Source organism: Musca vetustissima, unplaced genomic scaffold, assembly GCF_032173495.1.
Source record: "Musca vetustissima isolate MV318-11 ecotype Yass unplaced genomic scaffold, APGP_CSIRO_Mvet_v1 utg1439, whole genome shotgun sequence".
In the NCBI taxonomy this organism is placed as follows: domain Eukaryota; kingdom Metazoa; phylum Arthropoda; class Insecta; order Diptera; family Muscidae; genus Musca; species Musca vetustissima.
The window spans coordinates 86,452-207,455 of NW_026882330.1; the positions used below are offsets into that span (position 1 = coordinate 86,452).

A 121,004-nucleotide genomic window follows, 5' to 3' on the forward strand; every position below is an offset into this window, starting at 1 on the left:
CGCTACTAAACTGACAGTCAGTCTGTAGTCATTTCGCCCAACTTAGAATGGAAAGCAGCAAATCCTTTTCTCACTTTGCTGGTGGCAACGAAAAGCAAGAAGGAAACAAATCATCACAATTTCCATTTTCATGTAAATGAAAATTCACTTAAAACAACAACAACGACACGAAGAAAACGACCAGAAGCTAAAACAAAACAAAAATTCGCACACAGAATGGTCATACTAAGAAGTGTGTGTAGTTGTGTCGTACATATGTGAGATTCATATACATTCACATGTATGATTTTTTTTAATTAGTGTTGAAATGCAAACCAAGTTAATATACAAAATTTTAAATATTAGACATGACTGTAAATTTGATCCAAATAATATCAAAAAAAAATCTTATGAAAATATATCCATGTTTTAAAATAACTCCCCATATAAACATTCTTTCCCATTGTTATTTCAAAATTTTTAAAAATATGATTATTCCTCTGTAAATATTTTTAAAGAGTATATAAAAAATAAATTAAGTTAATAACTTATTTTCCATAGTATAAAATACTAAACCATTTTCAATGTATTTTTTAAATAAAATTCTAAGAAAAATAGTTCAGATAATAAATTTTTATATGGCATACATGCAAAAATATATGTTTTTATTTGAGCTAAATTGTTAAACATTGAATATTTAAAAATAAAAATATAACAAAAACACACTTGTGAGTTGTTTGCACATCTTCCGCATAAATGTGTCAGCTTCCTTGTCAAGAGTGTGTGTGTTTCTTTTTAGAAATATAAATGAATCTTGAAATTTATTGCAAAGAAGGAATAACAACACATCGCAAACATTTCAACATAACTTCTAGTTTGTTAGGATAGTCCGTGGATTCCCTCTTTTCTACGCCGTTCCACTGATGACAGCTTTAAACACTTAATGTTTTTGTAACCCAGATATAATTTTGCGTAGACACAGACATACACACACACACATTCACACAGTTGTAAAGTGCACTTGTATGCTTTTTACTCTTGCATGCATACACACGCTCACTCACATATGTAATGCCGGCGAACACAGCACGCCCAAGTGAACACATTTATCCTGCCACAGGCGTGCTAAAAAAGAAATACAACAAAAATGAAATGATTCACTAGAAAAAATGTAAAGCCTTTAAAAAGTTCACATCACATCTATGGCCTTGTGTAGATATCCTTGCATGTAGATAGACAACACATTAGCAGTGGCATGTGCTTGTATATCAACACCATTGGCTATGTAGGCTAGTAAATCTTACATACGTACATACTAGTAGTGAATATTTATTTATATGAGGCAATTTACTTGTTTAATTCACATTCTTTCCTGATTCGAGATTCGAATAAAATATGATTTTAGTTATGTAAAGTTTGTGCGTTCAAAATTCATTTATAAGTTGTTCACCATTCACTCGACTGCTTTTCTCAAATGATGTATGGAATATCCCATATACTGGTCTACAAACAGTTACGCTATATTTCGTGTTCTTATAGAATTTTCTTTATTTTTAAAGTGCCGTAATTGAGTATTTCACTTTAAGGCATCGCATTTTTTCTCTTTTTTCTTTTGCTTGAAGGTCATTCCGCCAAAGGTTAATGTTAAAAGTTCCTTTAATTTGTGTCAAAGGCAAGCAAGTGTCTTGTCTTATCTGTGTCATGACAAAATCTATAAAGAAAAGTCCAGTTAAATAAATGTGTATCAAAGAATAAATAAAACAATTTCTCACAAAAACAAAATTAGCTGTGGATTATTTAATAATTCTTAGTTTTAATTTCCAAACAATTTTTTAATAAAATCACGCCATGTCTATAGTGCAGTATTTTTTTTATTAATTCGGCTATTGTGTTGGGCCATGAAAAATATTTTTAAAAATTTTCGCCCTGTATTTGTCAGGCAGCAGTTGGTATTTCGCATATATATATATTTTTTCTCTGAGGACAAAATTCGATATTTCAAATATTTTGCATATATGGAAAGATCCACATAACCCCCATATAATTATGTCTTCCTATTTCTGGAAAGCTACTACTTGTTATTTAATTTATGAAGCATATATTCTTACCCCAAATTATTCATTTGGATCCACTATTTGGGTTAGCCCCCATATAAAGGTACCCCCTAATATTGTTTTTTTTTTTTTGATTTTGTTATCGTTTTCAACCAACCAACCATTTAGTATTTTGAATTCTCATTGGGTGTGAAATCTTCGTACCAAAAACTATCAATATTGACTTAAGTTTCGGACCCCCCATATTTGGTAGTTTGGGGATTTTGAACACATTTTCACCCAAATATAACTAAAATGTAATTAAATTATTCCATAGTTTTAAGCCCATAACACATAAAAATACGATTTAATGCAATTCTTATTTAAAATACTGCCAAACACTGAAATATTTAGTTTTTTCTTACATTAGATCCGCCATTTTGGATTCATTTTATTTGATTTTCAAAATCTCATTTCACATTTGTAATTAGTGGTCATAGCTCTGCAAAACATGTTCAAAAATAATTTGATTAGTTCAACTTTAAAAAAATTATCGTTTTTGATCCACCATAATAAATGTTTGCGTTTTTGCAGAATTGTAAACAGCGTCCTCTAAACCCTTATATGTGATATTTATTTCATAAGCTCGATGCTCTAATTATAGCCAAAAAATGGGATATCTGGCCCATAGAGCACGAATTGAATAAAAAAAAATTAAAAAGTCCCATCTGGCCTAGAATATCGGCCAAGAAGTGCTGTAGATCTTAAATCTAAATATTTTTAGGTAATCCTAGATCACCTTAAATATTTTGCCTCAAACTTTACAATATGATAATAAAATTGTATTTGTTTAAAAGACATTCAATTATTCTATATGTATTTTTTATTCTTAAATATTTTTCTTATACTATATAATACTCTAATTAAAAAACAGACTACAATTATCTTAACATTTTTAAATACGACGTTACTGGCAATTCGATTCCTATAGCCATAATAAGTGACACAAAATACGCAGAGACCATATCGAATACAAGAAACATAAACTGAAAGGAAAAATTAATTTGAAATGTTATTTTACAAAAAATCAATAACTTTTAATTACAGAGTAATTAAAACTTACCATAAAACCACTTCCAAAATAAATTGGATAACGTATAGTACCAATTACTACCCGGGCTATTAGTACATGACTCAAATAGGCACCATATGTTAAACGTCCTAAAATGCGAAACACTGGTAGGCAGCAAAAACGTCTAAAGATCCCTGTAGAGAAATTAAAAAAAAATTGAGGTAATAAAAAATTCAATTCTGCATTTTTTAATCTAGAGTTGTTAAAATTAGGTAATGACTATTGCACGTAATTTTAAACAAGTATTTAAACATAAAATATAATCAAAATTCCTGAAAATATTCCAGAACAATTTTTCTACTGGGAACAATTATTAAGTAACTTTTTATTAAACATTGCATCTTTTTCTGGAAACTTAAAAAAATCGAGTGATTTTCTAATCAAAATCTGTGTTGCTGATAAACTATTATTATTCTGTTTCAAGCAAATTATTGAAACATGTCTCTACTAGTCTGTTCCCGTGCTGTAAGACTCTACAATTTTTTACTACGATCATACTTTTTTCCGTTATGGTATCGAAAAAATAATAAAAATTAGTAAATCCTTGCATACATAAACACGATAATTAATTTCACATCAATACTTACAACCACATTTTGCCGACATGCCAATAATAAAAATAGCCGTACCAAGACCCCAAAAATTCCTATGGAATGCCGCATAAATACTGGACAGCACACGAGTCCGTTCATCATTGTAATATTGGAAGAATAAGTGACCTGATAACATCCAAAAAATTCCTGCCGGTATTAAAGCAAAGAAAAATATATTGAAATATTTATTTTGCCTTAGTTTTATATCCCGCGAAGAGATATGGTCATAGATTAAGGCCGCCAGAACACCAAAGAAATAGGATCCAAAATTCATATGAAATGGTGTATAGGATTCATTAAATTGCTTATTGTGCATAAACGAATCACGTTGGGATCTGAAAAACGATATTTCAGAATTAATTGGAATTTAACTAAAATAATAGTGTCAATAAAATTCTTTTCTTACTGTGGTGCTGGTACAGTTAAAGCCAGAAATTTATTTGTGTAAGTCAGAACACCTGAAATGGCCACGAAAACTGCTATTGTTACAGCAAATATCCAGTTTCGTAATTTAGGAAATCTAGAACAAGGAAAACATTAATTTGAAGTTTATGTAGGATTTTATCAAGGTCAACTTACTTGTGAGCCAATATTAATAAAAGTAAACTGAATACAAAGGATTGGGTGTCAGAAGCCAAGTACCAACCTTGCAGCATACACTAAAAACAAGTGATTAAAATATGTAAAAATAAAAAAACAAGGAAAGGAGAACGTCCATTTAGAAACGTGGAGGTTTATCACATTGGTATAAGAAGCCTACATGTTTTAAATGGTCTTCTTTGGTTCCACGTCCACTTATAATGTTATAGCCAAAAATTGCTGCTTAAAAACAATCCAATTTTCATTGTGTTACCTACCCTTTCATCTCTCTTTATGTAATTATTTACATATAATAAATTTGTCCACCAATTTTTGCGACAAGCCAATGTTTCACGTTCCACAAGATGGCGATATATAGGACCACCGGCATTGGGAAAATAAACACCACTTAATAGTATAAAGAATCCGTATAAAATAGTAAGCCTAAAATAAAATGAAAACATTTTAAAAATCAAAATTAATTTAACTCAAAAAAATGTCCCTCAAATACATACCTTAAATATCGAAAAATATTGAATTTTAAAAATGTTAACAAATATTCGACGCCGCTCATTTCCTTTCGATCTCTGGTCACAGCTAACCAATTCAGGGCAAATAGAAATCCGCTTATAACAAAAAAGGCTAAAACTATTAAGAGACCACCGACCAGTACACTGCCGGCCACTGTATGCAACAGCTCCTCTATATCTTGTGGATCACTAAGCGCACTCTCAAATGCAATCCAATTGGTGTGGGCATATACCACTAAAAACATGGCAAAAAATTTCATACAATCCAAGAAACGTAAATCTCGTCCAATTTTTCCATTAGGTTCCTGACTCAGCCGATACCAGTTACGAGCAATGGAAAAGCCAACACCAAGTTTTTGAACTGAAAAAATATAGAATTTTAGATTTTTTTATTTTAAAATTGTCGGGACACATTTACATTGATATTTGTTTGGAATATAAAACGTTTTATTAAAATTTAATAATGATGTGCTTTAAATCTTCTAATATATGTAAACAAAAACAATTAACACAATTTCTTTGAGTGCTAATAATGTTAATTTCAGATATTGAATATAAAAATAATTATATTTGATCTACTATTTTTTTATATTTGACAAATCTCTTAAAATATTGTCATATATTAAAATAATATTGTTGTACATACCTACATGACCTGGCGATTTCTTGTAGTGATCCACATCGGTAAGGAATTTATCTCTATTTTTATGTTTCAAATATAAATCATAAAAACTACTGCATGTCACCAGAAGTACAAGGGTGCAAATAACAATGTAGAATGCAATATTCCAGCGATCATGACTAAATGCTGAAATAAAAGAAAGTTTATTTTCAATTTCAATACACTAATTTCCTCAGCTAATACTACGCTTACCCTTTTCATTATTATTTTGATTGCGACTATCACAATATTCAATAGCACTTAACGCTGTCAAATCGTATCTTTTTAAACGTAAATTGACACATTGATTCATTAGTTTGTTGTAAAGTTGTCGATTACCCTCCTCGGATTCGAAGAGATTCAAATATGTGTTGACCTGCAGAAGAGGTATAATATATGATTATTTATTAAAACAATTTTAGGCAGTACTCGAAGCATTATATTCGGAGGGACTCGACTTACACAACTACCCATGGACTTTAATTTTATACAGAGCTAATCCCTCAGCCAAAAATTACGGATTAATTATTAAATGTATGAGCCTTATAATTAGATAACAATTCTATTATTTAGAATTGTCAATGCTAAATAATAAATTATTTATATGTGAAGATCAGAAGTGCCTTTTTTATAAACTGATATAATATCCGGACCATATTTTCCAGGAATATACATTGAAGTCATAAAATGAAAATGTTAATTTGCATTTTCGACACCAGACCCTCTTAATTTAATGCCTTTTACATGCCATACCTAAAAAATTACTTCCAACAAATATTCTACTTACAACTTTATTATTGTTAAGAATTCCTTCAAACAAGTCATCAGTCTCATTTTTGGGCATGGCATCAATTTGTGATTGACACCATTTTACACAGATGCCAAAATATAAATGGCCATGATCAAAATGATGCTTGCTGTACTGTGTAACATTTTTTATTGCTTGCCACGCTTCAGCATTAGGTTGGGCCTCAACATCGGCACGTACAAAGCAATACAACGACTCATCTGTAAATTCTTGTAGGCAGCGATCATAATCATCAAAATCATTCAGAGGAGGCATTTTGTAATACTGAGTCACTGGAAATAAAACAATGTAATTGATGCCACATTTAGTTATAGATTTTTCAATTATGTTTTGTTTTCAAAAGTTTTTTTTCTTTGGCAATTAATAATATTGAAATATAATCCGCTATTACCCACTTCACATAACACTTACTATTCATTTTAAATCCTTTAACGTTCAACACCATTATACCGATTATAATAAAAACACTATACTGCAATTTGAGGATCATTCTAATCGATCTATTTTTCGCTTTTTTATTAAATATATTTTAGAATTTGAAACACACAACAAATCTTATAGAACATAGAACTTCCGATATTGCGCACAAAACGCAGTGCAACGAATTAAATTAAGAAACTCGATAAACAGTCGTATTTATTTTTATATTTTTTGTAATGATATGTAAACTGTCCAAATTGGGGATGGTCATCATTCCAGTTTTGTGTGTTTGTGTTTTTTATTTCAATTTTTAGCTAATTTATACATCATCATGAAATCAATGAACTTTATATCTATTGTTTGGATTTGCAGATCATGATTTTTTTCATTGTTGCCTTTTCAATGTTAGATTAATTTATAATACAAATTAAAAGCAAAAAAATGAATTTAATATTTTATTAATAAACTCGTTGTTTTTTTCTAAATTCCAGAATATTTTTTATTGCGTCAGAACAAATCAAATTTGGAGGATAACATGTACATTAATGCGGCTGATATGGTTTTTATGGTAAAAAATAATAATGCCTTATGAACTTGAAATAAAATAATGGTTATGGTATGAGGGAATAAAAGTAATCGACATGACATTGAGTGTGCTTCAAGAGCTTAACCCGGATAACGCCAGAGATATATTTTTCAAAGTCTTAAGTTTAATTTTAAAACTTAAATATTTTATTAAAAATTGCCTAGTTTTAGCAAGAAGAGAGTATAGAACAAGATACAGCAATAAATTAATTTAAAGAAATTGTATGAGACAGCGTTTGTTTTTAGGCGTGGTATTGTTATTTTTGGCCAACGATATTTATATTGATTGAACTTCTGGGGAAATTATATTCTTCAGACATCTCTCGTAATAGTATTCCAATCGTATAATTGCCAACAATGAGTTTTTCTAAATGTCCGTAAAAATAAATTTGAATATATCTCACAATATTTATTTTTACGTTTTCCAACACACTGTATTTTTCAATGAGTTAAATTTAAATTAGAATGCATGTGGGAAAACGCCCACTGTGGGAAAACGGCGGCGTCTGTGGGTATGCATTTTCGAAAAGGGCATCGATAATGCTTCTAGGCCAAATTCCCGAAGCTCTGTGGCTTTTCTTAGACCCACAGTGGCCTGACTTAAATTCCATAGATTGTTGTTGTTGTTTGTTGTTAGGTAGGTCGCCAATTAAAATTAATTTTTAAAAAAAGACCAACTAAACTAAAGAAAAACATAATTTTAGGCTACATTATTTATTATATAACGCCATCTATTGACATAAAGCAGTCAATTACAATTGGTTGTCTCGGTCGTTTGCTTTGATTCATTTTTTTAGTCCGCATTCTGTCTTTTTGCTTCCCTCCTCATTCGTAAACAACGTTGTCAGGCCAAGATTCTTTCTTTATCAGTTTTGTTTTGATTATGTGTTATCAGAGTTTGTTTTGTTTCCCATTTCGCCACCCCGGCGATTTGTAAAATGTCGGCTTCGTAGTCCTGAGCCGCGTTAATCAAAATCAAGTTCAATTAAATAAATTAAATAAAAAAGGATAATTAAACAGTAAGTATTGCATACGTATCCTGCAGCAGGACCTTGGAAGAAACAGTTCAAATATCAAGCCGTACATTGTGGACTGGAAATTCAGTGTTATGGTTGGACTAAGCCTTATTATATAATTAATAAATTAATGCCGATATCTCAGAGAGTGGAAGGAATCCATCCCCAAACATCTATGGTCAGTCGAATTTAGAAATCAGGGGCATATTGGAAGGACTGTTGGACTACAGTCGTTTTGTAATAATAACATCGTCCGAGCTTCAATAAATTCATAATGAATCCTCCAGCCGGGCCTGGAGGTGCCCCTCGTTTTGGTCGTGGCAGAGGTCGAGGAGCAGGCGGCGGTGCTTTCAGACCATATTTTTTCTTCAAACGAAATGGACGTACAATTCCTGCCTGTGGACGAGGAACTGGTGGCGTTAGTCGCGGACGTAGTAGAGGTCGTGGCGCCTCTGTTCCGGCTCTACCATATAATATTCAGAATCCAATTAGCAGTAGCTTCTTACGTCCTCACTTCTATGCTGCTCCAGATGATTCCGAACAAAATATCACATCCATGGCGATCGATACGCCAATGGCATGTGCCGGTTGGCGCTTATATTTCTATGGAGAAACATTTAGCGAAACTAGTGAATTGGCGAAACGTCTGCAAATCTTGGAAACTCATTTCAACGGTAATGCGGCCAATTACGACCTCTTGAGCATACATCAGAAGGGTTATTTCACGGTTAATGCCAATGTTTTGAACCAAGACAATGAGTTGTTCCAACAATGGCCAACTATAATGGAAGATATGTTGTATAGGCCACGAAAAACGTTAGCAACATTGGCATTAGCAATGCATTCTGCGGCTACTCTAGTTGCATTGGATGCATCCCTTAGCCAACAGGAATGTACCAAGAAACATTATGTACCCAAAGTGATAAAACCACGAAAAATATATGCCCGTCCCATGGGGTTTATGGAAGAGCGGCCAATGAATGTGGTTGGAAAATTAGAAATTGATCAACTGTATTGTGTACGAGGCATTGTGGCATCAATAGGACCTGTCGATGCGTCTGTTACATGGCTAGCATATAGGTGTGGTCGATGTAAACAGGAACAGGCCATAAAACAAATTGGTAAGCAAATGATTGACATTGGCAAATGGATGACAGCTTCTACATTGCTAGTTTCTTTTATAAGGACCTTATATAAATCGGCCGTATTCCTGTAAACGTGAAGGTTGCCTTGCCAAAGCTGGATTTATTGAAGTAAGATCGTCACCATTCACCCGTATTACCCCACGACAAATGATACGCCTTAGCGAGTCTCGCCTAGATATAAGTCCATCGACTGAAGCGCAAAGCAATCCCAGTCTATGTGTTGAATTACGACATGAGTTGGTCGACACAATTTATTTGGGCCAAGAAATTGTTGTGACTGGCATACTGCGAATACGTCCCTTACAAGAACAAAATGAATCTGATAAGTACTCGGCCTTTTGTAATCAAATGGAAGTTTATATGAAAGCAACAACCATTGTCGATGGGAAGGCAGTTAAATACAAATTCTTGGAGGAAGATATCGAGGCAATTACGACTATTAACAGCGAGAGTAATACCTTCAAGTTATTGGTACATTCATTAGCTCCGGAAGTGCATGGCCATGAAATTACAAAAGCCGGAGTACTTTTGTCTCTTTTTGGAGGTGCAGGCTCTCAGGAACATGATGAAGAGGAAATCAATATCTTGTTGGTTGGGGATCCTGGTGTTGGAAAATCCAATATTATCAATATGTGTTCCAAAATATCACAAAAAGGTAATATTAAGAAAAGTGACAAAAGAACATTGTGTAGCAGGAAAGATATTGAAAATATTCGTATGTTTTTTAGGGTCCATGATTCAGGCCAAACGTGGTCCATTTGCCAATAGCAAAAAGCTTACAGCTAACGTAAGGGGTCGTACTAACTACATTATGGATTGTGGCGAACTATTAGCTGCCCGAAGTGGTCACTGTTCTATTGATGACATCGATCGACTAACCGCCCAAATGGAAGCTTTTATGAATGTTCTTCAGGCGCAAATGACCAGCTTGACATTTCCAGCACTATATTCAACGTTTTATACACCAACATCAGTTATTGCCACTGCAAATTCCGTGCGTGGCCATTATGATCAGTCTAAAACGCTAACCGAAAATATACGTATAGCACCACATTTATTGTGTGAATTCCACTTAGTTTTTGTTCTACTGGATAAACCTAATAAGGATATGGATACATCACTGTCGGAGCACATAAGAGCTGTGCATGCTGGTGCAAAAAAGAATACAGCAATTGCAAAAAAATTTGAAATAAAACCTAACAATACAATGGAGATGTCTATTGACGATAGTACCAATGACGGTGAATATGATTTGTCGAATAAATTAAAATTAAACCCGGAAGAGGAAGTGGATATGAACTTATTACCAATAACACTGATGAAGAAATTTATAGGTAGGAATCTTTTATTTTCACCGTGGTGAAAGACAAAGATATTAATAATCTTAACTATATTACAGTTTATTCCCGCCAACAAGTAAAACCTTTGTTCGTGGACGGTGCCTGTGAAGAGTTAAAGAAATTCTATTTGGAACTAAGAGAACAGGCTGAGGGTTCCCAGTTTTCTATATCTTCAGGGTGAGTTTATTGATTTTTCTTTTTTAAAAAATAAAAATGCATCGTCTTAATCCTAATTATATAAATATTGTTCAGTTCGTTTGTTCATCGTAATAGTTTTAATATTGAGGATACTGGTAGCTCAAGTATAATGGCCAAAATAAATGACACCACATATGATGCTGACATAGTGAATACAATAAATGCAAACTGTAAAGAAAATATTATTGAGTTTAAAAAACAGTTTGATTACTATTGAACATACCATCATTCCAGTTCCAAAGTAAATAGGTTCTCTTAGAGTTGCAATTACAACTCTACATATTATAAGATGTACCATAAAAGCGCCATATGTCAAACGTCCTAAAATACGAAATACCGGTAGGCAGCAAAATTTCCTTAGAACCCCTGAAAATTACGATGTGTGTTTTATTACATCTTATTGGCAAAATGTTTAATGTAAATGAAAACCGTTAGGTAAATATAATTATGATGGAAAAGTAAAACGACCCACATTATTTTCTTACACTTTATATATTGTTTATAAACTTTGAATTAAGCTCATAGAACTGATGGAAATTGTACAAGCAAATAACTTACTCTATGCGAAAAGTTTTATTAATTTTTTCGAAATATTATTATTAATCTCCGTATTACTTTCAATATTTGTGCTCAAATTAAATTTGGTTACCCCTGAAATTAGAATAAAACATTTAATCAATACTTACATCCACATTTCGCTGACATTCCCACAATGAATGCACCTAAACCGAATCCCCATACATTTCGTTGGACAGCAGCATAAACGCTGGCCCAGAAACGTCTTTCCTCTCCATCGGAGTATTCCTGTACAAATGAATGCCCAGAGAATAGCCACAGAATGCCAGTAGGAATCAAGGCATAGAACGTAATGTGTAGCCAACGGTTTTCTTTAATTTTAATACGATTCGAAGACACATAATCGTAAACTAATGCCGATAAAACCCCAAAAAAATAACAAGCAAAATTCATGTGAAATGGTACATAGGACTCATTAAATTGTCGACCTTCTATAAAGGAATCGCGTTGAATTCTATAAAATAAAAGTAACAAGTATAACAAAAACATTTTAACATTTCAATATAATGGCTTACTGTGGTGCAGCTATAAACATGGCTTCGTAGTTGTTTATATATGTTAATACTCCCGGTAAAAGTACAAAAAATGTTACTGTTGTTGACAAAATCCATTTGCGTTGTTTTGAAAACCTAAGAAAAATTAATTGGGTTAGGTACAATTTACAAAAGAACTAGAAAAATATTACCTATGAGCCAATATCAGTATACATAGACTAATCACAAAACACTGAGTATCCGAGGCCAAGTACCAAGCTTGCAGCATACACTTTAAGAAGTATTAATTAGAGTAATGGATAACGTATGGAATAAATTAGTTTTAAACATACCCTTTCATTAACATTGATGTGATTATTTAGATATAGTAAATTGATCCACCAGTTTTTGCGACATGACAACTGTTCCCGTCCAAATATGTGATGAAACATCGGTCCACCAGCATTTTCAAAGTATACACCACTCCATAGAATAACAAAGGCATAGGGTATTGTTAATCTACACAATTAAAATTGTTACATTTTGTTTCAAAAATTCAATTTAAGTATTTTTACCTTAAGTATCGAAATATGTTAAATTTCAAAAATGTTAAAATATATTCCTTTGTGGTCACTTCGTTGTTTGCCTTGACAAAGACTAACCAATTTAACATGAATAAAAATCCTCCTATTACAAAAAATGTAACTGTTATCAATGATCCGGCCATCAGTAGAGTACCCGTAGCGGTGTGCAGAAGTCGTTCTGGATCTTGGGGATTATTAATGGCACCTTCGTACAGCACCCAATTTGTGTGTGCAAATATAACCAAAAACATGGCAAAAAATTTAAAACAATCCAAAAATCTTAACTCTCTGCCTACTTTGCCTGTTGGTTCTTGATTCAAGCGGTACCAATTGCGGGCAATCGAAAAGGCTACACCAATTTTGGAAGCTAAATTATGAAAAAAATAATTTACATGAAATTCATAAAAAAATTGTGTTCTTACCAATATCTGTAGGTGCTGCAGTGTAGTGATCACGATCCGTTAACAATTTATCATTATTTTGATTTTTAAGATATAAATCAAATAGACTACAGCCAACTACTAATATTATCAACAGCCACAATACAATATAAAATGTAAAATTCCAGAGATCTGTGGAAGTATATTTTAAATCAAATTTATTTTTAAAATTTGGCGTTTTTTATATTTACCATTTTCAACAGTTTCATTACTTTTATTGCAATATTCGATGACACTTTCAGCTCTTAATTTATATTTCTTAAGACGCAAATTGACACATTGATTCATTAGTGGATTCCATACTTGACGATTTAATTCCTCTGATTGAAATAAATTTAAATAAGTGTTGACCTGTTAATGAAAAATTAATGTAGTTTAGATTCGGTTAAAATTATTTCTCATATTTTGAAAAATATCGGCCGACAAATATTTTTCTTTTTCAATGATTTGGTCGCAGACACTCTGTGATAGTTTGATCTCTTCACTTGGTGAGAAGATACCGATATTCCATTTACGAAATACTATTTAATTTTTCAAAATATTAACGATTTGTGAGAGAGTTCCACTTTCAAACATGAGAGGTATAACCCTCTTTTTGAGTTATAAAGAAACGAAATTTTTTTTGATGTTAAATTTCTCAAATAATGTATAGGGAACACTACGTTACAAATGTAGACTTCAGATCAGCACCTTAGGGTCCATGATTCTCAGCATGTTTCTTAAGTCTTTTGTTTATTTAACGTTATTATTTATTTTATTTGCATACCTTCGTATTATTCTTCAGTATTCCAATGTGTAAAGAATCAGCTTCATCTTTTGGCAATATATCGATTTGCCTTCGACACCATTCCACACATATACCAAAATACAAATGGCCATGATTAAAATGATGTTTATAATATTTCGATATATTTTCAATGGCTTGCCAAGCTTCAGCATTAGGTTCTGGCAAAACATCTGCACGCACAAAGCAATACATCGATTGATCAGCATTAAACTCTTGCAGGCAACGATCATAACTATCGAAGTCATACAAGGGTGGCATTTTGTAATACTGCGTCACTGCAAGGAAACAAAACAACGAATGAAAAAAATCTTTCCAAAATGTAACTGATTCATCTGATGTCTTAATATCCTTGAGAAGTTTTATGGTATTTTGCTTATACCTGCCGTTAAACCTAATTAGGCATGTTTTTTCTTGCTTGCGGAAAGTGAAAGGGAAACTTGTTTCTTTTTATTGCCATTTCGTTTTTTGCTTTGTGGTTAGTAGCTTCTTAACATTGATGTGTTCTTGTGTGTCCATCTAGAACATCCTTTTGTTTTGTTTCGGTTTTTTTTTTGTGGTAGTAATGGAATAATACCAACATTTGTTCTCACTTATTGTGTTACAAAACAAGTTTAGTCGTAACGTAAAGCTATTGTTGTTGATTTGTATTGCCCTGAAGTGAATTTGTTATCTACCAATTAGCTTTACTGACTTGCTTATGTTCTGTTTTAGATAAATATGCAAATTTTTAATGATTTAAAAAAATAATGCCTACGCTAAATGTATGTATACGTATAACGAACGCTGTATTACAACCATCAGTCAATTTTTAGGATTTATATTAGTATAATTATTGTGTAGGCTCATCAAAGCGTTTGTATCAAAATAACATTAAAGGACTTAAATTCTATTAACATTTGCAAAAATGTCGCACAACACTTTGTTGAATTTAAAATATACATTTGCATTTTTGTATGAATAATAAAAGAGGGACTGCGACACATTTCTTTACTTCTAGGCATTGTTAGAATAAGTAGTTTGGGGTTAGATTAATAATTTGTATTATTTAGATTTTTTGCGTGAAGTGCATATTTTATTTTCTAAATTCCGACGATTTTTCTAAAATACTCCCTTTATCAATTTTTTATAACAGCTTACCACCACTAGAAATGTCAAAAGTTGTAGATTTGTAACTCAATATTTGTATTTTCACTCAAAATAGAAATTATGATTTGCTTATCCAATATGATTTGCTTATCTCATGAGAAGATACAACCAATTTTCAAAGCTTTTTTCCGTTGGCCATAAATGCTACCACTGCTATTTCAAACTCTACATTGAAATATCGTATTATTCTAATAATATTATATTTACTGGGTCTGATTTTGAATGCTACCGACAATTATATTTACATTACAAACATTTACAATTACACATGAACGGTTTTTCAAAACGTTTATAAATAAGACACAATGTAAATTATGTACACATACATATTTACACAACACAATAGGTTGGACATTTTTATTATCACAGTATTTACACTATTTTATAAAACCTAATGTCCGCTCTTCTCCTTAATACTTACTGTTCATTTGAAATCCTTGAACATTTAGTCCACAAATTATCATCAAAATGCCTATTATTTGGATAAACATTTTTCCGACAATAAGTTTTACTCGTTTTTGTTTATTTCAAAATATTATAGAATTTCTTGAATTAACGCAAATATTTACACATTAAAACACACTTTAATATTTTTTACGAAACGATCCAAGAACTTTTATCCAATGCATACTGTACGCTATAAAAGCTATGAAACGAATAAACTTTAACAACGATCAAAAGGTCTGCTAACTCTTGTATTCAGCACTTTTGCTGCAGTGCAAGTCTAGATGAGTTCAATGGCAGTAACAAAACTGCTACACGAACATTATCATCACGGTGCATCAAGTTGTAATGCAACTCAAACCGTTTTCTTAATTCAGTATGATGTAAAACATTTTAATGTTCTAAACCAACTGCAAAAGTTATAAAAGAAAATCGACAAATGTGGCAAATGCTAATAGGTTGTAATGTGATTAATAAAATAGCAGATTATGACGTCATTTAATTACTGAAAATTTGGATGTTGTTACTAGAAACAACACTACATTAAACTAAATTTGTTCAATATTTATTATTAAATGTATCTATTTTTGTCAACGTTGTTGTAATTAAATTTGGTAAAACAGTGTTCCATATTTTTATTTCTCTAAAATAAAATAGTACTTAAGGGAACCCCCCCCCCCCCCCCCCCCCCCCCCCCATTCTCGATTTTTTATTTTTAAGATTTTAAATGGGCTTATATACAAGTTTTCCTCCTAATGACGGTTAAATTGTTTTTAATAACATTTTATATTTATCCCAAACCTTTTCCCTTTCAGTCATTTAGCTGGTCTAATACGTCTATGTCAGGCTCGCGCCCGAATAGATTTTTCCAGTGAAGTAACACCGGTACATGTTCGCGATGTTGTTTGCATTGTTAAGCAGAGCAATAATGATTTGGTATTAGGTGATTATATTGATACAAATCCAGCCACGGCGGTAATGTCATCAACCACTCCACGGGGCAGCGGGACTCAAGCGAATGTAAGAAAATTTCATCAAATTCTACAAATGCGTTCGGGTGCTGTGTCAAGAAGAATTTTCGAATTTGATGAATTAAAAGATATGGCTCGGCGTGTCGGCATTTCATGTGGTGTAACCAATATTGTGGATATTTTAAATCTGCAAGGTATTTTATTGAAGAAAGGACCAAACATGTATGAATTTATGTGTGATTAAAAATCATGTAGCATATCATTTCATTATACTTTAAAATAAGTATAAATGTTGTTTTTAAAATTTTTACTTTTTGTTATTTTAGTAGTTTGTTAAATATGTTATAAAATAAAATTTGTTGAATTTTCTCATATGACAAGTCTGATCTTGCTGTTAACCAGTCGGTGTTGCCGACTACGGAGGTCTAAGGAATTATAGACGGGTTTTATTCCGCTTTATATGGGGCATATGTTTTGACCATTTTTGTGGTAGGTAACAGAAGGAGAAGACCGACATTCCCCATCTTCGAACTTGATTTAAGTTTGGAAATAATATTACGATGTAAAAAGTTTAAGTGAAATCGGTTACTCCCTTTGAGAGTTATCATGCACACCAGCCAGTCGGACATTTGCAAATCGATTCCAAATTAGCCATAAGGATGAGATATAATAAAGTAAAACACATCTTATTTTGTTTTGAAGAATACATTTTATTTTAAATTTCGTTTTGTGGTTTCTTTTGACGTGTTATTTATTCTCTTGTTTTATTTGTAAGTATCATTTTGTAAAGTATGTTTAAAATGTACCTAAAACTTAGTTTAAAAATATCAATTATAGTATATAGATTTGTATTATATATATTAAGGTTTTAAGAGCTATGGTGTCTTTTTTTTCATTGCAACACTTTTTTGTTAGGGCATTTTCTCTGTTTTTTTTTCATTTTTTACTGATAAACTTTGTTTAATATATATTTTTCATATTTTACTCGAGGCTTTATTTAAGTAGTAACTATGGTATTTAAATACTTTCAAGGGTTTTTTCATTACGATTTGTGGCGCTATATATAAAAACGTTGTTACTGTTTGTTATTTTTTAAATATATTTTTGAAAGAACTTTAGTTGGTATTTACAATTTGGTTGCTTGTGGTGTTTCTTTTGTTTTTTATTCTAAAATGACGTGCAAATTCAATGTATTTAATTTCATATTCATTTTTTTTAATTATGTAGGCCTCCTTCAATAACAAAAATTAAATTACTTGCAACATAAAAAATGTTCAACTAATTATTTTTCAAAATAGAAATTCGGTTTTGTGTTTTTGTTTTTTTTAATATTTGTTGCTAAAAAGGCAAGTGTTACATTTGTTACTTAATAAAATTAGGCATAACTAATTAATAAATATATTAAAATATACAAATATACTACATAAATACATTAATGTAATAATCAGTCATTAAATAAATATTTTATATAAATTTTGGTTTAAAAAAATTGTTCTAGAAAACTAATGATACGCAAAATCAAACTTTTAGAATGAATAATAACTGTGACAATATAAAATTGGTTAATATAAATCCAAATATAAATAATTGGATGTAGTTGTATCAACATTCCCAGTTCTAATATGAATATATGACGAATTAATGTACTGTCCCCTAATGTATTGCCAACTATAAGACCATTCAATAATTATGACTTCTGTAATAGGGAAAAATGTTCAATGCCTTAAGGGACAAGCACATTGTTTACTTTCTCGTGTTTTTTTTCAGAATATTTTGTAGTGGGAAACATTTTCCATGTATAGCATCTTCTTTTCCCAATATTCGTTTTCGTATATTTTTGTTTTGGAGTCTCTAATTGTATCCCCACTTACACGAAATGTTGTATCCTTTTATCAGTCCATATTATTTACTTTCTACCATAAAATTTTCTCTAAAAGCTATAAAAATAAATCTACAATTATTACAGTGATGTTTGAACAAATATATAAATATAGAACTACCACGTATTTTGAATTACTATATATAGTGGTGATGTTGTATAAAATGTTTCTCGGATTTTAAATAGGGATTCTTATGTGACAAACGTAGTACTTGTATTTTTTCCTTTTATATTTAATATTTGCTTGCTTGTTTGTTAAATAATGCCTGAGAAAAATAAACCTTTATTTAAAGAGATTCGTTAATAATGATAATCAGTATAATAATATGAAAAGTATTTCGATTAAAATGATTTGTTTTCATTTCTTTTGTTTTTAACGATTTATCATAAAATCTGGTCTGGTTCAAGAGAAAAGGTACATACATATATATATAACATGTACTCTATGTGTGTGTCTGTTAGTTACGTTATGTTTTACTTTGTAAATATATTTTGTTTTTTCTTAAATAAATATCATTTGCATCTAGTTAATATATACTGACGAAGGACAAAAAGAGGACGTGTTGGCATATATTGCACTTCTTTGATTATATCTAGAACAAAAATACAGTAGTGGTCAAATTGAATATTTGACTACGATTCCATTGAAATTAACACACAATTTAAATTTTAAGTGATATCTCACTGGCGTTTCTGTATTTAAACTATTACTGACCTACAGTTTAAACTAAATAAAATAAATCGGTTTAAAAAAAATGTGTACTATTTGCTTTGTATAGTATAAACAATAATAAAAATTAGAGAGGTATGACGTTTATAAAAGGAAAATCTATATGTATATTAAAAAAACTCTACCCCAGCAAACAGTTTGTTCCATTGGAATACTGTTGTAGTTGTGAAAGCTATTGTGGGTTGTTTGAACGAAAAGTCTGTTTGGAATGATAGGTGCAATAATAGAAGACAATCTATCCTGTGAATATTAATAGAAAATATTTTTTTTTAATATTGCGTTGTTTAAGAAATTCAGTCATTTTATGAAAGTTTTAGAAAGGTAAGGAAATTCAAAAATAAAGCAAAAGGAATAAAAAAATCAGTCAATTGTATACGTGTCGTGTGTAAAGTGTGATTGGTTGTTTTGAGATTCATGGAAATAAAACTAAATAAATAAACAACTTATTCTAATTGCTTACGTACTCGGTATGTTGCTCTTTTTGGATAGTCGGCTTAATTCTAAGTCTTAAATGTGACATTGAATGTTAATAACTCCATTGGCTCTATGGTAATGTCATTGAAGTTCTTCAATTTCTTACGTCTATGTACTGGCAATATGCCAGTTAAACTGGTGGTTTCCAAAGAATCTAAATGCAATTTATTGAAATTAACATGGCCAAGACCTTGATGTTTAAAGGGACACACGCTGGAAAGCAGATCAATATCCTGTTTATTGTTCACCGAACAATCGAAACCCTGCCTTTGTAAAATCATTAAAGCTGATGACGAAGGGAATAGCTGTAATTGTTCCTCTGACAAGGTACGGAAATTAATCAGATGCACGTCACATGGCAGGGCGCCATTATCCAAGAGCAAAGCTTTATTCTTCAAGTGAGGTGGGTTTTCGAAATTTTCCACAAAATAAATGGTGGGAGGGTAGCGTAAACCATTCGCCAAATAATTGGTTAACAAACTGGGCACTTGATACTTTTTGGGTTTGGCTACAACAGGCATATCTTCTATGACAACCCAGAACTTATGACGCGTCAACCGGCTATCAACAATACCTTCACCCATGCCACGGTAATCATCGTACAGAGTTCTTCGATCGAGCATTACTTCCAATTGACCTGGTTCATAACTGGCAGCACCCTGGGCATGAGTAGTCAATAATGAAAATCTTACTTTGTCATCTTGCATAAAGGCAGCCGTTGTAATGGGGAAGTAATTGCCCTCAATACCAATCGAAGGTACCTTGATACGTCTGAAAATATATAATATAAAATATTTAAATACACGCATTGCAAGCACACTTGAAAACTTACCTATGAAATTGGAAACCATTTTGATCGGTGTAAAACTCTGGCAACTCCGGAATTGTATCTCCATCCTTTAAGGTATCCTTGTTCACTGGAGCTATATTATCAATGTCAGTTATAAAACGCATAAACAGTTCAGTTTCCCGATTCTTGGGTGGTGGTTCAAAATCGATGTCATTCTCAATGTATATTGCTGCATCCAAGTGGGTTTTCGTGTTGAAAATTCGAACCGTGTGTGCCAAGAATGGTCCATAAATAACTGTAACATCACTGGCTATCAAACCCGATGTAATTATAATACGTTTATCTTCGTATTGGTCCAATACATCCTTCTCTGCCTCACTTTGTTCGGGATCCGTTTTGAACAGATATGCCCCTGAATGAAATTGCGCACTACGATAAGCAGCAAATTTGATGGCGCATTGCATTGGATTTAGCAGTTGCTGATTAACCCCTTTACGGGTGTTTGTCTTCAGAAAGCCAGTCTTCTCGTCAAACAATAAACGCATGAAATTGTTCTCCAATTGGATATCGCCTGGAATCAAAAGAATTGTGGTTACGTTACAGAGGAAAATTACATTTTCAAAGCTGTTACTCACCCGGTGGTTTAGATTTTACAACAAATTCCTCTTTCGACAATGGACTCTCGGTAGTACTTCCATCCATTTGATCTGTGCACTCATCACAATAGATTGTTGACATCAGTCGTTTGGCATTAACCTCATCCACTGCGACCGTGAACGAAGTTAACGACAATGGATCCAATTCAGCTATAAACATTACCTCATACTGCCGCCTAGAAATACGTATACGAGCCGTGGTGGACGAACCCATCATATTCATTCCCAGTTCATAGGGATCGCTAATATTCCAAACGGGATTTATTTGTACACTTCTTAATTCCTGGCCGGCATCGTTGAGAATCTTCACATACGGTGTGGTAGTTCTAATTGTAAGTGCCTCTATACGCTTATGGGTCAAGGGATTGAATATCACAAAGTTGGCGGACTTGCCATCCGCCGAAGAAGATGTAAACTCAATGGAGAAATCACTGTTGGGAGACGATGTAGCCAATGGTATGGGAGTCTTTCGTGGCAATTTACTGAAGTTATCTCTCTCCAATTCGCTTAGAAGGAAATTGTGTCTCTCTGTACCGTTTTGTATAAGCAGCTCAATGGCAGATTGTTGCATGCGTACAACATCCTGAATACTTTCAAACAAACGCATACCATAGTCGCGCATAACAGCTGCCTTTGATGTCCCTGTTATGGCGTCATGATGTTGGAACAGACCCAGATTGCGTCTGGCATGTATCATTTTCTCATAATTCTTTTCAAATATTTTTATTGCATTCTCATGATGCCTCTGACGAGCTGTATTATATGCCAAGGTAAATAATATTTCTCCGGCACGAAGATTTTGTTCCAAATCAGCACTCAAAATTTTGTATGATGGACGTGTTGTGAAATATCCCGACCAATATGCTGGTCTTCCTTCAGAAAAGATGTCAGAGTATACGAAGAAATCTCCCTTAAATGTGGGAAACTCTGCTGTTCTCTTTTTGATTTCATTGAAATAGTCCTTGGGCGTGCCAAACGAAATATCCACATTATATAGCCTCTTATTGGCCATGATGTGATCGATGAGTTTTTTGTAATTTGTGTATTGCTGATCAACTTCACGTTCTTTGTTATAACGAAAATCGTCGCCTACTGGGATTAGAGCTACATTATGCGGAAACAAAGAAGCGGTGCGTGAGTACTGTTCCAATAACAACTGAGCTTTTTCCTCAATATTTTCGTCAGTAATGAACTGAGCCTTAATTGAATATTCCGTGTATTCACCAGGTATTTTACGGAAATCAAAATTTAAGCAGATGAAAGGATGTGGTCCGCATGAACCTTTTATGGAATATATATCGAATGGCATATTGTGCGTTAACAAACTTCCCTTGCGGTGTTGTTGTTGCTCCTTATCTGTTGCACCACCACCATGGGTGTTCCAGTATGGTGTCCATATAAAATCTCCTTTTTGATGTCTAGCAAACCATTGTTTCCAGGCATAATGGATACGCTGTATAATAGCTCCCTCAAAATTGCTACCAGAAAGTAGGTATGGTACAGTACTGCCATGACCAAAGGGGTCAATTGACCAGCCTACAGTGGGTGTAACATTTAAATTATTTTTTAGCCACTGGTGTCCCTCAATCAGTTGATCTAACATGGCATAGAGATGGACATTAGCCTCATCAGTCATAACCCAACCACCAGTTGTAATTTCAAATCTTCCAGAATTAATTAGCCGTTTCAGTGCCCTCTGTTTGGTAGGATGGGCTTGATCCCACCACAATTGTAAGAAACTTATTTCAGACCATATGAAAGTCATATCGGTATATTCTTGCATTTTTGTGACCATTAGATTTAGAATCTGTCTCGAATCACTTTGGAAGTAATTGAGAAAGGTCTTTAACCAGCCCGGGTCATTGTGTGAATGGGGGACAACAATTACCTGGCGAGGAAAAAAGGGAAAATATTTGGTATGTATTATGTCAAATTACTATAAACTAGGATGCTTACCTTTAGTGGTGGTCTTTGTTTGTCTTTTTTCTGGGCCTCGAAGCGTTCTTCAAAGCCACGATCCCAATATTCTTTGGTACGAACCCATTCAGGCTGAAAACAGATTTAAGAAATAAATATAAATAAATATGTATATTAAAATCAACAACGTATATATCTATATAATTTAACTAAAACTAAATTTAACTAACGAACAAATACCATTACGTAAATATGTTGCATATTTTTAGGATCAATTTAAATATATTATTGTAGTAACCTATTACGATGTAGGTTACTACAATAAAATTGATTATTACTATTCAACTTCTGTATTTGTTGCCATTCCTTACCTGAAAATCAAATTTTGCATATTCATCTTGTGATGTTATGTTGGTTTCGCTTTCCTCTAAAATATAACATTTATCGCCCCATTGAGGATTATTGACATACATATTGCCACTGCCAAAGGAACCATCAACGCCACTACTACCAGCTGCTGCAGCAGCACCATAATCCACTGCATCATCACCGGCTGCATTTTGTTGTCTTGGTCCATTGACTGCAGATTTTGCCATCAATTGATGTTGCCTCAATGCCGTTGGTGGGGCATTCTCATCTTCATTGTTGCCGTGTCTTATTTTACTGCCATAAATTCGTAGTTGTTGGGGCTCAGTATTGTCGGCACCATTTTCAGCAACTAGATTATTGACTTGCCCTGCCGCTGACGCACCGCTACCCCCACTGCCAACAAACAAGCTAGCGATGGGCTCCTTAGGTTGTATGTTCGAGGGCTGTCCCATAGAAATATAGTAAAGGCATAGTAGAATTGTTATAAAGGCCGATAACAAGCCAATACAACGTGCGGAGCCACGTCTAAAAATCTTTACAGTCATCGTGAATTTGTTGCAGTGGTCGTGGTACAGCCTCTCTCGCTGCTAACAACAGATCGATGGATAACAACGTCGCCAAGATTTAATTTAAAAAAGGATTAAATTTCAGCTCCTTTACTATGCGGGATTTGTTTTCGTTTGGGTTTTTTTCTTTTCTTTCTCTGAGATTCGTAGTCTTCGTTAAATTGCGATTTCGTTGTCTGTTTTAGGTTCTATTTTATATTTCTCCAGCTATATATATGATTGAATATATATGTATGTGTGTGTGCTTGGAATCTGTTCTGTTGTGGCCCCGTATTTTGTGGTTCGATTGCTGCAGCTGCTGCTGCAGCACAAAAGGGCTGTGTCTGTGTCAATCTTAAAACTAATTTAACTGCTTGTCAGCCATATCAATGTCCGCCATGATCTCTGCCGTCCTTAGCAGTAAAAAAAACACAACTGTCGTCCAGTTGTTGAGGTTATGTTTTTTTGTATTCTTCTGTTTACGACCGATTATGCCGTGGTTTTTTTGTCTTTTTTCTCTTGTTATGATGGTGTTCGTTGTTGGTCAGCTACCGCCGTCGCATCTTCAGAAGTTGTCGATTTGCAGTACACAATCTAAACGAGAAAATAAAAAAATATATTGTGAAAAAAGGATAAGAAATCATAAATATAATTTGGATTTTGTTTTGTGCAATTTATTCTCAGCGAATAAAAAAGTGGAATTAAATAAAAACCCAGGACATTATTTGTAAGGGCCTTAAAGAAAAATTAATTGTATTATATGTCGTTTTTATAAAAAGAGATTTTTTGTTATAAGAAGACAGAAAAATGCATTAAGTCATTAGCTTGAATACCAATAACATTTAAAAAGCTTTAAACAAAGAGGTACGGTTGGTATTTCGCTGTTCCACTAATATAATAATGCTGTCGTTCAATGTAAGCCTGGAAGGCAATCATGACCAAATGACAGCATATAATATCTATTCTCTAGTGATTTGGTATTACCTCTTAGATAAATGTACCTTTTTATAGTTTATTATTAAATCAGCAAGTGGCACTAAACTTCCGACGATAACAGTGACTACCACCAACAAATTGATAATAAATAACAATTGCAACTGAACTGCAAAAATTGTCACCCATTACCCTTGAGACTCATTCATCATCAACTTTTAAATGGAGTTTCGTGCCTAATGACCGGAAAGATAATAACCGAAATAATTGGATAAAATGGAAACACGTCCTGCTACACCGAGAGACAACAACATTTAACGGGAATATCTTCCAAACAATTAAGCTTTATAATATTAGTCAGCACAATGGTAATCGAAATGGATATATTCACATTGCGTTAAATGAAGTGTGTGTGTTTGTGTGCTAGCTGCATGAGAGACAGAGAGTTAATTATTATTTTTTTAATTTTGTGGAAAATACAGTATCAGGAAATTATGTTTTAGAGGCTATTAAACATATAGTTAAGAGAGGGAGAAGCTAATAGATCTTCTAATACGTTCAGTAGTGGTCAATGTATTGTATCAGAGAGTAAATTCAGAACAAAGTTAGTCAAAAAGAAAATGTAATCAAATTACCCACTCTACAAAAATACGGGCTATATAGTCGATCCAAAGAGTCCTTCTTTTATATTCGGAACTATTTCAACTATTACTGAAATATTATAGTTTATAGGTTAACGAATATATTTGTTATTCTCATCTGGATCAATTTAAATAAACCAATAAACCAATCAGATATATGTGCTCCCTTTGAGCACAACAAAAGCGGTGCATGCATCAAAAATATCAACGCTTAAGGCTTCGTATCTCTCTCCAAAGAAAATAATAGTATATTTAATATTTTTTGGAAACTATACAACTAAACCATACTGTTTGTTTAACGAAGAACGAATGGTCCGGTTGATTGTCGAAATGAATTTCATGTCATGTTGTGGAATTTATTTTCAATGTTGAGCATTTCAACAACTGAATTATACAAATCAAATGGATCCAGTCAGCAACAACAACAAGAACAACTACGACGTGCAACAATCAGACAATATGAATAAATTTAGTGCTAAATGTAGTAACCTGTGGCCGGCAGATCTGTTCGACCGTTTAAATTGTTTTCGTGACAAAAATAACAACAAAACCAAGAAGAAAAAAAAAGTCCAACGAAACGACAACAACATCAATGCTGTAATTTTCAATTTTACACGCAATCGATTGTTCTTGTTTGGGGGGAGGAGCAAAAGCAAAAGGGGTGACAACAGCAACCAAGTGAAGCCTGACTAAGCATAAAGGATGGCCAAGAGACATGCACATTTTTTCGATTCTATTATATTTTTGTGGTAGTTGTTGTCGTCGTTTTAAATGTTGGTCTGTTTGTTAATGTAGCAATTTATGAGAGCCATTAGATAATAGTTGATGTCGTTTGTAATGGATTCCAAAATCAAGATGCTCGACTTGTTGTGTTTGAGTACAATAACTTAAATAAGGATGCTATCCTTGTTATAGCAAATAAATGCTATAATTTTGTAATTATTTCATTTTATCTAGGCTATTGGTTCCTCGTCATTAGGTTTTGCTAGCTAATCTGTGGACTGGGCGATTTATAGCAACATAGCTATTATAATTACAAGCGATTCCCTGCACTTCCACTTACATATTTTTCTAAACTTTGTTCATAATAATAATGCATGTGATGGAATGGAAGCGGTTTGAGCCGATTGAGGGCTTTGTAATGTTCGACATGCTGGTTATGCGCAGATGTGGGGCGCCTTTAACGAAATAACAGCATAATTAATGTTGTCACTACACCAGCGACACCACACACCAACATACCACAAAAGTTAATGCAAAAACAAAAGTTGATGGTGCTGCTACTAGCTGGTGCTGGTGCTGTTGTCGTCGTTGTTGCTGTTCTTGTTTAGATTGTTTTGCACTTTCTCGTTAAAAATGTTTAGATGAAAACAAAAACGATTATTTAAACAGCGCAGCAACAACACCTGTGCATGTGTTTTGTCAATGTTGAAACGAATCTGTGTGACTCGCTCGTTCGTTAACATGCACATTTGTAATTTTATGTATAGAAAAACCATCATGCCAGTACCACCCACCCTTCGCCTATATATTTCACCATCACTTTCCTTGTTGAAAACATTAACTGCTCTGAAGAGAAAAGTAACGTAAACGACAGCAGACAAACAATAAAACAAGATTAAAGTAAATTGTTGCAAAAATATAAATTGGAGAACGCCCCCATCGACTCAGCACCTGCCTGATGTCAGACAAATTCCGTCACAACTAATGTTGTTATGGCATGGCATCTCTTCCACATGAATACATCATTCAATGGGGCTATGAATGACGAAACATTAGAGATGAATGCTAATAGGAAAATAAAAGGATCCGGCGGGGATTCAACCATCATGAATTTGCCTTCACATAATTTCATTCACTTTTGCGGGTTCTCATGTCTCATTGGCTTCAAGAATGGGCACATTCTTTTACTTTAGACACATACATTTAATGTATGGCAGTTTTTTTTTTTTTTTTGCAAAATTTTAAAATATTTTACAAACTCTAATGGTGTGAATTCTTATCGGAAGACTCTATTGTCAATCTGTTTACACTTATGTGTAATAAATGCAAATCAACAATGCTGCTATAGATTTAAAGCTTCCATAATTCAAGAAGACTATAATGTTTTGGCGGAACATTTGTTAGCATCACACAACTACATTGGCCGTGTGTTTACGAACACGTGCTTGCAACAAAGGCACGAAAATGGGTAAATGATACATATTTTGTTTTGTGAGCGTGAATTAGCGAAAATTATACGAATTTGCTAGTGAAGTATACAAAGAAATTGATATGATTAATGGAATGGAATAAATAAATAAAGAAAAAAAAGGAATATTCAACTCAAAATCGTAGTACCCAAACCGGGGCTATTAACTAATTTTACACTTTATTTCTTTATTTTTCTATACTCTGCATGTAGCATTACTGGCAACTTTAAAACATTGTTTTATATTCTGGCATATTCCTCTGTTCAGAGCATGGTATAATAATAGAAGGTAGCAGCAAGTGTTGTTGTACAAAAAAACGATACAACAACCACATGGAAATTTGTTGTTGCAAGTTCTACTAGTGTCAACTCATTTGACAGAAAAATGTAAACAAACAAACAAATTATCATCAAATTATTTTTATTTTGAAAATGAAATATTTTCGAATCCTCAAAATAAAAATTGAAAAACATGAATGAAAATCTATCAAATTTATATTTCTATCGCTTCCACATCTTTCTTCCAATTGAGCCATTGCCATATATATGTGTAACACATATACAAATGCAGGGAATAGCGAGTTGTTCCTTGAAGAAAGATTTGCTTCCTCAAACTTTCCCAGCAGGCAGATTGAGTAAATTGAATACGGGAGCACATTTAATAAAGAACAATTACAAATTGTATGCGTTCCCAATTTTCCTGTTGGGTAATTTTTAAAAACATAATTTGTCAAATTCATATTGACACTAGTATTACGTTGGAATCAAATCAGCTGGGACTTGCTGTTACCTTTTATAATTGTACCATGTGTTCAGAGAAGAACTTAACCCAGTGAACTGCATGCAGTACAGCTGCTATGTTAAAAATTCTAGGTTTACTGTTTGTTAATTATTCTAAAGAGCTTGTTGAGCTTGAGGTTATGTTAAGGATTCTGATTAAAAGTGTAACTTCCAAATAACGAGTGTACAGTATGTTGTATTCTTTGCATATCTGGGTTAAGCAGTGATTGTATTTATTGATTTGTAAATATCCATTGTGAATGCTATTTTAATATATTACTATATAATAATATAATACTATATTGTCGATTTTTATTTTAATAAACAATGAGTCGGCAAAAAAGCAATGCTTTGTTGGCTCAATATAACCAAACATCAGAGCAAGTTTGCAGTCCATTATATGAATAATGACAAGAACAACAAAAACTTTTCCCTCATTAGCATTACATGTTTATACACTTACGAAAATACACTACGGTATAAAAATTCACAGTAGCATGCAAAAAAATCGATGTTCATCAAATAGATAATTGAGCTTTGGTCTCCATGATTCTTATCGACTTATGACCCCCGGGACCATATGTGAATATGTCAAACAGATGCAGGATAGATGTGAAAATTTAACAAAATTTAATTATCGATTCCAAAAAAGTTGTTGTTGTATCTGATATTAAGTGATACAATTTTTAGAACTATTTAGGAATTTGTATGTAAACATATATCCTTATGTAAACATTATTTTTTATTTCGGAAACATTTATAGCAATAAAAAACACTCCCGCCTTTGGTACCCAACGACGACATATGTAACTAAACATAAACATTGTATGTTATTAATAGTATTTAACTTTTGCCCACGACTGTTAGCTCTACCTGTGTATCGTAAAATACTTTCACATTGCAAAAACACAAAACTGTTGAATGAATGGGCGAGGCACTGAATGAATGAGTGAGTGAACGAACGAAATGTTGAACGATATCGATTAGCAATCGCAGTTCGTCGTTGTGGTCGTCATCATATGTGTATCGTAAGTAAGTCAAGTGCTAAAGACAAACCGATAGACATAGATTCGCATATGTACGTGGATGGGGTATGACGAATTAGCATACTGAACGACAGCAGTTTTAGGTCAAGTACAGAAAGTTCTATTGTTTTTGTTATTCTTTGGGAATTCACAGACAACCAAACAAACTACCGGACAGAAATAACAAACATAAGCAAGCGAACCGACAACAATTATGACCTTTCCATGTTGTTCTTGGACCTCTAAACAGATATGCAAAAAAATATATTACACTTTCCATGTTTAAAATTATGATAGGCGTTTTAATTTTTTTGCCATGTCATATTTTTAAATGATAAAGGTAAGTGTGTGTATTTAAATTTCCACATTCAAACATACACACGCTTGCAATGTCACTCACTCATCCATAACTAGTAGCACAACAACAATTATATTTACTGTGCCACAATGAAGGGAGATATAAAGTGTGGGTAGGTAGGAGGTGACATTAAAAGCGTATCAAAATCATTTGTGACAATAAATGATTGTCATATTTTAAAGTTATCTCTTCGCACATATCACCGAACGCCATGGAGTGGACCACTAATTAGTGTCACTGCATTAGATGCCTCTATAATGATGGTCAATTATTTTGTGTGTGTGTGTTTGTTGTTGCACTGACTGGCCTAGTGATCAATAAACTCAAGTACTGGAAAGTTAATTACAGGAAAATGCCGTAATTGGATATAAGTATGTGGGGATAAAAATAAATAGAATATAAAAACAACAACAACAGTATTTGCAAAATAACCATGGAAAATAGTTTACAATTTATTCTTCTTAAATACCGTAAAATTGAGGTATTATTATTCAAAATGAAATATGGTTTTCTAATACTAATACGGATTACTTGTGTGGAATTGCTCAATGAAGTGAAAAACTTACAACTTAAAGCCAATATGGAGGGGGATGTTAGAGTGAGAATTAAATAAATATTATTTTTCACAATTTGCTGGAAAATACACCTTTGTCAATATTTCATCAAATTAATATATAGATCTGACCATAAACATAAAACTATTCGTATTCTTGGTATATCGAATATAAAGATATTTTCATTACTGCTTTCTAAGGTTATACAATGTAATTTAAGTTATTTGTCTTTTTGTTTGATTTTTACACGTCAAACATTATTGTCATGTTGAACATGTTGGCATGCACAATGTTATAAGTTTTTATTAAGAAAAGTTTTGACATGATCTCAAAATTGACAAAGAATAAAATGAAGTTTGGTGTTTGCAAAACTAATGATGAAGAAGGAGAGGGAATGATCCAAAATAAATTTGGTTTCTTTAAAGAAATTAAATTTTGTAGCAAGGTTTATTCATATGGTTAACAGGCAGGTGAATTCATGCTTTAGTCTTCTCTTGCTGTCAATATTTTAATTACGAAACGTGCACATACATATGTATGTATTCGAATAAAAATATTTTTGTTTATTTATTCTTCAAACAACTAATTTGACAGCCAATGAAGACTTCGAATTCGACTGCCTGTTAACCTTATGAATCAAGGCTTATTAATAAACCTTGCTTATGAATAAACCTTGTTTTGTAGAACTTATGAGAAACTGAATATAAACAAAGATATATCTGTTCCTAAGGTGCTTCTATTCCAATCTTCAATTATTTTATGACCCTACTCCATATGTTTCATAATCAATATACTGATTGTATTTTTTTTTTTTTAATCTGTAAATTTGTAGTAATAATTCATTGTAGATACATGTAGTTGTTGGTGCAAAACAATTTCTCATGTAAACAATTCCACTCGCCGATAAATAAACAAACAAAACAATTGAAATTGCGTGCGATTAGTAAAACAATTGCCGACATGCGATGCGATTTATTTTATGAACTAGTAGCAGCAACAGCGCTAGTTCAAGACATATCCAAATAAAATTGAAAGCTGCTGCCATTTTTCAAACGCTCAGAAATGCAAGTAAACATTTCCAGTTCCATTGGTGTAGCGGTGTTATATCTTAATTGTGATAATATATTTTCAATAATTTCTTATTATTAGACCCATGACCTATAAAAAAGAACAGTGTAAAATTCTAAAAAGAGTATTTTTACTACGATAACAATTATCCCTTTATGATATTGAACAATATATTAAAAATTAGTAGATTTTTTCAGTACGAGAACAGACCAAGTATTGTGCGAGTATATTGTTTCGAAAAAATATTTTTGTTTATTTTTTCTTCAAGTAAAAAATGTTGACATTCAGTACAGACTTCACCTTGCCTTAACGGTTAACCTTATTAATAAACCTTGTTTAGAGCTATCAAAACCTATAATTTATATCAAAATATTTTGCTCTAAGTTTTAAATTGCAATTAAATACAAGTTCATTCTGAATTTTAAACATAAATAAGAATTACAGCGTTTTGTATTAAAATTTCATTTTTTTTAAAAATATTTTAATGTTAAAAATCATGGTAAAGTACACAAAAAAAATCTTCCATAATAAAATTAAGAATTCCCCCTTGTTCACATTCAGTTCAAAGCGAAAGAAGCCTTAAATGCGATTTATGTGTTCATTATGAAAAATGTATTCGTAAAAATGGAAACTTACAAACATTGCATTTCATTTGCCAAAATGTCATTAACAGCCGCCACTGTAATTTCGCAAAAAAAAAAAAAAAATAAGAGAAAAAAACATTACGTTAAAGGGATGAACGTTCCACACAAAAGCCAAACAACAAACAGGACAAAGCAGACAGAGCGTGGAAGAGGGTGGGTGAGAGACACACCAAGGAACCCACAAAAATAAAAATGATTGCAAAACTCAAATGGAACTTTAGCCCGAAATGAAAATGGATAGCATAGCTCATTTGCAATTCCAAGTGCGTGATGATGCAATTCGTAAGGGACTCACTCAGATTCCAGCATCCTTGTGTCTGTCGTCTATCTGCAGAAGCATCATTCGCCCCCTCATTCAACCTCATTTGACACACCGGAACAATAACAAATTTACACGAGGCAACCAACCACAGTGGTACATCCCACTAATGCCTTCATCCCGCGAGTTCCCCGAAACCGTTCCACAAACTGACAACGGTAAGTTAATATTTCATATAGTAGTTTTTGCTGCCGTTGTTGTTATACTCCCAGAGCAGCAGTGTTTTTGACATGCAACAAAATTTACTTCATTCCCTCCGTTCAACAATTTTCCAGTTGATAGAGGATTTTAGTGCTTCACTTAGGAATGGAAAACAAACAAAAACAATATTTTCTAGTTTTGTTGAGAATCAGAAACAATAAAATGGGATCAGCTGCAGAATTTCCAAATTAAAAAATAATACAATTCTCAACGAGAAGAGAAGAGTGTCGTTCATCATTTTCGTTTTCACTGTTTTCTTCATAATAGAAGGAAATTGAACAAAATTTAACACTCACACACAAACAGGAATACCACTTCCTATTTCCTTGTATACGGTAAGCAGGAAGATATGTTTTCATGCCAACAAACTGCCACATTAACGTAAATTTAACACCATTGGGTTATTTGTTCAGCTGTAACTTGGTATTACAAAAAAAAAAAAAAAAAAAAAAAAAAAAACTAAGCCAAACATACATCCATACAAACACAATGTTATGTATGCTAAAGAGAGCGTGATTTCTTTTTTTGATGTTGCCTTAAAAAAATTAAAATAGTTTTCATATTAAACGCTTCAATAGAGCATAAAAGTGGAGCTTTCATTGTTCCTCCCAAATTATTTGTTATGTTTGTTGCTGGAAATAATGATCAGGTTTAGATTGTTAACAAATAGTTAGCAATTACATTCATACATACATATGTACAAAAGTGTAGTTAGAGAATTATAATTGTAATCATTGAGCAGCAAGCACTGTCGTTTCTCTAAAAACCCATTATCATTTGCAGTCTTCCCTGTGGGACAGTGATGTGTTTCAAACCTGTCGTGTGACATGCACAAGCGACAACTAACAATTCGCAACAAATCCTTCAATTACACACGTGACGAGTAAGCGTTAACTTTTGCATAACTTTGTCAGGGGTGCTTTTGAAAAGAGCTTTCAGTACATCTTCTTGGGAATTGCTAATTTATATATCTGATCACTTTTTTCCTGGGTTCATTGCCGCCCGCATATAACGTCTCGATGGATCTTCTCTAAATTAAATACATTCCATAGAGAATAGACCATACATAGGGGTTTCCAATAAGGACGTGACAAATATTATTAAAAAATTGTCAAATTTCAAGAACGAGGCGGTTGCATCGACTGAACCATTTATTCAGATAACACGCTCAACAATAAATAGATTGAAACGTACAAATCTTCCATTTCAGATTGTATTGTATTTGTAAATTTGTATCTCTATCCAGGTATATTCTTGACACCACAATCAACTCGTTGTATCACTGGCACTGCAATATCACATATCGAATATGCGAACTCAATTTTGAGCACTTATATTTGATCCTCTGTGTACTCGTATAAGTGTGCGTTCAAAAATTTAATTCAATTTTGTCAAGACCATTTTTGGAAAATCCTTTATAGTCAATATTCTCAGATCTCACACGGAAAATTTTCCGTGAATTGAATATATTAGGTTGTGCTGTTTTATTTTCAAATATGTTAGTAATTCACCTAAAAAAATAAAATCTTATTAACTGAGGCTTGTGTTGCTCTGTGTATTTCTTATGAAGCAAAGTCGAATTTTAGTTCAATTTAATTTTATATTTTCTTATTAAATGAGGCTTTTGTTGCTTTGTGTATTTCTTATGAACCAAATTAGAATTTTACATTGAGGCGTTACCTTGTTCGATTTGTTGCATTCTGATAACATTTAGCAATATATTGTTTTACTGCACAGTTTAATAAAGCCCTCTGCAATTTATTAAAAGGCCTTTTCGTTGATATGATCAGAAAGAACCAGAAAAAAGAATAACACTTTACAGGTTTACACATTTTGCTAACAACGAAAACCAGCATTCACACAGTTGAAAACACCTCTGAGTTCGAAAAATAACGCTTCTTGCTTTAACAAAATCCCCTGAGAGAACAATTTTAGATATAAATATTAGATGATGTGGAGAGAACGAAAAAAAACGGATGGATATTGAACAGCAAGCTTTCATTATTTATAAGAAATGGAAAAAAGAAATATAAGACGACTACTGCCAAGTAGGGCCCCCTACATCATGGTTGCTATGAATGACCATGGCAGCTGCATTGTGGCAATTTTTCATTCGTTTTTTTGTTAATAATAATTCATGATAACCGATGATAAGAACAAATCCCTTTAGGCACCTTAGCCAATATGGCTGCAGCGAAACACACACACACACAAAGGAAAATATGTATTCCATAGGCTGGGAATAGCTCAAAACATGTTTAAAAGGTAAGAAAAAATGTACATAAAAATAGAACATTTAAAATTAAACTTGTAAGGAATATGAATAATTTGAAATCTTTTTAAAACAAAAATTTAAACCATGGAAGGTTATATGTATGATCGCATTAACAAGTAAAATTCATAACAGCATTAAAAGTTCCGTTTGAAAACAAGTTCGACCAAAAATTGGTTGTTATACCCTTCACCACACTGTGGTACAGGGTATTATGTCTTTGTGCATATGTTTGTAACAGGCAAAAGGAAACGAGATAGACACATGGTTCCTTTTGAGAATATGCATAGAATCACTTTCTAAGTCGATTTATGCATGTCCGTCCATCTGTCTGTCTGTCCATGTTAAATTGTAAACAAAGTACAGGTCGCATTTATGATCCGAATTGGATGAAATTTGGCATAGGTCACTTATTCGGCCCAAGGACGAACCCTATTGAAATTGGGAAAAATCGGTTCAGATTTAGATATAGCTCCCATATATATATATTTAACCAATTTAATGTAAACGCTCCCTATATATCTTTCGATTTGCACGAAATTTGGTACAGCCTAATCATTCAGGTCTAGAATGATGTCTGCCAAGTTTCGTGAAAATCGGTCCAGATTTAGATATAGCTCCCATATATAGTTTCGTCCGATTTCATGTAAATGGTGCCCCAAAGTCCCTATATATCTTTTGATTTGCACGAAATTTGGTATAACGTGCTGAATTAAGCCTAGAGTGATGTATGCCAAGTTTGGAGATAATCGGTCCAGATTTAGATATAGCTCCCATATATAGTTTCGTCCGATTTCATGTAAATGTTGCCCCAAAGTCCCTATATATCTTTCGATTTGCACGAAATTTGGTACAGCCTAATCATTTAGGTCTTGAATGATGTCTGCCAAGTTTCGTGAAAATCGGTCCAGATTTAGATATAGCTCCCATATATAGTTTCGTCCGATTTCATGTAAATGTTGCCCCAAAGTCCCTATATATCTTTCGATTTGCACGAAATTTGGTACAGCCTAATCATTTAGGTCTTGAATGATGTCTGCCAAGTTTCGTGAAAATCGGTCCAGATTTAGATATAGCTCCCATATATAGTTTCGTCCGATTTCATGTAAATAGTGCCCAAAGTCCCTATATATCTTCTGATTTGCTCGAAATTTGGCATAACGTACTGAATTAAGCCTAGAGGGATGTCTGCCAAGTTTGGAGAAAATCTGTCCATATTTAGATATAGCTCCCATATATAGTTTCGTCCGATTTGATGTAAATGGTCCACCAAAGTCGCTAAATATCTTCCGATTTACACGAATTTTGGCATAACGTACTGAATTGAGTCTAGAATGAATAGGTCAAGATTTAGATATAGCTCCCATATATAGTTTCGTCCGATTTTTATGTAAATGGTGCACCAAAGTCCCTATATATCCTTCGATTTGCACGAAATTTGGCATAACGTACTTAATTGAGCCTAGAATGATGTCTGCCAAGTTTCGTGAAAATCGGTCCAGATTTAGATATAGCTCCCTTTTATTATAGATTGATTTTAAGTAATTGACGTACTAAGGAACCAATTGGAACAAAACGTTCTGAAAGTTGTATAACCTAACCTGTGACAAGTTTGTTTGAAATCGCTCAATATTTGGATAGAGCTTCCATATATATTTTCGCCCGATTTCAAGTAAATTGGGCATCAAACTCCTCATGTTAGTCAGATTGACATCAAATTTTGCACAACTTAAAAAATTGAGCATAGAATTACGTAGTTGGTTTTCTAGAAGTGCAGTCATAGCCCAACGGATGACCTATTTATATTTGTTTGAAGTCGATTGACATACTTTATGGATAGATCTAGGTAGATTCACATTTAGATAAATATCACTTTTTTTTCATTCAATTTTATGTTATAGTCCTGCTTAATATACCCATAGTGGTGAAGGGTATCATATAGTCGGCCCCGTCCGACTTTACTACTTTCCTTACTGGTTTTTTGTTTACCGCTTTATTTTAAAGTAATAACATCTGAATTATTAAAGTATAAAATGCAACCATGCACATCGCACCAGCAAGACATTACACTTGTTAGGGTTTATTATTCCGCTCGTTGTTCAAACTGTGTACAAAACGATAATTCGGATTGTTTACAAGCGTAGCCAACCAAACAAACGCAGCATATTCGTTTTTTTAGATTATTTCTTCTCCATATAATCCTTATAAAGAAAATACAAAATCAAGCAACATTTTTTTAAATACTTTTTGGTAGTCGACCAACCGGCAAATAACAAAAATAAGAAAAAAGGAATTGCAAAAATGAGAACAAAAACAGAAACAAAAACCGACATCAATGACTTGGCACAAGTTAACGAGCCCAACAACGGGATGGGCTTGAAATTATTCTCATGCTTACGATTGAAGAACTGAAATACGAATCTTCATTTAGCAAAAACAAAAAAGGGATTGATTACCTTTTTTCTTTCAACTGTTGCGGCATAAAGTCAAAACGGCAAACCTTTATTTGCTGGATTGGCACATACACATGCATATATATTTGTGTTATATGCTCAGTTTTTGGTTAAGAAATATTTGCAGATGCTCCTGAAATTCCATCTGGACTTAAAAAATATGTCTGTCCCTTACAATTGTAGCATAAACATCCATAGGAATTTTCCTTCGCGAATTAGCAGTCACAAAGATAAGTTGTTTATTCAATTTGAAACAAAGTAATTCGGTTCGGATTTAATTTTTGTATATGTGGACTTTTACCAAACATTTTGCATATGTTCAATACTTAAAGTTAAATATCCAATAAATAGTTAGAGTATTTAAAATTTATATGGTTATGTTCCTTTATTTCCCTCCTCCTGTTGTTCTAAAGTTTGTCATTCCAAAAACTAGTCATTAACTAAGCATTCATTCAATTTATCATCCTCTGCAGTAATTACTTGTCAAGAAAATTTAAAACTTTTGACATGGATATTAACAAAACATAAATAAATGAAATTCATGTTCGTCCTTGTGAAAAATGTAGATGAGGACACAATTAAGACACTGGAACCAAATTAATATTTTAATGCTTGCCCCAAGGTTAGTTACGAGCTATGCCGATTAAAGACTTGTTTCTGTTTATATGAAACTACTAAATTGGTATATACACATATGTATGTGTTTGTACGTATGTATAGGGACATAATCTTACATTTCTACATTTATAAGCATTGCCTACGATTCATGGAATCATTTTAAAAATGAAAATTGCTTGAAAACTTAAAAACAAAAGTATGGAACAGCAACACAAGAACCAAAATAAAATTGGCCTAAATTAGGGCCATTAGGGCCACATTTTACAATTTGGCATTTATTATTGTTATTTCAGCATATAAATCTGCTATTATGATTAAGGTTTAATAACTTAGGCATTAACTATTTATTTGTGTTAAAAATCTCAATACTCCAAATTTACACAAAGCTTGATCCATACAGTCCGGACTTTGCACCAAACAACTATCATCTTTTTCTTGCATTGCAAAATTTCTTTAATGATAAAAAATTGGTATCTAGGGAGGATTGTGAAAAAAATCTATGAAAAGACATTATTAAGTTAAAATGGCAACAAATCATACAACAAAACGGTGCAAATCGGACATTCCGAAGCATTTTAAATAAAGTCCTATAGTTCATATAAAAATAATGGATTTCTTTTTCCCCAACCTAATAATTTTAAACCATTTTCTCCAGGATTTAGGTAGTAGAGTCATATGCTGATCACCATATGTAACATTATAGTATTTTAAAACACCTAAAATATTACCAAAATTGAGGCCCTCATTTCAGCATCTGTTCTACCTTTGCTTGCATCCTTCGAGGATATACAACACACCCTCTACATTTTATGCCAAACAAAAGAAACCAAAAATCTTTACATACTTATGTATGTCCGTAAAGACCATATGCGTAGAGCGAATGGTCAGCATGTTTGGTCTTCATATGGCTTTGATCAAAACTGGATTTTTTGCTGCTGTAAACAGATGTGTAATTTATCATTTGCAGTCGGTGGCGGCGGCAACGACGACGTCGAACCCAAAGCCATACAAGCCAGACAAAAACAGCAACAACACAGTTATGACAATTTGCCAAACCAAAAATACAATGGTGTGTTATGGTATGACAACAATACACACTCACACACACATATGTATGTACAGAAAAACATGGAAATTGAGATTGTCATAATTTCCCCCCAAAAAAGGAAAAACGACCTAAAAAAATAAATCTTTTGTTTTATATGAAGGTAATGTGAAGGAATGAATATGAATGGTATGCCACAACAAGATAACCCAGGCCCAATTCGCAGAGTACCAGTAGCATAACTGACCTTAACGGTCTTTGCATTTCAAAAGTGTACAACAGAAACATAAATAAAAAATTTCAAAAAAATATTCAGGTATATCTCATGAAAATAAGACAAATGTGGTGTTAACCTGAAAGTTAACATTTATTATTATTTTAATATATAATTTTTAGCTCAGGTATGCCTGGGAAATTTCCGAAAATTCCCAGCATTCAAAAATACTGGATTCACATCACATTGTGAGGTAAGTAACCCATATTTTATATAAAAATCTTTTCGGTTGGAACTAATTGTAATAAAATAATAATTCACAAGACCCTTTATTTTTATTTAATTGTGCACATAGTAAAACTATGGCAGGTCCTCCAAAATTATTGAAAAAATAATATTAAAGCTTAATACATAGATTATGACCAATACCACTCCAAAAAATATAAACTTTTTAGAGTGTAATATTTTCAAACTCTGTTCTAAGCCGATTTACAATTAGTTCGCCTACTTCAAAATCCCGCAATAAAGCTTATATAACAATACTAAACATCAAAAGAAAGAAACAACTACATCATCCAATTCATTAACCATTTTCATACATCAAAACAAAATGTTAGCGCCCAATTACAACAAAACAAATATACTTAACAACATTACAAAGCATTTTATCATTACTTCCAGCACTTTGATCATTTACCCTTTGCCAGCATCCGAACTCGGGCGGGCGCCCTATGATACACCAACCATTAACTAAAGAGATATCCCAACAACTTTAACAATGCCGCTGCATTCATTGGGCAAATACAATAATGTGGACCTAACAAAGAACCAGTTAATAAATGTTCTCCTAAACGAAAAAAACAACACTGCCACCACCATCCATCCAACCGCAAAGGCAACAACACCGCTAACATCCAATGAAGCGAGAACAATACCGAAGAGGGCAGAGCAAACAGCAGAAACTAAGAAACAACACCAGCATCAACTCTACAATACATTTGTTGGCATTGGTGAGTGTGATGAGTGATTTATATATGTAATTGACCGCAATAAGCATAGAAAGAATAAAATGTTTTGTTGCCCAGTGTAGTGTTGCTTTGCTCAGGCAGATGTAAGTAGAATGTGGCAACACAACTCTTCACCGCACCACAATTGAGAACGCCTTTCCACATCTACTACTCTGGAAAAAGTGAATGAGGCATCACATCATACGAAGAGTGATTGTTGGCCGCCTTTTTTCCTCGAGGGTTTTTGAGTTTAAGCTCTCATGTAACAGAGGAAGTGGAAGGAGGAAAATAAAATAAATGTAGAGGGGAAACATCAAGCTAGCAAGCCAGAAAGCAGTAAGCCACACATGTGCCTATTATTCTTGTCCAGCTTCATCATCACCATCGTTGCTGGTGGCTATGTACGGCTATATATGCGATGCAGTAGTAGATCGTTTAAGCTTTTATGGGCAAATATAATATATGACTTGTTTCCTTAACCATCATCTAGCCAATCTCAAAAGTTGACCTAATAATAATGTTCCCAGAATGAGCTAATGGATTTATAAATTTAATGTTTTTGTTTAATCATTGCTCGTTCTACTGAGACAAATAAGGGATTTTAATTCATATCATATCACAAGATTTCAGTTCTTACCATATATCAAAATTGAATGCTATATGTATTCATTATCATTATCATTATTCCTTCTTAATTCATGATAATGGTAATTACATCAATTTTTGATGTGATTAAATAATGAGTGATTACTTCGTGACTGTTTAAAAATCCTCTATTCCCAGTCGCATGATTTTCTTAATTATTCCAAAATAATACGAATTTTTGTTGACAAATCAAAACCATTCATACAATTGTCTTCAATTGATAATGGGTGAAGAATTGCCGTTTGATATGCGAAATCGTAAAATCTCAAAAGTCAAAATCTTAAAACTTTTGAAAGGAACTGATTTCGGTATTCACTGAAACTGAATATATATGAAGGCATGCATTAAAATTCAAACCGCTATGTTTTTTAGTTGATAATAGATGTTGAATAATTTTTTAACATGTTAATATCGATTTTCCTATTCAATTTATTTTATTCTGTAATTCAAAACCATCATTCGAAATTTTACAATTCATTCTCTAAAATAGGAATCGATTCGTTTTATGTTTAAAAAAAATTGTTAAATTTTGTTGACAATTTCAAAACCATTCATGCAACTATCTTAAATTGATAATGGGTGAAGAATTGTCGTTTAATCTACGAAATCATAAAATCTCAAAAGTTTAATACTAACAACTTTCAAAAGGAACTGATTTCGATATGTAAATGTAATCGCTTACGAAAACATTCTTTAAGTACTTTATATACCTTTTTAAGAGTATATATGGACGTATATAACTCCATAATTTTCAGTATCCTATGCATCTATGGAAAATAACTGTAATAAAAATATATATTCTGAATTATAAAATACCAAAGATTGACAATTTCGGATTTAATTGATTTTGAATGAAAATGTAGTGGTCACATATGCCAATTATTCTAATCAAACCTAAAGCAATAACTTAAGATTTTGTTATTCAAAAATAAATATATTAAATAGTCGAAAAAAGGATTCTAAATAGCAAAATCGCGAAATAAATTTTAAAATGCTGCCGCTTAATACCGAATACTGCATACGCACCGGAAATGCAAAATAAGAAAAGTACAACAACATAATTGAGCACATTGATTACAGAAAATATCTATAAATATATCGCCTGAGATTTATCTGTTAATTTTAGCTGTCTGCATCTGTCTGGCTGGTGGTTTATTTTGGCGTGTTGTAAGCACATTCAATGTAAATAAACTTTATACAAATGTGTCTCTCATCTGTCAAGGTGGCCAATGACATATCAGCAGCCAAACAAAACACCTCTTGTTGTTTTAAATCGTCTTTTTCATTCCTCGGTATATGAATGAATTTCTTGTTAGTATTTTAGCAAACTTAATAAAAATTTTCAGACAATGGCTTTGTTATTTTTGGTAGCATTTAGGCTAACAGAAGTATGTTACGACTGATTAACAATTGTTGCCAATTTGTCTGCTGTCTGCAATTATGTCAGAAAAAATTAGAAATTTAGAATTGTTGTTTATGAAATATATTTCATTTTGTTAAATGATTAGAACAAATATCTAAATGTGTGTATACGTATGTACATGTTGGCAGAAATATTCGTCGTTGTTGTGATAAATTTTTACAAATGTTTAAATATGCACAAATTTATTTTGTTTACAAAATAATTCTTCTCAGACAAGAACTTTCTCCCCAAGCCATTCTAAAACTATCGGTTGTAGTAAAACAATGCAATTGGTCCACTAACAACAAATAATTGGTTATATATATACATATATATATATATATATATATACAAGGGATTTACTATATATCTCTACGTTAGCTATATGATGTACCTACTTGAGGCATCATACGGTGAATAAAACTCTCTCGACGGATGGTGTCAGTAAGGATGCTTAATTGACAGTTGACAAAATACAAAAGGGTATTTCTTCTTGATCTCTTAACATAGTTAAGTGTATGGTACACTAAAAGATTTATCAAATTCAGAAAGTTTCGTGATCAATCAAGAACCAGACTTATGAAGACTTCTAGGCCCATTTAATAGGCATACTTTACAATTAGATATGAAAATGCTACGTGTTAACCAGTATGCTGGCCAAATATTTGGAATGTGGCGAGCATGTGATGCACTACACATCTATAGCCGAAATTTAACGTTTGGAAGAAATATTTCGCGGGCATATCGCATGGTAATCGTATAATTACTGAGAAACTCGAAAAAACATACTAAAATAAATTACCGAAAATTTATTGTCCCTAACCGGAACATGCAAATTATCGTAAGGATCTGAGCATAATTATACTTGTATTTTAAGTTACAATAGATAAACGGACATAAATAGTTCGATCATTTCAGTGAGTCGAGATCAGATGATCGGCAAAGTTGGAGTAGAAGAATATTTCCATGAGTAGGAAGATCTTGGGGGTAATACAAAAGTTCTGAATGTTACAGCGATAATATCATGGGACGATTTTTCTTACTGTACATATCTTATCAAATTTTTAAAACAAACACATTTTAAAAATTTAGTAATTAGTAATTTTATATTATGGACCTATTGGAGTATTTTTCTTATTTCGATAAATACGCCAAATTCTCTCTGTTTGACTTATATGCACCACCATCTCTTTAACTAACAACACAGACAGACTTTATGCATCAAGAAAACCAACAAAAACAAAAAGTATGTAATAAGAACAACAACCACTAACTACGTTACGACGATGATGATGATGATGTTGATGTATCTTATAGGACGCCCTTATTTTTTTGCCCTTCGTTTTGTTAGTTCGTTCATTCGTTCCTTTCTCCTTTCACTCGAACTGAACAGTTGCTCAATTGAAAAGTTGTTTTTGTTTTATTTGCTTGATTTGGTGTGTATTCACCCCCCCGCAATGGAAAAATTTACCCACAAACAACAAAAACATACGATACAAAGGCTGGCAGACACCACCATACATTGCTCCGATTCCTTTTGTGTGGTCGGGGCCGTGGTGTTGGTGGTGGCAGCGGCATCATTTCGTAGGTCCTTTTTTGTTTTGTAATATTGGTTGTCGTCGTTGTCAAACGAAGCAAAGCCAACAATTTATTATAACTTTATAGGTTTTTGCAACAACAAAAACAGCAGCAGCAAAAACTTTATCCTGTCTTTTCATTATCGGTTGGTTATCCTTCAGATTCACTTGAGACATCTTTCAATATACAGCACTTGCTCACGTCGTCGTCGACTTTTCCATGAAAAATAGAATAGAATGTAATGCACATTCCAAGCTTAACAAAAACAGCAACAAAAACACGAAAATATAATATACCACCACTATTTGCATTTGTTTTCTTCTTTAATAGTTCGTTATTATTGTATTGTTTTCTTGTGTGTACTTTCTTTTTTTGGTTGGTGGCTACTGTTTTTATGTACCGACTTGAGTACTTGAAATGCTCTTCTTCATTTATTTACCTTTCTTTCGTGGGATTTAATTCATGATTTCAAGGTTGTTTGCACATTTTCCATCCCAAGCTTTATTTGTGGGGTTGCAATTTTTCTTTTTTTTCACATCAATGTGAAATTTATTTGCTTTCGATACACTTTTTGCTACAGGCCTAAGTAAGCATACTTTGCGCTCTAATCACTTTGATTTATTTTAATTCACCAAAAAACAACAAAACTTTTCACTAAAAACACAAGTACACAAACAACAACTCAAGTAATAGTTTTTTTCTTCTTCTGTTATAATTAAGCAAAGTTAACATGTACTGCGTCCAACGACCGCTCACTTTGAATACAAGAATCCGACTAATCGAGTAATCGACCGAAAACAAATCTCTCTGTGTTTTGGTATTCTCTTTTTATTCGTTGTTCCTTCATATTCCTTCGTTTTCGATTAATCGATTTTATGGAATTACTCGAAACGTACGATGTGTACGTGCGCACGTAATTCACGTAGATTTTGCATTAAAAGGCGGATTCGATCTGTAGATCCCTAGTCGACTGGTTCATTTTTTTATTTTTCTGTGAATTTTAACTAAATTTCAAGAATTTCAACCACCAAACGAAAGGAACGATCGTTGTGGTGTGCTCTCACTCGTTTGTTATGTTGGTGCGAACATTCTTTGGCGAACGCTCGTTTGGTAAAGAATTTATCGCCATATAATAATTCATTCGTAAAATGAGCACAAAAAGCAAAGAACGTATTTTGAATCACTCGCGAGCAAATTTTTGCGCACCCTGTATGGAAGAACTGTTAAAAAAAACTAATATTTTCAAAGATTGTGGTGGACCAAAGAATATATATAAGGTAGTCGCATAGGCGAATTTCTACAACAAACATCGGTTGTTGCCAAAACAAACAGATTCACAAGATCTTTTTACACAAATTCTTGTAGAAAATGTTAATAAAAGTATTGTTAAAGAAGCTCTTCGAAATTCGGAGATTTTCTTTTATAATTTTGTTTTTTAATTTTTTGGTTCTACTTTACAACAACATTTTTGACATTTATTTGCACCAACAGCTGGGCCGATGCTGCTACCTTATTAACCCGACGGTCAATAAACAAAAAAGTATACGTAGATCAATACCCGTGGTACATTTGTACCCATCCAAAGATAGCACTGTAACTCATTAAAAAATTGGACTATCGTGAGGTTTATTGTTTTAAATTAGTCTATACGGATCTGATCTAGATGTAGGAACTCAAAATTATATATACATTAAAATAATATATACTTAAATCCATGCTTAAATGATAATCTATCTAAAACAATCATAGTAAATTCGTTATAGCTTTCGAATGGGTTAAGCTTTTTTAGTTTTTTTTTATTGGGATCTTATTTAGGTGTTCCTCATCCCCTCTGCAAATTTTTGTGGCCCTAGACAACATGGGACCATCATGGCGACTCGTGGAAATCAGAAACTACCTTGGTTTTCCTTTGGTATAAGGGAGAGGTGTTGGGCAACACCTAAATAAGATACCAATAAAAAAATAACTATAAAAGCTTAACCCATTCGAAAGCTATAACGAATTTACTATGATTGTTTTAGATAGATTATCATTTAAGAATGGATTTAAATATATATTATTTTAATGTATATATAATTTTGAGTTCCTACATGTAGATCAGATCCGTATAGACTAATTTAAAATAAAAAACCTCACGTTGACTATCGTTATCGTTTTTTAATGTGTTACAGATCTATCTTTGGATGGGTACAAATGTACCACGGTTATTGATCTACGTAGGTAATAACTTTAAAAAATTGTAGAAAATAGATATATGGAAAATATATATAATTTTTTTCTTCGATTATGTGTGAAAATACCTCAAGAATGATTCCTCAAAATTTGATCCAAATATCTCCATTATTAAAAAATTTACAGCATTTTTATTCAAAAAAAGGTACAAATGTACCCGGTTATTGACCGTAGGGTTAAATATATATATATATATATATACCTTGTTGTGGACGTGTTTTTTTTAACAAATTAATAATAAAATGAAAGAACAATAAAATATGTATGAACAATTTCTTAATTCTTTCCATTCTTCTTACCTCCCTCTCATAAGAACTCCTCGGCCTAGTTGCAGCACAATTGCTTACAAAAGCTACATGTGTAAACTAAATGTGAAGTATTTATTCGCCAACTACGCCAAAGCAATACAAAATATTTGCATAGACGGTGACGATTGTCCTTCTAAAAAATCTATTTTACATTTTCCACAAATATAATAGTAGGTTAACATTGCACTGGAGTTCGTTAATTCAATGGGTTTAAATTGTCAATTGCATGGCATATAAGTCAAATAAATCGTCATAAAATAGGTTAACCCTGTAAAAAGTTATAGTGTAAATGCCGTTTAAACATGTACAAAGTATCCTCAATTTGATTCACAGCCTGTTTTTGTAAAATTCTAAACGAACGAATTCGAGTGACTTAAACTCCTTGGTTTTGAAAAATATGTCATTTATTTTTGTTTTGAAGCAAGAAACATATTTTTACATAAATAAAGGTTTGGTAGCAATTCATTCGAATTGTTTCGTTTCGAATTTTACAAAAACAGGCTATTAAAAAAAAAAACAATCGCATACGAAGTTGGGCCACCAGGACAATATTACCACAGTGTGATCCCCATTATACGCGGGGTTTTACACTTATTGGGATTGGTGTTGAGAGTTTTCCTATCTTGAGAGAGTAATTAGAGTTGCGCTATTTTTAATTTTGTAACAAGCGTACTTTTTGTTCACAAAAGATACGAATTCACATAAACATGCCAAACCAAAAAGAAGATTTTTTTATTATTCGTGAATACATTTACGCTTAAATTATAACATATATTATTTAACTGGTATAAATATTGGCCAATATTTCTCGATAATTATGATTTATTATTAATTGAAGTAGAATTTTATGTACCTTTTCGTACTTTTTTGTTCCTACCTGTGTTGGTTTTCCAACTCAATTCAGAGGGAGAGAGAAACTCTCAACACCAATTCCAATAAGTGTAAAACCCCGCTAAAAAGCTTTTTCTTTGCAAAGCTTCATTCACCACCACCTCAAATGTATTCACCACTATCTGTGCAAACGTCAACAATGATGTCAACTGACAGAATAACAAAAAATAAACTCAATTTTCGCTACGAAGAAAAGCACCACCGTTCTCTGTTCATTTCTGGTATTCATTTTTCCATTCCATGCCATGCCTTGGGTGTGTGCGTGAGTGTGTGAGTGCTTGTACAAGACCAGACCAGAATAAGCCCAACAAATTTACCAAGCTGAGTGCAAAATTTTTAGTCGTGTTCGTGTAATCGTCGTGATAAGTTGTTAAAATTTCAAATCAAAAGTCATTGTCGAACCACCAACGAGCGCGTCCAACAAATAGAAAATTTATTGGAATTTTCTTCCCTTTGTAAAGAAAATTTTCCATAGCAAGAAAAATTGTTTGTTGTTATTGCTTCGAGCAAAAGAAATTAAAAAAAGAAAAACACATATACCCGAAGAAAGAAAAAGAGAGAAAGAAAGAAAAAAATAATTACTTGACCTTAAGCACAAGAAATTAATTTTTTTTAACGCAAATTAAACGAAAATCTATAAAAGAAGACGAAGTGACAAACATAACGGTACATACATGAATTAACGGTGTGTTGTTGGTGTATGTGTATTGTATGTATGAGTGTGTGTGCGTATTAACTGTTAATTGAACGATTTTTCTTACTGCTTATCCCCACCAATGAATGACAAGAAGAAAATCCATACATACATCTCTATTGAAGCATACTTTTAGGATGAACATTGAGAATTTGTGAATGTCTGCTTTTTTGCTTTGATTTTTCTTTTGTGGAAAACGAGAAAAAAACTAAAAATTCTTTGCCTTATCCATATGTATGTAGTATACCACGAAGTAGTGAAAATTTTCCACATTATATTTTTCAATGTGTGAGATCACCACTTTTCCTGGTGTATGCTTTTCCCACTCACACACACAGACACAGATACCATGCGTTCGTGTGAGTGTGTGTTTGTAGTGTAAGGCAAAGTTTAAGCCATCATATATTCGTTGTGCTCTGAGTTTCACTGTTCTCTGCACGTACGGAGTGTTTTAATACGGCCCGGCCCGGAGTAAAAAAGCCAGAGCACTTCGGTTGCGAATGAATTTTTGACTTCCTCAAAATACCGTTCCGTATGTTATTTTTTGGATTTTGCTCTACCGAACGGAGTAAACAGTTAAAGCAAACAGAATAAGAAGCAAAGAGACAACGACGACGGCAAAGAGTAAGAAAGAACACTTGATTTGACATTTACGCCACGCTCCTTAAAGTATGCTAAAGTATTGCTAATTTTCAAAGTCCTTAAAATATGTTTTGTAATTTATTTTTAATATTTCTGGTTTGTTTTGTTTGTTTTTTTTCTACCTCCAAGCTTCCTGTAGATGAAAGTTATTGTTTTTAATACCTCAACCCAGCCATGTGTGTTAAAATACATGAACGTTAACTTATTACAAAAATAACCAACAAATATACCTACATATATATAACTACGTGTAATCTCCCCCTTCGCCTCCCAACTACATGTATATATCTTACCAAACACAAGTATACGCGACATCCACAAAGAAAAGAGTTAATTAATGTTGTTAATTGTTCGTTGTTTAACCCTCTAAGAAAGCAAAGCGTACCTGCAGCGTACCATTTGCAGACCTTACCGAATTCGATCATATTTGAATTGTTATTGTATTGTGTTTTTGTCTTTCAATTGATTCAGTTCATCGTTAAGCAATAAAACACTTCCTTATGATCGGCTCATTTTGGAATTTGTGTAGAGCGTGCCCATCAATGCCGGTTGACAAGGTAAGTACCCCTTTTGCAAAATAACAAAAACAACAACTTAGATATAACATATGACGACGACGAGGACACAACAACCGACATCCCCAACATACTACTTACTAGGCGTGATGATATTCAGTGTACGATATGTAGTGGCTTTTTGTTAAGCAGGCCATTGGGTCATATTACGACGACAAAGCAAAACCCATTCAAGTGATTTCATACTGCAGTATTTTGCAGTGCAACACTAAAACAGAACTCAACTAGAATGACGACGACAACGACGAACCGCATGTACAATCACACACACACACACACTGACACACATACATAGAGAGCCCCATACTCACCCTGGCAATAAACCTGTACGAAATACAACAAATGCAGTCAGTCCTTTTGAGTTAGACATGTCTTTGGCTGGGTGTTTTGTTGCTATTGCCGTTCGCTGTTGTTTTTTGTCTTCGTCCTTTTTGCATTCGGCACTCACCACCCTTTTGCCGTTGCTGTTGTAGCAGCAAAGTGTATTGGCTAACACACAACAAACGGATTTATTGCTAAGGATAATAAGGTCATTATATAAAGTTGCCAATAACAAAGCCAACAAAAATGTTGATATTTTCTGACTCACACACACGCGCGAATACTCATTCACCCGTCGAGGTAATGTTGATGACGAATTAGTCGTCTACTTGAAAAAAAAACAAGCAAACAAAAACAAATGTTCTATATTTTGTACAATTTTATAACCAATGTATATGCAAGGATAGCGACGGTATTCGTTATAAGGAGTTATTTGCTGAAATATAAAGTGAACAACTACATTTTATTTTCCACATAGATTCTAGCGGTATTTAGAGAATGCGAGTTCAATGTTTATTTATTAATATTATTTTAAAATATTGATTAATTTAAGTCCGGATTTTAAAACAGACGTGTATTTCTTAGTTGTAGCCTCGGTAGATGTCTATAAATGGAAGGAAATATTTAGTTCCCCAAAATCGGGTCAATTAGCTGTTCCTCAAGAATAATTATTTAACACATATAAGAAAGATTTCAAAACATTTTACAACAAATGATTGTAAATTGTTTTGTTTTTGGTAATTTTTTGTAAATTGTTTGGTCGTGGTTTCTAGCGAACAATTTAGAATTGACTTAAGGGAACCCCCCCCATTCTCGATTTTATTTTTTCAAGATTTTCAATGGGCTGGTAAATCAATACCAATGCTTGTTAAGGTTTGTAACTTTGCACATATATAATTGAAGATTTAAAAGAGAAGAAAAATAATTTACAAAAAAATTTTGTTATTGTTTTGTTGTTGTTTTTTGTAATTAAAGAAAAGTCCTTATTTTTGATGGCGGGCATGATAACTCCTCACTGGAACATCGGAATCCGAAAATTCCAACGGTGTTAGAAAGAGTACATGTCTGACTCTCGTATGAACTAGGATTATTGACTTCGCTCTAAAATTAAGAAAATGGTGGCCCTTTGAAAAAATATTTTTGAAAAATCGCGGATTTTTTACCAAAAACCAAGTTAAAAAATAAGGAAGATCTTCACCGACTGGCTTTATCCTAGTTCATACGAGAGCTATACACTCCCAGAGAAACGTTGCAAAATTTGGAACCGATTGGATTATTAGTTTTTGAGTTATCGTGCCCGCCATTCGCAAAAAAATGTTTAGAGAAAAACGCGTTTAAAGTTTGAGAAGCCCTTCAGCCGTAACTTGATGCTGACACAATAAATCGGATATATCTTCAACAGTTCTTGAGATTTTCACTTGAAATTTTGTAGAGACATTCTTTAATCAGTGTAGATTCGAATTATATCAACAAAAATTTTGACCCCGAGAATGGGGGGGGGTCCCCTTAAGGTCAGATTTTGATAGTAACGGATTTTTATACCCTCAGCCTTATGGCTAATGAGGGTATATACACTTTGATACGACAAAAATGTGCCTAATCGAAATATTAGTTTTAGATCCCATGTTTCCTTGGACCAAATCCGTTTCAGACAACATGGAGTCGATTTACAAATGCTCGTCTGTCCGGCTGGTGCGCACGATAACTCTCGAAGGACGTAGACGATTTCATCCAAACTTTATACATCATAATATATCTTCCCAATTTTGTTAAAGTTCAAAGATGAGGAATATCGATCTACTCCTTCTGGTACCTCCCCCATAAAATGGTCAAAATTGTGCAAAAAAATAATTTTATAATATCATGCGAACGGACTATTCTATTTGAATAAAACTTTGAACAATGAGACCCACTGATCACTCTTTCTCGTACCTCCACTACAAATGTCAATATTTGAGTCGTTTATTTTGAAAGTGGTTTAAGTCAATTTTTCTTATATTGAGATATTTAAAGTTTTGGGTTTGATTTGTTTCAAAAATATTGGTAAGTGGCATTAATTTGGATATGTTTTGTAAACTTTTCTAGAAAACTACTTTCAAAATAAAAGCATCATTTATAAATCTAATATCGGACGAATGAAATATCCGATTTGAACCAGACTTGGCACAACCTATTATCTTTACCAAATCTCGATTAAGTTCGAAGGTGTAAGCCGTCGATCCTCTTCTGCTTTTCAATATTTTATAAACTTGTAAATTCAGTTTGAAGTGAATTGAATAACCGATTTGATCAACATCACATCCCAAAACTCTTTGATATATAAAGTGAATAATAAAACCTGTGTGTAATACCGAATACAAATATCACCAGTGATTAAATTATTCCATATTCAGTATTATAATTAGAAAAAATGAAAATTGAGTATGAATTTTTCATTTATATATTCGGAAAAAAGTGGTTGGGAGTCTAGAAAAAATGGTCATTACCATGGAATTGAAAATACTTCGGAGGAATAAAAGACCATTCTAGTGTTTTTTATTCTTGAAACGAAGCTCGAAAATAAGCTACCAAAAATAAGGTCACTTTTGAGGACATGTTTTTTTTCGAATAGGCTATAATTTAGTATTTTGAATTCTCGTTTTGAAGAAAATCTTTCTACCGAAATTCATAAATATTGGTTCACTTTTTAAGATAGTCCTCATATAATAGTATCCCCCATTATTCGGCATTTTGGTTTGTATGCAATAAGGGACTTTGAGCTCACATTGGGTGGAAAATCTTCTTACCAAAAATTATCGATATCGGTCTACTTTTTAGGATAGCCTCCACCGTCATTATTTGGTATTTTGGTTACGTTTTTTTACCGAATAGTCTCTAAGTTGGTTCTTATTGGGTGCCAGGCTTCCTACTAAAAATTTACTTTTGCATAGCCTGCCCTTTATGAAGGTACCGAACAATTAGTGGCATTTTCCGTTTTCACCTCATGATGGAAAGTATACACATAAAACATGCTTCTTTAATTAAATGTTCCGTAAGTAATTGAAATAAAAGGGTGAGAATACTATATCTTTCGGATTCATATTACGAATTTTAAACAATCTTGATACATACGACTTATCTTGGTTGCCTTTAAAAGAATTCGTATTGTTCGGATAGACAACAGAAAGGTGAAATTATTTTCAATAAACTGACCGATTATTGGAAAAAACATCGATGAATTCAGAAATTGATTCGAAATATGTCCTCATACATTATCCTCCATACATGTTACAAACATTCTCACAAAGACATACAAGATAATAGTGCAAGGTATAATAAGAAAATTGACTTAAATTACGATAGCACAGTAATAAGTGGTAAAATCGAGGCCAAGTGAATAATAAATGAAAGTTAACAGAATAAGAGTTTCCAACATTGGTCTGATGAATGTCATTGGGCGTTAAAAATGATTTTATATATTTGTTACTTAACAAAAAAGTATTTCAAAGATTGTATTTACAAAAATAATAAACAAATAAATAAGGAATCCTGGAATCGTAGTGTTACTTTAACCACTTTGTATACACTCCACACCAAAACTTCATGAACGTTTACATACATTTTTTGAGGTTATGTAAATACGCAATCATTATCTATGGGGTTTTGTATGCTGCAATGCAGCATATTATTTTTTTGTTCGCCACGGATGGCAAAAATACACAATATTAGAATGGGTTAAAGGGTGACATACGCACCGGAAGAAGACATTCGCATGGAATTACATGAAAATTGGCACTAACTGTCAAATACATTCAAAACACACATTCACATACACACACAGCCAATGCTAATAATAAATCTTTGGCAACACATTTCTTTACGCAATTGTTTTCACCGTGAAGGAGTCATAAAATACAATGACATTTCACTCGATACGAAAGAAAGAAATTGGCGAATGGTGGGTATGAAGGAGAAGGCGAGAAGTAGAAGTCGCACACCAATGGTCCACTAGGAGCTTTCTCAAGAAAACGAAAAATATCCGTTCTAAGAAATACAAAAACAAAGTAAAATATATAATATCGGCAACGCCGAACCAAAATAGCTATGTATAGAAAGAAAAGTGTGAAGAACAAAAAGAGGAAGAAAATCAATACCATATGATACGATGATACGAGGAGTGAGTGTCATTCAATTGCGAAAAACAAGTAAGAACAACAACATTGTAATACAGATGACGAACGAATTAAAAAGAAAAAGAACTCACCCATACAGAGACATAGACAGAAAGAAATACAGAGAAATTGACTTATAAAACACAACAGTAAAACAGCAACAACAACAACAAAAATGTTGAATGTGAAACGGAAGAAAGCAAGAACCTGCGACAAGTGGTGGTAAATGTGAACAGTCCTCACACCAGCTGGTGGGAATGGTGTCTAAATGAGAGCAGAGAGCAAGAACCCTTGAAATATGCAATGAATTCAAACAGCTGGAAATTGCTCGTCGAGAGAGAAAGTGAATTAATCCAGTTATATGAAAATGAGTGAGCAACAACAACAACTGTGTAGGAATAGTGCTGAAATGAGAGTAAAGAACAAGAGAATAATATTTTTCAAACCCCTTCAATGAATTTAAAAAACTGGAATGCTTTTGGTGAGAGAAAAGAGTGTATGAAAGAGAACGTGATAACCGTTTTTCCAGTCATATAAAATGAACACTAATTTTACGTTAGCCGCATGTGCTTCCAACCAAGAACAACAACAGAAAGAGCGAGCAACAACAACAGCTGTGTAGTATTAGGGCACAACTGACATTAATATTTTCTCACCGTATGACTGGAGCCGGCTTTTGACGATTTGCTTTTTTTGCGCTCCCCACCATTAAAGGATGATACAGAAGACACGAGCCAGAAAGTATGGTCGAATGGCCGACAGACAGCCATACCGACCGACCGACCAGAATTTTAATATAACATGGTAGAGAACAATAAAGAAAAAGGATAAAAGAAGGACGACAACAACGACGATGATGATGGTGTGCTTTGGTGCGGTTTCCCTTAAATAGTAAACTTATTACTATTACATCAGCAAGAAGAAGCAGCAGCAATGTTGGCAACTTCCATTACTTAACTTACAAAGAATGAGTGTGTCCTCGCTCCCTCCCTCACCCCGACTGAATTTATTAAGTGGGTTGTTGGCTGTTCGTTCCGACCAAAGTGGGGGGGTGGAGGGTTTGGTGCATGGCTTACATTTTTAAAAGGCGAAATAATCAAGCTATGCATTTTAATTCCATTACAAAATGCCGGCTATAAATCGGCAAATATACAAACATATGTCAGTGTGTTTGTCGGCTGCACTGCTGATTCGGTCAAATATTGTTTGTCTTCTTGAGGCTTTTCTTTCTTTCTGTCTTTGGAAGAGGAAAAAGGAAGGATGAGGTTTTTGTTGAGTTGTTCCTTCAGCTACATCATGAAAACGGAAAAGAAGTTTTGTTTCCATGTGGTCGGATGAGTCATCCGTAAAGAAAAAAACATGAAAATTGCTGAAAATAAAAATAGTTGAAAACTTAAAACGTTTACAAATTAAATAGGGAATGTTGTAGTTTTTTTGGGGGTAACATTTTAATAACTAAAATGAATTTCAGAGACCATCAGTAGAAAGGGGAATAATATTATTTGTACCTACCCGAACGTGATAGTCTCCGAAAAGAAAGATTGATATGAGAAAATTTGATAAAGTCATAAGCAGAGCATTCTTCAAAATTTGCATGTTATTAATACCTTCACCAGGATATTTTAAGATTTCCTTTCATGGAAGTATAGAAGAGTATCTTTAGTATGTGTCTCTTTTTCGAAGATTGATATTTTGCTTTAATTTAGACAACTTTTGAATCAAGTCTTTATAGAAAATATATATAAAATTAGTCTCATAGAATGAGAGGTATTCTCCTACAATAGAATACTACGAGTACCTGATAACAACTTTAACGATTCTGGAAATACATGTTACGTCTAAACTTTGAATCCTAGTAAAATTTGTTTCACATAATCTGACTGTGAAAAAGAAACTATGCAAATCATACAACACTGTTAATATTTGAGGTAATTACAATTGTGGCAGCCGAGTGAAACCTCACTTTAATGTTTTACCTTACTTTGCAGCTTGGTCTATTTAAATTTAATGCCATCTTAATTGGCCATTTTCCACAACAAAAACAGAAACAACAAAAAGAAACAAATACTAATTGCAATAAAAAACGGAGTAAAATTGAAATAAAAAAATGCAAATTTTCTTGCAATGTGCATGTCTTGAGTTACATGTTAAAGAAAACAACAACAACAAAACAAGAAAACACCAGAAAGTTGCTGTTTTTCTTTTGCTTTGTAGTTGGTGTTGTTGTTGTTGCTGCTACTACTTGTCTTATATTTTCATGAGACATACACCTGGCCCTGGGTAGTACGCCTGGCTGGATAGTTATTTTCTCAAAAGCTTTAGTGTTGATTGTTGGTGGTGCATGAACTGTAACCAAACAAAACAAAAAACCAACAACCGCAGAAAATCTACCGACAAAAACAAGTGCAAAACACCAGCAACAACAATTGAGATTAAACAACATTGAATATGTTGAACAGTGCAAGGAAACCAAACACGACTTTTTTGTTATTATTAAGGTTTATTTGCTTGTAATGGAAATAGATTTAAGCACTTATATGCTTCTGCAGGTTTCATGAATTTCCTAATTGTCAAAGTTCCACATCATAATATTATGTGACAATATCCTCCTTTGCCATCTTTTATTTATGAATAATTACTCATCACTTTGTTCCTGGATACACGTGCCTACATCCACCCTATCAACGTTCATTTAAATGTCATTACTTATGGGGGTGTTTTTCTTCTTCTTCTGCTTATGACAGCATCATTCCATTCCCTGTATCTATTTCAAATAATGATTTAATGTTCATAATAAATTCCATGCATATAACATAAAAGTAACCTAATTAGGAAAACTTTAGTTTGTCTCCTGTGCAAATAACTTTACCGGAGAGCACCTTCCCACACACACACGATGTCATTGTTAATGCGTTGGGGAACTTATTCAATTAGTTGTATTCGTATCTTTTGTCTTTGTACTGGATCGGTATTCGAGCAACAATGGGGTTAATGAGCTGTATTGTCGTAAAAGAAAGTGATATGATGAGTTTTTTTTCGTTGGGTGATTGATTTGGAAAAAGTAGAAGGGTGTTCCCAATGGCATTGTACTTATGCGTAATAAAATCAATCAGAAAAGATCCAAAATCGAAAGGGGCCAACTCAATTTTGATAGTGCAACGGATCGTTTTAAATTTTATATGTGCTCCGAACAATTTACCCGGATTGGTGGACGTGACATCGGAAATTTTAAATGAAAGCCATATCTTTATCTACTACAATAACATTTGACACATTTTTTGCACTAAATTGGAGGGTATGGAAAAATTACGTTGCAATTTTTTTTGGAAAATAATTTGGACGAAAATGACAGTTCTAAATAATAAGGAATTTATACTGAATTTATTGAAACTCATACATATAGGGTTTTAGTGATAAGAAACGGATAAAAGTGAGAATAGACCATTGAAATATCGATTTCTCGTCATTGAGGACCACACCCAATATCATATGAGCACACGTTTTTAGAATATTCTGTAGATGAAAAATAGCATCTTGTGATATTTGGAGTCCGGTTCAATAAATGAATGGATACAAAGGAAAGGACAAAAACTTGTTCATTCGTCTGAAAAAAAACTTCTTCTTACTGAAGAAATGTAATCTCAATAACTACAAATGAAGATATGGAACTAAATCTTCAAGTACAATGGGGTGCCAGCAAAAAAAGTTGCGACATATCTCCGAACTGTGACCCAAGTCGAATTATCCTTTCTGGGTTTTTATATACTTATACATAATCTGAATAAATGTGCTCAGAAGAAATATTAATATTAGTTTGGGGAAGAAGAAATCCTTTATTTTTATATGAACTTTATTTAACATGCTTCGGAATGTCCGATGTGGGCCAAATATGCTCCGTTTTGTTGTTGCCATTTTAAAGGTAACTTCATGCCATTTTAAAGGTAACTTCATAATGGCTCTATAAGTCCTGCTTTCTATTTGCAAAAATCTTTAGTAGTCTATTTTCACAACCCCCTAGATACCAATTTGTTATCATTAAATTAGTTTTGCAATGCAAAAAAAATATGATAATCGCTTGGTGTCAAGCGGATGCATTGTATGGCGGATGCATTAAAACTTCCCAACCAAGCTCCCGATGTTTCTGGCGAGTCACTGTAGATGTGTGTGGCCTAGCGTTGCCCGGGTGGAACGCGACACCTCTCCTGTTGGCCAATTCTGGCCGTTTCTGGTCAATTGCTTTCTTCAAACGGTCCAGTTGTTGACAGTAGAGATCAGAATTTAGCGTTTGGCCATATGGAAGCAACTCATAATAAATAATCCCCTTCCAGTCCCACCAAATGCATGGTGGCCGTTAGTCCTGGTTTGGTCACCGTTTGAGGTGCTTCACCGCTTTTTAACCACAATCGTTTTCGGACAGGGTTATCGTATGTGATCATCTTCAGTCACCACCCGTTTAAGAAATGGGTCTATCTCATTCCATTTGGCCAATCTCATTCCATTTGGCAGATGGAAATTCGATCCATCCTATTTTTTTCTGTTATTTGGTGTGGCACCCAAACATCGAGCTTGTTTTTGAATCTAACATTCCTAACATGTCGGTCAACTTCAATCATTTCTCCGATTTTATCGACGTTTTTGACGACGGGCCTAATGGATTTCTTTTCCCCCCAAACAATATTTTATTTATCTCTGTCGGCTAGTTTTTTTTTTACCGACACGCACAAGTTTACTATGGAGTTTATGGTCCTGTGAGAAATTTTTCTTTTGGTGAGAATGTCCTTGCCGGACATGGACAAATAAGTCCTAGGTGAAGTTATTGGGTTATGATGTGATATTTTTTGTAAAACATATCGTCTTTCTATCTCGAGTCCGTATGCATCTTTTTCCTTCTAATTTTCTTGAATCGTTAACAAGTTTTTTTGACATCCAAAAATTCTACAAATATGTCGTTCATTAGATTTTACATGAAGTTTTTTTCTGTATGTTTTCATCGTCCTTTCCCCCCTTTTACCCAATCCTTTTTCAGAAACAAATTTTCAAATCTCTAAAAATGAGAATTATGACGCCATACAAAATTCAGAAGTACATTTTTCCTTACGATGTCCTCGACATATGGATGCATTTTTCATTCAGGAAAATCCACCAACTTTATAAAATTATTTGGTGAGACAGACGGCTGTGTCTAGGTTAAATATCATATAAAGATTTCTTTTACTTCTTCCGAAAATCCCTATAGATTTTAATGAAGAAAGGCGTTTTGACCAACATTAGCCATATCACATGTTTGCATGCGGTATGCATTAACAATGCATATTTTTTGTTTGGTCGAAAAACGAAACACATGTGAAACTTTAACATGCAAGCTTACATTGAATTATTATTATGGCTTAGACTTATACAACTTTAACCCTCATATTGTGTGTGTGTTTGTGTGGATATATGGAGACACATTAACAAAAGAACCCTATACACGTTTTTAAGCAAAAACACATTCTCTGGAAACTCATAGAATATCCTTACTTTAAACAACATTTTAACACGCAATATTTTTCGTTTCGTTTCTTTTTTTGTGGGTTTGCATGTTCATTTTGGAAACAGCTGTTCCCGAAGAGCATTAACATGCCGGTGTTTGTTGGTAGGTGGTGGTTGGGCGGCTTTTATGGCCAAGTAAAACAAAAACAAACAAAGCAAAGAAAAAAGACTGTTACACATGTATTGCAACACGTCATATGACTGGCACACATTGTTGGAAATGGATAATGCAGTGTAACGAAATGAAATGTCCCGTTCCGTCCCGTCTTGTGCTGTGATGTGTACTGTTCTCATGTCTAAGTCAGCCGGCGGAACACAATTTAAAACGATATTCTCTTGGTTTCCGTCCCCCGAACGTGCTACGTTGCTACATCATAAGCGTATTGATTTTATGCCGAAAGTGTCAAACATATGATTGGCAGACACATCGATAGGTCTGTCTATGTGTGTGTATGTAGGTGCAAAATTTTAGTGTTGTAGGTGTAAGTAGAAATTGTCTTTCTTATCCGACCACTGTGAAAACTAATTACGACACAAAAACCGTGACGTCTTAGGGATTAAATTTACATTATTTTTAACACACAAAAGTAAATGGTTTTATTGCGGTCGAGAAAAAAGGTGTTAAGTCAATTTTCGTTACAAATTCGTTGAATAGCGAAAATAATACAATAATTTGGAGAATTGCTCATTTTTATACCGGCCACCACAAGATGATCAATATGTCATTTGGTTTGCAATACTTCGAAATATGTGTCGTAGATTCCCTAATTTTGGAATAAAATTCTATGCCATATACGTCTTTCTGTAGAAATCGTGATAGAGATTGCAATATAGAGCATTGGATTTTGTATAAATGTTGTCATTACTTCTAGGTTTAAAAACGGTTTTGACATAAAGGTTCATGCAATCTATACGTATTTTCGTGGTCCTAGGCAAATTGTACAACTAATGTTACTGCAATTTGGTATTCTTAATTTTTGTTGGGAGAAAAATTTCTTTTCAACAAACCGTTTAAATGTAGGTCTATGTATTGGCCCCGTTTCCTTTCCATTTTTTTGTATGGAGTAGACACAGTGAACTCTCGATAATGTTAACACTCAAACTGACATTAATGTATTAAAAAAAATCAGGGAATTTGCGGTAAATAAGCTGGTCGAATCGAAAATATGAACAACCCCGACATTAATTCGGTCACATTATCGAGAGTTCACTGTTTCATCAAACGCCATAGACCCCGATCAATTTTAGCTATTTGGAATGTATACATCATAGTGGAGGGTATTAAATTTTCAACAATAAAATAAGATCGGTGATGAGAATCGAAGTATCTAGGGTCCCTTATTTTAGGTCTTATTCGTATTTGCTCACCGATGTTTCTGTAATTTTAAATTTTGGGTTTTCATTGGATAATTTGATACCGGTATTACCTGACTTAAGATTTTTTCAATTTTCTATCTATCAAAATCTCGAGATATTCACCGGATATATATTCTTCATAGAATTAAAATTCTATGTCGATTTTCGCATTTTCATCTGTTGAAATTACGATAGAGATCGCAATATATGAGATAGAGCTTTGAAATTTTGAACAGATATTCCTAGTGCTCCCAGGATGTTTGGTATTGTAAATATTTTGAGAAATTCAATCATAACATGAGTTTTCTCCTAGGAGCCCCCATTTATTTTAGAGGTTTTGATTGTCGGAGGTTCGGACGGGCCGAACTTAACATCGTTTTTCTGATTTGCATATAATCTAGGTGGTGTAGGGTATAATATTGGGGAGACTGGGACACATTTGGCACTTTTTGTATAGAGCTCTATATCTCAGTACTTCACATCGAAAACGCGATTGCCGAATGTGCCCCGATGCCGAAGGCGGCCCAGTCTCCTCTATTCGGTTCGTTCGTCTTTGTAATTTTTTCTGGTTTCATCTTCGATTAATCCCTTACACTTTTACAAAATCACATTCTGTTCTAAAAATTTATGACAATAAGTTTAGAAATAATTAATTTTCATTTCCCTTAATGATAGGGCAATGTATTGCCACAGCAATAAAATAATGTTTATTACACCTAAACTCTGACATGTCGTGCCGTGATGTGAAGGTTATATGGTTATATTTGTTGTAATTAGATATTTTTAGAGAAAAAACACTGATTCTCTCTCTCTCTCTCACCCTCTTTTATTCAATAAACATTAGTAGCAATAAACAAGTAGAAAAAAAACAAAAAGAATACAAGAGAAGTAGAAACTACTAAAAGGATATTGATTTTTAACTAACAATCAAAGAACCACAAACAAACCATTCACAACAAAACAACATCGAACCATCTTCCGACAAAAAACACAAGAAACAAACACCACTGGGATGTTATAATCCTTTAAATTATAAAAACATTGCTATATTGCGTACAAATTTATAAGGAAACTTGTGTTATGTCCCCGTGAGCATAGATGAGTGGAAATCCAATTGTCGCATCGTATATATTAGGGTGGGGATTAACGAGTATTTTTTTAGTTCAGCTATATTTTGTGCGGACAATTTTGAAGTACAATTTTAGATCTTAAAAGATTGTGTGGCTAGTATTTTTTTATTTATAAACCAGTTATTTTATTAGGGGCCACCTTAGTGTATTTGCTTCCATATAATTGTAAATATGTGGGGGATATTTTAAAATCACATCAGGTTATGGCAAATGTACCACAAGTAGATGAGTGCGAATGAATTGTGCTCATGGTTAATGTGCAAACAGCATTTTATGGTGACGATGTGCGTGCACAGTCGGTTCGAAAGGATTCTAAAACTCAAATAAAAACTGTAATAAAAAATATCTTATAATTTGTATTAAATTTGTAGTATATTTTTATACATATACCCCACAATTTCTTAATGCAAATTAACGCCCTCGTCTATGTTTTTAACCTGCGTTCGTGGATTCTCAATTGGTGGAAAATCTTCGTACTAAAATTTATCAATATAGCTGTTCGTATAGTACCAAATATAGCGATACTCCCAATTTTCGATTTCAGATTTAGTTTGGTATATCGTTTTCTCCGATCTCGTATAAAATCCCAATCTGGTTTAGATACTTTGAATGTCCACCTCATGGTGCAGGGTATAGAAAATTTCGCCCGACGTTCTCTAAAACTTTTTAATACACTAACCAACCACTAAAATTTATTATTTGAATTAGTACATTTTCACCCACTGTAAAAACAACGTAGCCATAATAACAGTCGTAACATCAGCAGCAGCAACAACAACAAGAACAACCATGTTGTGTGACACTTTTGAAATGTTACGTGTTCTATTTGTAATCCTTGGTATTTCAGTGTCCTTACATTAATGTCTCTTCACTGCACAAACCAACCAAACATACAAACGCGCGCACACACACTCACTCACACTGCGATATACAGCTATGCAAAATGAACACACAGCTATACACCTGAACACCAGTCACTTGCACATGTACACGGAGGACTTTTAAGAGGTAGATTGTATTGAAATATGTTTTTTTCTGATTTTTTTTTGTTATTGTGGTGGAACGAGGAGACCAGCCACCAGTCCAAGTATGAGGAGTTTGTCTTTTTTTCTGTTGAAGGCTTTAAAGGCTTTGTGGGTGAATGGATGGGTGGCTGTGTGGGTTGTGGTTGCTTTGGGATCACTAAGGTTGTTGTTGCTATTTCTGTTGGTGTCAGTTTCACCCAGACTATGTCGCAGGGTGCTAGAAAGCATGTTAGTGATAGTGCCTGTGGTTATATTGATGTTGAAAAGTCGTGTGGCATTAAATTGCCCACATAAATTTGTCATTCGTGCAGGAGTAATAAAAATGTTAGGAGAAAATTAAAAAAAAAAAACTGAACATGAAAATGAAATCTGCTAAGCAATATATTTTGTTTTTTAGCTATCGTCTTTGGAAAATATTGTTTGCAATTTATGGCTAAAAAAAGTGGTGCAAAAAGGTCTGAATGATTGCGAAGAAAAAAGAATATTGCTTAATTAAATATGGTAAAAAAGAAAAGGTTATTTAAGACAAATAGTCTGTGGCAAAAAGATTAATGTCAAAAAATAGAAAGAAGAAATAAATCATGGAATATTAGCTCTGTTAGAAATTTATTTTTTGTCGAATTTCCGGCTTTAAAATATGATTTATTGATAATGACATTAATGCTAATTATAATTATGCAAATTATTTGATATCGAAAATATAATGGTATTCGTATTTTTCCAGAGAAAGAAAGTAATTTTGTACATTTTATAAGGTCTTTATTTCACAAGATTAATGGATCAACAATATGTCAAAACTGAAATAAATTCGTTATACATATCAAAATACATTGGCCCACGAATTATATTTATAATTCTTCATTATATTTATAATATGTTTAGAGCTCAACAGCAGCTGTTCTGGCACTGGTTCATCCACAATCTATATTAAGTCTAGTGTAGAACAGATATTTCAAAGTTTTAAGTGTCAGAGACGAACATTAATTAAATCCACAGCGACCACAACCTCTTATTTTTGCTGTGATGCCTTCCATTAAGATACGAATTTTTATAAATAATTATTTTGATATCTACATTTGAATAGATTGTGTTCTAAAACTCTTAAAAAATATTTTCACTCTTTTGCTGGATAATAATTAAATAAATCTTCTCCCCCTTTTTATCTCACTACATTACCAAATCTTAAAACATAAGCTGTCAAACCAAATATTTCTCACATTCATCGCTTTTAATATTTCCTCTCCAAAACCTCTTCTATCCACAAGGACTTCATGTCACAACAATTTATCTCTCAAATTTTACATAATCAAATAATAATAATACAATCACAAACTCATAGATCACATAAGTCAAGTGTGAATTTCCATTAGTGTCACTTATGGACAGCTATCTCTTCGACTTCCCTGCTTCCTTCCGTCCTTACCAAAAACTATAATTTATGAATATGTCAAATCACATTGCCCAGAAATGTAATAAAGGTGGCTGAACTCGTTTTGCTACCCCTTCCATCCCATACTCCTGCCAAAAATGAAAAATTTAAGCCTTCCAAGCTGTCTGTTATTTTGTACAAATTTGGTGTCATCAAGCTCATGCTTGCTTGACGACTAGTGCCTCATGGAAAGAGGAAATTATTGTAATTACATTATGCCACAGGATGAGTGAGAATGGCAACAGGACTGTTGATATTGAAAATTGTCAGCGACAACAATTTTGGTAGCATTCATATGCACCCCTCAACACTATGGGGCTAAACGATGGCGTACAAGTGCCGGAATAATATTCATCATCATCAACGTCATCGTTGTGTGTATAGCCTTCCTTGGCTGGCAGGGCGGATACAATAATTTCATAATCCTTTTTTCCAAAATAAAAAAGTATGGAAGAAGAACAGAGATGAGATTTTGATATAGATGTAGCAACATTTTGTTGCAACTTGGTAACATGTTGCATTTAATCGAATATCTACAATGTGAAAAATATATTGCTGCCTATTTCTACTCTAGGTCCACATTTGTGACGTGATGACGAAGCACAGCACTCCTAACAAGGACGTCTTGTATTATAAAAACAAAAACAGTTCCAAATCCCCATTATATCTACATCTTTGGAAAAAAGTATCACGTTGAACTTTCTTAGACATATTAGCTGCATATTTGTATGCTAAATTAATTCGTAATACATATTAACATTGTGTTTATGAGGGCTATGCCTAAACCTAGGCAATTATATATATATATATATATATACTATCTGGTTGGAAAATTGGTTAATAACATTCACAATACAAACAGGGGTTTGGGTGCTGGTGCTATGTCAAAACGTGCAATTTTTCATACATTGAAAATGTTTAGAGAATTAGTTGCAAGACCCGGAATGCTCAATTACAGGCACTTCGGTACGAAAATGCCCAACATCAGACACTTCGGTTGGAAAATATGCCTACGACAAAAAATAAATTTGAAATTTGACGTGAACTAAACCCACTTTTGTTTAAAATGAGACTGAAGACGTTCTAAATACCGAATCTTGGGCGGTATACGGAATATACCAAAAATGTCCGATATATTTTATTTCAAATACCAAACATCCTAGGAATAGTATCAGTTAGGGACGTAGGCAAGAGAAGAGCAGGCGGCCCAGATCCACTCTAAATTGGGTGCCCACCAATTAACAGAAAAAATAGGATGGATCGAATTTCCATCTGCAAAGCATTGGCCAAACGGAATGAGATAGACCCATTTCTTAAAAGGATGGTGACTGGAGATGAGAATGGATCTCATATTTAAAATGGCAACGAATCATCATTTGGGCATATCTGGCCCAAATCGGACATTCCGATGCATGTTAAATAAAGTCCTATAGTTCATATAAAAATAATGGATTTTTCCCCAACATAATATTTCTTACAATAATTTTGTTTTGCAAATGAGAAAATATACTATCGTACCCGCGGTTACCCTACTTTAAAGAGGAACACTAATTTTATGTCCTTACCATGCCATCAAAGATACCGCATGAAGGTTATAAAGGCTTGTACATAGACCAACATTTTTTTGATTAATTCATTTATGAGTTTGAACGCGTCATGTTATTTGCCTCACGCTGTTCCACATTATTTGATTATGGAATATTATGTGTCTCAGTGTACTTTTAAATTCATAATAATCTAATTTATTTCCACTTGACAAATCACTGTGCACTGATGTATGCAAAAATGTTTTGAGATATAGACATGTTGTGTGTATTTTGTGTTTTCTTTTTTGGAAATTTATTTTACGCCTTCAACACAAACAGGACAACAGTATAGGAACTGGGGTGGATGGGCTTACACAAGCTGTAGAACGAGGAATTGCAATTTAATTACTGTGTTCTAATGTGTTATGTTGTTATTGTTGGTTGGGTGTTGGTATTGGTATTGGTGCTGCTGATGTTGATGTTTCTGGTGCTGATTCTGATTCTGTAGCCGTTGTCATTGCTGTTGTTTGGCAAGGATATGGCCTGCCAGGCAGCCTTTCATGATGTTGCTGATGTTGAAATGCGACGGCATTGCATGTAGCTGTGGTTGTTTGTTGAGCAGAAAATTGAAATTTAATTGAAAAAAGCAGCAGCAGCAACATCAAACATTAAACACAGAAAACAAACCAACACAACATTGATTTATGCTTGTTTACATAAGAATTTACATGATACATGACACATGTAGGGAAAGTCCTCGCACACATATACACACATAAATATAGATAAACATTACTGTATAGATTTGTTTATCTTGTTTGTATGTAAATATAATTCTTTTAATCAATGAAATGGGTGGAACATAATTTGTTGTTGTTTCTCTCTTTTTTTTTTCAAATGAACAATCTATAATTGAAATCCTGAAAATACCAGGATATGAATGGTAGTTATTGACTCTATTTATTTTGTGAATTGAATTGCAACAGAAATGAAGGCGTAACTCGATTTATAGGCGGGCGGCAAAAATTTTCGATAAATCACATGAACATAATTTATTTTTTTTTAATTTATTATGTAGAGAAACTTAAGTGACATAACATAATAAATTGAATATTATTCAATAAAGGAGAAATATGAATTTAAAGGAAAATGTGAAATGAGGAAGAAATTAAATATTTTTCAATGAATCCAGAGATGGATCTTTCCGTAAAACATATAAATCAATTAAGACCGATCAGTACTTTCTAAACATTTCTTTTTATTTTTTACACTAAGCCTAATGGCTAATGAGGGTATATGCACATTGCCGCGCAAAAATGTGCCCCGTCGAAATATTGTGTTTAAAACCCATGAATAAAATTCCCTTTGGAGCCTTTACGATCTGTAAAGATTAGGAGATCATGTAATATACCTAGAATAAGTCCGAAGATGAGGTCGTATCTCCCCAATTCTTTGAAGAAAATATACACCTTATATTAATCGAATAGTAAATTCTGTGTTGTCTAAACATGATAGATCTGCATATTTATACTTAATATAGGTTCAATGCAATTATCGGCCATATTAGTCCATCACATCTGATATTTCCCCAATAAACTGTCATAATTTCGAAAAATTATAAATTAAATGTTACGAAAAATGCTACAACTACAAGATATGTTTTGGTTTATATGTTTATGGGGGCTATGGACGATTAAGAACAAAAAAAGGGGCTTACTGGGTCGGGTCTATGTCAAAAAGTAAATCTACATTGACAATTTTTCGAGAATAAGTTGTTTAGCCACTTATAACACGGAATTCCCAAAACTAGACACTTGGCAGGAAAATATGTGTTCGATAAACTAAAAACCGGAAATTTGACGTGAACTGTATGTATGTTAAATTATGTTGATTATGTTAAAACTTGAACCGAAATAACAAATTAAAGTCACTTCTGTTGAAAAATGCGACTAAGACGTTCTACATACCGAAACTGGAGTGGTATACGGAACATACCAAAAACTTCCGATATGTTAAATACCAAACATTCTAGGAATAGTATCAGTTAGGGACGTATTTAAGAGGAAAGCAGGTGGTCCGGATTCCCCTCAAATTATTTATTTCTTACAATAATTTTATTTCCCAACTGAGAATCCATAACCTGAGGATATACATTTTCTTTTACATTGTTAGTTATTGTAATGTACTTATTCTTCTGATTTTTATCTCAAATTCCCAGTCGTGTTATTGGGATGTACTTCCAGAAAATTTGCATATGGCGATATTCATATTCTCGCTTTAATATTTTGAAGATTTTAACTTGGCTCATAATGGTCCATAACCTAATGCTGTCAAAGTTGTTAAAATTTTTTCAGAGTAAATACGGTATTATTTACGCCAGGATGATGGTAAAGTGTGCTAAAGCAAAGAAAACATTAATTACCAGATTTTTTTTTTAACCCCTCCCCTCCCTCATTCCATCTAATTATACTATTCCACTTTCATTCGATTTTGTTATAAAACATTTCCTTCGCATCAATTCTGATCCGATTATCATCAATTTTAATGACTGTGATAATAAATGCCACAAAGAGTGAATTCTTCAATGATTCCATCCGATTTCCTATTACTTCTTCATCTTCCAACACTGCTAATGAGTTTCACTCATTTGTAATATTAAAATGTCATCATCGTGATCATCTATCTGCAGTTAGTTGGTTGCCAGCTAGCTGGGATACGATACGACAATTATAAAATATTGAGTGGTTACCTCAGTATTTGTATCGTTGTTTTTGTTGCAATTAAAGACTATTTTCTATTGTGATTAATGGATGACTTTAAGAATGTTGCTGTTGCTATTTTTGTCGTTCTACATCGATGTGCCACTGTATTCACATTTATTCATTAAGAATGTTGATAGTAGCATATGCAACTGTCTCTGTGTATGTGTGTGTGATTTTTCATAATTTGTACAATAGCGACTGCGACTTGGCGTACAATGCTTTTGTCGAATTGCTGGCAAGAAGGTTGGCTGCTTAGATGGATGGATGGATGAATTGCTGACTGACTGAATGCTTTTAAATCCCACAAAGTTGTCTTGGAATGGTTTTCATCTCAAAAGTACTGAACTGTAAAATGCGGTGTACTGTTTTTTTCATCTTCTTCTATCTTTAAGAATGAAGATGTGCACTTTATGAAAAAAACCAAGAAAATAAAGTAAACATAGGAATCTTTGATGTTGGCAAATAATGGGCCTTTCTGTATGACGTCAGTCCTTTGCCACGATGTGGCAGCAATACCCAAAACACCATCATATTTTGTTTTCACTTATCCGCTCTGGGTTTTTTTATTTTTCTCTAACTAAGTATGTCCTTCTATTTCGAGGGGAAAAAAGTCATTATTAAGGATTATCCTTGGTGGTTTATATTTTGAGTGACACGTATTTTTTATTATTTCGAAAGATGAAATTTTTTTAGTTTAACGATAATATTTCAAATATTTAATGTGTCCTTTGCAGAGTCAGCTGAATGTTTGCCTAGCACGAGGAAAAGTAAGAAATGTTGTTATAAGAAATTCATAAATCTTTGAAGAATAAATGTTATACATTTTCCAAATTGAATACATTTCGAATAAACTTGGTATTGGTGTGTTTCAAGAGCATGTCGGACAGTTATTAGCTTCATTCCCTGGGCCATAAATACAATTGAAGTATGGTTCTACCGGTTCAGGTTTTTATGATAATAAAGCCAGATTTTCTGACAAATGACATGTAACTGAAATCTTCAAACAAATATTTTTTTAATAAATCATATAGAGTAACTTCTGGTAATGTGGACCATGCGTCAAATGTGGACCACCCCCCATATCTAAGAAAATGCTTGAAATATGCCAATTCCGCCTTGATAAATGTTTTCCTAATTAGTGAAAACAAACATCAAGCTTGGTTTTTATAAATAATTGCAATGTTGAAAATTTAGTAGATGAAAATGTAGCTCTGATTGTAAAAGTGTGATTTCAAAATTTTTTAACGCAATAGTCGAACATTTTGTAAAATAGTCGAACATTTTGTTTTTCTCGAATATAAAGAGGTTATGTGGTTTTCGTGTTATCTTTAACAAAAATATACGTTTATCTGTAATTACTTTCGGTTATTTTTAAATTTTTATTCATTTTTGAAGCCGATAATTATTTTTGAATAAAAATATTCAATGTCGGGTAATGTGGGCCACTATAAAAAAGTGGGACATTTTTATGAGGACGAGTTCGAAACAAGGGCGCATTTAATATGCGAGGAGGTATTCTATCCTCTGAAAACTCGATATCCGAAATTATAGGTGCCTCGGTTGGATAATGAAGCAAGTACCTTCAAAATACCGCAAATGGAGTGGTACCCTCAAATGGGGGCTATTCCAAAACATGGACCCATATATTTTTGCATTCATTGTTACCCTAGAGTGCAATAAATTGAAATTTATAACAATTAATCCACAACCTACCTTCAACTTATATATTACCCACACATACCGGTCCACATTACCCGCCAAGTTATTTTTATTTGCAGTTTAGAGTTTTTTGAAATATAATGCAATAACATTTTTATGGACAAATATATATAATTTTTGACCTGGAATATAATTAGCCAACAAATCTACCATGCTGTGAAAATAATTTGTTTTTATTTTTTACCGTTGTTACGCCCACAATATCAAAAATCGAAAATGGTGGTCCACATTACCCGAAGTTACTCTAGGTATCATTCAATATTTTATGTTTCGATGTTATTTTTAATTGTTTGGGACTGACTTAACCATTTGTTTTTTTTTTCAATTTTGACCATTGAAAACCTAATTGATTTTAAATTATCCTCCAGATAATATTATAATTTATTCGAACTACAGTAAATAAATCAATGAAGGGCAATCATAGAGTCCTTAATTTTTATTTGGTCAACTACTAATTCAATTTATTTTCCATATTATCTGTTCTGTTCATCACATCGTTAAATTGAAACATTTTTTGGGCAAATAATAAAATTTAATTGCCTCTGTAATATTCTATGCAAACGAATAGAGAACGAAAAAAATCACGCATTGCAGTTGTAGTTTGCCAACATTTGACTACTTTGTGTTGAACTTGTTTGTGTGTGTGTGTTAGTTATAGATTTTCAAAAAACCGTATCTGTGATGACATTAAATTACAGGCAACCCAAAAAATATAAAAAAAAGAATTTTTTCCTGCACTGCAAATTTATTATCTACGAACTGGAAAAGACTAAATTTATGCATAAATCATGCCAGCCAGTCTGTCCCAACAACACCATCCAACTAGCCAACAACCAGGGCAACTGCAATTGCAATGACCCTCCCCATTGTTGCTCTCTTATGGGCTTGCCAACAGCTCAACTATTTGTTCGCTGAAGAAGAAGAAAAAACAAACAACAACAACAAATTGCCAAAGTTTGTGGCAAGAAATAAAAAAGTCCGAAAGTACAATCAATTCCTGACACTCTCTGAGTTGTGGAGAGTAAATAGTGGTTTCTTGTAGTTTTTGTTTTGTTGCTGTTTTAAAGGGCCGAATATAATGTTTCTGGATTTATGCCTAGTTTTTTTTTTAGTTGCACGCATACAAAGAAATATATTATAGCATTGGTCTGTGTCAGGGTTGGGAAATTGAGGAAGATAATCAGAGATGGTCCTTGTGACGAATTTTGAGGTTTCCGACTGTCAAAAAGGTGTAAACGTCGAAAACGTCATATACCTGTATAAAATGCAATAAATGTAGTAAACGTCATTTATTTCAATATTATTACCATATACTGTTATTTTGAAGAATATATATTATTTTTACATATATCTGACTATTCCTTACTAGAACTGATAAAAAATTCCGAACTTTTTGGAGAAGAAAATTTTGAAATTCGATGTGGATTTGAGTAAAGAATACGTAATTTCCAAATTGATTAATGGAAATAGCTATTTTGTCGAAAACCTAATGGTTTTGGGTGGGTTTCCGACGTTTCTGACGTATGTATTATACGTCGGAAATGTATGTCATCTAGTTCTGACGGACCATCTCTGAAGATAATTAAAATCCAAATAATACCAAATAATACCAAATAATACCATATTTATAGATGTAAATGTTATTCGAAAAGATATGTTTAACCCTACGGTCAATAACCAAAAAAGTATACGTAGATCAATAACCGTGGTACATTTGTACCCATCCAAATATAGCCCTGTAACTCATTAAAAAATTGGACTATCGTGAGGTTTTTTGTTTTAAATTAGTCTATACGGTCTAGATGTAGGAACTCAAAATTATATATACATTAAAATAGTATATATTTAAATCCATGCTTAAATGATAATCTATCTAAAACAATCATAGTAAATTCGTCATAGCTTTCGAATGGGTTAAGCTTTTTTAGTTATTTTTTATTGGGATCTTATTTAGGTGTTCATCAACTCCCTTTCGTGTGAAAATACCTCAAGAATGATTCCACAAAATTTGATCCAAATATCTCCATTATTAAAAATTTTACAGCAATTTTATTCAAAAAAAGGTACAAATGTACCCGGTTATTGGCCGTAGGGTTAAAAAAAGAACACTCTTTCGTCATTCATATTGGTCTCAGAGTCTAACCAAAAATATTGCCAAATTCCTAATCTATTGAAAATTATAAAAACTAAAAGTATTCTTCCAAAATCCTTGCCTATTAGTCTGATGATCTATTCAAAAATATTCTTCCAAAGTCCACGCCTATTGGCCTGAGAGTCCTATTAAAATCTCAAAAAGTGCCTTCAGGTTGTTTAGATAGTTCCTCTACAATCACACTGTATGGCCCAGCTCTGGCTTTTATTTAACTTTATTGAAGCGCTGACATGTTTGTTTGTCAACGTTTAAGGAAACCATAAAAAAAGTAAATAATGTTTACATGTTCTGCCACTAAAACACACACACACACATCCACACGCCCATACACTTAAGGTGTCAATATGTACACAAAGCCAAAAAGTAGTTGAGGAAACGGAAACACGACCTGAAAAGACCTACAGTAAAATACTAGTAAATTATGCTGAAAATTTATGAAATATTTTTTTCGTTTTCGTTTTTTATGGAAACCATTGAAGAAAAAAGGATTACCGGCCGACCAACAGGGTGTTGCATTGACTGAGTCATTTCCTTTTTTCTTTGACACAAAAGATATTCAAATTAATCTGATTTTCTGCTAGAACGCTTTCAAAGAAAAGAGAAACAGATTATAAAAGAATTTTTAATTCATTCAATTCATTTTTGTTGCAAAGCTCTCTTCACTGCCATTTTCGTTGAGTTATTCTATTTCATTATGCAAATAATTTTGCATACAAGTTTTGAATACTTTTGTGTGAGACGACAGAGAGATGTTTGGCAAGAATTAGTAATAATAACTTTTCGGATATTGTTTTCTAATCGTTATATAAATGATTTGAAAATTGCAGGCATTGACAGAAAAAATAGTATTTTAGCATTGAGTTACGAAGTCGTATTTTCCTATTCAGTGTTTCTTCTTTTTCTACTAAATATTTCTATTGATCTTGTCTCTTCCCTCCCATTATTGTATTTGAATCCAATGAAATGACTAAAATGCATTTGGATTTGAGATAAAAAGACTCCAATAGGCAGGCAGACTTCCATTGACATAAACAGACACTTGAACTTTATTGCAAAGGTTAATGCTTCGTATGGGTTTTTTTCGCTTTTTGCTCGACAATAATCCGGGTGAATGTTTTACTGCTATTGTATTGTCGTTCTGGGTTTTTTCTTCTCTCAGGAAATAGTATAAAAGGAAATGCATTAAAAATAAAAATAAAATATCAAAATGGTTTATATACACAAAAACATATATGCATTTACGTATATATATGTATGTGAAAAATCACATAATCTCATGCAGTGAGAAGAGAAAAACGCTAGGTTAACAATTCAACTGCATAACAAGAGATAGATAAATATAATAAAGACATTTACATTCGTTATTTATGTTTATTAAATATTTGGATTTATCTTGTCTATGTTGTCAATAATAATCATAAATATATTGTATTGTAAGTTTGCATAGCACACACACATACATTTGTATGTATATAATATTATTTTTATGATTTTGATGTCAATCGCTTTAAATGCGTATAAATTCTGAGATAAATTCCTGTCATCATTATAATGACATAAAATTGTTATGTCAGCGAAAAATAATTTTTTACGAGCACAATTTATTTTAAGTGGAAATATAAAATTTTTCCATAGCAAGTGCTTGTCAAAGACTGAGAAATTTATAGCATGGAATTAGATTTATTTGTGGCTTAATATATACATATTATATATTATGAAGAATCCTTTTTAAATGACTTATTGGATAATAGGCTGTTAATAGTTTCACATGTTTTTGGTGAAACCATCGAGATGTTGACATGGATTTTTTAAAAATATTTTTTAAAGGAACAATTTTTGTATATTTCTTTATGATATTATAAGAGGTTCTACCTTTGCGCCGATTCTGTGAGTATATTTGTCAGGCGACTTTTTCATTTTTATATATTTTGTCAAGGTATCATAGCTTTGTGCAGCCACAAGAGTTTGTAATACCTCGATCATCATATCTCGACTAGCGAAGTCGATCTGGAAATCCTATATATACAATCCTATGCTTCGAAATATGCCTCATTTCGGACGATAACGGATCAGCAACTCGTAGTTGTCTTTGTATAAAAAGTTGCTCGCACACAAAACATTTTTAAGATAAGGTGTACACGTTCAGTTGATATCCTCATAGTTCCTGCTATTTCATAAAATTGTTTATTGTTCTTATTTGGAACAACGTATTGTCTATATATTTATTCTCCTGGAATCTCAATCAAACAATAATATCGGTTCAAATGTATTCTTTTCCTTCTACATTTTTTAAATTAGTGAGAGTAGTTTATCAAAACATGTCATGCTGTTTTCTAACCCCATTTAATTTTTTGTTTGTATTTCATCAGAATTAATTAAAATCGTTTACTTTTTGTTTTCAAAATATTTCCTGTTTTGGACGACATGTTGTATAATTAATTTAAATGCTGCATGGACTCATCAATCATACGCCACAGTGGATTACTAGGAACTATTTATTCGTTTAAATAATATATGTTTAAGTCAGTCTAGCATATGCTGTCTAGGCGATTCCATTAAAGTATGCAAAGCATTAGCGATTGTATTGAAAAAGAAAAAAAAAAAAAACACAAGAACAACAAAACTTTTCTTGTTGTCTGCTATTAATGGGATTTGTTTGTATGTACATATTTTGCAAAACAAGTTTTGTAAATGAGAACACCATTTGTTTTCTCGAGTTTATGTGGCCATTCCTTAAGGAGCAATAACCTTAAGGAAAACTGTAACCGAACGGAATAAATGCTGGTTGTGTGATAATAATATGCAAAATATCATTGCTGACAGGATAGTAAAATTATAATTGCAAAATAAGAAAATGTCGTAAGAATATGGACATTTCGATATATAAATACATGTTTTGCCTATAAATGAATATCAATATAATTGTGGTCACACATATGTACATATATTTGTAGTGTCTTTTGCTTGAAATACGGGTTTTATAAATAGAATATGAATTACATTCTTGTCACTTCAATTTGTGGTTTTTGAGGTTAATATACCACATATATGTATGTTTGTATGTATGTATAAGTAAGTGTTAATGATACTGTCATCGGTATTTGCTTTCATTAAAATTGTTTATATTTGCGAACCTTTGTCTACGACAGGAACGATTCGAAGTAACTCCAATATATAAAGAATGTTTATAACAAATATTAATATAAATTATGGTCAAAGACACTTAGATGCAAATCGAAATTTATCGCAAATATAACAGTGTTTACACAATCCACACAATTGGATTTTGTAATTGAACGAATAATAAGGTTACTTTTTGCATTATTTGCCAAACAATACAAATGTAAATGCCAAACTACTGTCCCCTTGAGTCCAAAATGCCTTTTTAACTCCTCAGAATAACAAAAATGGGACGGGACATTCAAATGAGGACTATGTTAATATGTGGAACTGTATTAAAAATTTTCTCCAAATATGTTTATACACTACACACTATGTTGCCTGGGTATTATAGCTTTGTGCAGTCCCAAGAGTTTGTAACGCCCACCTTTAAGTATACCGATCATCATACCTCGACTAGCTGAGCCGATACAGACATGTGTGTCCGTCCGTCTGTCCACAGTTAAGCATCAATCTTCATAAAATGTTGCAACACAAGTCACAATGAAAGGGAATCTGGACAAGTACCTAGAAGGACTGTATTGAATATTAGTAATATTCGGAAAATATGTCAGTGTAAGGAAAAGGTGCTGTTGACCTCTAATCGGGCAAGAGGGTGCAAATATCACGAAATATTTCCCAGGCTCGGAATAAACATTTGCTTAAAGTTAGAGTTCCGTAGTATTTTTGTAGGGTAGGATTTTAACTTGCCTGGAACAGGCATTTTTGTAGGAAACTTTAAAATAAGTCGGACTACGAGTTTCAAAATGTGCAAATCGGGAACTGCTCTTATATTGTGCCTATGACGAAACATAAACCCGCATCGATGTTTGTATTTGTAATAATATTTCATATAGAGAACGTTGCCAAAAAATAATAATTCCGAGAATCAGTTTCGTAACAAATTTTGAAACTTATTATGATGTCAACAAAATTGAATTGTTGTCCATGAGTAGAGCAGATGCCTGAAATACGAAATATGACGAAATAACTTATACAACTTCTATCAATCATTATTGTGTAATTTCACTTACATCCGGATTTCTTTTGAAGACACACATGAGCACATACACTAAGTGGCCACTCAATCATATGAAGTTGACAGTAAGATATGTTATCAAAGAATTATTTATTCTTAATTCTGATAATCCAACTATAATTACATACATGATTGTCAATCCACTTGCACGCAAACATACACACACTTCCACAGAAACATACCCAGCTGCCGATGAAACATATGCTGTTGCCAAGTGTATGCATGGCCCCAACAATTCTATCAACAATCAAAGGATTACAAACTTAAAACGACACACAACCATAAATACAAGATGACCTCCTCTTGAAGGCATCACAGCAACGGCATCACATATATCTGAAGGCTGTAAACTTTAGATTGTTCCGAAATTGATGTCCTTTAAATTGTGAAATGGTAATGGACTCAATGTCAACAGAGAGGATGAAAGGAAAATAAAACGCTAAATGAATGGTGGCGCTAAAAACATCAGGGCACCACAATTTTTTGTTTGGCTTTTTACCAAAATGCTATTTTGGTTCTTTTTCTTCTAATTTTCCCACACCACCCTATACAAAGGATATTATTTAACTTTGCAGCGCTTTCAGTGAAATTCCCAAAATCCTTATAAATATTTATTGATTTCCATATATCGAAGTAGAACAATAGCTTCCAACTAAATGCTGGCAATAAAAACAACAACAACAAAGGATAAAGCTAACCAAACTCACTAAGGATGAAGGCTCCATTGTAGCTGTTGTCAATATTTGTGACCATGTGGGCATGTTATCGAATAATGGCGAAATTCCGTTGGCCCAGTAAAGGCACATGTACATCATATATGCAAATAGTTTTTTGGGTGAATACTCCTACGCATAGCAGGCATATTACACTGGTCAACAGGATTTAAAGCGTTACAAAATCAAACAATGATAAGGAGGTGTTTACTTTTATTTTTTTATTTTTACACAGAGCAGGGACAATAAGCGAATTTTTAAAAATCAAAATTCTTTTCCTCGAATGTATTTCAGTTAACAATATTTTTCCAACTTCGTGGGGTACTATAATTGTCCTTCCTTTCCATTTCCGAATTTGTAGACTATTGTTTTTCTTTGATTGTGTTTGCGTTATAAATATTTTTTTCATTTGTTTTTAGTTTTCGTATTTCTGATGACCTCATCGTTTAGTGTACCTGTAAATCATAACTACAAACAAAGGACAATTGCTCAACAGTACAAGGCAGTGCGAAGAACTCAAATGAACAGCTCTAACGATTATGGTGCCAATACCACCACCACACACATCCTCTTGCTCCCCCCGTTGCGATTGGCTGGTATGGCAATTGCTGCTGCAAATAATGACATTTATAGTATTTATATTGATTTTCTTTGCAGTAGTTTTAGTTTTTATTATGGCATAGTGGGATATCAAATCATTGAGAAGAAAATAAAAATCGAATAAACAAATAAATACAGAGCAATAAAAATACATGTATGTACGATGATTTGTATTGCTAAAATGATTTATTTGATGTGAAAATTAAGATTCAAAAATTAAGGTTCATTTGGAATTTAGTATTTTAGTTTATATTTGTATACTTTCTATAAGGCCTCAAAACAACAATGGGCTCATCTATTCTCTATATATAATCATTTTAAGCCTTTTATTGACAATATAGAATGTTAAAAGAAGAATCGTCCAATTTATTCCGTAATATTGATCTTAGACAAAATAGATTAGATCGTCATATCTTGACTAGTTGAGTTGATATAGACATGTGTGAAATTCTGGCCGAAGAAAACCTCTGTCGTTTTTGGTATCGTTTCTGGTCGTTCTTGCGGCCACGAACATCACGAAATTTTGAGCTGAGAAGGGATCGGGCCACAGAATATTTAGCGGTTTTGAGGAGTGATTGACCTTTAAATGGATACAAATTATATGGCTTTATGTACTCGGATAAGGGAGTTATACGTAAATATTTAAGGTGGTCTATGTACTCTATTATTTAGTATTACCATTACCTCACTAGAGCCCGGAAATGTAGCGCTAGGAAAATTTGCTTGAGGTTCCGGTTATTGTCAAGACGACTCATATAATTTTCAATGAGGATTATATGATGTTTCGAGGATATTTTTGTCTGGTTTTCTAGTCGCTTTAGACGTCACATTTATCAGTCGAAAATCACAAATTGTCCATAGGGACGGCCATTTGAGCAATTCGAATGAATGTTTTGATGATGAACGGTCAAATGAACCAAATTTTTTTTGTTTAAAAGAAAAAATAATAATTCGTATGGAGTAAATTTTTAATTCGGAAACCATTATTAGGAAAATATGTCGCGTTGACCTCTAATCAGCCAAGAGAGTGCAAATATCGCGTATATGAATATAGATCCGCTGGAACTTAGAGCTCAGTAGAAGTTGTGCTGTCGGCCCCGTTCGACTATACTACTCAACTCACTGGTTTTTGGTTCGTGGAAGTTCATATTGCCGTTTCCAAGCTACCGTCTTCGGACAGGATCTAGGTTGGGAAAACATATTAAGATGTACAAAGTTGCGATGAAATTTGGATATTCCGTTCACTTCATATGTGATTTACAAATGTTCAAAATCTTTGACTTTAGGAGTTTGCCTGTAAGACTCAAAATTATAAAGGTTTGATAAAATATTAGATTATGCAATATTTGATTTAATTCGTATTCGGGAAAAAAATCCATTTTTATTTATATGAACTATAGAACTTTATTTAATGTGAGCAATGAACTATAGAACTTTATTTAATGTAAGCAATGTCCGATTTGGGCTAAATATGCCCCGTTTTGTTGTATTTGTAAAACCTATTTGTAAAAAACTCTAGTAGTCGATTTTCACAATCCTCATTAGATACCAATTTTTCATCTTTAAAAAAATGTTGCAATGCACGAAAAAGATGATAATCGCTTGGTACCAAGTCCGGACTGTATGGCGAATCATTACAACTTCCCAACCAAACTCTCGATGTTTATGGCGAGTCACTGTAGATGTGTGTGTCCTAGCGTTGTCCTGGTGGAGCACGACACCTCTCCTGTTGGCCAATTCTGGGCATATCTGGTCAATCGTAAATGGTTTAAAACAGTTATATGGTCGATTTTTAGCTCCTGGGTGATGTTACGACTGCTAACATGCCGGTCAATTTGGATTATTTCTTCGATTTATCGACATTTTCGACGACCGGCCTACCTGTGCGTGGTGCACTTTAACATCAAAAATTCCAGATCGGAATCTACGAAACCAAAATTGCACATAATTGGCTTTTACATAAAACCATACCATGAAAACCGTTCACAATTTTTGCCGTTTGGCTTGCATTTTCGCCTTTGTCAAATTATAACTGTAAAATGTACGAATTTTCTTATAGTTCATTTCCATTTTTAACACCCTGTAACTCACAACTGAATGCACCAAACAAAAAATAGCAAAATAATTGTTTTACTGAGAAATGTAACCCTTCCAACGAGCAAAAATCTGAAATTTGTTGATCCATACTTTACGAGAAATCTATCAATACAGCCATTTGCCGAAAAAATAGCGAATTTCATTTTCCCCATCCAATATTATAAAATTAATTTTTAGCAAACTGTTTACCTTTTTGTGGGAATGGGTCGATATTTGGATAAGGAAGGAGTGGATCGAATCGGTAACTCCAGACGATTTGCCTAAAACGGATTTGGTTTAAAGAAACATGGGGTCAAAAACCAATATTTCGATTTCGATATTTTTGCCGTATGACAAATCCAAATCTCATGTTTCTTAGCGGTTCATCACTTGAAAAAAAAAATTTCTTCACATTTCTTTTACTTTTTTAAAGTTCTTCTCTATATTTTGCTATTGTCAGATTTTCAGTTTTGGAATTAAACTGGACATTACATTTCAGTGTCATTTTAAATTTCCAAGAAATTGCATGTCCCAAGTGAATTTAAAACACAATTACAAATCATATTTGTTGCTATAATATGGCAATAAAAGTATATTAAGATATCAGGCGCATGTAGACTTTCTTGTTTAGTTGACCTGCAAGCAAACAAATGAGGTAATGTTAAGGAAAATTGGAACGGTTGGAATGTAATATTTAATTGCGTTGTTGCGTTTCTGATACAACAAAATAAAAAAATACTTACATATTATAATGTATATGTTTGTAGATAAATGTGTAAATGTCAGCAAATTATATCCCTACTCCTTAATATAGAAAAAATTAATTAATTACCAATATTACAATTTCATCAGCAATCGAAAAACTAATTCAAAAGCAAATCATTACAAATCGATTTTATTCCGGTTATTTGTTTTCATTTTCATATCCATTTTAATTTTCTTCATATCCGCTCAAGGTTTTTCTCTCACTTTTGCCATTCATGTGCATTACAGTGTAATCGCTCAAACACACACACACACACTCATACACAATATATCGTAATTAATACATAGTGTCCTTCATGACCACTTTGTTGAATGGTCTCGGGAGAAGTGTGTTATAGAAACCATACATACATATGTATGCGTGTTCTCTCACTCTTTTATATTTCAATAAAAGGCAATCATCAACAATCATAACTCTTGGAATATTAAACAATTCTATGGCTGCAACTAAATTTGAATGGTGATTTGAATATGACTCAGCATTCCATAGATATGACTAGAGCTATCACTTTCATGAAGGACTCAAGAGAATATTTAAATAATATGAAACATAGTGGCGAGATTTCAGATTTTGCATTCAAATAAATATTCATGAATATATTGCTCAACAACATAAAGATTATTTACTGTAATAAAATCCATAATGTTTTAACTTTTCTATATTTGGTTTTATTTTTAAGAAAATTAATAAAAAAGTCGTTTACAAATTATAATGGACACACATGCATAGATCGCCTCAGGTAGTCGAGATATGAGGATCGGCATACTAAAAGATGCATTTAGGACCAATATTTCGCGGCGATACAAACTCATGCGGCCACACAAAGCTATAATACCCTGTCAACATAGTTGTGTAGGGTAAAAAAACTCTCATAAACATTTTCTGATATTTCTGCTCAAATCACATAAACTACAGTTATTTATCAATGTTCAGAAAAGGGGAAATTTCAAGTAGATAATCAACTCTTCAATATCTCTCACATCATATTGTCAGTATGTACAAATCCATTGAATCACTTTTCAGTATAAACAATGTATATACATAAGATTCTTACGACCCTCATTGCAAATTATTTATTGGCAAATTCTTTCCCCATTTTTGCAATACTTTCGAAAATATGGGGTTAAAAAAGAAAATATCCTCTTTTCTGATTATTATTCGGTATTTCCTTTAAAGTCTTTTTTCTTTGCGACATTTCTAAAAGAAAAACAATAAAGGATATTCCACTATTTTAAAGAGGTTCATAGTTGTTTTCGCTCAACCATTGTTTTACTCTGGTTTTGCTATTCTTTGCTGAGAGCATGGAAGTGTCTGTTCACATAGAGTATTAGAAAAATAAATAAAAGGATATAGGATTGGATTTAAAATAGCATTTTATTGTGTGACAAACCAGAAATGACACACAAAACAATCTATAGACAAAAAACAGACAGGCAGACAAACAGACAATTGAGCAGACATTTATTCATTCAGTTCATAGTGGTTGTATTCGTTCAGAGAGGATGTGTGAGGTTATGTGTATGTGTGAAGCTACGTTTCTGGCCCTTTGATAGTTTGCCAAATAACTTGAGGCATGTCAAACGTCTTTTCTCCTAGTTATTTTTGTTTTCCTTTTCCACATATTGTGTGATTTTTTTTCATGCTCTCTTCAGTTTTTCATTGGCTCAGCTGTCTTCCTATGAGTATTGTGGAATAGAAAAAAAAACAAATCCAAAACGAATAGAAGTAGACAAGAGAAGAATTTTTTTCTCGAAAGGGTTGACATGTTAGGCCTTTTTTCACTTAAAATCAACGATAATTGATGACAAGAAGGACCTCAAAAGCCAACACCGACTTATGCAAGTGATTTATCACTCCAATCAATAAGGGGAAATTATGAAATTATTCCCCTTTCAGTAAAAAAGTCAAAACGTAATCAAAGACCTCTTAATAATTTCTTTGATTTCACTGTAATCGAATTGATTTGTTATGTGAGTGTGTGTGTGTGTTTAGGTGTTGTGTGTCGCGAGTAGCTCCCAAAACGCCTGGGTGTATCGTTATTTATGTAATGAATTATTTAAGTGGAGTAGAGTAGGTGAAGCACTGCTAAACTTAATTGCGTTTATTATTAACACAGCGTTTGTTAGTTAACGTGGTTAAAATATTGAAATAAAACAAAAACAACGTAGTAAGTCACGCAACTTTTACGTGGCGATGGGGGAATTTACAGCAAAAGAAAAAAATATTTGCAATACAATTTTTTATCATTTGCTATGAAAACTGTATCCATTAAAATTTGCAGGGATGATACACATGATATTTTAAAATTTGTCTAACGAACCTTTCTATAAAAAACTATTGTGTTAGAACACCTACTCAGCACATGTCCACCGTTCGTTACCATTCCTGCTTCCTGGTAGTGGTAGCTCCCAGGAAGCGAACATTATTTTCACAAAATCTCAGAGATTTCGTGAATAAAAGTGAACTGATAAACAATGCATAGATTGAGTTTATTTTTCGTTTTACATTTCACTGTTCTAAGTCTACTGGATATGAGAGTATTGTCTAATTGTCAGCTGTTTTACTTGCTAAAAAAGTTAATATCAATAATGATATATTAGTTTGGGGGAAAAAATCCATTATTTTTTCGGCAGATGGCTGTACTGATAGATTTCTGGTAAAGTATCGATCAAACAATTTCAGATTTATACGCGTTGGAAGTGTGGCATATCGAAGTATTTATGAAATTCGCTGCATTTTACAGTTTTTCGTTGACAAAGGCGAAAATGTAAGCCAAGCGGCTAAAATTGTGAATGGTGTTTATGGTGCCGATACTGTAACAGCCAATTATGTGCAATTTTGGTTTCGTAGATTCCATTCAGGATTTTTTTGTGTTAAAAATGAACGCCTCGTCGGGAAATGTCTTTAAAATGGCAACCAGGGATGGTCTGTTTGACGACTGTCAAAAAGTTGTAAACGTCGAAAACGTCATATACCTGTATAAAATGCAATAAATGTAGTAAACGTCATTTATTTCAATATTATAACCATATACAGTTATTTTCAAGAATATATATTATTTTTACGTACATCTGACTATTCCTTACTAATGCTTATAAAAAATTCTGAACTTTTTAGAGAAGAAAATGTTGACATTTTATATGGATTTGATATGTGCGTAATTTTCGAATTGATTAATGGAAGTAGCTATCTTGTCAAAAACCTAATTGTTTTGGGGGGGTTTCCGACGTATGTATTATACGTCGGAAATGTATGTCATTTACGTCACTGTTTCTGACGGACCATCTCTGATGGCAACAAATCATACAACAAAACGGTGCATATTTGGCCCAAATTGGATATTCCGAAGCATGTTAAATAAAGGCATATAGTTCATATAAAAATAATGGATTTATTTTTCCCCAGTCTAATATATTCTTGAACATAATAAAATACTATATGGGCTTAGACAATACTAATAGAATTAATTTGGCAAATTTATTTCCCTTTAGTGAGTTGTGCACAATGTCTATGAATCGTCACTGGTTCCGAAAAAAACAATTGCTTATAATTGTTGGAACCTAAAATTGAAGTATTATCATTAATATTTCCTTGAGTTATTTCTGCGTAATTTTATGTAATTGCTGTTAATTATTTATCCAATTTTTTTTGGCTTCTTCGTTTTTTTTTCACTGGCAATTCATTCACTCAATACCTTACAGGTTGTCTGACTGCCGGTGTTGGGTTGCTTGCCTTGTTAGTAAGCCATATCAAAATATTTCATTTTCTTTTGGCCTCCCATTGTTATAGCAAAACGTCCTATCGTTATTGCGTAGTTGCCACTTGCCATTAAAATTGTAATCTGCTTAATGATTGTTTATGTGCGTGTGTGTGTGGCATTATGCGTGGAAGGAAAGCAATTTTCATGAATTAACGTTATTAAATAATATTTGTGTGCATAACCGGGAATTTTTTATTGTTAAATATGAAGTTCAAGGTTAACAAATTTTGGTAGAGGCATTTTTTATTATAAAAAAAAACAGTATCTGACATGAATTTTTTGCAATGCATACGAAAGTAATGATAAGAGATAAGGTTGGTTTAATGTCGACTCAAATATAACGCACAATATTACACGTTCCAGATCTGGTCTATTGTATCATAATTGGTATACCTTCATTGAAAAGACTGCGTCAAATAAGGTCTAATGTGACCAATGAGATCCATTAGAATGGGACTACTATATTAGATATATACAAATGACATCAAAACTATGTTTTTTTTTTTGATCGCCTGAATATAATAAATCCAGCATTTGACATTGTTATATCTTCTCGTTAACGTTATTGGATTATTTTTTCCTAGCAAACCGATTTTTTTCCTTTGTGCAATTATTTTGCAATTGAAAGTTCTTTTTTTCACCAAACTTATCCCTTAATGACGCCATGGTGTCGAGTTGCTTGGAATTGATAGTTCTTTGCATCGTCTTAAAAAAACTAACGAATAAGGAATGTGTAAAACCAACTCTCAAACTTATAATGAATGGCCTTTAGTTTTTCTGTTTTTGACCAACGATTATTTGGACTCTAAGTCAAATACAAAAGAAGGAAAAACCTTAACTTTTCGACCCTTAGTTTTTTTCTGCTTAAATTACTCTGAAGACAGGACTGAGACTAAAAGACTTTTTGAATACACACAAAGACGAAAAAACGTCCTTTCATACATCAACACCCCAGCAGACCACCAAGGCAAAAACACGAAGAAAAACGATTTTCTTCTTTCTTTTCCACACCTTGATGTTGTTGTGAGAATAATGTTAATGGCTGCTTGTTGGTTGCTTGGTGTCCATGAAGGATGTTTTTTTCTTCTTCATCTTCTTGCGAAAAACAACAATAAAAATAAAAATAGATTTATATTTCATTGCTTTTCTTCTTCTTATTCTCTTTTCATATGACCGGACACAACAGCTCCACTCGGAGTATAGGAGCACTTATCGTTGGCATGAGTTCACTGGTAATTCAAGGCCAGAAGTGGTACGGCGAGCACCAGCGCCAAATCCAAGTCAATTTGTGGGTAAGTTCAAGATCATCCATTGTTCATTTTCATTAATATCATATTAGGTAATCCGCCAGAAGATGATGTTGGCTGCATCAATCTACAAGCATTTTTCCGGGAATAAGTATATAAGTATGTGATTCTTATGATACACTAGAGCACATCGAATGAAAAATGATTTTTATATCAAATAAAAAGTTGTTTACAAGATTTCGAAATTATTACAAATCTTATTCCACAGATTTTTCCATCTATTCGATTTTTTTAATTAAAAAAAATATTCTATCAAAATTAAGTTGCAAAAATAAACATAATTCGATATGTTCTATTTCACACATAGTAGAGTGTTAGGAGCAAAATTGGTATTAGAAGTGAAAAATTAGAAAATTCGATACTCTTCAGAATTGCATCATTAATCAAGATTTCTATGTGCGAATCTCATCATATGAATGACCACATAAACACAGTGAAAACTCATCAAATAAAATTGAATAAAAGTCTTTAATATGGAAACATTTACAGAATCTATTGTTTTTATTTTTGACAACAAAAAATTACCTTTCTTGAGGGATTTCACAGTATTTTTTATATGCCAATATAAATATGCCGATATATTGTCTCATTTTTTATGTGTGTATATATCCACGGTTATTTATCGTGTTATATTTGATTGTCCGTTTTCCATTTCAGGTACAACGAACGAACCACCACTACCACGTAGAAAAAAATGCCCCGAATTGGCCTACAAATCGCATGAGTTCATTATAGGTTCCGAATACACAGATGCGCGTAACAATGCCGCTAACCGTATGCCCAGAGTAAGTATATTTTTAAAATTTGCATTTTTTGTTGTGCATAGATAATTAAATAGCTGTACTTGTTGGTCCATTCACTCAAAACCATTGCCACGAAATATATGTCACATACACTGTAGATCATTTTCATAGGGTCGCCACATAGAGTAGTTGATAAAATATGGACTTTCTTACAATATGTTTCAAAATTAGAGCAAAAATGGATCTGAATAGAAAATATTTTGCGAATAAGTTTTTTTTTCACAAAGAACCCTGAATACAAAATTACAGACACAATTGGGATTTTCGAAACAATTGAGCGAAACCGGGGACGTACACTGGATTTCGAGGGATCCGTTGATTGCTATATTGCATCAACGGATCCCCTGCATAGGATACCATTCCATACCAAATGTTATATTTTTTTTCAAAAGTTGAAAAATATATATGTTTATATTGAAATCTTAAAGATTTATAGGTTCGAATAAAATATTAAAGAAGAGAAAAAAGCGTTTTAATACCCTCCTCCTTTAATAAACATTTCAGCAATTTTTAATGGATATTTTTCCTAAAACACCAAAAAATTGACCGATATTGGCGACGCATTGTTGGGTGGATTATTCTAAAAATACTGAAATTTCAAGGGCGCAGTTATATGAGGCCATCAACAACATACCCAGGTTTTATTTCGGGAGGTTGGGTGGAAGCTGCTTTTTCAATATAAAAATTGGTATTGCAGAAAAAATTGAATGAGCACGTCCCTGGGGATGTATAGCGGAACCAATTTTGATTACATCTTGTAGGAATTACCGAACATTTGTAGTTATCATTATCTGATTCGCTATGCCTAATTGAGAACTGATATAATTCTATTTCCAAACTAACATTTTGAAATTGAAAAACGCGCTCATGAAATCCAAAATACCAAATTACAGCGAATTCACTTGAAAAACGCGCTCATGAACTCCGAAATACCGAAGAATGGGGGTACGCTTATACGGGGGCTATCCGAAAAACGGACCTATATTCATAATTTTTTTGGAGAGATTTGGTACCTATTAGGAACTGATTGACCTGCCTGCAGACAAAAGGCGATTCTAAACAAAATTAATATACCCCCCATACTATGGTGGATGGTATAAAAAAGATAAAAACTATATCATCAAATTTAAAAAATTCTTTACTTTATTCCACTTTCATCTGCTTCACTGCTTATCAAAATCTGCAACGTCATCTTTCTTCGTCACTATGTTGGCATTGTTTTCTTAACAAATTTAAATTTAAATATTTTCTTGTTTCAAAGCAAAGAAACAGCAGTACATTATTCAGTCATTCAACCATACAGCCTTCTGCCATTCAACAACGAATTCGTTTATCCTTCATCAGAGCCTGCCTCAGCATCATTTAAGCCTTATATTCCCTCACTAGCACGCACACATACCCACACTCACCGATGAGATTTTTAATGCATTGTGGCTTTAAAACTGACTGTCTGTCCTGTCGTCTTTTTCTGTGTTCATTACACACAATATATGCGACAGTATGCATGCCTTCATAGATGTAGATGTGTGTGTGTGTGTGTTTGGGTATATATATGTATTTTCCAAGCATTAAAATGCCTTGCTGTTGATTTCATTTGTTGCTATATTTTTGAATTTATAATGCAGTTGATAGTGCAGTCTAGTTGCTTGGTGCAACAACTATGGTTACAAATGTGCCTGTTTTCGTAGAAAAAAATCCAAAGAAATTCTTAACAATGGTTATTTTTAAATTTATTAAAAATATTGCATTAGTGGTGTACTATGTTTGTCAGGTCATATGTAACATTTTGTTAAATATTCAAAAAAATATTGAGATACTTAAATAATGTTAATTTATCGCTTAACTCTTTAGTTTAATATACTAAGGTGTAGTCGGAATTTTTATTCAAACAAAAACATACCTTAAATAAACTAACATCTTGTAGTCCAGATAATGTGGACTATAAGGTGTTAATTCATAGTACCGCTTGTATGTATCCTTTTGTTATTTTGCCTAATCGAACTATTTCTACATACATTTGTATTTTAGACCAGTGAAGGGTATCTAGGTTTCGACCAGGACAAATCACACTTACTTGTTTGGGTTGTAAATATTTCTTTTTTCCTTTTATGATTTATTTCTGTTGCTTCATATTGTCATATTTTTGTTGTTGTCGTTGCTTTTTCACGTTTTGTGTTTCTCTTATATATATTGTTATTTGTTTGTGTCTTTTTAGCTGTTGGCAATTCAAGAACTTTCAGCATTCACTCTTAAAGAATGCATCTCATTTTACAGGAAAGTCTAGGTTTCTTTATTAAGTTGTTGTTGTATTTTTTGTTTGTTTGTTTTGTTTTCCATTGCATTGTTTTTGTTTCTGCTGTTGTTGTTGTTTTATTATTTATGAAGAGAGTGTTATTTTGGCTTGAGGTCTTTTCAACTGCAGCAAAGTTGTCAAATACACAACAACGAAAACAAAGTTTGAATGAGACATTATATACTGGCATCATTGTCCCCCTCATCTCCGGCTACGTCATCATCATCATTATCAGTATCAACTTCACCTCCGAGTGTCTGCTTGAATGAAGTTCTGAAAAGAATTTTGAATGTCGCTAACAAGTAACTGAAGGTGTTTTTTATTTCGACATTTCTAATGAATGTAAAGTGCATGATATTTTAATTATGCATGTAAGTATATTTATATATGTGTGCTTATATTTTAAATGAGCGTTACTTGTTGCCTTCGGGAGGTGTTTCGTTTTTGTTTTTGCTAATTGGAGGGAAATGTTTAGAAAATAGATAGTGAAAGGTGTTTTCAGTAAATAATAATAAAAAAGTTTGAGAGTTTACTGGGAAATGGCAGGATTACATAGGCTGTTATTTATATTGTGGGTCATGGAAATACTGATTTAGATTAATCCTTACCTATAATTGGTCAGCAAATGCACAGAAATTGAGAAAAAAATGTTCAATTTTGCTGGATGTTAAAAATATAACCCTAGACCTATATCGATAGGAGGCCATCTACAAATGTGGCAAGGACTTCATAATACCACTATACAATGGTGTGTGTATATAGTGAACACTTCGATATAGGGCTGCGTGTAGTACCTTAACAGCGAAAATTCACGAAAAAGCGGTTTAAAATAATTCTGAGCGAAAGAAACAAACGTCTATTCGGGAATTATTTCATTGAACAGCTTGGACGAAGAGTCCTTGCTAAAATTAGTTCACTACATCCAAACAGGACTGTACATATAAAATACATTTTAAAGAGAGGTATATCGATTACAAATTTCCCGTCAAAATGATTATTTCGCTGAGTTAGATCCCGAATATCAAAATTAATATATTCTTGTTATTATAACTCATGTTACTAAGGGTATATAAGAATTTCTTTTGGAGCCCACCGAATTTGCTCTAACTGCCATTTTATGGTTTTAAAACTGAGTTTTGTAAAAAATGAGTTTTTTTATCTTCATTGTGTTAAAATTTCGGACATTCGAATTATTATAGTTGCTCTCCACAACGTCGATCCATAATATTGGTCTTAATTTATTTGCACTCAAATAAAATATTTCACTGAAAGGTCACATTTTCTACATTAGTGATTTTACAAGATTTCTATAACTCTATTTAATACACATTATAATATAATAATCCAGACAAAGTTTTATTTTTTTTTTTGTTTAAACTAAATTGATTTAGTGTTAACCATACCACATTGTTTTTGTCCATCAGAGAATATATGCATGCAAGCCAGCCAACGATCGTCGTCGTACCTCTGTGTATATTTTGTTTGTTATTTCATTATTGTTAATGGGGGGACCGAGAAGTTAAATAAAAACGAATAGGTCGGCTTACGTGCCTTCGTAATTTGTTATGGTTCGGTGGCTTTTGGGTTTGTCTCATTACCAAGCAGCATGTCAGGCATCTGTACAGCGGCCTCCCCAGGCCTATATCTCTGTGTGTTTATTGCCCATCATACCATAAAGACACGTCCGTCTAGAACACCACATCAGCTGTGTGCGTGACACACACACATACATCCATATCCTCGCTGCCACACAAACTTGCCTTTTCACAAACAGAATTGGAATTTTTGTTGATGTTCGCAATTTGTTGTTTTTCTCATTTTTTTTGTTTGTAAATATGAAATTTATGCCTTGTTAGCACTTAAAGGACATGGCTTTTTAAACGCTCACAAAAAGTTGAAGCCAGTCTTTTTTGCTGTTTTATATTGTAAATTTAAATGCCTACCATACTTAACATGTTGTGTATGGTTGGATTTTCCTTTTTTTCTTGTTTCATATGAAAAGGCTAATTTTAATAAAAACAAAAAATAATTAAAATGCCAAATGCGAATACTGTATGTGTGTGTATATGTGTGTAAGGAGGCATATATGTTGTTTCCTTTTCATATAATGATGTTAATGTGGATTTTATCCTTTTTATGTTGTTTTCTCTCCTCTCTCTCTTTCTATCTTTCTTTTACAGTCGGAAGAACGAAATGGCACACCTTCGCGACGCAGCAAATCTGAGGGTCCCCCAGCTGTGCCCAACGGACGGGCGTTTGCTATACCAACGGAAGTGGATGGACCGGAAACTAAACAGGTATGTTAACGTACAATCGCAATGTTCGCTCCCCATTTACAAAAAAATAAAGAAATGCGAACAAACCCTAAAAACTATTTACAATAAAAAAATACAAAACTCGTACACTACCCAAGTATACAACTGTGTAAGTGTGTGTATGTTAAAGAGAGTGTGCGTTAGACAGAATATTTAAATTATCCCGCTCAACCCATCATTGATATCCCTAAAGTATATCCTGTGTTCTTTTTTTTGTTGTGTGTTATCCTCTTAGTTTTCTTTATTTCGAATTCTAAGAAACCACTTTACGTTTAAGACATTTCAGAACATGAAATTTAACAGAAATTATGTAAATTCTTATTGGAATAATAAAAAAGGGAAGAAGAATGAATGCATTTTCAATGTAAATTAGTTTATCCCTTTTTTGTTTTGACCTTTGATCGAAAATAAGAATTTGATTTTTCAAATTTTATGGGAACTAAATTGAGTTTTGAAAGATTAGTTTTACAGAAACTTGAAACTGTTGGTAAGCCTTTAGAGGAGTTCCAGAAAGACAATGTTTATTGAGCAATTTATAGACTGAAGCCTATAATGACTAATTTCAAAATTTGTATAGGATTTGAAAGATATCATTAATAAAGATTTAGACTTATACATAGTTAATATCAGGAGATTATTAATTGGAAATCTCAAGACAATTTGAAGGACCCTTTACAGAAAAGAGACATTTTAATGTGAGTTTTACAAACATATTCATTATAGTAGATCTAAATGTATTATTTTATGAAGCCATAGGGGCAATATTTCTATAAAATCTTAATGTCCGATTCGTAAAACACCTAAAAAGTGTGATTATGAAGATTTTATTTACAAGCTGAAGCTACAATATAGATGTGGTATTTTATTCATTTCATTTCTCTTGAAATATAATTTTTAGTTTTTCAAATATTATTTCCCATAACAATTTGGTCACAGATGAATTTCCTTTTTGAAATGGTTATCTTCTATGTTCTGATTCATATTCGTATGGGTTTTGGGTAGAACTTATTACAGAGCAATACATGATGCATGCATGGATAGAATGACCATGAAGCCTTGTTTCGAAGCAAGTATTTATTGATTTTGTCTTGTTTCTTTCTCTTTTTTATTGGATTTTTTCACAATTTTCATTCTCACACTCTTAGATTTCCACGAATTTTCAATTTTGTTTTTTCATTCTTTTGTAAAGTAAAGAAGTAGTTTTGCCGCATTACTCGTTTTCAGTACAATATTGTTTTTTGTTTTGTTCCTCCCAACTCACCTTCTTCACTCTCATCTGGTTCTTGTTCTTGTGTGTTTTATTTTATTTTTATTTCTTGTTTTTTTCTTCTTCTCTCCTACCACAACAACAATTGATGTCGTATACGTTGTATTGTAGTATTTATCGATTAAGTGTATCGAATATGTTCTTGTGTACCATAAGTATGTGTGTTTGTATGTATCGTCTAAGAAGTGTAGTATATAAGTATGTTTAAAACGTTTTTTCTTTCTTCTTCTTGATAGCTTTTGTTGTTGTTATTGTTTTTTGTTCTGGCCATGCAGTTTGTATTTATAGGATGTCTGTTCTCTGTATGGCTGATTATAGATTATAAGGGGCTTATAATTTTCAAGTGGTTTGGTGTGCTGTCCGTCCGTCAAAACTTATGAGTCTCTAGCCCTGTTTGAGGTTTTCGTCTTTGCCATCTGTCCCATGTCTATGTCTGGCCACTACAAGACCTACATAGTGGGGTGAGCTATGCCACTTGCAAATGCCTTGTAATGTGAATTTGTTGTCAATTTGTAGAATATTACAATGTACAGTTGTTTGTTTTGGGTTTGAGGCTGTTTGTGTGTTTGTCACAAACATTTGTTACTCTTTTACGGCACTCTGCACATGGCAGCGAAGACATTGTCATCAATCTTTCTTCCTTTTCGCATCCTTGTGTGTCAAGCAGGCAGGCAGTCAACCGTTGCAGCCGGTTGCCTGTCAAATCAAAATACTTGACCGAGATGTTTGTTAATGTCGACAAGCCTCGACACAAAAACACCACTGAGAGAGAAAAAACCCAAAACCTAAAATGAAAATAAAATGTCCATTTGTCACATCTGACATTAGGTTCGATTACAGATGGCTGGATAATTTAATGAGAATTTATTGTATATCACAAAAAAAAAAAAGTTGACGATGTGCGTGTGTTTGTGCGTCTGTATGAAGGAAGCTGCATTCAATTCACATTTCGATTTGCCATCCTCATATAATCGAATAAATCACATTGCAAGTGAAATAAACACTTGACGGCCGGTCGATCGCTTGTAAATTGAGTGACAGTTCCGAATGGAGGGGGAAATGGAATCATTTTAGATATTTCAGGGAATCCAATAAATTGTTCTGCCATTTACAGGCACATAAGTTGATTGCTGCAATAAATAAGACTTAAATAAAGTTGTGGTTTAGAGAGAGAGAGAGATAGATGTTTGTATCTGGTATTAAATAATGATGAAAAATAAATAAACATATACAAAAAATAAATAATATTTTTAAGGAAATGCTGTGAACCAGTATAATTTATTCTAATATAATACATTTCAGAATTAATAAATCGATAAGTTGTTTATTAAACTTTTTTAAATGAAAAAATAAGACAGACTTTTTTTAATTTTTTTAATATTTTAAATTTTTTTTGGATAGTATAGCCGAATAGCTAAAAATTTTAAGCCAGTTTTCTTTTTCTCTTTAAAAATGTTTAATAAACAATTTATAGATTTATTGATTCTGAAATGTAGCGTATACACAATATTAAATAATATGTTTCAAATAAAGTATACGCATTGCGAACATATGTTTGTTAGTTTTGAATGTACTGTGAATCAAAAATGTCAACTTCTGATTGACTTTCACAAATTTTATATTTCAAACCTAGAAGAAATATCTCTAACAAACATAAATAAAACTTTTCCATAAAACAGTATCCGTTGATCCACAATGATCGAATCGGCTTATGTACATCAGGAACCCATAGTAAACAATAAATTTCCCATTCGACTCTCTCTCCTTTTAATGTAGTAATAGAACAATACATTATATTTTTCCAATGATCGTTTGAAGCATTTGATAATGAAGTCTTGTCAAGTTTATCACGAAGAAACTGCCAAGGCAGCTTTTAGAAGAAACACTTTTACCACAAGGCTTTATTATACAAAATAGGTATAAAAATCAAAAAATGTTTGTGTCTGTTCTTCAATTTGAACAATTTTGTTCTGATCGATTTTCAAAATTTAACCACATAATTCAAGTATAATAAATTGTAGGGGTTGAATTTGGTCGTTTCCGTTCCGTTCCTTCAAAGCATGAGCACGATCTTATTATTTACCTTGGATTCAGTTCTAAATAATTTGTCTCTCACATTTTTTTTTCATGAGTACACTGTAGGTCTCACTTACAACATCGGATATCTGAGGTTAAATTGTTAGTGATATTTTTCATGTGGTATTGATACACGTAATCCTGTTAATTCTTTTTGCCACATAAAATTGTTCCTTCTTGAATTCAATTAATGCCACTATGTTTTCGGAAGCGAATTATTGTCTTGAACCGTATAGTGTCATATATTTAGTTATATTCATTGTTGATTACTGTTATTGTTTAAATTGAAAAAAAAACAACATCCATATTTAAATTCAAACCGCATGTCAATAAACATCAGTTCATTTTTTGTTGTATACTGTATTTTATATTTAAATATACAAACCATCGATACATATTTGTATTTATTTATTTTCTTTGAGCACCTTGTACTATTAAATATATATTTTTTTAATATTAAACTGTAATTAACAATTGTAATGTAATTATGAAATAAAAAATAAATAATCCATAACAAAAATTTGTTTATAGTTCCCCCCAAAAAATAATCTATAAATTTATCAAAAAATACTTGTATTTTGTCTGTCTCTCTTTCTCGTTCTCTTTTTCCGTCTTTTTGTTTCTTTTGATTTTCTTTTTGGATGAATTCCCTCGCCCCACGAAATTTGGGTATATCTGGATGCAAATGCGAAAATGGACATAACGTAAAATGTTGCTATTACTATTATTTTTTTTTTCAAAAATTGTGTTTGGCCCGGGGGCCACTTGGCTGTGTGCGTTTATTTGGAATCCCACCTCTGCCTGTCTGTCTAACTGATTGTGTGTGTGCGTGCGTGTGTGTGTGGCTGTCTGGAATATCGTTGACACAACCATTATTTTTTGTCTCTCTACTTTCTTTCTTTCTCTTTTTTGTATATTCTCTTGTGTTTCTTTGCAGGCGGGTGAGTCGAATGGCCTATTCAAAAAGACCATCTCAAAGTTGAGCACAGAGTATCGTTTGCAATTCGTTTGGCCCAATGTACGTAGAATACGAGATCAGTCTGGGTCAAGCGTTCAAAGAACAACAGCAACAACAACAGCCAAAGAACAGCAACAGCAAGAATTCCAACCGAAAAAATCGATATCGTTGGGTGCGATTCGAGGCCAACATGGCTATCAACAGCACCATCCACTGCACCAACCAGATCTTTCCCGGCTGGCTGCAATGCCATCTGTTCACAAAAAACGTACAACCAACCAAAAAGAAGGTGCGACCAAAACATTTCACTTAGTTTTGTCGCTTTTTTAAAAAAAAAAAAAAAAAAAAAAAAAAAAAACAAAAGAAAAAAACATATTTATTTAAACCTGAAAAGATCGTTGAAAAAGTGTTGAGACAAAAGATATATAATTTTTTAATTTTATTTATTTCTTAATATTTTTTTTGTATTTTTTACTATTTTAAAATACTTTAGAGCTTTTTTTGCAGTTTCACATAAGTAATTCTTTAACATTTAATGTAGCAGTATTTTCGCTTCAAGTTTTGGAATATTCTACAACATATAAATGAGAATATTCTTAAAAGGCAATTCTTTTACAGTGATTATTAGGATTTCTTCCTCATATTCATATTCTTTACCGAAAGAACTATGTAGTTTCATATTTTATTTTAATCTCAATTATTTTTAGCCTAGCTGCTATTTTTGATGTTAGATTTTTAGTTTTAATTAATAGAAAAGTGCCTAGTTGAAATATCAATAACGATATTTCCAAGAAGAAAATTGAACAAAATACCATTGTGTTCATATGGTAGGTACTATGTGAAATTGAAATTTGTAATGTTTTCATGAAATCAAACCCCTGTTTGTTGAGAAATTATATACAAGATTAGGAATATTGGGATATCAATTTCAGTAGGATGGCTTGACTTTCATGTATACAAAATTAAGATTTTTAGGGAATAATTGAAACTTGGATAGAGTCGATGGGAATTAATGGGGTATCCAATGAATATGACGAGGTGTTGCAATTAAAGTAAATATTAGCTTGGGGAAAAAGAAATCCATTCTTTAACATGCTTCGGAATGTCCGATTTGGGCCAAATATGCTCCGTTTTGTTGTATGATTTGTTTCCATTTTAAAGGTAACATTAAAACTTCCCTACCAAGCTCCAGAAGTTTCTGGCGAGTCACTGTAGATGTGTGTGACCTGGCGTTGTCTTGGTGGAACACGACAACTCTCCTGTTGTCCAATTCCGGCCGTTTCTGGCCAATTGCTATCTTCAAACGGTCCAGTTGTTGACAGTAGAGATCCGAATTAAGCGTTTAGTCATGTGGAAGCAACTGAAAATAAATAATCCCACTAAATGCATAGCAGAACCTGGCTGTTAGCCCGGGTTTGGCTACCGTTTGAAGTGCTTCACCGTTCTTTGACCACGATCGTTATCGCACAGGGTTATAGTATATGATCCATTTTTCATCTCTTGTCACTATCCGTTTTAAAAATGAGTCTATATCATTCCGTTTGACCAAGGCTTCGCAGATGGAAATTCGATCCATCCTATTTTTGTGTTAATTTGTGTGGCACCATTTCTTAGATTTTATCGACATATTCGTAAAGATGGAAAAAAAACCCCAACCTAATATATACCACGTCTTGGGGCGGAGCGAAACCCCACATTTTAATGTGGTACGAAGGTTATCTCTGGTCTAAAACTAAAAATGCGAAAATTTACCAATAAGAGAATCCAGCATGATTCATACTCTTTTTTAACTACAAACCATAGGTTTTGAACACCCTGAAAGCATTTTCGAATATCTAGCCATTGTACGGCCGGCCAAAAATGCTTTGCTTTGACACGATGTGTCATGATACATAATGATTCGCCTTCTTGTGTCCGTTTTTCGATTGTATCGAAGACTTCGGTCAAACAAATTATGGTGTACCACTAAACATCCAGCGTAGGAGAGTGGCATCATTACCATTTTCCGAATTTTATTTCAAATTACTCCAAAGATTTTCTCTCTCGATTTACCACAAAAAATAGTAGTAGATTATGTTTCTAATGGAAAAATATTCAACTGCAGTGCCCCCACTGAAAATGTCGTTCCATGCCAAAAAACAACTCAAATCTATTAGTCCCAATAGAAATGCTAGGTTTCTTACAGACTCAGGCTAACTTTATTTCAATTTATTATCCCTGTGCTTTTTTCCATTCCCATTGGAATTGATGGTCGTCTTCGTCTACTTCCTTTGTTGTTGTTCTTGTTTTCTTTTTTTTCACTACTTTTTTGTATCTTTGGTTATTTCTCTCTCTCTGTTTATGTGTATTTGTGTTCGTCTTTATATTCCTCAAAAAGATACTACATTTATATGTTACTAAATCACATTTTCCCATATAGAACGAAATTCAAAAAAATGAACTGTTTTCTTTTAATGCAGTAACAAAGAAAATGGAAAACGAAAGATACCAAATTTCCGTTTTAATGAAATTATCATTTAATCGACTTTAAAATGCTTTTTACCCAAGTTTGACCAATCTTTTTTAGGCGATTCAAGTAAGTGCTGTTGTTGTTGAAGCCAAAAAAACAGAAGAACAAACCCTTTTTTTACATGTCTACACAAAGGGGTCCAAACTAAATGGTGATATTAAAAAAAATGTTTTATTGAAACCCAAAACAGAACAAACATATATAAATAAATGTTTAGCTTGGACTTAATTATTTTAGGTGTCCCAGAGTAGTTAACATTTGGGTTATATAATTTAGTTTAGTTTCGTTTCTTGTTGTTTTATGGTTTACCTTTAGAGATTTCTTTGCAATAGCGGGAGCATGCTAAAAGTTTGTGTTTCAGTTTATAATTTCAATTTTGCCGGTTCCAAATTGTCTGTTTTAGTTTGTTATTATAATTGAAATTTGTAAAAAAAAAAAACTAGTTTTTTGTTACCGAATTCATGTCATTATAAAAAAATCATTGTCATTTAATTTGAATCATTTAATGTCATAAAGGGGGGGATTCACATGAATGCACGGATAATGTATATATTATAATGTCAGCATAATTTAAAGGTAGACGAATATAAATTTTCGAAAAACGATACATAAGGGACGTAATCCTCATTTTGTAGGTTTTTTACTTTTACTTTGGCACAAAGGCCGGGAAATTAATGGCTAAGCCACAAATCGAGAAAAATGTAGACACAGCTTCCACAAAAATAAACGTTGTAGGTCAATATCATGAAAAGTTCGCAACGACAGATCAATAAATCCAAAACTATTCAATTTTTCTCATGTACTTGGATAATTCCGTAATTATAAAAGGATGAACCTCGGCTTCAGCTATGTCAAAAAATTGGCAATATTGCCCAATATATATGAATCGGGAGTATTTTTTTCCTTTTTGAGAAAAACGATGTATGACAACCATATCTAACCGCTTCACAATTTTAGGGATTCTATTATCTCCGAATATAAAATCTTAATAATATGTATCCAAATGAGAAATAAATTATACTTCGCATGAACTGCCCTTGAAGAATATTAATTTTTAATTTTTTTTCATGAACACTGAATTGGAATTGTTCTTGAAACTTCACAAAGGTAGTGTTTACAGCAATACATTAAGGAAGAAATCGGAAGTATATGAATAATTTGGGCAGATTTTCTGAAGTCTTGTTTACAACGACATTTTTCACTTATGGGGAATCCGAAATACTTATATTTGAATTATGACTGTAAAGTAAACGACATATTAAAACACGGTCCAATTAGCTGAAAATTTCGTTTTTATTTTTTCTTTTAATTACAATTTAAATCAAAGTGTGAAGAGTTGTCATCGAATAACGCCAAGGAAAGCAATCTATTTCATTTTTATGTATTACATAAGTTATTCAATGGGAGAAAATTTTAATGGCCCAAAATCTAGCCAAATTCCATAATCGAATTGTTCTTAATTAGGTCATATCACTCATTCATTACAAAACCCATTTAATTCCAATTAATGAAACTCATTTTCGTTTTGCATTTGCATTCTGTGTATTAATACTAACACCAACATGGAAAAATTAATATTGATTGGTTCCAATTTCGTTCTATATTCAATTGTTCAATATCTTTTTGTTATATTGTCTTTTATTTATTTTTTGTTTTCGTTGGTATTCCAAGAGGTCTGTGGCCTCTGTCAAATTCTGTACTAACTAACCTAGATGAAGAAGATGTTATAATTATTATTACGTTTTTTTTTTAGTTTTGTCTGTTCTCTTTTTCCCTGACTACTGTCTGTCGTCTGTCCTTTCTTTCCTCTGTCTGCCTTTAATTTCCAAACTACTAACTATTACTATTCCTAGTTGTTTAATTTTTGTTTTGTTTTTGGTTTTGTGAACGAAGAGTTATTTTTAGTTTTGTTTTGTCGTTTTCCTTTTTGTGTGTGTGAGTGTCAATTAACTTTAACGTTAAATAACCCAAAACAAAAATTTTTCTTTAGTTTTTTTCTTGATTTTTTCTTTTTCTGTGTAAATTGAACTCTGAAAATGAAAAAAAAAACACACACACACACAACAAAAAATAAACCCGAATAATGAGAAAACTAAAGAAAGAAATACAATTTGCTGTTGTTGTTAATTTGTTTACTAATCAAACAAATTTGAATTCGACAAAATGTAAAAAAGAGAAAGAGGAATGTTGTAACTTTTATTGCAAACATACTAAGTACTTCTACTCAATTTAAATATTTTACTACTATTGATTATTGATCGTATTCGTATTCTTATTCGAAGTATTCGTAACTTGTCATATCTAAGTAACCAACCATCATCATACATATATATATATATATATCTGACATGCATTTATTCATTTTTGTTTGAACACCAAATAGCCAATGAAACGAAATCAAGAAACTTAACGTAACCTAAATTCAGTTGGAATTTAGACGAAAAAACAAACAGAACAAGAAAACACAAAATGAATGAATGATGAATTATGTTTGACCGATGATATTTATAAGAAATCAATTTAAATGTTAATATATTTATATTTTAGCCACGCTACATGAGTTGGAGCCGCTGGTTAGCGATGCCGAAGATAGAAAACCGGTTGAAAAGTATGCAAATTATTCTAAAGCTTCTATTAATTTATGTTTCATTTTTAGTTCCATAACTTCCCATACCCAATATTTTATGATATGGATTTTTAGTTATAAAACATAAAGCATTTAGAATGATATGCCAAGGAAGGTTACGTTTGACAGGGGAATATTTGAAGAAAATATATTGAGTTACACTATACATCATATATAATCGGAATTGATTTAGGTCATATATGGTGTCGTGTACAAAGGCACTGTGTCTATAAAATTCTCCTCCGTATGTTACAAACAAGTACTACAGTTTCAAAAAAATTTAAATTGTTTCACCTAAAATTTAAATTAAAATAATTTGTAAATAACAAGTGGTTTTTCTTGAAAGAAGTCATATTTTCAATCAAAAACGATAATCCTTTGGTATACCTTTTAAATGCATTATCTTATTCTTATTTTTTAGTTCTGCAATTTATGTAAATATTTCTTAATTTTCATTTGTAACACTTAGACAATTTTCTCTCAATTTCCATTGTAAATATAACAAACATTCAAACAAAAAAATGTAGAGGGATTTATTTTTGCCACTAGAATCATCACAACAATTCCAAAATTTTCAAAATGCACCCTTCATCAGTAGTTGATCATCATGAAACATTGTGTCTTTTTTATCAAAGTCAATTAATAAACTTACATGAAATTTTATTTTTGTTTTATTTTTTTATGTGATTTATTCTCTCACCGTTCAAAAACAAACAAAAAATATTTATGAAATCCCCCCAAACAAATGGTTTATTTCAATATCCTTTGAATAACATGTGCCAACACAACTGTACGGATGCTTGCGAATGCCAAAATATGAACAAATACATGACGCTTTAAACCAAATACAAATTCAAATCGAATAATGACAAAAACTCGCTTTGTTATCCCTCATCATCTGTTAATAAAAACTGAATCGAAATCCTCAAAATCGTATCATCAACTTTTCAAAACGATGGCATCTCTGTTTTTTTAAAAATAAAAAAAAACACACACAAAACTACCTCTGTTCCCCCCATCAACCTAATAAACAAATATTTAAATCAATCAAAATGGCTTTAAAACTGCACTGGCTTTTAAACCAAACAAACGAACAAATAAAAATAATAATAAAAACCATGAAACCATCAAAATGACAACTATACTTTGTACAAAAAAAAAAAAAAAACCCTAAAAAATTGCACAAAAATTTCCAAATAACCAACTCAACCAACAAAACCATTAGACAAGTAACTATACAGGAGAGAAAGGTTACCACCCGACCCTTCTCCCAGCTGATTGATCAAGAGCGACCCAATCACTTTATTACGAAGAAGGAGAACTTTGGTTTCGAGGAGGCAACCGATGGTGACAATAAGCGGCAACATGCCAAGCAGGAGGCTGAGATTATCATGAATGGCTCGGCTCCACCACATTCGAAACCGAATTTGGATTTGTGGTTCAAAGAGGTAGTAGAATTGCGTAAAAAGGCTGGAGAATATAAGGTCAGTGAAATGAGTTTGTTTTCGTAGTATGTTAAATGACTAAATATTATTATGTTTTTTTTTTATCTAAAGTCTCGTGGTTGGGGCACCGAAATTGATCCTGAACTGTATAATAAGCAAAAGGATCTATGGGATCAGGTATCGAAACGTAGCTCACTATCATCGCTTTGTTTGGCCTCTACCATGCAAAGGTAAGTTGTAAATGAAATGCATAAAGGCTGTAACAAATTTGAATGGATTGTCTAGATATGACAACAGTGAATTGATGTATATTATATTTAAATAGTTATATAAATTGGGCGCCATCAGATTATAACTATTTAGAGGATAAGTTTAAAAACTGTAAAATAATGAAACTAATATAAAATTGATATGCTAGCACCAAAATATAAATATCTGTGCCGTTTAGATAGTCCCATATAAAGCCTCGCCCCATTTTCGGTAGTTTGAAGGGTTTAGCAGTATAAATACCATTGCAGAATTTTTTGAAAATAGTTCCATGTTTTGTATGTCTCCCACACAACGATATCGGTATTTTAAAGGGTTTATCCGAATTTTCAAACGAATCACAAAGGCCCCGTCCCATTTTCTCGGTATTTCCCACAATTTGTGTTTTTTTTTTCAATCAAGGGTAGCCTTAATACCATGTTTCGGCGAAGCACAGCTTCAAATCAGTATTAACTCATTTGATGCCACCGACCTTTTTAAAGGACACCAACAATGGTGATGTCACTCCTAGGGATAAGTAAATCGACTTTCGATTAATCGACCTTTCGTATTGAAAAGTCGAAGTCGACTTTTGATCTTTGAGAAAATCGCAAAGTCGCTTTTTCAAGATAGACATTTCCAAAATATTCCAAAATCGACATGAAGCCAAAATAGCCCAAACATAATACATCCCAGAACTTTATTTTATCTGTTGACAAAATTTTATATAAAAAATAAAATTTTTAGTTGATTCTGCATTGATCCGTAAAAATCGAAAATCGATTTTGAACAGGTTTGACAAAATCTAAAGATCGAAAAGTCGACTTTATAGTCAAACTAAAAATCGAAAGTCTAAAAGCGACTTTTAGATCAGAGGCAAACATCAAAAAGTCTATAAGTCAAATTTTGCAGCTCGACTAAGTATCCCTATTCACCCCTAGAATATAACTATTACTTAAGAGAATACCTCTAAGTTATTTATTTTGTTGTTATGTCTTCTTTTATACGTCCTCAGCATAACTATATTCCAAAATAGTTTATTATTCATAACATTTAGCACATGGATATTGAAATTACATTTTGAACATTCATTCATTCACTCCAATTATTGTACCCTTTATAAATGAATAAAACATTTTCAAATTATTCTACTTTTAGACCCATTACCAAGGAAGAAAAAGAACAGGAAAACAACAAGAAAACAACTCCTGTATCGAAAAAGCCTAGAATTCCTGGACAGGCTTATATTTTGGATAACAAAGATGAACCCAATGCACTGCCAGCACGTTTTAGTCATATACGTCACCATTTGGAACGCACCACTGGACCAGGTTAATTGAAATTAACTTCGTTGATAAATTTACAGCAAATTTATACTTTCATTTCATTTTATAGATGTTGAAGAGGGCGCCCTACTGCCTTCCCCCACCAGGGAGAAATTGATGCCTGCTATAACTAAACGTGAATCCGAATCTCAAAGGGGTAGCCCCAAGAAAACAGCAGCCTCTCGTCATGGTTCTCCTCAAAAGGGTAGTCCACAAAAGGGCAGTCCCAAGAAGGTGTTGAAAAGTAAGTACCACCACCTATTAAAGTATTTACCAATAAGTTAGTCCAACACAGTAAAACCAGTAAAACTTTTCTCCACAATTTGATTTTGGAAAAAAAACACAATAATGAAAACGAGAAACACTTTCCCATGAACACTTACCTATAACAAGCGTATTCAATTAAACACAATAAAGCACTCCTTGAATAATTAATTACCGCAAGGAGGTGTGGAACTCCTCTCAATCAAATTCCACAACACAGACACCCAACACCACTGACCCACAACCAACCACCGCCACACACAACCACCACCACCAACAACTATACCTATCTTCTATGCAGACCAAAAAACAAACAAGATGAAAAAAAATAATAATTTCCTCATTTTCCTAGTTTCCGATTTCAATTAAATAATTTACGAAATTTTTAATTTAGTTTCAACTTTCTATTCTATTCTATTCTAAATTTTATGTTTGGTTTTTGGTTCAGTTTGCTTTTCACTTGCAAGCGAGAATTTGTTTGTCTTGCTCTACTTATCTCTTGAATGGTGGATGTGGAGTGAAATGAAAAAACCAAAATAAGTTTTGTTTTTGCCTGTTTTCAGTTGCAAGTTTTGTTCTTTATTTGATTAGCTTTTTTGGCCGTTAATATTTGTTTTTGGTTAAAGCGTTTCTGATTGCAGTTTTTAAAATCTTGAAAAAAAAATATTTTTTTTCGATGGAACATTATTTGTTTAATGTCTACTTGCTGTGTAAGGCGGTGACCAATGACACTAGCCGGGTATTGGTGATTTTTTTTTTGTTACTTTGGAAGGTGAAGTTGTAGGTTGTATTAAATGTGGGTTGTATTTGATTTAAACGTGTAATTTTAAAAAAAGAAACAGCAGAGTATCGTAAAAATATATTATTTTAATACCCTAAACAACTATGTTGACATGGTATTATAGCTTTGTGCAGCCCCAAGAATTTGTAACGCCGCGAAATATTGGTCCTAGACCCACCTTTAAGTATACCGATCGTTACATCTCGAAAAGCATGCCTGTTTCGATGAAGATCGGTCAAATGGACACTGACTTTTGTGTTAAAAATGATAAAATTTGTATTCTATGGCGTATATATTTACTCCTGAAGGACATAGATCCGAGAAGTTGATAGTATATTCAAGAGAAGTGGTTGACCTTTAAATTGATACTGTCGTATGTACTCGGATATTGTCGTATGTACTCGGATGTGTGATATTTCAGATATTATTTAGTAACCCATTACCATACTAGTGGGCGGAAATGTCGCGCTGATCGCTTTGAAATTGTCCATGAGATTCCAATGATCGATGAAAACGCCTATAATTTTCCATGATGATCAGATAATAATTTTGGGATGAAGCGAAGCGAAAACTAATTTTTTTGTGTTTTTTTCGAGTCGATCTACCACAAATATAAACTGAACATCACAACACAACCTACGGCTGCACTAAATATTAGTAATATCCGGAAATATGTCAGTGTAAGTAAGAGGTGCTGTTGACATTACAGGCATTAGGTTGGTCATAATGATGTATTTTATATCGTTCCATACTGATAATTGTAAAAATTGAGCTTAGATCCATGACGATTTTTAAAGGTCCTTTTAATACCTCGATCGTATTTATATGAAATTTCTTTGCACCAATCCGTTTTTTTCGGAGATTGCCAAATCTTTATTTACCTCATGTTTAACAACTAACGTCAGGATTTCGTAAATATTTTTTAATTATAAAAGTTCAGGAAAGTCAAAAGTTTATGCATTCTTTTTTGTTCGAGGAAATATGCTTCCAAACTCTATGGGTTATATATATATATATATATATATATGTTTTCCGGGAGGGGATTTGAAAAATTCTATGAAGTGCTATATGTAAAAATAAAATATCAACAAATCTTTAAATCATTACACTAATAAAACTATTACATCATTCAAGATCGAAAATATATTTAGTGAGTGAGTGACAATCATCAATCGATAATAGAAAAAGTGAGCTAAATCCTAGCATAGGTATATATGAAATACTGTATCAAAAACGTCTAATATTTATATCTGTGTTCGTGTGTAATTTATTTTACAATTTAGAATTTGTCTGTGTACAATTTTAGTCATTAAGTATGTAAAGTTTTTTTTTATTTGTGTTTTCACCTTAGATGAATTTGTACAATCCATGAGAAACAACAAAATTTGTTCATTAACAATCACCCTTCTTTAGTTTTAACAAGTTAAGAATAAATACAAAAAACCAAACCAAATTTCTATCATGCCATTTTCATTAACATACAAATTCAAATTTCTTCTTCAACGCATAAAAACAAAAATCCAAAATGAAACGTAACGAATTTCAAATTCGTATCGAAACACACACACATTTGACGAAACGAACAAACAACAATCGTTAATGTTCGTTCGCCCCGTAAAGCACGCTCACAATCGGTTGGCCCAGAACATGAATCGCCCAAACGTCAAATACGCTCTGCTAGCACAGCGCCCACAACACGATCAGCTGGCAAGAAAACTCCCACAGCTGCTACCGGATCGGCCACAATCGCTGAGCGTAAAGCACGACCATGTAAGTAAATCCCGTTAACAACAATCCACCCAAATCAAAACTCAAAGAAAGTAGCTACGTTCTCACACTCACACCCCTCCAAAAAATTAACAAAAAAACAACATATGTACGTACTCCCCCTCTGTCTCTCTCTCTCTCTAATTCTCTGTCTATGTAACTGTTCTGAGTATTTGAAACCCATATAGACATCTTATAACGAAAAAGTGTTAATACTGCAGCATTTAGTTTATAGAATTTGTTACTAATTCATACTTTTTTAATTTTTCGATCAGTTTTAAATTTCGTATTCATTGATTGGCCTAACAACAAAATACATAACTCCATACAAATACTAACTGTATAAATTACTATTATTATCAATTTTATACGAAAAAAATAAACAATGTTGTTCATATTCATTAAACGTTTAGCTAACTTAGTTGTAGTTTATTTTTATTGTGTTTGCGGTTACAAACAAATTTACTAACATCAATTCATCAATGATCAGTAATTTTAAGAGTATATTACATATTATACATTGAATACATGTTATGTCACCCATTCATTGTGACAACTATGATGATCATTATTTTATAATGGGTTGAACTTTTGTAATATTGTTTCCAAAGGATCCCTGATGATCCTTCATCTATAGTTTAGCATGTTTGTTTTATAGTTAATGTGTGGTCTGGACTGTTACTGTTGTAATTATTCCATGTTTTACGGTAACATTTAGAAATATGTTAATGCAAAGAAAAAAACATATTAAAAAAAAACAAGAAATAGATTTAGACTTGATCTATTTATTGTCATTTATAAAAAAATTAACTGGGATTGCCGTACCGCGGAACGTCACGCACTTGAAATTAGTATATTGAACAAGTAATAATTAGGAACATAATTTTTTGTTTTGCTCTGTTGTGTTTTAGGCAGTATAATAAATAACAAAAATGTTTTCCTTCAATTTAATGTAGTTTGCATATACAATTTATGTATATTAATATCCTAAACAGTGGTGGTCATAATTGATTAATTTGGGATAATATCTGTAATGGCTGTATATGTGTTGTATTAGAATGACGTATACTTTGTCTTAAATGTCTTAATGATTTTTTAGTTAGTGATAAAATATATTTTGAAAATGTCCTAGAACAAACAATATATATGCCCACCCCTGTAGAAGGTCATTAGCACACGTAGTGCCACACTAGAATTGTATTGCTCACAATATATCTAAGGAGTTCATTAGTTAGTACATTGTGAGGTTTTCATTAGAGAAATAAATATTTGGAAATATATTTAAACAGTATGTCTCTCATTATCTATAAATACTGGAGATTGACTCCCAAATTTGTTCTTGTACAAAGCTTCAAAAGGGGTTTGCCACATATTCTCTCACTCTTGTTGCTGTGCTCTTGTGTTATGAAAATTAAAAGAGCGCCGTTAAGCAATCGGCTTGATCGGCTGCCGTGCTTGGTTAATCGTTAACCACATTGTTCTATGTGGTTCTCCATCTTTTTTTTTTTTTTGTTATTGTTGTTGGATACAAAAAAGGCTTTACACTCTTTTGTTTCTCTTCTACTGAAATTAAGCTACTCTTTGTTTTATTTGTTTGAATTTCTTACTTATGAATAAATTTAATTTAAATTATTTTCTTTTTGTTTTCCTCCCCCCGTTCCACGTATTTGCCCACATTTTCTTTTGTGTTCTTTTGGATATCTAGCTACCCTTTCCACTACATTTCATAATCGTACGAAAAGTAGTTCATTACCTCCTCCTAGCGGTAGAGTTCATGCAAATAATGCCGCCGCTACTACTGCTGCTGCTACTGCAAGTGCTGCTGCTGCTAACGCTGTTGCTAATAGCGCTAACAATCAATCACAGCAATCTAGCAAATCACCACAACTGGCTCAAATGCGCAAAAGTGACAAAGACCGAAGCAATGCTGCCAAGCCACGCTCCAAATCGTCGTCTACTGCTGCTAAAGCGAAATCACCTCATTGTGTAGATACGACTCAAAGCTCAAAACGATCACCACCATCGCCGCGCATGGTAAACGGCCATATTCCTGGTGGTAATGACAGGGCTAGTGGTAATCAGGAACATGATCACGATGTTGTTGTTGTTGTTGGCCACAAACCCAATTTATTGGCATTAAATCAATTAGCTGTACCAGGTCGTGATAAGAAATTGGCTGAAAGTGAGTAGTGAAGGAAGGATGGTCGAATGTCAAATGATCAGTTGAGACATTTGAAACAGGAATGAAATGATTTTCTTAAAACAGAAATTGGTCACAAGAAAACACTGTAATATTGTTTTTTTACTTTCTTTAATTTGGCAAATACAATATTAAATGAAAAAATAACAACAAACTAAATCAAGCAAGTCAATGTCTGCCTAAAAATATTCACCTTTGTTAAAAGCAAAACTCCTGTGAATGTTACCAAACATTCTGGCCTTATCACATTAACAGTTCCATCCAGGATTAAATTAACAAAAAAATATTTCTTCTTCCAAAACAAACTTGTAAATTAAAGCTGTAAATGTGGCAAGGTTTATCTGTTGCTTTACCTTCTAAAAACGATAAGTCTTGTAACGCAAAAAGTGTTCCTAGTTTATTTTCCATTCAACCTTAAAGCCTTCAGTGTTATCCAGATAATCAACGTTCGAGTAATTCCAAAGGATATCAACCAAAATTTAATATTTGAAATATATGAAATTATTTTAAAATAAAATAAAATAAAAAAGAAACAGTAATAAAATACATAAATGATTTTATTGGCAACACTTGTGTAGAGAGTGGGTTGAATATCTACGGAATTACTCCGAAATCCCTTCAAAATTGTAAATAACAAAAATATGCTGCTATGACACATTCGTATGAATACTAAAAAAATACCAATAATAAATTGTAGTAATAAATGTTTATGTAGAACTATCTAATTTCCTCTAATTGTCTTTGTGTGCGTGTGCATATGTAGTGAATTTATACGAATTTAAGTTGCGTTTTCTCTATTCTATATAATTCTCTCCTACTCGTAGTGTAACCACTATAGACACAGGACTCTTTACTCCGCTAACACTTCAGATACAAAGAAACTAACAGAAAATAAATGTAAACTAACTGTCCAAAGTAAAACGGAAACCAACAGAATTCACCACTAACATTTTTATACACTGTCACTGTCTGACAAACAAAATCACAATTCTCATAAATATCCTCCTCCCCCTCTCTCTATCTCTCTCACTCTATTTAACTTTTGTCATATTAACTCTTTCCAATTCTCAGTTTATTTGTTGAAATCATTTTAATGCTTTCTGTTTATTTGTTCATTCAGAGAATTGTTATTAATTGTTGTTAAGCGGCTTTTGAGCATGTCGTTTGTTTGATTGATTGTAATTTAATTTATTGTTTTATAACTTATAAAAACAAAAAAAATGTCTAGCATTTGAAATGATTTATTGAAATGTATTGTTTTGAATATTTACGAAGAAAAAAGAATCAGCTTATCGAAACTTCCTTTCTTCTTTTTTAATTTTTCAAATTAAGTTCAACAGGTCTATTTGTTTTTGTTGTTCCTACGATCTCTTGAAACTCGTAACATAACAACTTATTTGGTTAATAATTCTACTTCTACTAATACTACTAACATAATTTATTTTTTTAAATTAAAAAAGTATGCTTTGAACGATGAACAAAAACAAATTATTAATAATAAACAAATACTAATTAAATAACATTAAACCAAAAAAATATGACATAATAGTTTTTCTCTGGAATATTTTCTAATCGAATGTAAAATTTTTGTATACACAGATGAAGGCGAAGATGGCCGTGACACTGCCATTTCTGTATCCAGTTGCAGTCCTCAACCGGCACCTGAGATTCCCGATGAACCTATTGTTAAATCGCCTCCCGAGCCTACTCGCGTCAAGAGTCCTGAACAAATAATAATGCGTTCACCCGATCCAGTGAACTGGACCGTTCCACTGGACACAGGGAAAACATTTACTGTCACACAAAATGTTAAAGAAGGTTCGTTGGGTTGTTATTGAAAATGTAATGCTGCAGATAGAAGCAAAGTAATAAAAATAATCAAGATATGTCTGTGAACTTAAAAAAAAAAAAACAGCATGACTGCTAATCTACTGTTGAAAATTCAATTCCTTCCTACTTTGCTTACTTACATTCAAAATTTATTTAATTATGACACCATATTTTTAATTATGACACCATTAATTTCACCATTCGTGTTTTACAGGTGAAAATTACAGCAGACCACAAAGTGAAATAAAAGCTTCTACGCCCGTTGAAAAGCCACCACCTCCACCACAGTCGGCTCCACCAGAATTGACTGAACAAGTCAAAATGGACGGTAAGCTTTAAAGCACGCTTGTTCTTCGTAACATCCATATCCAATAAAAACCAAAAAAAAAAAAAACAAAAATGCTTTTTCAATACTAATTCGCTATTCATCATTATCATCATTAAAACCCGTATTTAATAACTAATTAAAAAACTCAAAAAAGCTTAAAGCCTATCAAGAAAGAAGCACTTTTTCGTAACACATCTTCTTCTTCGTAATTTAATCCCCTAATTACTCACGTTTGCAAAAATCCACATATTTACATCAACCACAACCACATCCATAACAACAACAACGTGAACATCAACAACAATAACAAAAACAACAAAACGCAGCCTGGAAGAATAAAAAGCCTAGCAACAACAACGAAGCAAAATCGCCACAGAGCGCACTAAGTCCTACATCGTCGTCGTTGTCGTCGTCGACCGTTAACAAGAAACCATTGCCAGGTTCATCCATACGTGTCCTGGAGGATCCATTGTTTGACGTTGATGTCATAATGGCTTCCAGTGCTGCCGCTGCGGCTACTGGCACCAGTGCTACTGCTGCCAATCTGTCATCATCTTCGAATTCAACAACAACCACAGCTTCAACAGCTCGTTCAACAGCTACCGAAGTGCTAGAAAAGGCTCGTGACCGTTTTGATCGCTTCTGGGGCGGCAATGTAACCAAAGAAGAAAGTGTCTAAGCGTTTAGTTAAGTGTCATTTTATTCTTTTGTTTTTTTTTAATGGAAAACAAATTGCTAAGAGAGAAAAAAAGAAACTAGAAAAACTTTAAAGAACCACAAGAAAGAAAACAATAAGAACAGAATTACAAAAAGAAACCAATACTTAAATTCCTCCGGTTTTAAAATCATCTGTTGTTTTTTTGATATAAGCAATTGGTTTATGTGTGCACAGAGTACACGGGCAAATCCTGTTTTCAAAGGGAGTTACAACTATTTGACACCCTTCTATACTCGTACTGCAAGACCTCAAATTATATGTTCTTAGATTTTATAGCAATATAAACATGCTTTTACACCGGATGGTTATATACACACATCCAAAGCCGTGCCCCGCCCATCTCCATTTTTTCTGATTTTAGCTTTAGGCTGTCAGCTTAAGGCCATTGCCTGTTAGAAGTTTTCAAATAATAAAAAATAAAACATTTTTATTCTAGGAAAATTAGTCTATAAATCATCCATTCACTCGAATCTTAAACGTGAGAAGTCATTTGTTTCAAAAATATCCATGGAACTCCATTTTGTTAAAATAGAGGGAATTATGTCTGCAATGTTAAAAATGGGAATAAACCGCATCAAATCTAATATACAGAATTTCCATAAGATAAACATATATGAGATATTAAATAATGGAAACTATTTCGCTTTCGCATAAATTATTCGATTTTATTTTAGGATATTCATGCGTTGATATGTTAGTCAGCCAATTCCTAAATAGTTCCTCCACAATCAATAAAATTGATTATTAAGTTTGGTATTTCTCTATCTCTCTCTCTTATATCCAATAACTGATATAACTGATATATACATACAGAGTGGGAATGAATGTACTCAGTAGTAATTTACTTCACAGGGCGGATGTACTGTGCAATTCAATGATACGCCGAGCCTCTTACAGCCATAAGAGTATAGCTAAGAAGTTAAAATTAATTTTTTTCGAAATAATGTCTACCTTTTGAAGCAATAAAATCGAGTATTATATAATAGTCTTTATTTTATCCAAAATGGAGTAATCTTATTTTTTTTCTTCATAAACCAAAGACACGAAGACCCGTCCAAAATAACACAAAAAATATAAATAAAAAAATGTGAAAATTTTTAGGTAAAAAATATAAACACTCGACACAAAACACAACTACACACATACATACACACAAAATCAGTGGCGAAAAGAATGTTTTAGATTTTTTAGACCCACAAAAACTACACCAAACATTCAGGCATAGAAGTTTCCGTCATGAAGTTATACAAAACAAAAAAATGTATTTTTCTAAAATCGTAAGACATCCAAATAGTCGGTCTGTCAGTTAGTCAGGTAAAACGTTTAATTTTCGAAGGCTAATGATGACGATGATTTTAACATTTTTTTAATATATAAGAAGAAAATATAGAGTTTTTCTAAATAATAAGGACAACATACACACACATACACTTACACAAACACTCAACGAAAAATATGGCTTGACTTCTTTGTGTTCCCGATACTTAAGGCTAAATATATATTTTCAAGTGCTTATTTCAAATGGGACAATTAACATCGATAATGAATTCCCAAATATTCTCTATTCGATTGAAATGAATTACTTAATTTGTTCACATATTTCCTTCTAAAATTGATACTGAAAATTTATACTTAAAAAAAGAAAGCAAAGTATTGAAACATTTTTTTAAATTGAATTAAATCGATTGATGAAAAACAAGTATTATTGGATTATGCTAAGTAAACACAAAATAAAATAATAATAACTAAACAAAACAAAAAATAAAAAAACAAGGATACCAAAAACCTTAATAAGAAATGCATGTTACATTATATTACTCGGTGGATATATAATCACACCACCCACATATTTATTATTATATATTTATCATTATTATTATGAATTAATTAATTATTATTATGATTCTCAAAACAATCAAAACATACAACAAAACCAAAACAAAAGCTTACCATTGAATGTTTTTTGTTTATAACATGTTAAGCTTTATTTAGTTTATATATAGAATGAAATGCCTACACTGGTGTTGAATGCAATTTGTAGTTGACATTTTATTTTGGTCACAAAGACAAATTGTCGGCATTTTTTGAATCATAGATTCGTAATGCTGCTGACGATGTAACAAAAAAATTAAATTTTAACAAAGTCGATCGTTTATATTATAAAAAGAAATAATGTAAAAAAGATTGCAAATATTAAATATCAAGATTAGAGTTTCAAGTAAAGATGATGGCACCTATATTTAAAATAATATTTGATTACTCTTTAGGCTCATGATTTTAAATAGTACTAATAACAAAATATTCATAGACCCCATAATGAGGGTTTTTTTTTAATAAATGTGAGGGTCCCCTATTCAGGATGATTATGTTCGCTATTGTGAATTCTTTCCCTGTTCTTCAATTAAGTAAAAACGTACAAGGTTGCGTATGGATAACATGCAAATAAGTTCGTACCAGTTGGCGTATGATAAATACTTATAGAACTACATGACATACGGGAGAATTGCCACTCTTCGCTTTTGAGGAAAAGGACAAGCTGCTACTATTTGGCAGAGTATTTTAAAAAAAGCCCCTTATGTTCAAACATTAGTGCAGGAGATATTGATGAACAAAGATCAACGTCAACTTATCAAGTCAATACAAATGGAATATTTTTGGCAACTCCTGTTAGAAATATAAATAATTTAACCCTTTCAGTGTCAAAAAAAAAAAAATTGTCGGAATAAAAATCTAAAATTTTGTACATAAAATCATATGAAGGGACAACGTTTAGAAAAAAAATCAATTCTTATTTTAACCTTCGGACAGTTTTGTCTGTCTTTCAGCAAAAACAAAGACATCAATTATAACGGTACATATTTGCAAAGGAAGAGAGTAATAAATCGAATATCGACAAAAAATGAAAGGGTTAAAATACATTATCAATTTTGAAACATATTAATATACAGTTGTTGTAAAGTATTCATTATTCTGACATGTACGCCCGAAGAGAACATAATAGAAATGAATGCAACCATTATAATTAGGTGTTGATGAATTGTACTCATAGCAATGTACAGGTTTCTCGGAAGAACAAGAGTTACTCTCACAAAGTTTGTGTCGGTGTAAAAAAAAATCCCAAACTAATGTCTATGTATTAGTTGTCGAGCTCTGTTGCACAGCAATAGAGAAAATATTCCTCTTCATAAAACTTAAATTCCTCGTTTCTAAGCAAAGAGAAATTCCGATAATTCGTTTATGTTGTCTATGTCATCGTTCATATACCACAAAGAAGATATGTATGTCTATATAAACACAATTGTTGTAAAATATTATTAAAAGTGCCCATATATTCTAACAGAATATTTAAAAAAATTGTTATTTTGCCAACATCAAAATATATTTTCATTTTCTCAACTAGAAATTGCATTTCAAGACTGGTTATATTTGTTAGCCTATACCTACAAAAAAAAAAAAAATCCTCATATTAAAAATAAAATCATATGAATGTGTCTTTAAGCAAACAAAAAATAAAATAAATGAAAAAAACATACAACAACAAATACAAATATTAAATGTTATTTTGTACAATTACAAATAAGTTGCAAATGATCATGTTGTCGAATTGAAAAGAAACCAGAATTAGACGAAAAATGAAGTGAGAAGCTGGACGGAAAAAACGTTGAGTTTATTTCAAATAAATTTATTGATTATTTAATAAAAACAAAAATCCAATGGAACTAAAATAAAAACAATTCTTTAACCTAATCTAAGTAAATAATAATAAATGTTTAGCCTTCTTAAAACAAAACAACAACACTAATAAATGAATGCAATGAAAAGGAAAGAAACACAAAACAACTCTAAAAAAATATATACTCTCAGATCCAATATCGATTGAATTACCAATTAAAAGTATTAATTTGCAACATTTATCTACAAACAAAAAACAATAAATCAAAACATACCGAAATTCCCTTGAATCTTTGACTCAATACAAAATTGTTTTTTTTTTTTTAAATAAAACAAATCACTTATTGACAATTTACACAAGACAAAAAACAACAACAATAAATCATACAAACCAGAAAACTTCCCAATAACCATTAAAACACTTTTTAAACTAAACTCAAAATTTAGTTAGTTTTAATGAAATAGAATCACAATAAATAAATTTAATAAGCAAATAACACCGGTAGAGTTTAATTGATTTTTATTAATACTTTTTGAACAATTAAATTAATTGTCATTGAAATTAATGAAAAAATATAAACTCTACAGGTGAGAAAAGAGCAGAAAAAAAAATCATAATAGCAGAAAGAAGCACATACATACATATATAAACAAATTGCATAACTACAACTACATATAAAGAATTAAACGAAATCTAAAAAAACAAACAACAACAAAAACTTCAAATTTATATGAATGTCTCTTTCAAAACAAAGTGAAATAACAAGAGTAAAGTAAAAATGCAATATTAACATTTTTTTAGTTTAAAATTAACAAAACAAAAATAGGAATTTAATAAATTGACACTTGAAAAGAGGATACTTTTTAGCTTGGTAAACTCAAAGGTAAAATACAAGTAAAACTGAAATGTATAATCACAACTTCAGAAAACCAAAACAAAAACAAAACACCAAAAAACCATCTTAGTATTTACCACAGCTTAAATAAGACAAACAAATCCCCAAATAAAAATACTCTTCATATAGGAAAACCAAAACCAAAAAATACAACATTTTAATACTTTATAGCCAATAAGCCCACAAATACAAAATTTGAAAATCCCCCTTTTGAAACAAAAAACGAAAAAAAAAACAAATTATGAACACACAACTACACAAAACCAAAATGAAAATGAATTTACTTAAATAGTGAGCTTTTTTTAACAACAAAAAATCCCTTATCCAAAAGAATCCAAAAAAAAAAACAATTCAAAACATTGACAACACCCCCCACGCAATGAAACGTGGACACTCCCCAAAATAAAATTAAATCTACTTAAAAAAAAATAATACTAAAATCGAACTAAGCCTTTCAGGACATTCAAGACAAAAAGGCTTTTTTATTACTAGTCATAACTAAATGTGAGCTGATCGATCAATGAAGATCACTAATTAAAAAAAAATAAAAAATAAACAAAAAGAACAACAACTTCAAGTGACATCTAATAAGCTATAAAAGTAATGAAAAACAACAACAACAAATTATATATTTAAATAAAGAAATGCATATAAACGTTTCAATAAATATGAAATCGGTGTTTTTTTTTGTATTCATGGTAAATGGTTGAAATGGCAAATGGGTTAAGTTGACATCAAAATAATCGCTACATCGGAAATGGGCTAGAATAAAGTGTTTTTTTTTAACTAGTGGAGCAACGTGATTTACAGATTATCTCTTACAAATATAATGTAACAATTCGTCATCGGACGGCTCGTCAGAAGGACCCATTTTTCTCTTAACTTGCCACGTGTTTTACCTACCGAATTGGACGAAATTATAGTTTATCATCGATTACAAATTTGAGCGAAAATTGTTTTTAAGAAGATTTCGTTCCCATTTATAGATATTTTAGACGGTGTCTACATATGGAGAATACATTAGGTGCGAAGAGAAGGATGTCCCATATCATAGTGCTTAGAATTCATTTCAATACCAGCAAAAAAGTTATAGCAAAAATAAATTAGGTTTGCAATTTGTTTAAGCCCATCGTTAGCGCCATCAGTTGAGAGGCATGATTGAAATCATGGAAATCAAGTTTTTAAGTACAAACTTCAAGCGTACAACTTTTGAACATATTATCGTATTTCAACAAAAAGTGTGCTATATGAAAGAGTAAAAAATCTGCTTTACTATGACCAAAAAATAATTCCTTTAACACAAATGTTACCGAGGGTAAAAATAATACTACTTTTCATATTCAATAATTAAAAATTAATGGTCCTTGTACCTTTCATATGACACCAATTTTATTTAAATATATACACTAGGTCAAAAGTTATAGGAAAAAAGAAATTAGGTTTACATTTTACATAGTCATTATACCCTTCACCACACTGTGGCACAGGGTATTATGTCTTTGTACATATGTTTATAACTGGCAAAATGATAAAAGATATACACATGTTTCCTTTAGCTAATATACATAGAATCGCTTTCTGAGTCGATCAGGTTTAGATATAGCTCCCATATATAGTTTCGTCTGATTTTTTTTTTGTGAATGATACACTAAACTCAGAAATATTTGTCCGATTGATAAAAAATTTTGAAGAGAGTACTGAATTAGGTCCAGATTGATGTATGCGATGTTTTGTAAAAATCGGTTCAGATTTAGATTTAGCTCCCATATATAGTTTTGTCCAATATTTGTCCGATTGATTAAAAATTTTGAACAGAGTACTGAATTAGGTCCAGACTAATGTCTGCGAAGTTTTGTTAAAATCGGTTCAGATTTAGATATAGCTCCCATATATAGTTTCGTCCGATTTTTTTGAGAATGATACACCAAAATCCAAATATTTGTCTATCTAGATAGCACATTTAATTTTGCCCGATTCCATCTGAATGGTCCTCCAAAGATTATATGTATGTTCAATCTGCAGGATATCGTAGATATTAACATCTCTTGTACCCAAAGTGGTGAAGGGTGCTATATAGTCGACCCCGTCCGACTTTTGAAATTTCCTTACGGGGTTTTTGAATCTACCCATTCAATAGATGGCGCTGACAACAAATGGTTGCTAGTGCTGCCAAGTTTATAGAAAATAATCCGTATTTTAATTCTTCAAAACTTTTGAAAAAAATTAAATGGATTTTTATTTACTCTTTCATATTACACCATATCTGTTCAAAGGCTCGTCAATACATGGCGTTGACGGCGGGTTTATGAAAATTGTATTCCTAATTTATATTTGCTATAAATTTTTTCGTATTTATATCATATGCTAGTATAATATTAATATTATAAATCTTTTCGAGAGTTATTGCAGACCAGGAGGGAAATTATTCAACATCGAGTTGTGTGGCATCGCCTTGTTGAAACCACAAATTCTCCAAGTCAATCATATGACAATTACGCTCCGAATTCACGTTTTCGTTCTTTGGACCAAAGAGCGCAAGGAAGGGTTCATACTATTAAGGTTTAGTCGCATTTTCCACCAGAAGTGGCTATATCTTGTCAATACGGGTTTTATGGTCTAAGTAGCATTTTCCAACAGTAATTATGCTTTCCTGGGAAATTCAAATCATAGTGTTCATCATAACTTACCTATTTCTACCATACGTTATAGAAATAAAACAAAACATTACTTTGGTTTTTGGGCTTTTTGTAAAGATTTTAAAGAAATAAACAAAAAATATTAAATTTTATTTCATGTTAAAGGATCATTGTAAAGATATTTTGTTTTGTTGTTGCCATCAAAAAAATAATATTAATATTTTTTGTTTTTGTTTTGTATATCAAGGATATTTTCATTGTACACAACAAGTTTTATAATAAAAATGAGAAAACGAATAAAAAAGAACAACAACCAAGTTTTTTTATGATATAAGAGAAATTTAAAAATGAGCTTGCTCATTTCTTTTTTTCGTTCTCTTATACTGTCTTTTGAGTATTGCATATGCATGCATGTGTGTGGGTAGGTATACTAGTATTGTAGTTTAATATTTATTTTAAGGATTTAGTTATTTAGATGTTTAAGATTGGTTTGCTTTTAATTTTTTTGGGGGTATTGTTTAATATTCGAAAAACAAAATATGGGCAGTTTTAAATTTTGGAAAGAAGGAGTAAAGGGGGTTTGGGCAATGGGAGGGTAATCATTTTTAGGGGGACTGCTTTTATATCACAGTTTTTATGTTTATAGAGCAAGTCCATGGATTTAATTTTTGAGAATGGGTTCAGTATTTGGATATGAGACAGTTAGGGGATTTCTTTTGTTGTTTTTGTTTTGTCTTTATAAGTTATGGGAAATGTTTATATTTGGGTTTTGGTTTAAATTGCTTTTAAGTTTAAATTTACTTTAATACATATAATATCTAAAAAAGATTTAATGGTTTAATTTTTAATATATAAATTTATGTTTTCGTTTTTGTTCTAAATAGGTTTGTTTTTTTTTTGTTTATTTAATATACGTTTACGAAAAAAGTTTTAATAAAAAGGGGAAAAATAAGTGTAAATTAAAAAATATGACTCACGAAAAAAGTTTCGTTTTTGTTAAGCGTATTTCGAATTTTTTTTCAAGACTTTTAGGGTTTTATGTGTGTCAATGTACAAATACATATATATGTAGAATATAAGATTATATGTACGTATGTATATAGGTATGATGGTGTGAGTGTGTGTGAGTTTGAAAAGGGAACATCGTGTATTTAACTGGGCTCTATTCTTAAGACATGAAATGAAAAGTTCCAGGACCATTAGACAAGGAGCATTTGTCATTAAAATACATTGTCAGGGAGTACTAAACTTCGCCCGACTATTTTGTTAGCTGTCGCACAACTTCTACTTTTACAATAGAAAACGTCTAAAATTATTATATAGATCACTTTTTCCACTTAAAAAAGACTGTGGATTTGAAATCAGGCTATCGGGAGTTTAATCAAAGATTTCTAATAAAAATCTGAAATTATTTTCCTCTATGAATTATAATTCGTTTAAGAAACTTGATTGTCACTGAAAGACTGTGTGTCTACTATTTCATTCATTATTTTTCAATTGATGCTTCGGAAATTTTAATTCTCGAATAAGATTTTGATATTCATATGTAGCGACTATTTTAAGGTAAGACTTATTTGGTTCCACTGTATTGTCATTGCTTACAGCCTAGATATTTTGCTTGAATAATATGAAAGGTGCTCCGAAAAAGTGGAACTATTTCTCACAGGAATAAGTTCGTTATTTTTAAATCGTTTTAAATCACCAATTCGAAACGTGTGTTATTTGTTTTGGTCCTGAACTTTTGAATCCATGTATTAACAATATAAATACACAAGATTCTCTTTTGCTACAAAACATTTTCAATGTAGTAGTGTAAGTTATTGAGATTGAAGTTTTTAGATATTTGTTTTTGTGTTAGTGTCGTTAATTTGTTTATAATAACTATAATTTTTTTTCTTCTTTTTCTTAAAGGAAAAATACTTAAAATTATATCAATATATTCGTTATACTGTATGTATGCATGTATAAATTTCCATTTGTGAGTGTATATGTGTCAGTGATGTCATGGGCTTATTTTCTTTTTGTCTAAACAGTCATTCATATTCGTTTGTGTGTGTGTGTGTGTGAGTGAGTGTTATTAATATTATTTTTTGGACTTAAACTTAGAATTTGTTTTTATTTTATTTTTATAAATACAAAGTTAGTGTACATAAATAATTATTATTTTCTTCAAATTTTGAATTGAATTGCTTTTAAAATTTAGAATGCATCTGTTGGTTTAATGTTCTTTTAATTATATTTTTAGTTAATAATAATATTAAGAATAGTTTTTGTTTTTTTAATTTTAATTTGTTTTCTGCGGGAACTGTTTGTTTGTTTTTGTTGTTGTTGTATTTTGAAAGAAATTTTATTTTAAGTGAAATTAAATTCGTAATTTATTTCATTTTAAATATAACTATATACTCGTTTTTTATCTGTTATTAAAAACAAATCGCA

General features: G+C 32.4%; 5 protein-coding genes across 9 annotated transcripts; 2 read left to right on the plus strand and 3 right to left on the minus strand.

Annotated features, from left to right (window-relative positions):
* Positions 1-2,953: 2,953 nt before the first annotated feature.
* Positions 2,954-6,570, minus strand: LOC133328689 (nose resistant to fluoxetine protein 6-like). The gene is made up of 10 exons (XM_061537231.1): positions 6,295-6,570; positions 5,721-5,883; positions 5,493-5,654; positions 4,832-5,207; positions 4,595-4,760; positions 4,317-4,396; positions 4,144-4,257; positions 3,732-4,072; positions 3,136-3,278; positions 2,954-3,058 (listed from the first exon to the last, which is right to left on the minus strand). The coding sequence occupies exons 1-10, from the start codon at positions 6,568-6,570 to the stop codon at positions 2,954-2,956; spliced, it is 1,926 nt and encodes a 641-aa protein (XP_061393215.1).
* A 2,040-nt stretch (positions 6,571-8,610) lies between these two features.
* Positions 8,611-16,684, plus strand: LOC133328690 (DNA replication licensing factor REC). Its single transcript, XM_061537233.1, has 5 exons — positions 8,611-9,457; positions 9,522-10,136; positions 10,210-10,815; positions 10,881-10,998; positions 16,285-16,684. Exons 1-5 carry the CDS (start codon positions 8,611-8,613, stop codon positions 16,682-16,684), a joined length of 2,586 nt encoding a protein of 861 aa, XP_061393217.1.
* LOC133328704 (nose resistant to fluoxetine protein 6) lies at positions 11,083-15,491 on the minus strand. The gene is made up of 11 exons (XM_061537250.1): positions 15,447-15,491; positions 13,859-14,154; positions 13,284-13,443; positions 13,075-13,224; positions 12,644-13,019; positions 12,422-12,587; positions 12,281-12,360; positions 12,111-12,224; positions 11,706-12,049; positions 11,243-11,385; positions 11,083-11,187 (listed from the first exon to the last, which is right to left on the minus strand). The coding sequence occupies exons 1-11, from the start codon at positions 15,487-15,489 to the stop codon at positions 11,083-11,085; spliced, it is 1,977 nt and encodes a 658-aa protein (XP_061393234.1). The 5' UTR covers positions 15,490-15,491.
* Positions 16,685-19,527: 2,843 nt separating the features above from the next.
* LOC133328682 (alpha-mannosidase 2) lies at positions 19,528-23,808 on the minus strand. Its single transcript, XM_061537225.1, has 5 exons — positions 23,258-23,808; positions 22,926-23,018; positions 20,949-22,857; positions 20,356-20,884; positions 19,528-20,294 (listed from the first exon to the last, which is right to left on the minus strand). The coding sequence occupies exons 1-5, from the start codon at positions 23,798-23,800 to the stop codon at positions 19,550-19,552; spliced, it is 3,819 nt and encodes a 1,272-aa protein (XP_061393209.1). The 5' UTR covers positions 23,801-23,808; the 3' UTR covers positions 19,528-19,549.
* A 23,940-nt stretch (positions 23,809-47,748) lies between these two features.
* On the plus strand, positions 47,749-111,368 carry LOC133328703 (proteoglycan 4). 5 transcript variants are annotated; one of them, XM_061537247.1, is made up of 15 exons: positions 47,749-47,845; positions 48,987-49,072; positions 85,493-85,598; positions 86,271-86,398; positions 90,890-91,006; positions 95,305-95,614; positions 100,382-100,442; positions 101,686-101,944; positions 102,017-102,135; positions 103,310-103,482; positions 103,547-103,720; positions 106,142-106,291; positions 110,088-110,306; positions 110,533-110,646; positions 110,973-111,368. In XM_061537247.1, exons 2-15 carry the CDS (start codon positions 49,016-49,018, stop codon positions 111,323-111,325), a joined length of 2,340 nt encoding a protein of 779 aa, XP_061393231.1. In that variant the 5' UTR covers positions 47,749-47,845; positions 48,987-49,015; the 3' UTR covers positions 111,326-111,368. The 5 variants fall into 5 exon arrangements, with proteins under 5 accessions (XP_061393231.1, XP_061393230.1, XP_061393229.1 ...); XM_061537246.1 differs by having other exon boundaries at positions 47,768-47,864; XM_061537245.1 differs by lacking the exon at positions 47,749-47,845 and having other exon boundaries at positions 48,845-49,072.
* Positions 111,369-121,004: the final 9,636 nt, after the last annotated feature.

Bases quoted from the DNA above. Each gene is read 5' to 3' on its own strand.
- LOC133328689 (XM_061537231.1), bottom strand. From the start codon at position 6,570: ATGCCTCCTCTGAATGATTTTGATGATTATGATCGCTGCCTACAAGAA. The intron at 5,655-5,720 runs GTAAGCGTAGTA...CTTTTATTTCAG, and splicing joins TCAAAATAATAATGAAAAGG to CATTTAGTCATGATCGCTGG. The intron at 4,073-4,143 runs GTAAGAAAAGAA...ATCGTTTTTCAG, and splicing joins TTAACTGTACCAGCACCACA to ATCCCAACGTGATTCGTTTA.
- LOC133328690 (XM_061537233.1), top strand. From the start codon at position 8,611: ATGAATCCTCCAGCCGGGCCTGGAGGTGCCCCTCGTTTTGGTCGTGGC. The intron at 9,458-9,521 runs GTAAGCAAATGA...TTCTTTTATAAG, and splicing joins ACAGGCCATAAAACAAATTG to GACCTTATATAAATCGGCCG. The intron at 10,137-10,209 runs GTAATATTAAGA...TATGTTTTTTAG, and splicing joins TTCCAAAATATCACAAAAAG to GGTCCATGATTCAGGCCAAA.
- LOC133328704 (XM_061537250.1), bottom strand. From the start codon at position 15,489: ATGATAATTTGTGGACTAAATGTTCAAGGATTTCAAATGAACA. The intron at 13,020-13,074 runs GTAAGAACACAA...TTCATAATTTAG, and splicing joins TGCAGCACCTACAGATATTG to CTTCCAAAATTGGTGTAGCC. The intron at 12,225-12,280 runs GTAATATTTTTC...AATTTTTCTTAG, and splicing joins ATACTGATATTGGCTCATAG to GTTTTCAAAACAACGCAAAT.
- LOC133328682 (XM_061537225.1), bottom strand. From the start codon at position 23,800: ATGACTGTAAAGATTTTTAGACGTGGCTCCGCACGTTGTATTGGCTTG. The intron at 22,858-22,925 runs GTAAGCATCCTA...TTTCCTCGCCAG, and splicing joins AACAAAGACCACCACTAAAG to GTAATTGTTGTCCCCCATTC. The intron at 20,295-20,355 runs GTAAGTTTTCAA...ATATATTTTCAG, and splicing joins AATGGTTTCCAATTTCATAG to ACGTATCAAGGTACCTTCGA.
- LOC133328703 (XM_061537247.1), top strand. From the start codon at position 49,016: ATGATCGGCTCATTTTGGAATTTGTGTAGAGCGTGCCCATCAATGCCG. The intron at 85,599-86,270 runs GTAAGTTCAAGA...TTTCCATTTCAG, and splicing joins AAATCCAAGTCAATTTGTGG to GTACAACGAACGAACCACCA. The intron at 110,307-110,532 runs GTTCGTTGGGTT...CGTGTTTTACAG, and splicing joins CACACAAAATGTTAAAGAAG to GTGAAAATTACAGCAGACCA.